General features: G+C 35.4%; 12 protein-coding genes and 1 pseudogene across 15 annotated transcripts in view; 9 read left to right on the plus strand and 4 right to left on the minus strand.

The window, feature by feature from the left end:
- Window positions 1-15,264, plus strand: part of LOC108994385 (polycomb group protein EMBRYONIC FLOWER 2-like) — a 24,273-nt gene extending 9,009 nt beyond the window's left edge. For both annotated transcript variants that reach the window (XM_018969568.2, XM_035694049.1), the window contains 11 exons: window positions 6,938-6,990; window positions 7,606-7,659; window positions 7,739-7,798; window positions 8,538-8,584; window positions 8,679-8,812; window positions 9,422-9,695; window positions 10,602-10,650; window positions 12,090-12,173; window positions 13,119-13,198; window positions 13,458-13,547; window positions 14,634-15,264. In XM_018969568.2, the coding sequence (XP_018825113.1) occupies window positions 6,938-6,990; window positions 7,606-7,659; window positions 7,739-7,798; window positions 8,538-8,584; window positions 8,679-8,812; window positions 9,422-9,695; window positions 10,602-10,650; window positions 12,090-12,173; window positions 13,119-13,198; window positions 13,458-13,547; window positions 14,634-14,757 (1,049 nt within the window). In that variant the 3' untranslated portion in view covers window positions 14,758-15,264. The remainder of the gene's footprint in view (window positions 1-6,937; window positions 6,991-7,605; window positions 7,660-7,738; window positions 7,799-8,537; window positions 8,585-8,678; window positions 8,813-9,421; window positions 9,696-10,601; window positions 10,651-12,089; window positions 12,174-13,118; window positions 13,199-13,457; window positions 13,548-14,633) is intronic.
- A 2,062-nt stretch (window positions 15,265-17,326) lies between these two features.
- LOC108994384 lies at window positions 17,327-20,450 on the plus strand. 3 transcript variants are annotated; one of them, XM_018969567.2, is made up of 6 exons: window positions 17,327-17,438; window positions 17,639-17,675; window positions 17,857-18,170; window positions 18,359-18,395; window positions 18,644-18,924; window positions 19,435-20,450. In XM_018969567.2, the coding sequence occupies exons 1-6, from the start codon at window positions 17,400-17,402 to the stop codon at window positions 20,125-20,127; spliced, it is 1,401 nt and encodes a 466-aa protein (XP_018825112.1). In that variant the 5' UTR covers window positions 17,327-17,399; the 3' UTR covers window positions 20,128-20,450. The 3 variants fall into 3 exon arrangements, with proteins under 3 accessions (XP_018825112.1, XP_018825109.1, XP_018825111.1); XM_018969564.2 differs by lacking the exon at window positions 17,327-17,438 and adding an exon at window positions 17,449-17,561; XM_018969566.2 differs by lacking the exon at window positions 17,327-17,438 and adding an exon at window positions 17,449-17,561 and having other exon boundaries at window positions 19,441-20,450.
- A 4,455-nt stretch (window positions 20,451-24,905) lies between these two features.
- LOC108994410 (probable enoyl-CoA hydratase 2, mitochondrial) lies at window positions 24,906-35,539 on the plus strand. Its single transcript, XM_018969616.2, has 8 exons — window positions 24,906-25,309; window positions 25,404-25,573; window positions 26,980-27,054; window positions 33,672-33,762; window positions 33,881-33,932; window positions 34,070-34,173; window positions 34,241-34,317; window positions 35,084-35,539. The coding sequence occupies exons 1-8, from the start codon at window positions 25,093-25,095 to the stop codon at window positions 35,258-35,260; spliced, it is 963 nt and encodes a 320-aa protein (XP_018825161.1). The 5' UTR covers window positions 24,906-25,092; the 3' UTR covers window positions 35,261-35,539.
- On the minus strand, window positions 33,103-33,502 carry LOC118349469 (annotated as a pseudogene).
- Window positions 35,540-36,057: 518 nt separating the features above from the next.
- LOC108994395 (ubiquitin carboxyl-terminal hydrolase 3-like) lies at window positions 36,058-46,700 on the plus strand. Its single transcript, XM_018969589.2, has 9 exons — window positions 36,058-36,223; window positions 37,257-37,388; window positions 37,497-37,535; window positions 38,221-38,326; window positions 44,266-44,324; window positions 44,433-44,507; window positions 45,665-45,713; window positions 45,934-46,010; window positions 46,328-46,700. The coding sequence occupies exons 1-9, from the start codon at window positions 36,149-36,151 to the stop codon at window positions 46,424-46,426; spliced, it is 711 nt and encodes a 236-aa protein (XP_018825134.1). The 5' UTR covers window positions 36,058-36,148; the 3' UTR covers window positions 46,427-46,700.
- A 1,828-nt stretch (window positions 46,701-48,528) lies between these two features.
- LOC108994394 (ethylene-responsive transcription factor 2-like) lies at window positions 48,529-49,881 on the minus strand. Its single transcript, XM_018969587.2, has one exon. The coding sequence runs from the start codon at window positions 49,651-49,653 to the stop codon at window positions 48,832-48,834; it is 822 nt and encodes a 273-aa protein (XP_018825132.1). The 5' UTR covers window positions 49,654-49,881; the 3' UTR covers window positions 48,529-48,831.
- A 12,332-nt stretch (window positions 49,882-62,213) lies between these two features.
- Window positions 62,214-63,692, plus strand: LOC108994292 (ethylene-responsive transcription factor 5-like). Its single transcript, XM_018969432.2, has one exon. The coding sequence runs from the start codon at window positions 62,515-62,517 to the stop codon at window positions 63,544-63,546; it is 1,032 nt and encodes a 343-aa protein (XP_018824977.1). The 5' UTR covers window positions 62,214-62,514; the 3' UTR covers window positions 63,547-63,692.
- A 14,904-nt stretch (window positions 63,693-78,596) lies between these two features.
- Window positions 78,597-82,827, plus strand: LOC108994416 (nudix hydrolase 8). The gene is made up of 9 exons (XM_018969624.2): window positions 78,597-79,460; window positions 79,661-79,944; window positions 80,349-80,414; window positions 80,915-81,052; window positions 81,332-81,409; window positions 81,528-81,578; window positions 81,704-81,738; window positions 81,886-81,994; window positions 82,368-82,827. The coding sequence occupies exons 1-9, from the start codon at window positions 79,322-79,324 to the stop codon at window positions 82,572-82,574; spliced, it is 1,107 nt and encodes a 368-aa protein (XP_018825169.1). The 5' UTR covers window positions 78,597-79,321; the 3' UTR covers window positions 82,575-82,827.
- A 1,228-nt stretch (window positions 82,828-84,055) lies between these two features.
- On the plus strand, window positions 84,056-87,877 carry LOC108994423 (deSI-like protein At4g17486). The gene is made up of 5 exons (XM_018969639.2): window positions 84,056-84,288; window positions 84,709-84,972; window positions 85,741-86,028; window positions 86,886-86,966; window positions 87,521-87,877. The coding sequence occupies exons 2-5, from the start codon at window positions 84,804-84,806 to the stop codon at window positions 87,664-87,666; spliced, it is 684 nt and encodes a 227-aa protein (XP_018825184.1). The 5' UTR covers window positions 84,056-84,288; window positions 84,709-84,803; the 3' UTR covers window positions 87,667-87,877.
- An 8,439-nt stretch (window positions 87,878-96,316) lies between these two features.
- On the plus strand, window positions 96,317-103,250 carry LOC108994352 (palmitoyl-protein thioesterase 1-like). Its single transcript, XM_018969508.2, has 12 exons — window positions 96,317-96,693; window positions 97,796-97,880; window positions 98,980-99,031; window positions 99,117-99,137; window positions 99,230-99,283; window positions 99,691-99,741; window positions 100,404-100,466; window positions 101,005-101,070; window positions 101,215-101,253; window positions 101,587-101,709; window positions 101,888-101,980; window positions 102,618-103,250. The coding sequence occupies exons 1-12, from the start codon at window positions 96,597-96,599 to the stop codon at window positions 102,933-102,935; spliced, it is 1,062 nt and encodes a 353-aa protein (XP_018825053.1). The 5' UTR covers window positions 96,317-96,596; the 3' UTR covers window positions 102,936-103,250.
- Window positions 103,251-104,100: 850 nt separating this feature from the next.
- Window positions 104,101-108,371, minus strand: LOC108994353 (phosphatidylglycerophosphate phosphatase PTPMT1-like). Its single transcript, XM_018969510.2, has 6 exons — window positions 107,605-108,371; window positions 106,691-106,813; window positions 105,595-105,688; window positions 105,322-105,404; window positions 105,149-105,238; window positions 104,101-104,789 (listed from the first exon to the last, which is right to left on the minus strand). The coding sequence occupies exons 1-6, from the start codon at window positions 107,824-107,826 to the stop codon at window positions 104,349-104,351; spliced, it is 1,053 nt and encodes a 350-aa protein (XP_018825055.1). The 5' UTR covers window positions 107,827-108,371; the 3' UTR covers window positions 104,101-104,348.
- A 4,368-nt stretch (window positions 108,372-112,739) lies between these two features.
- LOC108994424 lies at window positions 112,740-115,313 on the plus strand. The gene has a single exon (XM_035694146.1). The coding sequence runs from the start codon at window positions 113,164-113,166 to the stop codon at window positions 114,865-114,867; it is 1,704 nt and encodes a 567-aa protein (XP_035550039.1). The 5' UTR covers window positions 112,740-113,163; the 3' UTR covers window positions 114,868-115,313.
- A 2,415-nt stretch (window positions 115,314-117,728) lies between these two features.
- On the minus strand, window positions 117,729-119,840 carry LOC108994407 (homeobox-leucine zipper protein HAT4-like). The gene is made up of 4 exons (XM_018969613.2): window positions 119,451-119,840; window positions 118,775-119,091; window positions 118,506-118,585; window positions 117,729-118,382 (listed from the first exon to the last, which is right to left on the minus strand). The coding sequence occupies exons 1-4, from the start codon at window positions 119,617-119,619 to the stop codon at window positions 118,025-118,027; spliced, it is 924 nt and encodes a 307-aa protein (XP_018825158.1). The 5' UTR covers window positions 119,620-119,840; the 3' UTR covers window positions 117,729-118,024.
- Window positions 119,841-123,393: the final 3,553 nt, after the last annotated feature.

Raw genomic sequence — 123,393 nt, forward strand, 5'->3', positions numbered from 1 at the left:
AAACATGTTGATACCCTTGATTTTTTGTTGCCTTGTGTTTACATAGCTCTTTAGCTTTATTTGAGAAATTTAGGGAGCTTAGTTAGAATCAGGCTCATCCTAGTTAGTCATGCTACCTATTGATTGTGATTTATGTAATTACGACCTTTACTGTTTATGTTGTCAATAGTGGAGATATAGGACAGATATTGTCAACTGTCTTAGTTTGTTTATTTGGTGGACAGAAGTGAGGAGAAACCAATGATTTTAGTGTTTAAAAAGGTGGAAGAAAGGTAGGGTTTGTACATTGACTTTGGTTTCAAATGTCTAGATTTTGATGGCTGAAGAGTGCAGGATATTGAAAATTAAGAGGTTCCAGAAGTTGCTAGTTGAATCAATTTTGACTTTGTCGTTGATTGTTTTTTTTTTGATAAGTAATAAGTTATTTCATTAATAAAAGTAGGCATAGCCCAGGTATACTAGAAGTATACATGTGATTACACCTCTTTAAGCACTAGGAACAATTACAAGGAAATCATGGAAGCTGCGACCATTTCAATCAAGAGCAATGGCCCACAAAAACAAAGTCTTCCAGAAAAAACTCCTAAACTCTTCCAAGGAACATTCATGATCCTCAAAGAGTCTCTCGTTTCTTTCATTCCAAATACACCAGAAAATACATATAAGAACCATCTTCCACACGGCTGCAATCTGTGGTGTCCCTGTGATCCCTCTCCAAATTGCTAACAAATCAACCACCCTACCCGGAATCACCCATGCTATACCCATTCTACTGAGAAAATAAGTCCAAATATCTTGGGCAAACTCACAGTGTAAAAGTAAATGGTCCACCGTTTCACCACTATTTATGCACAAACAGCACCTGTCCATAATAATAAGGCCACGTCTTCGAAGATTCTCAATGGTCATGATCTTCCCTAGAGCTGCCGTCCAGACAAAAAATGCAGCCTTTGTAGGTGCTTTAGTCCTTCATATATTCTTCCAAGCGAAATTGTGCCTTTGATGCATAGTAATAGAGTCATAAAAAGAGCATACCGAGAATTTTCCTTTTCTAGAATGTCGCCATTCCATCATGTCTTCCGTTGTGACAGCAATAGAAATGTTGTACAGCATATTCAGAAATTCCACCAGCACCGTCACTTCCCAGTCATGTGCATCTCGAGTAAGGCTGATGTTCCACTCCTGTGAACCTTGATTAATAACCCGCAAATCAGCCACCATAGCTTCTTTTTCCCGTGCAATTCTAAAAATCATAGGATAAGCATCCTTCAAGGCCGTGTCTCTCAACCACACATCTTGCCAGAAATTAATCCTACTACCATCCCCCAAACGCAGCCGAGTATTACTAACAAAGGAGCACCAACCTTTTCGTATATACTTCCATAGCCCCACACCATACGTCCCCTCCCCTCTTTAGAGCACCAACCCCCCCTTTCACTACCATACTTCATGTCAACCACCCCTTTCCATAAAGTACCCCTCTCATGGTTGTAACGCCATAACCATTTACCTAATAGTGCCTTATTGAACGCCCTCACATTCCGAACCCCCAATCCACCGTCTCTCAAAGGAGAGCATACTTGATCCCACCCTACTAAGTGAAACTTAAACTCCTCTCCTAGTCCACTCCACAAAAAATCACGTTGGATCTTCTCTATTCTAGAAGCAATACTAGCGGGTAGGGGAAATAAAGATAAGTAATATGTGGGGAGATTGGATAAGGTACTCTTAATAAGTGTGATTTTCCCCCTTTTAGAAAGATACAACCTTTTTCACCCGACCAACCTACGCTTAAATTTTTCCAGCACCACCTCCCAAATACTTTTAGCTTTGAAAGAAGCCCCCAATGGGAGTCCAAGGTACTTCAATGGCAATAAGGAAACCCCACAACCCAAAATATTCGCCAACCCTCTAATATTGCTAACATTGCCAACGGCAACCATCTCCGTCTTGGCAAGATTAATCTTCAATCCAGATACCGCTTCAAAACAAAGTAGAATGGCCTTCAAAGATTTGATTTGTCCTGCATTTGCCTCACAAAATAACAAAGTGTCATCTGCAAACAAAAGGTGAGAAATAATGGTTGAGCCGTGAATATCTCCCACCGAGAACCCTGAAAAAAATCCTCATTCTATTGCCGCTGTCACCATACGACTTAGAGCCTCCATTACTAAGACAAATAAAAGGGGTGATAGTGGGTCACCTTGTCTTAGACCCTGCGAGCTATTAAAGAAGCCCACAGGATCGCCATTAACCAGAACTGAGAAACGAGCCGTTGACACACAATACTTCATCCACTTCCTCCATTTTTCCCCGAACCCGCATCTACTCAGCATATATATATCAGAAAATCCCAATTAACATGATCATAGGCCTTCTCCATATCAAGTTTGCATAAAATACCTGGAGCTCCCGACTTGATCCTACTATCCAAACATTCATTAGCTATAAGAACCGAGTCCAAAATTTGCCTCCCTCTCACAAATGCATTTTGGGACTTAGAGATAATCTTCTCCATGACCGTGCTCATCCTATTAGCCAGAACTTTGGCAAGTATCTTATACACACTGCCCACGAGACTAATCGGCCTGAAATCTTGTACCTCTCTTGCACCGGCCTTTTTAGGGACTAATGCAATGAATGTGGCATTTAAGCTTTTCTCAAATCTACTAAAAGTGAAGAATTCCTGAAAAACCAGCATTACTTCCTCACGCACCACCTCCCAATACTTCTGAAAAAAAGCCATAGTGAAACCATCCGGGACTGGAGCTTTATCTTTGTTCATTTTCTTAATTACTTGATGTACCTCTTCCTCTTCGAATGGTCTCTCCACCCAAGCCATACTATTTTGATCAATGACTTCAAAGGCTAGTCCATCTACAGAAGGCCTCCATGAATGAGGTTCTGACAACAAATGTTCAAAATGCCCAACCACATGCTCCTTTATCTCCACCTGATCTGAGGAAACATTTCCATCTATGTTCAAGGACTCAATGGAGTTAAACCTCCTATGAGCATTGGCAATACGATGAAAGAACTTTGTGCTTTTATCCCCCTCCCGAAGCCACAAAGCCCTTGACTTTTGTCTCCATGAAATCTCCTCCATTAGAGTCAGTCTTTCTAAATCAGCTACTACTTGAACTTTTCTGTTATTTTCATCCCCTACTTCTTCCAAGCCTTGTAACTCTTGGAACAAACTCTTCTTCTGCGAGATTACATTACCAACTACCTGTTCATTCCAAGTCTTCAAATCCTTCTTCAACGCTTTCAACTTTCCAGCCAATACGTAACTCGGATTGCCTTCGATAAGGTATGAATTCCACCATTGTTTGACCAAGTCCACAAAACCCTCCATCTTTAACCACATATTCTCAAACTTGAATAGCCTTCTACCCCCTTGAACACCACCGCAGTCTAACAATATAGGAAAATGATCAGAGCATAACCTTGGAAGCCTAGTTTGACTTACCTCTGGAAAATGTATCTCCCATGAAGGAGAAATGAGAAATCTGTCCAGTCTTGACTAGGTTTGATTATTAGACCAAGTGTAATCTCCTCCCATTAATGGTAAGTCCATCAGACCTACCTCAAAAATGAAATTCGAAAAATCCACCATAGCTTGATTTTGTCGTCCCTCCCCTGATCTTTCACTGAAAAATCTTGTGACTTTAAAATCTCCACCAATACACCATGGGACCTCCCACCAAGAGCATAGGCTAGCAAGTTCATCCCAAAGCAACCTCCTCTCACTGCCCAAGTTAGGACCATATACCCCAACAAATGCCCATAAAAAATCATCTTCAGAATTTTTAAAGTAACACCCCACCGAGTATTCTCCCACAAATTCATCAATATTCTCCACCACCCTCTTATCCCACATGATCAAAATACCCCCCGAGGCCCCTTCCGAGGGTAAATATAGTCAGCCTACATATTGACAACTCCATATGCTCCGAATAATTCTTCTAGTGATAAGCTTCGACTTTGTTTCCTGTAGGCAAATAATGTCCACTTTCCATTGCCTTAATAAAGCTTTTATTCGAAGACGTTTATTTATCTCGTTCAGCCCCCTAACATTCCAGCACAAAATTCTGGGCTTCATTTATCAACTGTTCCAGCCCTCCCCTTGTTTCTTCCACGACTTGCACTCCCCTCCTTCCCTTCATAATTAATGGACCACGTCAATCTCTTCAACTCCCCATCTCTCTTTAATCCTGCCCCATGTTGTCCTGCCTCAATGGCTATAATCAGTGCCTTAAACTGATCTTCATAGCCCTTACATGAAATTCCCATGCAACTTTGAAGTTCCTCTACCTTTTTCAATACCCAATCCTCTGAAACAGTAGGATGAATCATGCTTAATGGAGTAGGATCTCCTACAGATTCCACCCCCTCTGTTGAGCTTGGATCAAACGCCTTCAACAGGCCTTCCCCTTCTATCACTGATGTGTTCCCACACTCCACAGCCACGTTCGAATCTGATCTAGCTCCCTCAAAGGACATATCCACATTGACCTGACCCGAGAGTGACAAATTCAGAGGCATCCCATGACTCACCGTGCAATTATGTGGTAGCCCAGTTGAGGTCAGACAACTTTCCGTAAAAATACTCAGTTCCAGGCCTTCCCCTTCATCAATTTCTCCCATCTCCTTCACTGCCGAGCCTTCCTCAGAGTCCCCATAAGTCGTCGTCCTTCTCTGTGCCAAACACTGCCCAAAATCTGTACTTGGCATGAGGATTTTGGGTCCCTCCAGAAAACCCGATACAACGGGAACTGAGGGAATGTCCGAAACACTCGGAAGCTGCTGCGACGTCACTGCCGACGGCTTCTCAGAGTCGTCGTAGGCCGTCGCCCTTATCTGTGCCGGGTGCTACCCAAGATTCGGACTCGGCATGGAGATTTCGGGTCCCTCCAGAAAACCCGATACCACTGGAACTGAGGGCTGTGGCGTTACTTTCGATGGCGATGCTTCCGTCTCAGTCACCACAATCTTCGACGACCTCAATTGAGGTTTCGCCGGAGTTTGTGCCGCTGGCTCCCCCGCTGTGCTTGCGGGTTGCGGTTTCTTTCTCCAGAAAGAACCTGCCTGGAGAATGGGCTTGGGCCCTGGCCCAACGCCACTAACCTAAGCCTTCCCTTTGGGCCTGCCATCTTGACCCATTCCCTTTATTTTGTTATTCCCTGTCTCCAGCCCACACCCCAAGCCCAGCCCAGACTCTTCTTTACCCAAAACACACCGTATAAGTCCCTTCACTTTAGAACTCATCTCCTCCAACGAATCCTGCATATCCCGTAATTCCCTCAGAATAGTTACCTCTACTTGCCCAGACCACCTGCCACTTCCATCTTGTCTCTGATCTTCTCCCAAAACAGGAATATCGCCTACCCTTATTAGGCCTGCCATGTCTGACTTTCGCACTTCTCGAGTTGACTGCAAAGCCTCCCTATACGACCGAGACGACGTGAAGGCTACTACCGATGAAGACGGAAAGTCTCTCCCCTTCCCACCTCCACTTCCAACCTCCCTCAACGCCACCGCAAGATTTCTCCACCCCCTCCCATCTCTGTCTCCAGGTATGATGATGAAACTTCGACTTCCACCACCACTATAAACCACCAGAGACAAATAACTGTCGTGGGAGTTTGAACCTTGCTGCGCAACAAACGCTCTGCTTCCTTCTCTATGAGCAGAGTAATATCCCTTACCACTGTGCTTTTGACAATCCTCCAACGTTCTTGAAGCCCAATGTACTGTATCCACACCCAACCTCAAATTTTGCACTCCTTTCCATCCCTTCTCAGTGATGATCACTCCACTCCCATCTGCCCGAACCTCAAACACCTTAGACTCAATTACTAAACTTCTCACAGAAGTCATTTTCCTTCCAAGAGCACTCCAGAAAACCACCGTCAATCACCCTCCACCACCATCCTCAGCATAAGTTTGAAGAGAACAAATTTTTTGTACGGAGAGAAAATTTTTGTGTACGGATACTATGCTCCTAGGACTCCCTGTCGTTGATTGTTTATGGTAAAAAAGATTTCGGGTCATGGAAATTAAGGATTTTTTATAATGGCTGACGATTAAAACACGGCATTGTGAAGAACAATGGTAGAGAGAGCTAGTCATCCATGCCTTAATACACCAACACACTCAATTTTCCACGAATCAAAGTTGCCTAATTTGGAACTCCTAGAAAACTCATCCAAATTTTATTATTTTTTCTTCAATGGATGTAGCATGTGGGAGCAATAGAATAAAAGTTTGTGTAGTCAAACATCTTCAGTGAGGAGCTTGAGGCCAAAGATCTTAGTTCAAATGTGACATCTTGGTCGTAGAAAGGAATGCTCATTTCAAAAAGTAAATATTTCAGGTTTTTATTTCAAATAGTTTTGCTTGGATGAATACTCAGCGGCACTAAATGAAAATAATTGCTCTTTTTATGTATTTTATAAGTTTGGCTTTGGGTATTAAATTGAAGTTGCCTCCTTTAGTTTATCTTAGTACATCTGGATATTAAATGTGACGTCTTGGTCGTAGAAGGGAATGTTCATTTCAAAAGCAAATATTTCAGGTTTTTATTTCAAATGGTTTTGCTTGGATGAATACTCAGAGGCACTAAATGAAAATAGTTGCTCTTTTTATGTATTTTACAAGTTTGACCATGGGTATTGAATTGAAGTTGCCTCCTTTAGTTTATCTTAGTACATCTGGATACCTTACCATATTAAATGAAAATGATATTGAAGTGAGTGATAACTTTATTCTTTCTTAATTTATCGCTTGTTTATACATCATATTACATGGATTAATAAAATCTCTTCTTACTTATAATAATAATAATAAATAAATAAAATTTATTGATGTAGGATGTGTGCTAATTAACTTGATTCTGGTCAGATGCTAACTATTTTATGTTTCTTTCAACATGCAGTAACTGATGACTTCTGTTGTCCATTTTGCCTGATGCAATGTGCAAGCTTTAAGGTGGATTGCCATATTGGTTTTGTTCTATTTGTCATTTCATTCATTTTTTTTATAGGGCTATTTGTAATTCCATTCATGATTACATGTTTAACAGAAACTATTAAATTTTTTATTTTGCCCTAGGTTGAGGAAATAATTCCCCTAAATTTGAGTGCAGTGGATGGTTCAAGAGTAGAAACTTTCTTATATTTTTTATCGTTCACATAAAGCTGTGCAAATCTCGGAATTTTTCAAAAGATGGATTTCTATCTTAGGTTTTAAAATACTTCATGCTGTGAAATGTTGATATTGAAGCATTTATTTATGCCCATAAAAAATTTTATTTTCTCCCACGAGTTCCACTATTTTAAATTATCCTCTGTTGGGACTTATTTACTGTACTTGTAAAACTATAATTTAAAATTAGCATATGATTTGTGCTCACTTTTTTTCCGGAGTTAAGTGCCATTTATTTTTTCCATAACGAACTGTTAGGCTACCATTTCAATTGTGCCAATTGAATCATTTCATGAAATTTATTGCTTTGGTTTCTTAAAATAGCGATGGATTGTTTATATCTTAAACAAAGTAATTTTCTATGACCATTGAAAACAATGCCTCCATTTTTGTATGCAGGGTCTTCGGTATCATTTGTGTTCTTCACACGACCTATTCAACTTTGAGTTTTGGGTTTGTAATTTAAATATCGAGTCTCCTGCTGCATATTGAGCCATTCTGGAAAGACTGTCAAGAAACATATATTTTGTAGGTAACTGAAGAGTATCAGGCAGTGAATGTCTCTGTGAAGATTGATATATTAAGATCTGAGGTAATGACTCCATTTTCACCCTTAGACATATTCTAGACACTTTTCATCAAGGTTGAATTACTTGTTTGTTAACATGTTGGATAAGAGCAGTTCATGGGGAGCTAAGTAGTTGATCTGGTTTCTGACTTACAATCTGCACTGAAGGATTTCTCTTAGGGACTCATGAGAGAATGGTCATGATGTCTCATATATAGACAGGTAACTGTGGATCATGCAGGGGTGTAGCTTGGTGGAGGGGGTCAGGGGTCAGGAACTTCTAACCAAAAAAAAAAGAAAGAAAGAAAAAAACCAGGGGTAATCTGGGGTTTAGTCTTAATGGTGGTTCCCATCCAAGCCAGCCTAATGCATCCGACCTCCTCTCCCAGCCCTGCCCAACTTCAACCCTGGAAGCATGGGAGTTGCTATCTTCTCTAGGACACATTCCACCCATCATGTCACATGTGTTTTGGGCTTTTGGATAAGATCATATGTATATGGTGCCCCTCACGTTTTTATAGTTTTGTTTGAGAACTTGCATGAATACATGGTGCCTTAATGTGATGAAAATTATGCATTTTGCTGCACCATTACTAGCTGAAAACAATATTTTCTTCTCCAGTAATGAGAATCATGCTCACTTCACCTTTAAAAGAAACTATTTTCAACCAAAGAGCATATTTTCTTTTCCAACTATCATATCATGTCGAATTATTTTGGTATACAGGGATGACTTATAAAAAAAAATTATTTTTGTGTGCAGACCGTAGCTGCTTCAGTGGAGCCAAAACTGCAATCATTTTTGTTTTGGTCTGTTTTCATATGAAACAGCTTAAAACTTCATTTTGAAATTGTTTTTGTTTCTTACTGAGAATTGAAAATATTAATCGAATGGTATGCACAGCTCAAGGCCTCGAAAGCTTAGGCGAAAGGAACTTGATCAAAATGAAAAGCTTGTTAATGTACAGTTCCTGGAGTTGGACTCACCCAGACCAGTCGGGGAACATATGCATAATGGTTTTTTGGAGAAGGATGATGGTATAGTCATTTCTTTATTTGCAACCTTAGTTTTTAAGCAATTCTGCCATGGAAATAGAAGTCGTTCATGTCTCTAATCCTATTCATTTCTTTTTTCACTGGAAAGGTTCTAACTTTACTGGTGCTACCATTATTGGGATGTTTGTTTGCATATCTGGACGGTAAAGCACGGATTATGAGCAATCTCATTCGTTCTTGAGCTTGTTATGATGAGTTTAGAATGATTTTAGATCTGCACGAACACATGTACCAAAAGCTGATCAAACTGGCATACCAAAATAATTTGGTATTGTCTCCTGCTGCATGGTTAAACCAAGCATAAAGTTAATTGCAAAAACAATCCATGACAATTTAATTCGAATATGGAATTAGTTTGATCTAGGTAATTACTTATAAAAAAAAAAGTTTGATCTAGGTATTTCTAGATCCACGCTAGATTTAGCGTGCTGATTGCCTACATTGGGAGGTCAGATTATAGATCTCTTTTTTTAGTTTTCTTTGAACATGCGGATGGATGGCAAAGTTGCAATATATTTTTGGGAAAGGTTTCCATTTCGTTCCATCTTCTTTATTTAGTATGGAAGCCTGAAATTTAACTTCATGGATCAGATGTTCAATCATGTAAAGGCGAGATGGTTTCCAAGTCATTTCCTAGTGTAAAAGAAATGCATAATGGAAGGGTTGGAGGAAACTATGGTCCTGATTATCCTGGTGCTGCTGGGTGCATAGAGCGTGTTGCATCCAGTTCTAATGTTCCTGGCGTTTCAATTGCCATGGCTCAATCTTCTGTTGATCCTGAATGTGTTAAATCAGTATCTGGAAGTGATCCTGCAGTCCCTGCCAAAGCAAGGAAATCAAGCGCTGAGCGGTCAGACCCTAGAAAGTATGTTCACCAGGATTATGTTATGCCTCTTTTATTTCCACTTTTCAATAGCATTGCAAAGAACTCCTTTTATAAATTTATTCTATTTTTGTTCCGAAAAGCCTTTGTTTCACTTTACAATGAAAACTGCAATCATGTGCCTATTTGTTTTGGTATTCTGTGCATTAAAAGCAGATAGGTTTTATTAAGGGGCTGATGTTCCTCCCTTCCATTTAGGGTCAATTTCGCTTCTTTTTATGTCCGCCTTTGGTAACTCTGCTGCCAGCCTTTCAATTTATTGATCTTTTAAATAAGCAATTCACAATAACAGTAGTTTTTGTCTGCACTATACTACCAAATTGTAATTAGCTCAGCCTCAGTTATTTTTTTTTTTTCATTTTTCCTTTGTAAGATTTTTTTTTATTGGCACCGGGTATCCGGGAATAAAATCTTGACTAATCCCGGGCGTGGAAGGTCCTTGGTAAGGAGTTTCCCGCAAGTGCACCTAAGGTAAGTCGAGGAGAAATTCCCCAATCCTGATTCCTATTGCCCCAAGAGTGTGATAGCGGAGATTCAAGCCCTAGACATCCGGTTTATACAGCTCACCCCAGAACCACCACGCCACCCCTTGGGGTTTTGTAAGATTTGAATATAAAATCTACAGCAACCCTACCTGTTTACCATTTGAAAAAACATTGATAGTGTTGGAGTTTGAGATCATCATCATCATCGCATGTGTCCTATGGTCATTACTTGAATAGAATTTACTCTTATAATATTGTCATGCTGAACTCCTGAACTTCTGGACGTGCTTTTACAGTATGGAAAAAATTTTGGACGTGCTTCTTGAGATTTTTTCCCCTTTTAAGAAACATATTTTTTGGGCATACTGATTTATTTATGAACCTTCCACTTTTTTTTTTTCAGCCGTGTACTCCTGCAGAAGCGACAGTTCTTTCACTCTCACAGAGTTCAGGTAATCAGTGATTCTTAGACCTATTTTCAGAATTTTGTTTCTTCATCAATCATCTTTATATGCTTGAGTTCTAGGATGTTGGATGCATATCCCACTCATTTTAAACTTGATCGTAGCTTTATTATACTTAACATACAGTTTTGTCCACTTTAACATGCCCTGTACTTGTAAAAAAAATACAGTTTTTGTATTATTCCATCACTGTTGATGCTGCAATACAGTTTCTGGAGGACATCTTTTCAACAATTCGGGGGCTGTCTTTTCTCTGATAGGTTTGCTTGAATAAATTTTGTAATTTAGCCAGAGGGAGTGAGTCATTAGCATAAGCAAAATTGCTTTTGTATTTTTTATTTTTCATAAATTTACGTGTTATTAAAATCTTTTTTTGGGGTTTGCATAGGTTGTATTTGTTGTAGAAAATTTCATATAATGTAGGGCACTCTTCTATCTGTCACAGATGCTTTTCAACGCAGTTGCTTTCTAGAACTGGGCCCTTACAGACCTTGTGTGATTGAAAAATAAAAGTTGTTAAAATATTAATAGAAATTGCATTGTGTGTCCTTGATCATTTCCAACTCTTTCTTGGGGTTTATTAGAACATTTCTTTTAACTGATCTTTTGCAGGCTTTCTTTTTCTCTTTTGAACTTTTCAAATGGGCCACCACTTTGTATCATAGCTCCTCACACCATTGTCCTTCACTCATAACTGTTTTTAGCACCTGGCATTATATGCTGGTTTTGCTTGTATAATTCTCAGATCTTCTAATCTCAGCTTATGTGTATTTTACTTTGAACTCCTCTAAAGTAGCCACTTTGATGTATGCGTGCAAATGGGATGCACATTTACTTGTAATAACTTTCGTTCTTAATAACTTTGATATAATTATGTATATACAAACACACACAAAAAGATTGTGTCTGATAATTCTTGACCTCATTGTAAAATTGGCTTTCAGTCTAATATTTGGTACATAGCCTCTAAGTCTAAGCTACTGTAATGATGATGTTAAGAATTTCAGCAAGATTTAGCCAAGGATTCTTCTATTTGTTTCTGTCTTACTCGAGTCTTGTGCATATGAAGTGCTAGTTCTTACAAGACACTTCTGATTTCAAGTTTGCCGAATATCTTCCCTAAGAGGCATGATTCACCTTTTCTTAGTTTCTAGTGGCTAGTGGAAGCTTTCATTGATATTTTCGACTTCCTTATTTATATTTGGTGAAAGAATCTTTTACAAAGCTATTTGAAGAGAAAGGAGCACAAGGGCTTTCCAGGAAAATAGGGACACAACCTATTTATATCAGTAGTATAGTTACAATATTTTGTTTGGATTAGAGTTGAGTGTAAATACCCTACATGGTCTTTCACCATGTCAGGAAAATAGGTGGCTGCAAAGATGACTAGTTTAATTTCTAATTCTTTCTTATTTGTGCACTTGAAGACTATGGCATTAGATCAAGTACTTTCAGACCGGGATAGTGAAGATGAAGTTGATGATGACATTGCGGATCTTGAGGATCGAAGGGTATGCTTGATAATTATCTCTGATTTTTATTGCTTCTTTCTGTAGATTTTGGTTCTAATTGTTTCTGCATAAATTGGTGAATGCCAAAGGAATAAATGCACTGCTTCGAGAAGATTTTATCTAGTTGAACAGGACAGAAAGAGAAGACACAGAAAGTGAGAATAAAAAGAACAAAGAAGAGAACAAGGGCTGTCAAAAAGAGAACTCTTAGGGTTCTCACTCCACTTATGCATTATGTATGCTAGTATCGAGAAAAAAAAAAAACAGAAAAACACCCTCCAATTTAGTAACAAGCAAATAACACAGGCTCCTTTTTTATGTAAAAGGATTTCCGTTAAATGTTTTCACCATTTTGAGTGTCTGATTGTTTATGTGAATCATTCTCTTCGAAAGCATATGCTCTAATTGTTTGTGTGAATTAATACCTTCAAAGATATGCAAGCAGCATTATCAAGCTTAGCAAAGGAATTTAGAGCTAGAAAGTTTGGAAGTTAAAATTAAGTGTACTTTAGTTCATGTATGCCCATGGCTCAGACAAATGTTAATCCTAAAACATGAGATGTGCTTTATGCACTTTAAAGCATAAGCACGTATAACCCCAAGGGTTGGCGTAGGGATCCTAGGGTGAGTCATATAAACTGGATGTCCCGAGTTTTAACAGCGAGGAGTCATATAAACTCCTTGCTGAGGGCCTATGCACCCTTGGGAGATTAGTCATGAATTTGTTCTAGACACCTGGTGCCAATAATAATAATAATAATAATAAAAGTGTAAGTGTGAAAATTGAGTTTTGAGAGCATTTCTATTATTACTTCCCCCCAAACCTTGCTTCAAACAGAGTTTTGAGTAGGCTGCATGATTTTCAGAGACAAGCAAGCCAAGTTGATACCAAACTGTTAAACCCCTTTAGGACTCAGAAATTAATACCAAACTGTCATGTTGCAGATGCTTGATGACTTTGTGGATGTTACAAAAGATGAAAAGAAGCTTATGCATCTTTGGAACTCATTTGTGAGAAAGCAAAGGTAGTTATATTTCTTTACATGTAGCATTCTGATATTTCTCAATGTTTATGTTTTTATTTGATTTAATTTTTTTTTTTTCTGCTTTCTTCTGGCTATGAGAGAGGCACTTCTTCTCTGTCTTCATTTTTTTCCTTTAATGTACTGTGTCAAGGAAATTCATATAGCACCGAGGTGCACCAGTTATTTTTTTGAGTGAGGCACATTCTTTCTTGAGTGAAAACTTTAATAACAGAAGGAACGATTACTTTAATTGTGGCAGGGTGCTGGCAGATGGTCATGTTTCCTGGGCATGCGAAGCATTTTCGAAGCTTCATGGACAAGAACTCATCTCATCTCCAGCTCTCTTTTGGTATGTTTTTTTGTCCTAGTAATTTAAGAAGCTTAAATTTGCCCTGCTATAGAAGGATATAGACTAATCTTTTTTCCTCTTTTATTTTTTTTCTGGTTTTTGGTTTTTTTTTTTTTTTTTTTTGGGGGGGGGGGGGGGGGTTTGTGTGGCAACTTTTCAACTGATCTATCACCAATAATATTTTTATGGGTGATTTGAACAATCTACGCATGACAAGCATAAGAATTATAATCAGGTTGTGGAACACTGAGGTCAAATTAGAATCAAAATATATGTAACAAGCAGACATGAATATTTGTGCGTGCCTTTCTTGTACCATGCATATAATTGGCCTTTGCTATAGATTAATCCCTTTTTTTCTCAGTAGAAGTCTTTATCCCTTAAAAATAAAATAAAATGAAGTGCTTGAAATATATGGATTAACAATCCTGACTTGATTACATGGCAACTTCTTATACTTCTCATCTTTTACTAGTAAGTTAGCGATTCACCCAGTGAGTCTCAAAAGCAGTAATCTCACCCTCCGGCCATTCTTATGGGGGAGAAAGTGTCATTTGAATTAGAGTTCATGGACATTTACAGAATTGAAATCTTGTGCCCCTAGAGTCGATGTGAACTGCTTCACATAAGAGGACATATTTTTTTGACCTGAAGGGGATGGCATTTGTAATACACCCGAAGAACGGTGTTTGTATGGATGGAAAGTGTGGGAAAATTGGTCAAATTCAGGATGACCTTGCCTCCGAAGAAAAGAGAGGGAAACTAGAATTCCAAATTTCCCTCACTTTCCATCCATACAAACACGGTTCATCAGGTGTAGTACAGCATTCGAATGCTTTCTCTATTAAATGAGGTTTAATATTCAACTGGGATAAATATATTTTGATCATTAGCCTCCGCATTCTCTGGGAACAACATACTGCTTCATGACATCTTCAAGCTCGTTTATACCAAGTCACATTATGCCTTGTGGTCAAGCACTTGAAGAGCCTAACTATTTTCTTGAATTTAGTCATTTACATTTTATGCTAACTTATTTATTTATTTATAGCTGAAATTGTCATATAAATATGCTCGTGGGTTCAGGTGTTGGAGGTTATTCATGATCAAACTTTGGAATCATGGTCTTCTTGATGCCTGCACAATGGACAACTGCAGTTTAACTCTTGAAAAATTCAGAGATGAGGGATCAGATGCTATGAAAAGCTAACGAGGAGATTATTAGTTTCTTTAGTTCTAAAGCAAATGGATATGATATTTCTAGTTACATTTTTTCTTTCTCGCTCCCTCCGCCAAACAAGCAAAAAAAAGGTCTTGCTTATACGTCAATCATCGATTCAAAAGAAATGAGATTCATATTCTTTTCACGGCAGCGAAAGGAACCGGGGCTTCCATCTCAGTGATGTATCCATCCTCTTAATAAATGAGCCTCTGGTTGTTTTAAATTTGTCGAGGAAAGCGGTCTAGACTTGTGACAACGGCATTTCCAACCCATGGGATGTATAATCACACCCTAATCTTAGCATTTCTTTCATCTTATAGATTGGTTGTAAAGTATGAGTTATACCTCACACACACTTATTTGTTTCCTTTTATTTTGACATCTCCTTCTTTTAAGCTGCAATTGGATCAAACATTTGAATTATCATGATATTAGAGTGGCTCTGTATGGTTTCTACAGGCACATCATGTTGATGAGATCTTTCTTGAACCATTATGTTACTGTGCCTTTTTGTGTGTGTGAATTTGAAATAACACTACTACTACACTCCCACAAACTATCATTTCTATTGCGATATAACTGCCCCAACTTTCAGAATTTTCATCTAACCTCCAATTTAAAGCATGAGTAATAATTTGTCCTCTCGTTAATATCTAGTCCTTGAGATGGGCAAAAGATAATGATACTACGCACTGAAAATATTCATTACTTACGAAATTATAACAATATTTTATTTAACTTTCATCTAATATGTATAACTAAATGATGCATTTGGAGTAATATGTTTACAATTTTACTTAAGAGATTTGTTTTGTCATTTTTCATTTGAATTATTCAAAATTTGAATTTCAAATTTCATCATTTTCAACGTGTCAATAGTTGGTACATGGAGAAGTAAGTTTTCCTCAAATACATTTGTCAATTTTCATTCTATAATTTAAGAGAAAAGATATTTGCAACTGTAAATTGTGCAAATGCCACGTAATCGTTTTGAAAAAAGTGAATAAAATTTAGGATTCACATAAAAAAAATTAATTTTTTAATAGTGGGTTCCAATTTTTTTCAAAGAGATTACATGACGTTTACACATTTTACGATTGTATGTATAATTACTCATAATTTAAAGTGGGAGAAAAATAAAAACATTAACCGTATTTCCATATCATTTATTGAGCATTTAATGTTGTTAAAAACATTTACTCATACCATATGTTATACTTTATTTGTCTAAATTTCTCCAACCCTAAATAGGCTCCTCTAAGATATTGAAATCTATATAAATATAGAATGTGAGATCATGGGTTCAACGTATTCTAATGAGAGATGCTACTCATCATCTCACACTATATATTTTATATATTTTAATTTTTAATTTTAATTTATTCTTGTTAAATTAATTGAGTTGTTCTACTCATCATCCATACACCACATATTTATTATAGAAGAAAAGAAAACTAAAATAAAATAAGTATGGTGTGTGATGTGTGAGAATCGGAATGATGAATAGAATTTTTCTAAAAAAATAGAAAGAGAGATAATGTATGAAAAATGCTAAACGTGTTTAAGGAAAATTTATGAAAATTTTATTTTTCCAAATGTACGTTATTGATTTATTGAAAATCAAATTTAAAACTTAAAATTTAAATTAAAAAAATAAAATAAATCTTATAAATAAAATTATAAGTAAAAATCCTAGTACTCACAGCACTACTCATAACGTAATAGAGAGTATGGGTGAAAATCAACCACTTCAACGCGATTTTTTGAAAAAATAATATCGACCGATGCTTCATTTTTTGGAGAGAAAATTGGCCGAAATCGATTGATGGGGAGGAGATATACCTGTCGTCTTGACACTGGCAGTTCATAGTCGGTTCGTTGGCGAGCTTCGTCTAAAAGAGTAGAGAGAGTGTGTTGTAGAGAGAGAGAGAGGATGAAAAATGAGATCGAGAAAGAAAAAGTGAGGAAGAAGACAATCTAATTTCAAAACAACAACGTCGTTCTACTTAAATTTTTTAATACATTATGAATAAAATGATGTCGTTCCTCTTAAGTGAAACGATGTTGTTTTGAGTATAAAATATATAAAAAATATATATAATTTCTTTAATCAGCCGGTTTAGCAGTTTGAATTAAATCCAAATTGGTTGATATCAATTTTCTCTATTTTCTGCCGCACGCCAACCGATTCTCCACAGATTTTGGCTGGTTTTGAGCTATGACAGCTGATCTAAGGAGTGGTTTAAATTCAGAGATGAATTGATATGTGTTGAGATGGTTTGTGAATAGTAGAATAAATTTTAAATTATTTATTATATTTTATGTGAAAATTTGAAAAAATTATTTTAAAATTTGAAAAAATTAAATTATTTATTTTATTTTATGTGAGAATTTGATAAAATTATAATAATGAGATAAAATAAATTGAGGTGAATCATGAATACAAACGAGGCCTAAATCAATCTAGGTCGTTTTCACGGTTTCTTGTACAGAGGTCGTCCGAGTCTCCGAACGCGTCTTTAATTTGTCCATACTTTCAAAAAACAAAACATATTGCGCCAATTATAGCCCGCGAAATTTGAAAGCACAAAAGGCTACAAACTTTCGAAGAAACGAGAGAGAGAGATCTAATGGACAATTCAAGCCCAGAGCTAGCCTCTGATTCTCAGGTACCAAATTTTTAGTTTCCTTCGTGATTCTTCGATATGCTGCTGATTTTCCTTCAAATCTTTGGGTTTGTTCCTGATAAAGTACAGGCAAAGAAAATGGGATACTTTGGCGCCTTGTTTGAAGTAAGGGTTAGAGTGAGCCTACCGGGTTTTTCCTTCTTTTCCCAAGAAACTAAAATTTCTGACTTTTCTCTTTGTAGGTTCCGGGTTCTTCATGCTCACTTTCGCTTCCTTCTGGTTTGTGCTACTTCTCCTAGATTCTGCTAATATTAACGACTGTTTGGTTGATAAGAAAGTAAAGGGAAATAAATGAGAACTGGGCTATTTCATACTTCCTAGTTGCCCTTTTTTATACGCTGTGATCCCCCAGGTTCTGGTTTTTATTAATTTCTTTCTTTCTTCTTCTCGGTTCTGTCAGAGCCTCCTGATATTAGGATCTGGTTCTCAAGCTACAAGTATGAGTCTCCTGTTATGGACTCGAATGACAACTTCGGAGATTCACTTTCAAAAGAAAGTGAATTTGCAAAAGACGAATTGGTTGTGGAAGAGAGCAACGGAGATAAGGAAGAAAATCTCGGTAGATTTAGTTGTATTCGAAAAAGAAGTGAAGGACTCGTTTGTGAGAATCTTTGCTCCAGTGGGTACGTGAAATGTTGCTGCTCTTCTGGAAATGATAAGCACGAAACCCAGTCTTCAAATAGGATGTTCCTTGACATCCCTTCTGCCCCTTTGGTAATATTTTCTGTTAGTTGTTCTCTTAATAGTATTGGAAAATGTAGTTTATATGGTTTCTTATATGAATGATAGTTTGGGATCAGCAGCACAGTCGTTAATTCAGTATTTATTTGTCTCCGATCAAAGCAACTATGTTCCATTTTTTTTTTCCTTCTAACATCTTATGCATTTTTCATTTTTTGCAGCTTGCAGATTCATTGCACTCGCCTTCGCTCCTCTCTGGTATGTATCGCTTCTTCTATAAGTTTTAACTAGGAATATCTGGCCACTCGAGTCGGCGCAATCGCGCTTGGCAGCATTATCTTACAAAATGTTTAACTTTTGGGGAAGTGTCGAAGGAAAACAAATGAATCTTTGAAAATTACACATTCTTGCTCTTATGGTTCATAAGTAATTAAGTAGTTGTTGAAGAATCCACCTAAGAAATATGAGGTTGATTTTCTTTTTCTTTTTGTTTCTTGGTCTGTCAGAGCCTCCTGACATCAGAAACTGGTTTCCAAGCTACGTTTATGAGTCTCCTGTATTGGGTACAAGCGAAGATCTTGGAGATTTTATTTCTATAGAAAGCGGAAGTAAGAATGTTGGGTTTGTCATAGAAGAGAGCAACTCGGAAGAGAAGGAAATTTTGGGGGAATATAAAAATTGCAGAAATAGAGGTGATGCTACTGTGGGTGAAATGTTGCACTCGAATGGTGATGTAAAATCTCACTGGTCTGTAAATAATGAACACAAACCGAAGTCTTTGAAAGAGGTACTCTTAAAAATCTCCTATTTCGTTCTAGTTTCTCTTTTTCCTCCCCTTCTTTTCGATGAAATGATAGAAACCAATATCACCTTATATAATATGGCTCTATTAAGAATATAATACAAATAGTTAAAATTATCTATTTCCATCAATTTAAGATTTTGGAAAATGTAATTTTATATGGTATAAAAGCAGAGGTTCTGAATTTGAATGCTGACTCTACATTTTATCTTATTTAATTAAATATTTTACGTGTTGAACTTTCTTATCAAGGGAGAGTTTGGCACACATGAGAGGGAATATTAAGAATGTAATACAAATAATTAAATTTATCCCTTTCCATCACTTTAAATTTTTTAGACAATTAGAGATTTGATAGTGATTTAAAAAAATATATATATTTTTTCTGAAGTGTTGCTGGTGAAATAAAATAAGTGAAAAATGAATTTTAATTATTTTCTGGATATTTAAAGTTTTCATTCAATTTGTTAACTCATCCTAATGCATATTGTGAAGTTACAGGTCGACATTGGGGTTGGATGGAACAAAAATACATCTGCTCTAAACAATTCTTCTTTTGGAAGATCTTTGGGACAAAGCTTGAATGTTGAAATACTGCATAATCATCGATTTAGTCCAACCAAAGATGTATCAAGCTTGAATGGTGAGGGTTCTAAAAGTAAGCAAGAGCAGCCACAAAAAACCACTTCGATGCTATTGAACATCAGTAGAACTTCAGGAAGTGATGATAGAAAAACTCCAAACAAGTTAATTTCTACGAGGGATTTCACAAGGGAGAGCTCACAGGTGAAGGCAGAAATTGGCCACATGTCACCTGAAAGCAATTCCAAATTAAATCTACTCAATGGAATTGCAACGAAAAAATCAACTCAGGAAAGAAGCGGCAAAGAAAATGAAGAAAAAGATGTTTCAGAAATTGGTTTTGTTACAACAAGGAATATCAACTTTAAGAGGACAAACAATGAGGATTCTATGAGAAGGCCAGAAAGTATTAATAAAAGGGCAGATTCAACCTCTTGTGGAAAGAAAGGTCTCATAAAAACAAAGGTCTTAACAGAAACAACCAATTTTCAACACTCTGGTGCAATGGAGGTTACTGGGAAATGGCGGTGTCCTCAGAAGAGTAAGCCAGAGAAGGGACCTCCATTGAAGCAACTTCGACTAGAGCAATGGATTCGCAGGGCGTGAAAGCTTCAAGATTTGCTTCTGACTTCATATTTGTGAAGCTTGATATGTCTAGTGTTCCACCTCCAGCCAATTGGCTAAGTCAGTTGGATGTAAATGGGTTGGTAATGCAGCCAAATTTGTTGCACCCATCGCATTTTTGTTTTCCAGATTTGTTGATTTCTTAGCATTTCATGCATTTTTGTCTTTCCTTTTGGATGATGGAGTGGTGCTTTGTTTATACAAGTGTATATGGGTTGCATTCCCTTGGCATCTTAAATTTATACTATTCCTTACAGAAAGGAATGAACACTAACCACTTTCGATTATGCAAAAATGGCTGAGCATCTCTGAATTTCTTACACCTCAGTATGGCATCTCTCTGGCTTCTAGTCTATCTAAAGTTCTAAACCTTTTAGCTGAGATATACTAATTTTCCCTGGCACATGCTGAAGTTCATTGGACTGGTGGGATTGGGAACAATATACTTTCTTTTAAGGAATCAGTGTGTGAGAGTTGTATGGTTAATTGTATGTAGCTACTTTTTGCCCCCCACAACTTTCCGCCACACCACGTTCTTGTCTTGCGTAGATGAAGGTATTAAGGGCTCCACTCCAAAACTCGAGTTCAGTTCAATACATCATTCGTGAATATAAAATATAAAGTTCAAACCCATATGCTTTTAAATTTGAATAAATTTGTATTTATTATTATTATTATAGTTAGAATATAATTTTTTAATAAAATTTTATTTTAGAATTTAAAAAAGTTGAATTATTTTTTATATTTTATTTAGAAATTTAGAAAAATTCTAATGATTAGATAATGATTATGTGAGATGGTAAAATACACCAGACTCAAAATGGTTCTCAAGGCCCAGCTCATTAATGAGTCATCACTAGAAGACAATAAGAGAGAGGGAAATGGGACAAAGAAGGGACAAGGGGCGAGGGTGTTAGGAGGCAGGGAAGTGTCAGGAGAAAGTAGGAAATGAAGAGATGGTCAGACACGCAAATCAGACATTCCTCACCACTACCGAGGCGCACGCGTGAAGAGGGTTAGATAAAAGCAAACGACGATGACTCAGGGGGCTTCTTCAACCTCAGGATAGAGAGCTCCAAAAATAATATTTTCTCCAACAAATAGATCTCCAGCTCTCATTGTACAGTGAAAAATAAGAGGCAATGAGAGACTGCAGACAAGCATATTATAGTGGAATCTCCCCTCCCAAACCCCCATGGACGTAGGCTTAGTGTCGAACAACGTAAATTTGTGTATCCATCTCTCTTTATTTTCTTAGCATTTAAATAATGTTCACCACCATAGACGTACACACGGACACCGTATAGCCGCACTGGATCACTGTCGGGAGCTCCACACCTCATCGATGGAGGCCAAACCCACCTTAGCGCATCCGAGAATGGATCTTTCTCCCCTTCTGGGCTATGCCATTTTTGGGCGTTAACAGATTATATAACTCTCCCCCTCTCCTTATTGGTACTCAGGGACGGCTCAATACGAATTGATGCTTAAGATGAAATTTAAGTTAGTAATTTCGTAATTGTAATACAATAAAATATGAATTATTATATAGAATATTTTCAAAATTTTCAATAAAATGAGATTTTATTTAAAATATTTAAATAATTTTTTTTGAATTTATATTTAATACATCAACTTAAAATGAAGTCTCAACGTAAATTTTGTACTTCAATTTAACAAGATCTTAAAAAATTTATTTAAAAATATAAATAATTCATTGTATTATATATAAAATTTAGTATTACGGAGCCTTGCATATATTAGAAAATTTAAAATTATTTAAAATTTTATTTAATGAAATGATTTTTAAAAAAAAAAAAAAAACTTAAAAAAATACCTCATTTTTATTTTTGGGAGCCTTGCATAGAGTGGTGACCTTAGGCAAGGTCCTAAATGGCCTTACCCTGATGGCACTAAAGAGGGTGACAGTGAGGTGGACTTTTCATTTATCAAAATTAGTTTTAGGTTTAGTTTTTAATTTGTTAGTTTTTTTTTTTTTTGGTTAAAGGCAAGTTTATATAATGAAAACTTTAACTTACACAGTTCGTAACCTTAATACAAACAAACTCGGGGAATTAGAGGTGGATCTTTTCTGTGAAAGTCTAATAGACAAGGTGGAATAGAGATAAGAGGGATGCAACCATACAATTTGGTTGATGGTGCCTACTGCACAAATGAATGCGCACATTGATTATAGTCTCGATGTATTTTCCTTAGGCTCCAACTTTTGAAGGAATTAAAGAGAAACTTGGTGTCTCTTGCTATTGGTTGGATAGGCCAGTCCATAACTTTTTCATGATCCTCAACTGCATCTATAACAATTTGAGAATCACCAGCAATGACAATATTCTTGATAGACCTGGCAATTGCTTCTTTGATGCCTTCATATAGTGTTGTGGCCTCACCTTGGTTTGGATTAGTACTTTTGATAGAACCTGTGAGAACGAAAATTATGTCCCCTGTTGCTGAAGAGCAAACTGCTGTAGTAGTACTATAGTTGTTTCTGACGGCCACATCGAAGGTCATAACAGAGTGGCCCTTGGGAAACATCTTCCAATTCAAAGGTGTAATTAACTGTTTATAGCCCCATGCTTCCTTATGATCATTGAAGATTTTATTAACACTAGCAATAAACTCATCAACTTTCGGCACAATAGAATCATGCACAATTCTATTTCTTAAAAACCAAGTACAATCCATAGCAGTGGCCGCAAAAAGTTGAAAATTATGAGTTTCACATGGAGGAATACTAAGACTACTAGAGGGGGAGAGGACACATTCTATCTATTTAGCAATACTTTGATCCACAAATCTAGAAATATTTAAAGGTCAATGAGACTGTCTCCATAGGACCCTTGAGAATGAGCAGTTAAGAAAAAGATGGGCAAGGGTTTCCTCTTCAGTATTGCAAATTGGACAAGAGATTTGGCTAGAATTTAAGGCTAAGCAGTTTTTCAAAAGAGACCTGGTTGGGATGATATTGCTTAAAACTGGAAAGGTTTAATCTATCTTGAATTTTTAGCTTCCAGACTTTTTTCCAAATATCGGTGGATAGAGAAGAGTGATAGTTACCCGAGTTGGATATGATTTCAGCATAGGCTTCTTTGACAGAGAATTTCCCAGAAGTACTATTCTTCCATACTAACCTATCCTCTCTCAAATGGAAGTTCGTTTGGGCTAGAGAAATCTTTGGAATCTCATGAACAGTAATTTCATTGAAGAGAGTCTGGAGAAGGAGTAAGTTCTTCTAGTGTTAACCCAGAAACCTTAAGGCTCGGGTCTTTTGGGATGGAGTCAGATTGCTCAGTTGGAATGAAATTGGGTTGGTAGGGATCCAAGGATCAATCCAATCACGAGTTTTTGTGCCATTGTTGATCTGAAAGCAAGAGTTGTTTTTAACAATGTCCATTTGACTTAAAATCCCTTTCTAGATCCAAGAATCAAAGCTCTTGGGTTGACCTCCAGAAATGAAAATTTTTTCAAATATTTGGTAGACAAGATCGATCTCCAGATGGAGTTATTCCCATTCATCAGATGCCAACTTAATTTGCAAATAAGAGCTTTGTTAAAGTTGGAGGTCAACTTTAGACCTAGGCCTCCTACTGCTTTAGGCTGGCAAATAGATTTACAGGCTTTTGGAGTAAAGTTATGAGTTTTAGTGGGGTTGAAACCCCACCAAAATTTCATAGAAGATTGGTCAATACTTTTGGAGACTGATTTTGGAATCCAAAGGGTAGACATGATATAAGAGGGGATGACACTGATAACAGATCTGATAAGGGTAGTTCTTCCTGCTTGAGAAAGCAGTTTTGATTTCCAGGTTGAGAGTTTTTGTGAGATTTTTTCCTGGATTTCCTCAAAGAGGACCTTTTTTGAGTTGCTGAAAGTAAAAGGGAGACCAAGGTATTTTAGTCTGGAATTTAGCCATCTTGAAGTTAAGAATCTCTCTACTATTTCTTTTGGTCTGATTAGGGGTGTTATTGCTAAACTGAATAGATGACTTACCAACATGGACTTTTTGACCTGACCAAACAGAATATTTTTCAATACAAGAGAGAAAAGAGCGTGCATTCTGAGCATTGGCTGAACCAAAAAGAATTAGATCATCAACAAAAAGAAAATGAGTGATTTTGGGACCACCTCTGCTAATGCTAATACCTTTTAGGTTATCTCTATGTTTTTCTTTATTGATGAGTGTAGATAGAACTTCAGATTCTAGGATGAAAAGAAAGGGGGATAGGGAATCCCCTGTCTTAGTCCTCTTGAGGAATGCAAGAAACCTTTAGGGCACCCATTAACAATGATAGAAAAGGTAACAGTGGAGATACACTCTTTTATCCAACTTATCCAGATAGGTGAGAAGCCTAAGCAGTTGAGAGTGTTTAATTTGTTAGTTATACTTCTAAAAGGTTGTTGTCAATCCCCGATACATAAACTTAAAAAAAATAAATGATAATTTATAATTTTTTATAACTATTTTACAATTTTTTTTTTGGAACTATTTTACAATGTTACGTGAAAATGAAATTAATTTGAGTGATACTACACGCATACCCTTTTTTATAAAATTCTGTATATTATCATGTTTTAAAATAAAAATATCTATAAAAAATATTTGTTTATAATTATTTGATAAAAGTAAAATTTATTTAAAATATAATTGTATAAAAGATTACAAAAGAGTGTGTATCATTTTCTAATTAAATACAAAATATTCATTAGGAAAATATTTTCTACCAGCCATAACGCTGCTCAAGGCCGTTAGCTCTGAACACCTTGGCGTTGTAGGCATCCATGTTTAATGATAAATTAAAGGAGATAATATCGCCTAAAGCCACCATTTTGTGAACTTGCAATGATAAGTGTAAAGTGGGTTCGGTTAACGGTTAACGTCTATCCATCGGCTCACCTCCAGCAAAGTTCCCGTTAGACATTTTCAACCCAGAAATGGTTGCTTTCAGGATCTTCGCGATGGCAGTGAGCCACCAGTGCATGAAAAAATGGAAACCCCATAAAGTGAATCAACCGTCGGTAAGCTTGATTATCTCTCGGAGTTTCACATTCAGTTCCCGCACATGGCAATACCAGAGTGTCAGAACTCTGATTTTGGAGTCTGTCTCTTCTGAATCAGTCCGGCTGAACAGACTCTCCGGCTCCGATTCCGGTAACTTTCCCTTAAGTCTCAAAAACTCAGAAAGATCAAATCTTTTTTGGCTTTTGCTCTTTGTGGCTAGAAGGCCCTTCGATTTTTTGCACAGGAATTGTTGAGGTTAGGTTGGAGAGGCCAGGCGCTAAAAATGCGATTGGGAAAGACATGTTGAGAGGCTTACAGGAGACATTTGAAGCAATTGAAAGGGATGCCTCTGCTAATGTTGTGATGATTTACAGTTCAGTTCCAAGGGTGTTTTGTGCAGGGGCTGATCTGAAGGTAATAAAACTATCAACTTCGGAATGAGATTTACTCACAAAACGCCCATTATAATCTGCTTTGACTAATGTTATAGGAAAAAGTCTTTTTTCGTTTAGTGAGTGTTATGACTTCCGAGAAAGAATCCTAGTCCAAACAATATCTTCCTTCTAAATTTTGTCATCTCAGCATTGGTTTGCAATGTTTAAGTGGCTAGTGATTGATAAAAAAATAAATGATAAAGACACGGAACTCATATGCACAAATAGAGACATGAACGGGGGTCTGTATCTGTAGCAATATTCTGTATAAAACTACTTAGAATGTATAACATTAACAAGTGTGGCCGGACGATAATATTTAGAAAAAAAATTAATATTGCTTTAACAACAATATTAGAAAGAAGGATAAGTCTCCTTTGGTCTTAGCTTTATTGGGCTATGCTTACCATGACTAAAGTATGGCTTTCTGACAAATCCATGGTGGCCCTTCCAGTTGGTTTCCAACAGTCCTTTCATTTCTGTTGCTAAAACTTGTACAGTATCAAAGAGACTGGTTAGCAAACATTAATATGGCGGCCTTGACAGGCCATTTATACGCACTTTCCTCTTAAATTGTTGAATGGAGATTCTCCAAGTGCTAAAGCATGAACCCCCTTACTGGCGGACAAATATGTTTGGAAGCAGAGCTATTTTATTCCAGAGTTCCCTTTAAGAATCCGTATTGATTTGCTATATTTGAGCCCTTTCATTTACTAAATCCCGTTAAATGTGCTTAGTCTGCTGGCTGACATTTATAATACGAGGCGGTTCCAAGGTTATACTCTGATACTCAGCATGTAAATTGCTATACTTTATCTCCATGGTTTAATGACTGACATGATAATTCGTAGTATAAACACGACAAGAGCCATCGCTGGTATCTTTTCTTGTAACTAAACTCAACAAAATTTGTCATCTTAGTTTTTGACATAGTGGAAGTGATCGAAAATAGAAGAACATGTCTTGAACACCCTAAGGCAGAACAACAAAGAAGAAACTTTTCTTTTATAATAACACGATATGAAAAAAGATTTTCCATGATCAAATAAGCTTAACTACAAGTCTTTCTATTAGGCTACAAACCCCACTCCTATTGTAACTGGAAAATTATAAAAATTAAAGGAAAAAAAGTACCCAAAAGTATTGAAATCCTATTTTCACTAGGAAAACCCAATAGTCAGAATAAAAGAAAAGAAAATAATGCCACCACTATTTGACCTACTGTTCACCCAAAATTTCAATCTTTTTGGTTTTGTATCTTACCAAAAGGTGCTAATCTCATGCTTGTAGTTATGCTCTCGTTAATTTCTTTCATTTCATAGGACAATATTCATGAGGTGGCATCAAACAAATGCTTAAAGTTTCTGCTGTTAATTGAATTGGCAGGAGCGCAAGACAATGAATCCCTCTGAGGTTCATTCTTTTGTCAACTCACTTCGCTCTACGTTCTCAGCTTTAGAGGTTGGTACTCATCATTTATCTCTGTTTTTGTAGTAATTGTGTTTCCACAAATTAGCATTGTAACAAATGGCACATGAAACATATTTATTTACTGGACTTCAATCGTGCATAATTATCAGGGTTTACTTTAAGACTGGCCATTCTAAAGTTCTAACAACTGATCAGAGTTTCTTCATCTTGAACACTAACATAATTAGGGCTGCAACCCGACAAATCCGTCTCATAAATGGGCCGGCCCGACCCGACCCGCCTCAAGAACAAACGAAACCGATATGGGCCGACCCAACCCGAGATTGGAAGCCGGTAATGGGAACCCAAATCGTGTACAAACAGATCCAAAAAAACACCTTACAAATTCCACTATCCCTATACAATCCGATCAAAACCCAGCATCATACAGCATCATCCAATACAAACAGAGCTAATTTTCTCAAAAATCCATAGATAAATGCAAAATCAAAAACACCTTACAAATTCCACTATCCCTACACTAGACTACATGCTAATCACCACTGGACTACATGATAATCACCATAAGAAATTACCAACACAGCAGCAATGAAAGAGCTTATCTTAGTCATGAGAAGGATTGCTATTGAATCGAAGGTGTTTGAGATAAGGAGGGAGGGGAGTGATGTGCTAATCACGGAGAGGGGATGGAAAGGATCACAAACTTTGAAGTTGGGCTGGGATACAGCTTGCTGGGTTTTAAGGGCCTTGGAGGAATGTTCTCAGCATGGAAAGAAGGTGTTTTATTCTGCTTACAGAGATGGTAACAGGGGATACATCGCACAGAAGAGCTTCAATTCCCGTGGGTGTTTCTTGGCCTTAGTGGAATATAGTGGAGAGGGACGTCGGAGATTCATCTTTATCCCTGGAGAAAGGGAAGGAATGGGGTGGAGGAGGCTTGCAGCAGTTGTAAAGGAGGTGAGCAACGAAGGTGCTAAGGGGAGAGACCTTCCTTCTTCGACGTCTTCAGTAGCTCGGACTTACTTGGAGGCTCTACAGATGCCTCGAGTGGGGGGAAAATCTGCTTCGGAAAGCTTGAAAAGAGTAGAGGGGGTAGGTGCACAGAGACGGGAAGGTGATGGCAGAGGTGAGTATGGGCATAAGGATATTTTGAAGGATTTGCGGGATATGCATGTAGCGCTGGAAGAGATGGCTGCTAGAGTCAATGGGATGATACGGTGCGTTTTGGGTAAAGATGTTATGGGCTCGAATTTGGGCCTGGGCAGTGGACTGGAGTCTGAAGATGCAGACAAGGCTCAGCCCAAACCTTATTCCGGATCCATGGCCAATCAACCGAAAGCTCTGGTGTGGAGGAAGAAGCCGCTGCTCGAGGCGGACCCAGAGGTGGGTGGGTCAGGGCCTCTGACGTCGGCGAAGCCTCAGATGGTGTCGACGCAGGCTCTCGTAGCTTCGATGGAAGTTATACCGCCTGTAGCAGAAGCTGTTAAGCACGGAGGGGCAAAACTAGATAGTTCTGGCGTAAGAGCTGAATCAAATGTCTCGGATCCTACACAGACTCAGTCGAAGGTAATAGAGAAGGAGATCCCGAAGTCAAACGTGAGGAATAAAGTCGTTTCTCTCGGGAGCAAAGCCAAGACAGTCTCGGCTCAAGACCGAGACTTTGTTTCGGAGCCGATATCAGCTCAAACTCCCCCACTATTGGCACAGACTTGCCGATAGGCACATTGGAAATTTCGGAGGAGCTTCAGATGGTTTTGGAGGCAGGGGAAATTGTGGAGGATGGTGAGGGACAGTGCGAGGCTTCTGAGCGACAAAATGAGCTGGAAGGTCTGAAAGAGCTGAGGGGTAATTGTTCAGAAGAGCTGGAAGAGCAAGCTAGGATGGTTTTGGTGCCAGAACTCGAAGTAGCTGTTTATGAGGAAGAGATGGATAGTTCATCTCCATTACAAATGACTCCTCTTCAGATTGTGTCAGAGGAAACCTCAGATTGGGTCTTTAAACAAGTGGAGAAAATTCAAAGCTGTGTGGGTCTTTTTTATGAGGGGTATGAAGATCAACTGAGGGCACTTTTAGTTGCTATTGAAGCTGGTCGGTCCACGGCAGAGCAGTCTTCTATGAAAAAGAAGCGGGAGTTGAGAAGATTACATTGTTCCATTAATTACGACAATAAGGAGGGTACCTCAGGGAGGAATCGATTTAAGGGGAGGGATGCCATATCTGTTAATGAAGCCTAAAATTATGTCGTGGAATGTAAGGGGGCTCAATAACGTCAACAAACGCCTTCGCATCAGGTCTATTATTCATAGCTGGAAGATTGATGTTGTTTGTCTTCAAGAAACAAAATTAGTGACTGTGGACAGAAATGTTATTAGGAGCTTGTGGAGAGGTTCTTTTGTAGGCTGGTCTTATCTAGCCTCTTCAGGTGCTTCGGGTGGAGTCTTAGTCATGTGGGATAGTAGAGTTGTTAAGATGGTAGAAGAGTGTATTGGAAATTACTTGGTGGCATGTGTTTTAAGGAACGTGGAAGATGGGTGGTCGTGGGCATTAGCAAGTGTTTATGGTCCTATTAGGGATCGGGATAGGATCATGATGTGGGATGAAGTCTCAGGGTTATACTCTATGTGGGATCTTCCTTGGTGTATTTGTGGGGACTTCAACATTGTGCGTTTCCCAAGTGAAAGGGCGGGCCTTTCTTCAATAACTGCAGCAATGGAGGCTTTCTCTCAACTGATTTTCGACTTGGAATTGCTGGATTTGCCGTTGGTGGGGGGTGAACATACGTGGTCCAACTCTAGAGGCAGCTCAAGACTAGACAGATTTTTAGTTTCTTCATCGTGGGAAGCTCATTATCCGAAGTTGTGCCAAAAACGGTTCCCAAGGATAGGATCTGATCACTTCCCCATTATTCTTGAGTGTGGGGGTATTCATGAGGGCAAACGGCACTTTAAATTCGAGAATATGTGGCTAGAAGTGGAGGGCTTCGTCGATATGGTAAAAAATTGGTGGCTGTTGTATCAGTTTGTGGGGACTCCTAGCTTTGTTTTGGCTTGTAAACTTAAAGCTTTAAAAGCTGATTTGAAGACTTGGAACAAGGAGGTTTTTGGGAATGTTGAGCAGCAGAAAAAAACCCTTTGGGATGAGCTCCAATCCTTGGAAGCTGATGGGGATAGTGAGGAGAATTTGACTAGGTTGAATGAAGTAAAAATAGATCTTGAGAGGGTTCTTTTGAGGGAAGAAATATCATGGAGGCAAAAGTCGAGAATTCTTTGGCTCAAAGAGGGGGATAAGTGTACTAGTTTCTTCCACAAAATGGCTAATTCTCATAGACGTAACAACGCTATCGAGATGCTAAAAGCTGAAAATAATCTCCTTACATCACCGGCTGAGATCCAAGAGCATGCTGTGCAGTATTTTAGTTCCCTCCTTAGTGAGACGGAAGATTGGAGACCTAAGATAGATGGATTGAACTTTGCAGCGGTGGATGCTTCTTCAAAAAGCTGGCTGGAAAGGCCGTTCGAAGAGATTGAGGTGCATCGGGTGGTGTGTGGAATGCGGAGAGACAAAGCTCCCGGGCCGGATGGCTTTACTATGGCATTTTTTCAGGAATGTTGGGACTTTGTGCGGGAGGATGTGATGAAAGTTTTTCATGAATTCTATGAGTTTCAGAAGTTTGAGAAGAGTTTGAATGCCACTTTTATTGCATTAATTCCAAAAAAAGTGGGTGCTTCGGAGTTGAAGGAGTTTCGCCCGATTAGCTTGGTAAGTAGTGTCTATAAGATTATTTCAAAGGTGCTAGCAAATAGAATGAGCAAAGTGATGGGGAAGATCATTTCCAATTCTCAAAACGCTTTTGTTAAAGGACGACAAATTATAGATTCGGTGTTGATTGCAAATGAATGTGTAGATAGCCGCATACGGGAAGGAGTTCCGGGGGTCCTTTGTAAGTTGGACATGGAAAAAGCATATGATCATGTAAATTGGAATTTTCTTTTGTATATGCTTAGAAGATGCGGTTTTGGTGATAAGTGGTGTGGCTGGATAAGTCACTGTATTTCAACAGTTCGCTTTTCTATTCTTGTTAATGGACAGCCTTGTGGGTATTTTCCGAGTTCTAGAGGTTTGAGGCAAGGGGATCCCTTATCTCCCTTCTTGTTTGACATTGTTATGGAAGCTTTGAGTCGAATGGTGGAGGCAGTGGTAGGAGAAGGATTTATTTCGGGATTTTCAGTGGGAACCAATCCTAGTGGCCCCTCTACTATATCACACTTGCTCTTCGCTGATGATACTCTCATTTTTTGTGAGGCTGTTGGGGAACAAATTCAAATTTTGAGAGCTGTTCTGCTATGTTTTCAAGCCATCTCGGGATTAAAAGTGAACTTAAGTAAATCGGAATTGGTACCGGTGGGAGAGGTTCATAATATTCATCACTTGGCTGAATTTCTGGGGTGTAAAGTTACTTTGCTGCCCATAAAATACTTGGGATTACCGTTAGGGGCATCTTTTAAGGCCAAACATATTTGGGATGGTGTGATCGAGAAGATAGAGAGGAAGTTGGCAGCTTGGAAAAGGATATACTTATCTAAAGGGGGTAGGATTACTCTTATTAAGAGTACTCTCTCTAATATTCCAACTTACTTCCTTTCTCTTATTCCCTTTACCTGTTGGTGTGGCCAATCGTATTGAAAAATTATATAGAGATTTCCTTTGGGGAGGCTTGGGAGAGGAGATCAAAACTCCCTTAGTAAGCTGGAAAAAAATCTGCCGTCCGATTGCTGATGGAGGTCTGGGTATTCATAGTCTTTGTAGCTTCAATAAGGCGTTGTTGGGGAAGTGGCTATGGAGATATCATGGGGAAGAGGAAGCATTGTGGAGGGGGGTGATTGATCGCAAGTATGGTAGTGATTGGGGAGGATGGTGTACCATGGAGAGTAGGGATTCGTATGGAGTGAGTTTATGGAAGTTTATTAGGAAAGGTTGGGGTCGCTTCCTAAAACAAGTTAACTTCTCGGTTGGTGATGGCTCAAAAATCAGATTTTGGTCTGATGTTTGGTGTGGGGATATTGAATTATTTCGAGCATTTCCGGCTGTTTTCAGGTTGGCAACTAATAAGCAAGCTTCAGTTTCCGACATGATGGTATCTTCCAATGAAGTGGTGCTTTGGGATGTAGGCTTCTCAAGATCTGTCCAGGATTGGGAAGTAGAAGAGGTTACTGAATTTTTTAGACAGTTGTATTCAGTGGTGTTAAAAAGACAGAGCAGGGACCAACTTTGTTGGAATCAAACAGCCTCCAAGAAGTTTTCAGTTCGGTCTTATTATAAAGTGATACTTAATCAGCACCATATTGGCTTTCCTTGGAAGAGGATTTGGAAGGCTCATGTTCCGTCAAAGGTGGCTTTTTTTGTATGGACAGCAGCAATAGGGAATATTCAGACTATTGACAACCTGAGGAAGCGTGGAATGATTGTTGTGGATTGGTGCTTTATGTGCAAGAAAGAAGCGGAATCAGCAAACCACCTTCTACTTCATTGTGAAATGGCTAAAGTGCTATGGGATGGTGTGTTTGGAAAGGTTGGGCTGTGCTGGGTTATGCCAGAAGCAGTGGTGGATTTCCTAACATGCTGGACTAACTTTCAAATGCATACTTGTCCCCAAGTGGCAGCTGCCTGGAAAATGCTGCCTTTGTGTATTATGTGGTGTATTTGGTGGGAGAGAAATGAGCGGTGCTTTAATGATCGGGAACGCAATAGAGATGCATTTTGGAAGTTTTTTATAAGTACTCTAATTAGCTGGTTCTCTGCTATTGTACTGAAGGGAGGGGATGTAAACGCGTTCTTGTCTTCGTTTTTCTAAGTTCTAGAATGTATTAGGTGTTTCTTGTGTATACTCCCTGTGTACTCGGGCTATGCCTATTACATTGTTATTAATAAAGCTATTACTTATCAAAAAAAAAAAATGCAAAATCAGGCAAAAATTACAAATCCCACAATCTGTATACAATCCGATCAAAACCTTACTCCTATGATCTAGAACATAAAAATCATAATGTGAATTTAAAGGAAGAGTAGCAGTGAACCAGATCAATTGGTTTTGGGATCTGGCATGGGGAAGAGGCCAGAGCTGGCGCTGCGTGGTGGTGAAAACCCTAAGACCGAAGAAGACGAAGAGGACAAGGGCGACAACAACGCCGGACTTGAACTTGAAAAGGGAGAGGTCGCGGCTTGACTCCTTGAGACTCTCGGTTTTCATCGTCTCCAGCTTCTTGGCAACCTTGTCAATTGAGGACCTCGACTTGTAGGAGTTTATGCGATAGATGAGGGGCCAGGAGATAGCCTCGCATACTATGACAGTGCAGAACGAAATGGCCACAATGGTGAGGCTGTCGGAGTACTTGAAAGAAGAGAAGATCTGAGGTAAGGCCATGGGAATAGATAGTTGTTTGGCAGATAGGAAAGGGCGAGAAAATGTTTCTGGAGAGTTCTATGGGGTTCAAATGGTCAAATGACTCGAGTTTATTTTGAGATTTCTGATAATCTAAGTTTTAGCGGGTTCGACCCGCAACTTACTCCAACCCACTTTTTTGGTCGGGTCGGGTTTTAACGTTTTTTGCACAGCCCTAAACATAATTACTTGAATCCAATGTATGCAGGCACTTCATCTTCCTACTATTGCTGTTATTGAAGGAGCAGCATTGGGTGGAGGACTAGAAATGGCTCTGTCATGTGATCTTCGAATATGTGGTAGTTCTTAGATTTAATAAAATTCAAAATTAACACCAATTTATTAACTGGGATATCTCACGGCTTAAGTTGGGACATAATTGTTGGCATTTGCTCCTTTCCACATTGGATGGTTCAGGAGAAGAAGCAATATTGGGTTTGCCAGAAACGGGACTTGCAATAATCCCTGGGTATGTAGTCTGTTTAATTTATCTCACCTTCAGTATCTAATCAGCAGATAATATAATTTAGCTATTTGGGACATGCTTCTTGTTCATAGTTTTGTGTCTTGACATCACCTCCTTATAAGAATCCTTGCTTTACACAGGGCAGGTGGGACACAACGACTTCCTAGATTGGTTGGAAAAGCAGTAGCAAAGGAACTTATATTCACCGGCCGAAAGATTTGTGGCAGAGATGCAATGTCCATGGGTAAGAATCATCAGCTGCTGCTTTATTTTTGTCTGATACTTAGTCACAAAACGCTGCTATGCTGCAGGTCTTGTTAATTACTGCGTTCCTACTGGTGAAGCTCATCAAAAGGGACTCGAAATAGCTCAAGATATAAATCAGAAGGTAACAACTTTGTCTCTTTCAATCTGGTATGGAAAAAGACTCATCTTGTGTATGAAATCATTGCAGTTGTTCAATGCAGTTTTGTAAACTCTGTTTTGAGCAACCATATTATGAATTCACTGACAGGATTTCTTTGATGTGATGCAGTGATTTCACTGGAGAAATGATCCAGTGATATGAATCTCAAGATAATTAGTTTATAAAAGTTCCGCTTATTAAGAGCGTTAACTAAATTATTATTTTTTTCTTATGAATCGGCTGACAATCTATGGCTATTATCTTATTCATTGATTGGCACATATTACCATGAAATCATCCATTTCAATAAGAGAAATACTTTAGCCACAAATGGATTACACAAAAGTTAACCCACAAATTGATGTGGTTTGGTGCAATACGTCAAATTGTAAAGTTACTTTTATTGTAAAGTAAATCTAACGGATCACATGAAGTCACATCAATTTGTGGGTTTATATTTGTGTACTCTCTTTATGTATGTATCACTTCTCTTAGCTAATTTCAAATGTAAAGCGATAAATATGCTTTATGGCACTACATAAATGATCCTTTTTTCCCTTCATTCTATATTTATTTTACTTTTAATTTTAAGAAGCAAGAGCTCCTATATTGTATGCAATGGAGACCAACAATGTAGACTGTTGATATTAGTACTTGAACCCAAAAACTAACTGCAACTAATTTTATTTTCAATGACAGCATATATGATACTTACATACTCTTATGTCAAATTTTATGTTCTCGACAGGGTCCAATAGCAATAAGGATGGCAAAAAGAGCTATTAATGAGGGACTTGAGATAGACATGGCATCAGCTTTGGAATTGGAAGAAGATTGCTATGAACAGCTACTGAACACAAAAGATCGCTTAGAAGGCTTAGCAGCATTTGCCGAGAAGCGGAAGCCGAGGTATACCGGTGAGTAAAACAAAAAGAATTTTGTTAATACTCTACATCAGTACGAGTTGGTTTCTCAGGGCTCCGTGTTCTCATCAGTTAGTGCTGCGAGACACTTGTGTTAGACATACTTCGATTTCTGTAAAATAAAAGCCAATCTCAGGTTACTTGGTATACTTTGCGTCTCTGTTGCCAGAAATGGGATTTCCACAGAAACAGGTGTGGGTTATGGTTAAACTGGCCTTCTTTAGCCATCATGCTGGATTGTGTTTCCAGAATGCTAAAATTACTAAAATGGTCATGTCAAAGTGCAGTTTAAAAAAATGCTGTACTGTATGGAGAAATCTTATAGAGAATTTGGTATCCATTTGGAAAAAGAGAGAAAAGAAAAAAAGATCATTTTTCTCAAATGAAGGCTCTCAACGATAATACCACAACACTAACTGGGACTGCATAAAAGACTTACCTTTTATGTCTCAATTAAGGGACATGCGTTCAGATCAAAGTTTTCATTTTTCTTTTAAATTAGTGAAATGTTTGCTCCTTAAAATAGAAAGATAACTGCCTACCGTCGCAAATAGATTTTATAAAATTAAATTTATAAATAATTGATATAGTTTCATGTGATACGTTAGATTTATATTAAAATAAATTTAACATAATATATTAAATCATATTAACTTATAGATTTATTTTTATAAAATTTTTTGATAGCCGAAGCGGTCGAGATTTACGGGCCTTTCAAATTCAACTACATGCGTATCTGGAGGCCCATTAAGACCCAAAACCTATAATATATATATATATATATATATAAATAAAAACTGAAGAAGGGAGCCGTTTCTAAAAAATACGAAACTTTCTCTGAGAGCAGAGAGAATATTTTCTAGAAAGAAAAAAGCAAAGACACCAAAAAAATGGCTGCTTTAGACGATAGTCCTTCTGCTAAGAAGTGGCTTCCTCTTGAAGCTAACCCCGACGTTATGAACCAGGTATTTCTGTTACTATTGTAATCTTCCTTTCTGAGCTCTGTTCGGATGCAATGAAAAAAGTCGGGAGTTTATAAGACTAGCATATTGAACCAGATAAGTTCGTCCTCGTTTGGAGGAGGAGGGGAGGGAGGGAGGGAGGAGCGAAGAAGAAAGACATTTCTGCATTTGCAAGATAATGATTTGCTTTAATTTAATTCAGCTTTTATTTGGTTAATTTAAGAAATGAGTGACGTAATGAACTCATTGCAGGAGATTGAGTTTTTTTTTTCTTAGATGTTCCTGGATGCGAAAGGAACTCTTAGGTTTTTTCTGAAAATTTGGTGTGGAAAAGTGAATATTTCTTCTGGTTTATCGATTTAAGCTTAAGGGAAATTGTAAAGAAATTTGTTGAAATTTCTTGTGTGGGAAATTGAAGAGTTGGAAGAGATAATAATTAAGCTGAAACAGAGGGAAACTAAAAGAAAATAAGTAAAAATAAATAGCGAAAGAAGAAGTTCGGGTCAACTGATGCTGAGACAGTTACAAGATTGGAAGTTAGTTTTGCTATTTCTAATGGAAAATATAGATGCATAGACCATGCCTTTTTCCATTTTTCTTTCAATAAGCATATATTGGATTACAATTTGCAGAAAACTGGGGTTTGAGTTTGGTGCAGACTCTAAATTTTCATTCGTTTTTCCTCCTTCTCTGTAATCCTTGACCATTGAACTTTGGTTTATTTTAGAAAGGTGTTTAATAAAAAATTAATTAGCATTTGAGTTATAAAGAAAAAGAAATCCAACGTAAGACTTCTTTTCAGAATTAATGACAACATGATGCCTCTTCAATATAAATGCCCCCCATGTTTCCAATTGCTCCAACAATTGCCATTGCACAGATAGTTTTCTGATATCTGTAAAGGCGACGGGTCATATTTTGCCATTTTCCTTAGAATGTGTCCTCGTGCACTGCATTTTCTCAACCAACGAAAGTTTTATTTGACTGTATGTGAAAGGCTTGTTAGGTTATAATCTTTTGTTTTCTCATTTTGCAGTTCCTTTGGGGTCTTGGCCTTTTGGAGGATGAGGCAGAGTGCTTTGATGTTTATGGATTGGATCTAGAACTCTTGGAAATGGTTCCAAAACCTGTACTTGCTGTGCTGTTTCTTTATCCCTTAACATCAAAGGTACAATTTCTATATAATTTTTTTCTTTCTAGCTTTCCTAGATGGTAGCTCTTTAAACTTAATTTCCATGAGGCTGTAGCTTATTTGATGAGTTTCAATTCTCCTCAGAGTGAAGAAGAGAGACTTCTGCAGGCAAATGAAAATAAGGTGAGTGCAATGACTTTATGATTGTATGCTATATGTGAAATACTTTCATTGTTGAAAATGATTTTCAGCTCATAAAATTTCTTTCTTTGTTAGGTATAAGTTCCCCCAATTACAGTTGTGGCTTGTAAATAATTGGCATTTTAAGGCTCTTGTTTATTCTTTTATTTTTTATAGCAATAAGGGTAGGAGGGGGCAACCGAAGGTGACTACCCTACCTGTGACCATAGTAGCACCTTACCCGCTAGGAACTGGATAGGAGGGACCTAGACAGCGGGAAGCCGCAGGTGCTCCCTCAAGTCGGGTTTGAGCCATAGCTTAAACTCAACCCCACTAGGGGATTTAATGAATCTTAGGCGGCTAATACCGATAGTCTAAGGTTAATTCATATTTGCATTTGAACCCAGGAACTAGTATATGCCAAACCACTTGGGAGTAACCCAATGATCTTTGAGCCGCCACCCTTGGAAAATATTTATTACCGAACTGAAATCTGTACCTGATACCTTTGTTTTTAATGTACTGTAGAACAAACAGAAATGAATAAAGAGTGTCATTAATCATCTAATGGCATTAGCCATTCAGAAGATTGTATTGCTGTATTCATGCTTGTAATTATTGGCATACTATGCTTTTGTAATTTCATTTTCAGTTGTACCCTGAATTTGGACTCTGAATCTTGCTGCAGGAAACAAGCAGTAAAGTCTATTTTATGAAACAAACTGTGGGTAACGCTTGTGGAACAATTGGACTTCTTCATGCTGTTGGCAACATCACTTCAGAGATTAAGCTTCGTAAGTTTATCTCAGTTTATTTTCAAGTGTGGTGCTTGGTCTCTTGCCTATTCTTATGATCAATAAAATTTTATTTACTGATCAAAAAAATTTATTCAAGTGTGAATCTTGGTCATATATGTGCAGGGTATACGTATATACATATCCTTGTTTTTTAAACGTTTGTCTGAAATTATTCATCACACACATAAGAAAGGGCCATGAATTATGTAAAACGGTGCAAAAATTCAAGAAAAGACCATCGTTCCTTTCTTCCCTTTTCTTTGCTCTCTCTTTCCCAATCATTTTGTTCCCCTTCCTTGCTGCTACTTTTTCTTAGAAATAACTGTAAAGTATTTTGGGGAAAAAAGGTTTCTCCAGAGTGAAACCTAGGCATGTAATGTTATGGTCATACGGTTTGAGCAACTCCCTTGAAACAGTACAAGAGATGAAATAAACAGAGAAAACAAACCGCATCAGGAAAGAGCTAGCCACCTTCATATTATCCAAAATAATCGAAAAAAATTGAAAGAAGAATATGACAAAAAGTGGTGAGTGGATTTCGACTAGGTGACTTGCATTCTAGGCTTCAGAAAGGCTTAGGTCCGGTTTGGATGCCAAGATGAGATACAAATTATCTCATCTGAGTTGTACTGCTCATTTCGTCTGGGTATCTAAATGGCCATCTCAAGTTTGTATCTCATCTCAAAAGTTTTTCAACAATTGCAGTGAACAGTAAAAAACATTGCTAATCTGTACAGCTATACCCGGCAAAGCTAAGAAAGGAAACTAATCTGTACAGCTGATGTAAATAAGGTAAGAAAGATAATAAAGATATAGATAGAATCTTCCAATCATAAAATCTGCCGATCCTATTGACATCCCCCCTCAAATTGATGCTGGCTGATCAAGAAGCATCAATCTGCCAACTAGAAATTGATGTCGTGGTTAGGACAAAGCTTTGGTGAAACCATCAGCAGTCTAAAGAGCCGTAGATATATGAGGAAGAGTAAGTATTTTCTCGTCATATGCCTCACGAATGTAGTGACAATCGACCTCTATGTGCTTGGTGCGTTATGGAAGACCGGATTGGCAGCAATCTGAATAGCACTAGTGTTGTCGGCTTAAAGCGGAGTAGGCTCGTTGTGAGTGAAACCAAGCTCTCCCAACAACCCACGAAGTCAAACAATCTCAGAGCAAGCAAAAGACATGGCACGATACTTAGACTTGGTGGAGGACTCGGTGACCTGAGTATGTTTCTTACTTTTCCATGATATAAGTGCATTGCCAAGATACATGCACCAACCAGTGACTGAACGGCGATTATTCACACAATCCGTCCAATCAACATCACTATAAGCCACCAACTAAATTGGTGATGAAGTAGGAAAGTAAAGACCACGATTAGAAGTACCCCTTATGTACCAGACAATGCGACAAACGGCAACCAAGTGTGGAAGACGGGGAGTCTGCATAAACTCACTAACCTGCTGAACTGCAAAAGAAATGTCAGGCCTAGTGATGGTCAAATAGTTCAGGCTGCCGAACAATTGTCGATAGAGAGAAGGATTGAGTTAAAGCTCACCCTCATTCTTATGAAGCTTCACATTCCCCTCCATGGGAGTTTGCATAGAATTCCCTTCCTAAAGACCTGCCAATGTAATCAACTCCTGAGCATACTTGTGCTGATGTAAGAAAGTACCGGCAGGAGTAGATTTCACTTTCAAGACCTAAGAAATACTTCAAAGGGCCTAAATCCTTCATATGAAAAGAGGCTTTGAGATGTTGTTGAAGCTGTGGAATCAATACAAAATCAGTCCCTGTAATAACGATATCATCCACATAAACCAGAAGCAACACAATACCACTAGCCGTCTTGCGTAGAATCAAGGAAGAATCATACTGGTTCTGGACAAAGGAAAAATCAAGTAAAGTAGACCGGAACTTAACAAATCAAGCTCGAGGAATGTGTTTCAACCCATAGAGAGACCTTTTTAACTGGCACACATATGAAGGAGTAACAAACAAGCCCTGTGGTGGAGTCATATAGATTTCTTCCTTAAGATCACCATGCAAAAAAACGTTCTTGACATCCATCTGTAGCAGAGGCCAACTCTTTGAGGCACCTATGGCTAAGATGGTTCGTACGGTAGTCATTTTAGCCATAAGAGCAAATATCTCCTCATAATCCACCCCATACTCCTACCGGTTACCAAGCGCCACCAACCGTGCTTTATACCTGTCTAGAGAACCATGAGACTTTAGCTTGATGGTGTGTACCCATTTACACCCAATGGGCTTAACAGCAGATAGACAAGAAACAATATCTCAATTATGGTTCTCTTGCAAAGCTTGTAGATCTTCATTCATAACCTTTACCCAACAGGCTTGCGTAGCTGCCTGAGAGTAAGAATTGGGCACACTGATCTGAGCTAAAGTTGCATGAAGTGACGTGTGGGAAAAGCCATACCTTTCCGATGGGTGAGAAGGTCGGGAGGATCGCCGAGGAGCAGAAGCTTCAGGAACAGAGGCCAGATCAGTGTCGGGAAGGGGCGGTGATAGTGGAGGTTGTCATCTCTACTAAACTACACCTGGTTTAAAGCGCTCAACAGGCTGAGATACATCATCAAAGTTAGAAAGCATAGCCAGATCAGAACTAGAAACAACATGATTTTGAAAGAAATATTGATTCTCAAAGAAGATCACATTCCTAGAAATACGAATGCGATCAGCTGCAGCATCAAAGCACATTGAATAGATTGAGCAGCAAGTTTGTGACGTTCATGAGAAGGTAGATGAACAAAGCACACACATCCAAATGTATGCAAGGCTTGATAACTAGCATGTGAACCAAAAAGTCAATAATATGGTGACTCAAAGTCCAAAATATGAGATGGCAGCCGATTAATCAGATATAAAGCAATGGACAAAGCTTCCACCCAAAACTTGGGAGGAACAGAGGACTCTAAAAGCAAAGTCCGAACAACATCTAACAAATGGCGATTCGTGCGTTCAGCCATACCTTTCTGTTGAGGTGTATAAGGGCAAGAATGCTGAGAAATAATGCCTTTCTGCTGCAAAAATGCTTGGAAAGCATGAGACATACTCACCACCATTATCTGACCTCAAAACCTTAAGACATGCAGAAAACTGGTTCTCAAGGTAGGCAACAAAGGTCTGAAAAACCTGAAGCACCTCCCCTTTAGAACGGAGGAAATACACCCAAGTAAAACGGCTATAATCATAAATGAACGTCACAAAATATTTATAATGGGCATGCGAAACAATTGGTGTAATACCCCAAACATCACTATGGATAACATCGAAACATTCGGAAGCGCGACTACCGTGCATAGGGAAAGGAAGAATTTTACTTTTTCCAAGTTTGCTCAGACAAGCGATGAGTAGAAATCTGATTTTTATTGCTCAGAAAACCATGCTTAAACAAATGATGTAAAATCAGAGAATTGGGATGGCCTAATCGCTTGTGCCAAATGTCACTCTGATTGCTTACAGTACTACAAGCCAAAGATAAAGCGCTAGAAATAGAAAACTGCAGAGGAAACAATCACCCCACTTTAGGTCCCTTTGCGATCACCTTCCCCGACACCTGATCCTGCACAAGACAACCACCATGAGAAAAGAAAACTTTACAGTTATTATCCACTAGCTGTCCAACTGAAATCAAATTAGCAGATAACTCAAGAGACAAACACATTCTGGAAGGAAGGTCCAATATCACCAACTGCATTAATAGGTAGGTGACCCATTTTGCAATCTGGATGCATTGAGGACCATTATAACTCCGAACATTAAGCAATGATTCAGATTGACCAGTCATGTGATTAGAAGCTCCTGAATCAACAAACCAAGGAGATGAGACTGTCTAACCATTTCCTTGAAGTCCAAATGCAGAAAAGGCTGAGATGATCATCTGTTGAACCATCTCAGGAGTGAGGACAGCCTGAATAGTACTTGTTGCAGTGACTGTCGGAGCTACAATAGGTGAAGATTGGACAGCAGCTTGAAAGGCTTGTGCGTGCCGATTTTGAGGACGGATTGAACACTCTTTAATGATGTGCCCCGGTTTCTTGCAATAATTACAATATGGCTTTGTGCAGTTTGTAGCAATATGGCCAAATTCTTTGCAACTGTAGCACTGAATTTGACCTTTTCCTCTTCCTCTTCCCTGGGCTGCATAGTCGACATTCACCATCTCTGTATGCAGCTTCTCTTGTCCCATTCCTGCCTGAGTAGCCAATCTCTGTTCTTCCCGCAGCAACTCTCCAAGACAAACATCCAATGTAGGAACTGGATTTCGGTTTAATAACCCAGCCCGTGTAGCGTCATATTCTGGCCTCAATTTCATCAGAAATTGATCACGTCTACTCTCCTCATGAATTGTCTGAAGTGCAGACAGCGCCTCCTTGGGTACCTTAGCATGTATAACACTCGAATATTTGCTCCACAAGTTCAAGAAACCGGAATAATACTGCTCAATAGAAAGGTTACCTTGACTGAAATTTGCTATCTCCAATTCCAACTGAAAACGGCATGCATTGTTGTCTTGATTATATATCCGCCCTAGATACTCCCACATCTCTTTAGCTGTAGAAAAATACCTCAAGTTGTTCACCATATGTGGTTCAATGGAGCCCAGCAGCCAAGAGACAATGCGTGCATCCTTTGCCTCCCATGTGCCAAGTTCCTTGGGGTCTTTAGAAGCTGAAGACGTCCCATCAATATGTCCCCACAACTCTTTTCCTTTCACAAACATCTTAAACTGAAACTCCCAACTAAGATAGTTCTTGCCATTGAAACGAATAATAGAGTTTTCTCTAGACATTGTGAAGACAGAAATAGTCCAAAAAAAAAACACTGTAAGAGAGCTTAAAAGCTGATAACAAACCTCCAAATAGTCTTAAGAATATTGAGAATCAAAGATCTCCAAGAGCCCAACAGCGAAGAATCCCAAATAAAATTCCAAGATAGCACCACAGATGTGCTGCTGCAACCACCAGAAAAACAAGAACAGAAAACAAATCTGGGCTAGAGTCCAAGAGCCCCTAGGGCCAAATCTGAGAAACCAGAAAAAAAGGAGGAAGCGTGTATACTCTAGGTTCAGAACACAAAGATCTGATACCATATCAGATTGACCGAATGCCTCTCACCATTGTGAGAATTTCATTAAATAGAAAAGTCTGGTAGCTATACATGGAAACTCTATATATGGAAAACTAGCTATACATGGAAACTCTAGCTATACACAACTATCCAATTACAACTATACACGGCAAGGCTAAGAAAGGAAACTAATCTGTACAGCTATGTAAATAAGGTAAGAAAGATAATATAGATATAGATAAAATCTTCCAATCATAAAATCTGCCGATCCTATTGACATAGTGAACAGTAAAAAGTCCTCCTTTACTTTCCCATCCCATTTTGAATTTTTCGGCCAACAACAAAAATTGGTGGGACCCACTACAAATATATATTTTACAATATTTAAATATGTTTATTAATATTTTTAATTAATAATAAATATTACTTTTTTTTAATATATTCATATTAAATCATTTTCAATTATTGGTAGGGCCCACCCCTTTATCAAATCCCAAAAACTTAAAACTATCTCATCTCATCTCATTATTCAAACACGTACTTTTTTCAAACTATTTCATCTCATCTTAACTCAAATATCTCATTACTATTCAAAACATATCATCTCATCTGCATATCCAAATGGGACCTTAGACTCCTACTCTAGAGTTGTGAAACTTGGCAGTCCTGTGTCCTTATGCTCACTTCTTTCATGAATATATGTGCTCATGTAAAACAAAGAAATGCATTCTAAATGCATTTCTGTCATTTGATGCTTTCTTTTTATTTTTACTTTTAAAAGTTCTTATTATTTTCTCCATTTTTCCTGTTTGCTTCTTTTTTCTCTTTATTCTCAGTCGAGGGATCGTTCTTGGATAGGTTTTTTAAAACCACTGCAACGATGGACCCATTGGAGGTTTTATTTCGACTCTCTCCCTCACTCCTAATTGGATAATCCAATGAGAAATCTTACTGATTTCATTTTCACTTCTTATTTTCATATGTTTTCCACATACGTGTGTAGCGTGCATCCTTTCTTGAGAATGACAGAGAAATGGAAGTTGCACATTCAGTAGCTGCTACTGCTGGTGAAACAGAGGTAGGTTCAATTGTAATTCAAGTTAATCATAATGCTATATTCTAGATCTCTTAAGACACTACAATTGTGCTTATTTTTATTTTTAACTATAGATTTGGCCTATTCATGCCGTTTTGCCTTTATTGATTCCTAAGGACTGATCATAAGGGCTTCAAATATTTCACGTTAAGATATAAAGGAGTCGGGTGTCAAGATGATATTTTCATTCTTTAGAGAGCAAGGAATTCTAGCTTTTGGGTACTAGAGTAATAATGAGTTGAAATTGATCTGGAAAGGTCGTATTTATTTTGTATAAAATCAGGCTTCTCAAAAGATATTTGGTTCGTATAGAAATAAGTGTCATTGGACCTTGTTTTCACTTGGAGAATGGTATGGTTAACAAGCAAGGCTTGTAAGGTTACTTTGAGGTAGAAACCAATGACAAATCTTAGGCTAGTGCTTCTTATTTATGTAATTATGTACTCTATCTCTCTATGTATTTAAGTTAATGTCTGCAAGCTGCTGGAAGAGTTTGGTCTGACTGAAGGGGTGATTCACAGGCATAAGAAATGTTTATACAGTCTCTCTCTCATGCAGCATGGGGAGAGGTGGTCTTTTGAATTTGGGTTTTTTTTGCAACTATACTGTGGAGATAATATGATCGGGGCCCCATTGAACAGGTTAGGAAGAAATGGCCCAGAATCTTGGGTGCTCTGGGAGTTGAGAACTAGACCATGTCAGGGCTGGAATTGGAGTGTGTTTAGCACAACAACACAAGGAAAGCTCAAGCCACATCTAGCCCTATACTACTCCAAAAGGACTAGTCAATATTACAATTGGAGCCCCTTGGAATCAGTATAAAGGGCAAGAACTTCTCCCTCCCAAGCAATGTAGGGATCCCATTCACCAACTTCATATCTTCAATCCTGGGTGTTGCTTTTAGTTTCTCTATCTGCGTAAAGGACATTCCAGATAGGAGGAAACTGTTTAAATACTGATCAAAAGGCGGAAACTGGTTAAGTGAGGCTTCTGAAGTTCAAGCCTGAAGTCTAGGTAGACTCATTTAAGTTAGAAGATTGATAACAAAGAACTAACGCGATTTTCTTTTTCATTCACAATAAATGAATTTTTTGTTCAGATAGTTTGTACTACTCTCTCATACTAAACTTTCTTAACAGGCTTCAGATAATGTGGACACTCATTTCATCTGCTTTACATGTGTCAATGGTATTTTCATAGATCTCTCTCTCTCCCTCTCCCTCTTTGTTTTTCACAATCAAGTGAAACAGAGAAAAAATATATGCCTTCAATTGATTGGAGATGAACTATAGGAGATAAAAATATGCTTTCTACTTTTAGTTGATCAGAGATGCTTTTGAAATTCTGTGTTTTTTCTGTTTTTTTTTTTTTTTTCTTTTCTTTTATTTTATACAAATGAATGATGTAGGAGAACTTTATGAGCTTGATGGCAGAAAGTCCGGACCAATATCTCATGGCCCATCCTCACCAAGCACTTTATTGCAGGTAAATATTGCGGTTGTAAACCACTATTTATTTCTAAGTTTACCATAAAAAGTGAGATTCTGATGTGGAATAAGATACTAATCTAGTTATAATTGTTATTCTCTTGGGAGTGTTAATCAGTATGTTCTATAATTTGTTCATCCCAAATATTTATTGGAAATTCTACTTATATATTCTTCATAACTATATCCTATGGACATGCCAACATACTTATAAAATTAAAATTAAGAAACAAAAAAGAAGAAGAAAGGATATGCAATCACATTTACATTTTTAAAGTTGCGTTTTCTGAGAATATATGTTTGGATTCATTACAGGATGCAGCTAAAGTTATACAGGACATGATCCATAAGAATCCTGACTCGCTCAATTTCAATGTCATTGCCGTTTCAAAGAAAGCCGGAGGTGCATCTTAAGGTAAGGTTAGCTGTTTTAAACTCAATGAAGCCAATATTTCATTCTCATTACACAGCCAATAGGGCAGGCATCTTAAAACTCTCCCTGCGCTTTCCAGTTTGTGTGCATGTGAACGAGCATCTTATTAGCATAAAGCTCATGGTTCTGTTGCCATGGAGCCAATTAAATTGATCCTCTATTTTAGTTTCTTGTAGTAAAACTCTGCAACTACAAAGCATAAACAAACGCATGACAGCCAAAGCCTATCTGATTTATCATATTTTTCATCCTTTATTATTTATTGAATTATTTATTTGATTTTTTATCCTGTAGAAAATGCGACCGGAACCTAATAATATAATGAGTGATGCCCGAATGCTGCCCAACTTTGACCAGTGTGTCCACTAGTACAAATTTTATATTTTATTTTTTTGTTCTTTTCCTTTTCATATTTTTTAAACATCTTTAAATATTTTTAAAAAATATAAAAAATATACTAGTATATTAAAAGTCACTTCTTAATCATTAAGTAAAAAATAAAAATAAAAATTAAATACAGAAATGATCAAAATGAGATAAGGATAAAGTTAGGCCGCATATTAATATTTTCCTAATATATAATAAGTCCAGTTCTCGTAAAAATTGGAGCCGTTGTATGACTAGTATGAGGGCGTATGATGCAATCTTTATTTGAAATCTATTTTTTTTTTTTAAATGTATTTCTCGTTGATATCTGTCGAAAATGTCAAACTGAGCCTGGGATCAGTCGAGTCAAAATTTGAAAGTCAAAGGTATGGATAAGTTTGCTTTTTAGACCGTACAAGGGCATTGACTCCTCGGGTTTCCCACTTCCCACGTGCATTGTGGTCAATAGTATTACTATTCATAAGTTTTACACATCAAAACGTTATAATTTTTTTTATTTTTTTTAAATTTATTTTGGTTTTATTGTTTTTAAAATAATTTAATTCTTCTATTCATCATCTATATAACACATATTTGATAAGAGAAAAAAAAAAAAAAAAGATGGTATATGATGTCTGAGGTTTATAAATAAAAATTTTCTTGTATTCAAAGTTTGAACGCGACCCAGATGTTTTTATTCGAAGATGTTTTCACGACCAACAAGAAATGTATGTATTGAACTTTGTTGTTCACATGAAAGCAAGAAAGATTGATCCAAAAATGATTAGTTTATAAAAAGATTTTATAAAAATTAGTTTGCATGTGAATATGTTTAATATGATATATTAAATCTATTTTTATAATAAAAAATGTTTTATAATATGACCTTATACGGGAAAATTAGTTAGTTGTGATAGGCTGAAGTGTGTATCTAAATTTCAAAGGTGGCGGTTGATTTTAATGATTAAAACAATGTCTATTCCATTCTTTTGGATTCCTTCCTTCGCTTCTAATGATGGCCACAAATTCAATGTAGTAATCAATTATAAAAGCAGAAAGATTTCACCTACTCATCTTTTATTCATCAATTAAAAGTCATGTTCTCCTCTTATTTTGGCTTTACTTTTTGTCTCCTAGAATTAGGTTATTACAATAAAAACAGATTTCATTTATATCTTCCCTCGTTTTTGGATCTAAACCTCTTCCTATTATATAAATTTCATTCTATCTGTAAAAATCAGTTATATTATTATTTAGTCTAGATTTATCATCTTGGTTGACATTGATTATGTCACGCGTTTTAATTGAATTATTTTGCGAAGTGCTTAAATAATAAAATTATTTAAAATTTGTTAAATATGTTATGACACGTTGCATGAATGGTCTAAATCAACCTATGCCATACTAGATTTGAAATTAATGGGACTTGAATATTGGTGTGTGCATATGGATAAAAATCTCTTACACAAACTCTAAATTTATTTTGGGAGGGTGAGAGAGAGAGAGATCCATCCTACTTCATACCAAGAGAACTCTAGAAAAAAAAAAAAAAAAATTCCAATCTTGCATATTGGCAACATTCACAATCCCCAAATAATTAATTAAACAACTTTTCTCACTTATCAAACACTTTTTTCCTCTTCTTTCTGTCAAAATGCTAAAATGTGGTATGCAAAAGGTTAGCATTTTAGAGGAAGTGAAAGAACCAACACAAGCATTGCAAAGAAAAAACAAATCTTCCATTTCTTGGGAAAGTTCACCGAAAAGACAATCAATCCTGTATTTACAAAAAAAACCAAACAGCCCTTTTTTTTTACCATTTTCCTCTTGTACATTAGATTGTGTTTTTCTTTCCTCTTTTTTTCTTTTCCTTAGTTACAAAATTTTCTATTCCCCCCACCAAACAGATCCCAAGATTACGATTAGGCATCCTATTGAGATTATATGACATCACTCGCATATAATAATTACAAATATCCCTCAATAATTCACAAAGTGCTTCCTCCACTGTCTGTCAGCATTAACTGACCAGTATTTGATCGCCATGTGTACACGGCACCACTTGATGGCCACCCACTACGGACCTCTTCAATCCGGCTGTTTGTTGCTGTGTCGGAACTGCCGCCTTAGAGCCGTGGGCCTTCTTCCGACGCTTTGGCGACCCGCTCTCTACCGTAGACGACGACGAGGGGGAAGAGGGCTCCAGGGACGATCGCTTCGACGTCACTCTCACCGGGTCGGGTTCGCCTGAGTTCACTCTAAGCGGGAAGTTGAGCAAGGCTCTGGACCCTCGCATCCGGTACGCGGCCCGATCGTAAGCCAGCGCGGCGTCCTCCGCCGTCTCGAACGTCCCAAGCCATACCCTTGCGCCGTTCTTCGCAGGATCCCTAATCTCGGCCGCGAACTTCCCCCAAGGTCTTTGCCTTACACCCCTATAGTGCTTCCCCTTCGCCGGAACCACCGCAGGGGTAGGCACAGTAGCCACACATTCCGGTAATCTATTCACCACAGCGGGCAAACTCTCGGGCTCGGATTTAACTTGGACGGCAGCTGGAAAACCGAAATCGCTCGAATCCGTGGATCCGGGAGCGAGCACGGACTCGAGCGAAGGTACCCACCCGTCACTGACAGCATCATGGAGCAAGCAATAGAGCAGCATATCGTCGGAATCATTCTCCTTCAACGGCAAATCGCCCCAGGTATCGGTAAGGCAAGGATACAAGCAACCGAAACTGGAACTCCGACCGAACATGGGGGTAGCGGCAGATTCACCAAGCAAATGGCGGGTAATGGAGCCAAGAATGGCAAAATCGGAATCAACAGGTGTATTGTGTGCGTTCATATCGTGTGGAATTTTGAAACTGGATGTGGGTGTTTAAAAATCGATTGTTAAATCTCTGAGAAAGTATGGGGGGAGAGGGTATATGTAGGGAGAAGAGGTTCATGAACCTGCTGGATTTGGGACGTGTACACAATGTGCTGTTCGGAACTTCTAAGAAGGTTCAGAGTAAAGCAAGTGGGAATGGGAATGGGGATGGGACCGATGGGATGTGTTTAACACGTGATTTAATTTTTCTTCGTGGCGTTTTTCTCTTATTTTCTAGGAAACATGACGTTTATCTTATTTATTAAGGAGTCAAGGAATGAACTTTGAAAGTGACTCTGATTTTACTTTTGCAATTATTAAACAATGAAATTAAAAGGAAAAATATAAATTTGTCCTATAAACATACATTGGTTTTTTCATCTCATTGATTAAGATTCAAATGATATCCAGATTAAAATCATTCCAACAATTTTTTTTTTTTAATAATGCTTTTATGCCATCTAATGTGGTGTTCTTGACTTATTAAAAATATATATATTCAAAATAAAACAGTGTTCAAAAACATAAAAAGAAAAATACTAAAATCCTATATTCCTTCTACTTTTTTATATTTATATATATATATATATATTTTTTAATAAGCCATATAGCATTACATTGTGATGCAATTAAGATGTCATAATAGTATTACTCTTATAAATTATAGAGTATTGTTAGTTTGTTACATTAATAAATGAATTATATAAAAATAATTTTATAATCTATCGAATAACATCAAATTATATTAATTTATGATATTATTTTTATATTATTTTTTGTGATTAGGATATTTTCTTAAATTATATGAAGTGGCAATATTGAAAAAAAAAATGAAAAAAGAAAGGATAATGGTGGCGAGGAATTGGCAGCCGGCAGTCGAGGCCAGGAATGAAAGGGAAAGAACGTATATTTGCAGAACACGGATACATTGGCCCTGGCCACATAAATTGCAAATAATATATATATATATATATAAAATTATAATTAATATAATGTTAGTGTCTGAAAAAAACAAAAGTGAAGAGGGCAAATGAGAAACGTGGGGATGCTCTGGAAGAGGATGTGTCATGGCGATGGGCTCCACTTTGCGCACTCATACAGGAAGGATGAGTCAGGGCCATTTGTCATCTTTTGTATCGACATTGTTAGCCTGTCTTATCTCTTTATGTCATCAAATTCAACTCTGAGCTAATCTTATACATCATATATCATTGTATTAAGTTTTGCACATTTTTCTCAATTAAAAAAATAAAAAAAACGAGTCTTTTAAGGCCTATACTTAAGATATTTAGATCTTTATATATCATTATTCTGTTATGGCTGTGTCCTGTCTTTGTCCCTGCTTTGCTCATCTTCTTTGTTTGTTAACGTCCTTGTTTGCTCATTTAGGCTATAATATTTTTCATATTTAGTAATATATAAATGATAGTTACAATTATAAGTATATAAGTATCGTATAATTATTTTTAAAAAAATAAATAAATATAAAATTTACATGAAAAGAAAATTAATTTTTTAATAATAAATTTTATTTTATTTTTTTAAAACGACTATACGATGCTTGCATATTTTATAATTATATGTAATATTATTCTTAATAATACTATATAAAAATAATGTGAAGGGGATAAAAATAGTAGGTTTAAATATTTCAGGCCCAATCTATCAAATGGTTATCATCAGAATGCAAGTGGGAAAATGAAAGAATGGGACAAGACAAAAAGAAAAAGTAGATTGTCTAAAAGAAAAAAAGTTAGACATGTAAAAGATTTTCAAATATAATTTTTAATTATCATCCTTTTATTACTTCTTATATAATTAGATAAGTAATAATTTTTTAATTATCTTCCGATAATTAATACTACTATATAAAAAAAAAAAAAAAAAAAAAGATAATAATTTAATAGAAGATTTGGAACGTCACAAGACACTAATCATATCACTATGCATACAAATACAAAAAAGATGAAATCATTTAACGTTACATCGAGAAATAACAAATAAATGATAGTTGATAAGGCGATTAATAATCATATTATTCATTTATTTTATTCTCCGTTGTATACCAATGGGCCGGTTGAGTCTTTATCTCTTAATATTGTATTCATGATATATATATATATAAACTAAAATATAAATAAACACAAATGTCACAAACCTACTATAATTTAATGCAATTGTCACGTGTTCAATGAACCGGAAGAAATCCTTTCAGCCTGATAAGAACAGCAACTTTGGATAATTCCCATGACAACTGGTTCGCAGTGTTATTTTCTTTCACCGGCACCATCCGATGGTCCGATGACATGGCACATCAAATGAGTAACATTATGACACGTAAGTAAATCGGAAAACCTTTGAACTTGACCGACGACCATCTTTGGTCGTGTGTGTTCGCCTTTGACCGTGGACTATTCTCCTCCTTTGTGTATATTTCAAGGAAAAATGATATTGCTGCTACGTTAATACGTACGTGTGAGTCACCACCAGCACGTGCGCAAGCACCGCAATGTTTGAGTCAAGACTCAAGAGTCACTCCCTCCCTGTCGTCTTTACCAAGCGACAAAACAAATTAAAAAAAAAAACAGAAACCCATTTCCCACGTGTTGGGACCGACCCCCTTGCCTACTTTTTTTTGTCGTTTTCGTAATATATATATATATATATATATATATATATATATATGTAGACTATTTTATTGGATGTTTGGTGTTGAATGCAAATCAACCTTGCGGCTTCAAACATTTGGTTTCAAACTTGTTAATGATGACAACTGAAGTATATAATTATATATTATATAAAAAAAATGCTTTTTTAACTATGTTTGGTACCATTAAAAAAAAAATACTAATTGCATATACTGATCGAGAATATTATCATTATATATATATATATAAAATAAAAAATGAATTAATGTTGATGGAGAATTATCATCTGGAAATTGGGCCTGTGGTTGAGGTATGTTGGGCCCCAAAACCCGGCCCATTAATGGATGTTGGAGGAATGAATGAAGCAAAGAAAAAGACATGAAAAGCGCCTCCACCAGGTCATGTTTCTGGTGGGAAAAACCTCGTTGGCATAAAAAGTGGTTAATGTTGTACGTTGACGTTTCATCTCCAATAATCTATCATTTTTTTTTTTGAAAACAATACCTCTGTATTTCATTTATATCAGTCAAGTAATACAACTTTTGTAACTATCTAGACTTCTTACAGCAAAATCTGGTACTTCCTCTATCCAGATTGTTTTTTCTAACAAATCTATAACTGACTTTGCTAAGGTATGAGCCACTATGTTTCTTTTTCTATAAGCAAATTGAATTTTCCATTCTAATCTATTTTGAAATAAGAATTTAATATCATCGATTAAGGAACCAAAAACAGAATTTTCCTCCTCAACACTCTGTACTACCTCTATTATAGTTCTTGCATCTCCTTCAAAAACAGCCTTGTGTATATTAAGTTCACCGCATAGCTCTACAGCCATTCTCAAAGCAAAACACTCTGCTATCACTGGGCTGTCAACGTTGGTCTTCTGATCACACATAGCAACTAAAGCTTCTCCTTTATGATCTCTCACTATGATCCCAGCCCCCATTCTTCTCTCTTTCAATTTTAATGCTGCATCCCAGTTCACTTTCACCCATCCATTCTCTGGTCTCTCCCATCTCATAGCAATTCTTGCATTGTTGTTATTCCTTTTCACCCCTTGTTTTGTGAGACTCTGAGTTGCCTTGAACTCAAATAAGCTTTCTAAGCTACCTTTTACCAGATACTTAGGACAACTTAGCTTCTTCTCGAAAACAAACTCATTTCTGCGCAACCAAACCCTCCTGAATAGAACAGCCATCTCTTCTAACTTCTCCATGTTCAACCTTCCCATTAACTTCCCCCATAACAACAGAAAATCTTCTTCTGATCTTCTCCATTTTTGCACACAACCTCCAACCTCAGCCCATATGTCATTGGCTGCTGGACAATCCCACAAAGCATGCATAATAGTCTCTGTATCTGCATTACAGACTGGGCATCTTTTGTCTTCAACTACCTTTCTTTTAAACAAATTCTCTTTTGAAGGCAGTAAGTTATTTCCAGCTTTCCACAAAAATATCTTTGTTGTACTTGGAACTTCCAGGCTCCAAATGTTTCTCCACCTCTCATCCATAACAGCCCCTGCTGAGCAGTCTCCCTTTTCTTTCTTAAGCCTTTCTAGTTGCAAAAAATAGGCACTGCTAACCGAGAATGTTCCTTTCTTGGAAGGGCCCCATATTAATTTATCTTGGGCCTGGCCTCTACTCAAAGGTATACTTAAAATCAAATCCACCTCTTCTTCTGAAAAAATTTCTCGGATCCTTCCCTCATTCCACTCCCCCTTTTGTTTATCAATAAGTTGTTCCACTTTAGCATCTTCCTGCAATAAAGAAACAGGAGATTGTATAGAAAAAGAGATAGGGGTGGGTAGCCATTTTGAACCCCAGATACTTATCTTACTGCCATCTCCCACTCTCCATCTCATCCCATCAATAACTAGGTCCCTTGCTGAGCAAATGCTTCTCCACATAAGAGAGGGCAAAGAGCTAAGCTTTGCATCCAAGAAACTGGAGTACCTATAATACTTTTCTTTAAAGATCGTGGCAGACAAAGACTCAGGGCATTTGAGCAGTCTCCATCCTTGTTTAGCTAGAAGAGTCATGTTGAAACTCTCCAAATCCCTGAAGCCTAAGCCCCCCTTCCCTTTCTGCATACCCATATTCTCCCATTTCTTCCATACAATCCCCTTTCCTTCCTGCTGTTTCCCCCACCAGAACTTCGAGAACAGCACATTAATCTCTTGACACAGCCTCTTAGGAAGCTTAAAAACAGACATGGTGTAAGTGGGTATAGCTTGAAGCACTGCCTTGATCAAAATCTCTTTACCCGCTTGTGATAAGAAGGTGTTTTTCCAGCTTGTTATTTTCTGCCAAATTCTTTCCTTCAAGCTTCTAAAAGTATTGAACTTAGATCTTCCAACAAAAGCAGGAAGACCCAAGTACTTCTCATAGCTGCCACAGGCTATTGAATTGCTGGCTTCCAAAATCTTACTCTTGTCTTCTGTCCTTGTGTTATTGCTAAAGTAGATTGAGGTTTTATCCTTATTTAAAAACTGCCCTGATGCCTTCTCATAAATGTTCAACACCTCCTGAATCCTATTCCATTCTTCTATCTTAGCCCTACCAAACAGGATACAATCATCTGCAAAGAGCAAATGATTGATACTAGTTCCTCCCTTGGCCACTTGTACTCCTCTTGTAAGTTTCTGAAGTTCATAGAAGTTCAGCAAGGAGCTTAAACCTTCAGCACAAAGAATGAATAAGTAAGGAGACAAAGGGTCACCTTGTCTCAAACCCCTTTTAGGCCAGAATTTCTTTCCTGGGATCCCATTAACCAAAACTGAGTAAGAAACAGACTTAACACAGCTCATGATTAACTTAACCCATTTCTCATTGAAGCCCAACTTTTCCATCACCACTTCCAAAAAACTCCATTCTACACGATCATAGGCCTTAGACATGTCTAATTTAATGGCCATGCTTCCCACCCTTCCTTTTTTCCTAGTCTTCATGGAGTGAAGCAACTCAAAAGCCACCATGATGTTGTCATTAATCAACCTTCCAGGCAAGAAAGCACTTTGTGTTGGGGAAATGATGCTGGCCAGAATCTTCTTAAATCTATTAGAGATGGTTTTGGACACTATTTTGTACATAACGTTGCAAAGGCTAATAGGTCTATACTCAGTGACTTTTTTTGGTTCTTTACACTTGGGGATCAAGGCTAAGTAAGTATAATTCAATGAAGGTTCCAAAGGATTTCCATTTAAAACTGAAAGTGCAGCATTACAAACTTCATCTGCTACAATCTCCCAGTGATTCTGGAAAAAACATGGACCAAACCCATCTGGTCCTGGGGCTTTAAGAGGAGCCATTTGTTTCAAAGCCTCCTCCACCTCCACCCTTAAGAAATCTCTGCTCAAGACCTCATTCATCTCAGGAGAAACCTTTCTTTCCATGCCAACCAAACACTGCTAGAAATCCTCATTTGCAGGATTTGAAGATTGAAAAAGTTTCTCAAAGTAAGCTGTAAAAGTGTCTTCAACCTCCTTTTGTCCCTCAGCCCTTCTACCATTCTCATCAACCACTTCTCTAATAAAGTTCTTCCTTCTTCTTTGATTAGCACAAGCATGGAAATACTTTGAGTTTCTATCTCCATGCTTATACCAATTACACTTTGCTCTTTGTTTCCATTTAATATTTTCCATTTCTAGTAACAGGTTTAAATCTGCTTTTAAACTCTTAATTACCTCAATATTGCTGCTGCTCTCTTCTGCTTGTAGTCTTTGTAGTAGCTTGTACTTTTCTTCTATCTCTGTCACCCCCCCTTCTCTTCTTCTTGCTCCACCTTTGTAAAGCAGCCCCACTTTTCTGCAATAGCACAGAAATTTTACTGATCTGGTTTCCTTTCCAGGCCTCCTTTATGACCTTTTCACATTCCTTTTCTAAAACCCAGCTTGCCTCATATTTAAAGGCCCTCTGTCTATTCCAGTTTCTGCCCTTCTTCTTTAGAACATGCAATAGTAAAGGTTTATGGTCTGAAGTGCTTGTTACCATAACTTCCACCCACGTTTCTCTATATATATTCATCCACCCAGGGGTTGCCACAGCCCTATCTAATCTTTCCTTAGTGAAGGTGTCATCTCCGTGAGAATTACTCCATGTAAATTTATCACCTTTCCAACCAAGATCATAAAGATTGCCTTCATTCATAACCTCTCTGAATAATTTCATTTGGCCTTCTGGTCTTGCTCTTCCCCCCCATTTTTCATCATTAGTAAGGATTTCATTAAAATCTCCCACTATGCACCATCCAATATTAGCTGCAGGTTTAAGAGAATTCAACAAGGACCAAGATTCCTTTCTCTTATTGGTATCTGGTTGCCCATAGAAACAGGTAAGTAACCATTTTTTCTCCCCTTCCTCTTCGATCCAAACATTAATATGGCTTTGTGAGTAATTCACAATCTCTGCCCTCACATCTGAGTTCCATAACAAAACTAAACCACCCCCTTTTCCGACTGCTTCAACCACAAAACAGCCTTCACATTGAAGCCTTCTCCTCAAACTATCAAAACTTTTGTTTAAAGACTTAGTTTCCATCACAAAAACTAAGCTGGGTTTATTTTTCTCTACCATATTGTAGAGATCTTGAACTGTCCGAGGATTCCCCAACCCTCGGCAGTTCTAACTGAGGATTTTCATAATATTTGGCGGGGCTGAAGATCAGCCACCGCCACTAATTCAGAACAGAACCCCTCCAGATCCTCATTGCCCCCCTTTCATTTTTTCTTCAGATTACCTGTCTCATCTTCCTCATTTTCTGTATAGCCCCTTTTCCTTGTTTTTTTTTCACTGGAGTAATCTGAAACCACTTGCTTTCCTTTTGCTCTAGCTCTCCTCTTCCATTCTCCCTTCTTTTTTGGATGGTCCTCTACCCCAAACCCCCATTTTCCTTCTGGTGAAACCTCCACCATTTGTTCAAAAGTCTCTTCTAAAGCCTTGTCCACCGTGTTTTCAGACACCTCATCTATTGCCTGTTTATCCCTCATTTCTTCTCCCCTTCTCATCACCCCTTCATCTTCTCTACCCCCATTTTCTTCCTCCAAATCTTTTCCTCCCTCACTCTCTTCCCTTCCTTTTTCTTTCTTTCTAGTTTGTCCCTCATCTTCATCACTCCCCAAACCATTTTTTCCCTCTTTTGCTCCAGCCCTAGTCTCAAAATTTTCCTTTTTTTCACTCTCTCTTTTCCATTTACTACCATCCTCCTTCCACCAATTAGCACCATTAAAGCTTTTTGATCTAGGTATTTGCTTTGCCCTCAGCCAAGAGCCGTATTGCTCTTCCATTTCCTCATTGTTCCCTTGACCTCCACTGCATCCATTCACACCATGAACCATACATCCACATGAGAAGCAGATTTTTGGTAGCTTCTCATAACTGAATGGGGCCCATAATCTATTCCCTCTCACAGTTAAAGTTCTCCCCCTTGCTACGGGTTTTGTTAGGTCCAAGAGGACTTGAACCCTCAAGTAATTTCCCCATCCACTCCCATCTTCTTGAACATCCACCCTTTCTACCTTCCCTACCGTACTCCCGATTTGTTCACCCTTTACTTTTGTCATACAGGAAATAGGCAAGTTATGGATTCTAATCCAAAAGCATTCGGAATCGAAGGATACTCTATGTAACGGTTTGTACCCCTCAAACTCTTTCAGCACTAGGACCTGGTTATCAAACAACCAAGGCCTCCCTTCCCATACCCTCATTTTATTAGCAACATTTTCAAAGATAATAGCAAAGGTATTCGGGCTTACCTCTGTGAACTTCGCTGCTTTGCTAATCTTCCAGACTTTTGCCATTGTCGAGCCCAAAACTTCCTTACTGATTATTCTTGATGAACATATCTTCCCCAACACAGTTCTCTGTTCTTTGTAAATCAACTTAGTCGTGGTATCCTCATCGAGATCAATACTGGCATTCTCGTCTTCCAGAAGTCTCAGTCCCTTCCATTTCTCCTCCATAGAGTCCATGAACCACCCCACGCCGTCGTAGCCTTCTCAGGTTCTTTTCCACTCCGCTTTACGTTCCCCCACTGAAAATTTTCCCTTCGCCTTGGACCACCACCAGAAACTTTTACTGTTGTAACTAGTTGCTCGTTCCACTACCCCACTCACACTTCACCCCTTTTTCCTTGAGAGAAAAGGGAGAAGACTTTGGACCATTTGCCGACTCTCCAATAATCTATCATTTGGCCATTCACATTACTCATCATCTGTATTTATACGTACATGAAGAAATTATATAACAAGCTAGCTAGCCTTACAGATCAGTTCGTATATACGTACGTCCTACTATGCCAAAACTCTTCTAAAATCTATCTACGTGCTAATTTGCTTGCATGCATGCATGTAGCCTCCACCGACGTATACGTTAAAAAAAAAATAGTCAAAAGCCATGAGCTTTATGCCCTAGCTGCCTGCCACTTACCTGGTCATGAATACATCATGAACATCCAATTTCTAGCTAACATCTTAATTAACTTTAATGCATGGGTAAATAAAAATACAGCTAGAATTAAGTCATGCATGCATGTATGCACCTGATCATGATGTACTAAAGGTAAAAAAAAAATCGTCCCTTTTAAATTATATATATAATTATTTCCTCCGATAAGAAAAGTCTTGGATCTCTATCCTTTGAAAAATGGGAGTAAAAGACAAATATCTTACACCTGCTAATACCTCTTTTGCTTAATTTGTCAATCTTCAAACTTGGTCTAGTCCCAAACATACAGCACAATTAATGCCTATTGACCTGAAATCTCAACTACTGCTTTACCATGCCATCTCTATCTTGAATGCCGGCCATTGACGATTTCATGATGCGTGCATGCATTTATAATTAATCCCTTTCAATTTTTCCAATTCTCTCTGGCCTTACTAAAAATAGTAATTGCTATTTTTATATATAGTTTATCTTATCTTATTATTATAATTTTTTTTAATTTTTATATAAAATAAAATAAATAATTCAATTTTTTTAAATCTTAAAATAAAAATAATATTAATTAAAAAATATATTCTAACGATATTTTATTTAATTTTTTAATTTTAATTTCAACTTATCTCATCTTATCTATACAAATAAATAAAGTAAAAGTTCACCACCCCAGGAGGAGGAGTACTTTAGACATTCTTATCAATATTAATCCACAAATTCGATCGGCACATGATCACTGCGTTTGTACGTATTAATATATGATCAAATGATCAAGACCCATATATAATCCCAAAAAACTAGAACCAATAATTAAGCAGGAAGTAGTAGTACTACTGATCATTTCAATCATGCATGCATGGAGGTTATACAAATTTAAACCTGGCAGAAATTAAACCATTCTCTTGATCTGGAGTGATGATGATCAAGTACTGATAACGATACCAAGAATGTTTTTAATATTTTCAATTACTTGAGCAGATCATGTTTTAAGCCAAATATCACGGTTTAATTAGACTTGGTAAACTCTCGGACGTACATGATGACTTGATCCCGGCTGGAAGAATTTTTCAAAAAAAAAAAAAAAAATAGTATAAAAATAAATAAAGGACTCATCAGGATCAGATTGCAGAACTATTTTCTGGGAAATAAATAAATAAATAAATGAGGGCAGTTGAGACAGTGGAAGACCAAAAGACTCTTTAACAAATATATATTAACAACTGCAACGATTGACCACTTCCATCCTAATTTCTTCCTTTCTTAAATATTTATTTTTAGTTTTATCAAATTCAACCGATCGACTTTACCTCACAAATTCAGGCCGTGTGGGTTTGGTCAAATTAAATAGGGTTTAAAATATATATAATATTGCATGCCTTGTAGTATTACTTATTCTTATTGTCTTTGTCAAAGCTTCACTCTATCTATCCGGCAGTAACCAAACCTTACTAGTTCTTTTTCTATGGCGACGTTAAATATAATCTTCTTTTATCCTTTTTCTTTTGCACTGCATGTGATTTGTGTTCGTATCTTATTATATATATATACTCTCAAGACTATAATCGAGTCGAGTTAAGTCGAGCCCTGACGTATTAATTAAGTTTGACATATTCATTTTGAATTAAACACGAATTATCAAACTCAAAGTTTCGAGCAAAACTCATTCAAGTTTGATATTCACAATTAATATCCACAAAATGATATTATTTAACACGTGACATGATGATCAATAGCAAATTTTTTTATAAAATAGCAGCTACCAGATAAAACATAGTTTGCTGTTGACAATTTTAGCAATAGAAAATCATATTCTTTCGTGTACTCAAGCATATGGGGTCGTAGATTTTGATATTCTATCGCTGCATGTATATATATATATATATATATATGTATGTATATTCAAAGTATAGTTCAATTAAACTCGAGCTCGAACTTGGATCTATTCGCCAATAATATCTAGAAACAGTACCCCTAAAAATAGTATTAAAAATATATTAAATATTGTTACTACTTTTCTACGTATGTATACTGTTTTTTGTAGCTTGTCTTGAACGTCTTTAAATTAAATAGAAACAAAGAATACCTTAATAGTTTTCAAAAAATAGGGTTCGGATTGTACTGATAAATTGAAATAAATTGTCAAACTACGCGATGCATGCACACACGGGGCGAATGTTCTAAAAGAGGATAATTAATTAATTAGATGAAATCGAGAAGAAAAACTTGTTCACACTTAATTCATAAAATAAAAATAAAAATAAAATAGTAACAAAATGATAACTTGGTTTCCTACTAACCTTAGGAATTAAGAAAGCAAATAAACTTAGGCCTCGTTTGCGTTTATTTTCATCATAATTCATGATCTCAACTCAACTGATCATTTAATTATTATAATTTTTTTCAATTTCTATATAAAATAAATAATTCAAAATTTTCAACTATCAAAATAAAAAAAATATTTAAAAAAATATTTTATCAATTTTCTATTTAACTTTCAACTTTCATCTCAATTAATTTCTAAAAACAAAATAGGTCTTAGCCACGTTGAATCTATCGCTTGCTTGCACGTAATGGACCGGAAGTGGGAAATTATTATTATATATGGGTTTCTAGAATCTTTTTGACACTAGGAAAGGTTCCTTCCATTAATAACAAAATTAACGTGCATGACCAAATCTTGTATGCCCTTCTTTGCTTTTGTCCCAATATTGTCCTTGATTTTATCGATCTATACATATTATTATTATTATTATTATTCTTTTGGCATATTTTAGAACCAAATGATTAATCATGTTAAAAAAAGTTTGGATTTTCATATTTTGTCCCATAGTCCTTGGTTTTATCCCATCTCTACTTAATTTGAGTTTCTAATTTTCACTATTCATTATAATTAAAGTTTTACTAATCTTGTAATTAGATGCTTTCGTCAATCTTTATAAGTATTTACAAAGAAGATTACATGTGTGGAGCAATAAGAAATTGACATGTGTGTAACAAGTCTTATGTCAACCTTTTTCATCGATTTTGAGATTGATAAATTTTTAATATTTCAATCTTTTCGATCTTGTAATATTTGGCCAATATCATCAATTATTTAATTATCTGATTATTCTTGTTTTATTTAGAGTTTCTAGCTCCTTATTAATTATGTTGACATGGGAGGTATTTAATTGCAAAATTCGTGAAACAATAAACATTTGGGAAAGGGAGCGAATATCAAGTGAAAACAAGAGAAAAAGTAAAACCTAATCCTTATACAAAAGAAAACGTGTTAAAATCTCCAAATAAAAAACAACATAACAAAAATAAATAAAATAAATAAAAAACGGAATGGTAGTACCTGCATCAGGAGCCGTTGGTGAGAACACAACTGACTTTGAAGAAAAGCAAATCGACGGTGGAAAGAGTGTGTGGTGCACCTCAGAAGTCAGAACCCCCCAAAAAATAAAAAAAAAATGGCTCCTTTCTAGACGATGCTTCCTTCTTACAGCGGGGAAAGTTGAAACTGTATGTGAAACCAAGTCTTCTTTCTTCGTTTTGACCTTTCGGAATTCCTCTCCCTCTCTCTATATATACCCTTTCCAGTTGCCACTTCCTCCTCCACTCCAAACCTTCCTCAAAGTACAGAATTCAAACCCTTCTCTGATCTCGTTCTCTTTGTCTCTCTCCAAAAAACTCTTTCTTTATCTGTCTCAACACACATCTTCTTGTGATATATAGATATATATATATCGGATATAGCTTTATCCATGGCGAACTCATGCGAAGAAGTTTCTTCGGCCCTGAAACTCATCAAGCTTCACTTGCTTGGCGAGGTCTCTCCTGTTGGGACCTTGTCTAATAATTTTGAGATTGATGTCTTGGGTTCTGAATCTCGTTCTCAATCCGACTCTCTATGTTCCCAAGCTTCCAGTTCCGACTCTATCATGGAGTTTGCTAACTTTTTCAGCTCCAACGACCCCTTCGACTTTACGTTCCACCAGGGTCCAAGTGATTTCTTCGAATTCGAAGCGAAACCACACATTGTGGACCTCACGATGCCTAAATCCCACGATGCAACCTCACAATCCAGCAATGATTTCTTTCAATTGGAAGCCAAACCGCAAATCATTGAAGTCGCGGCCCCCAATACCCGAACTTCGACCTCATACTCCCAGTCGAATAGCAATTGTTTCGAAATCGAATCGAGACCGCAAATGAATCGTCCGAAACCCTCGCTGACGATCTCGCTCCCCAGCAAAGGAACGACCGAGTGGATCCAATTCGGACAACCTACTCGCCAATCGGATCGGTCGCTGGCCGTTCAGGAAAATGCGAGTTCGGAAGCGAGAAGGCACTACAGAGGCGTGCGACAGAGGCCGTGGGGAAAGTACGCCGCCGAAATCCGAGACCCTAACCGGCGCGGCTCGCGCGTGTGGCTGGGGACCTTCGACACGGCTATAGAAGCGGCCAAGGCGTACGACCGAGCCGCTTTCAAGCTCCGCGGCTCGAAAGCAATCCTCAACTTCCCACTGGAGGCGGGGAAATCCGAGACAGCCCCCGCTACCAGAGAGAGAAAACGACGTCATGAGGAGGAGAAGAAGGAGGTGGTGGTTGTGAAGAAGGAGAGGTGCACGGAGACATCGGACACGGGCACGAGTTATTTGGGGGAAATACCGTTGACGCCGTCAAGTTGGACGGCGGTATGGGACAGTGAACTTCAGGGTGCTTTTAACATTCCGCCACTATCACCGTTATCTCCACATCCACAGTTTGGATATCCACAGCTTATGGTCGCATGAGTCAGCATTTGAATCCTCCCCAATGGCAACTGCTGCCTCTTTCTCTTTGTGTGCGTTCGTTTTGTGAATGTATATTACGTAATTTTTCTTCTTTTTTTGGTTTGAAAATTTGAAGGTTTACTTGATAAATCATATTAAGCATGAAACCTCGCGCGTCACGAATAATCAAATATTGATTTATGTGTTGACATAAAACGAGAAAAAGCGACGGAGACTCGTTATCGAAATTTATAACATGCGTTTCAAATAGAGTATTGCTACATTTATAAAATCAAAATAATATCACAAAATAATATCACAAAATGATATAACTTTGTCTAATCTATTAGATATATTTTTTAATAAAATTAATTTTACAATCTGATGAACGACATCAAACCACATCAATTTATAAAATTACTTTTATGTAATTCATTTATAAGTAGAGTATTTTATTTTCCTTTCTATTATCTAGATTTGAAAAGAGATAAATATAATGTGTACGTAATTAATTAATATGATATTTACTAAATATTTAATCTTATTGTCGACAATAATTATAGAGAGAACTATAAATTTATAGCTCCCATGAATTTAGAGGGTCTCATATATAGCAATTAATTGGGGTTTTAATTTCATATATATATATATATATATATATACTACCAAGTCTACCATTTACTTGGCTTGGAGGAGATTTATAATGCACCAAAATTGTTCTCCCCCGACCTTTTCATTGTTAGCTGCTAACTGGTTGTCACGTCCATGCAGATCCATGCTGTATCACAATCATTCATCTTACTTATCGATAGAGAAAATGTCAATCTAAAAATCATTATTCAAAAACTAAAATATTGTGCGGTGAGGCCAATTCATATAGAGTAATGCTAGGCATGTGATCTTTGGAAATTTCCTAATTGGTACAACTTAGAAAACAAGAGATCAGAACCTAATTGGTACAACATTCTCAAATATTGAAAGTACAAACTTATTTGAAAATGTTATTTTTCATCTTAAATATTGTCAACTTTAATCACACGTGGTAGTCACCTATTGGTGAATGCAGTCATATTCTAAATTAATTTTTAGCTTAACCTAACTATGATCACTCGCAGTATTATCGTAGGTCTAAAGTTTCAACTTTCAACAACACGAAAGGCAACGTGAAACCACTTGTCCGGCATAACTGTCATGCAGCATGCATTAATGTCCATGCAATTAAAGGCAATGGGACAGGGCTGTTTGAATTTCCCTATCTCTTTTTTGTTTTGTTTTGTATGTTTTGATTTGGTCAACGTCTTAAGATAACTTGACGTGAGGTTAGAAAAAGGTTCACAAAAGAGCATGGAGAAGGCCGAAGTAATTAAAAGGTGATGTCCATTGTCCGGTCTCCGGTCCCTCATGATTTGGATATATATGGAAAATTTTCTGGTACTTTTGTCTTAAGAGAGAATATTTTAGATATATTTTTCAATTTTTATAAAAATGAAAAGATGCTTAGCCACGTAGGTAATGAGAATTTAAAAGCAAGTAATTTTTACAGTATAAATAATTTTACAATTTAATAGATCACTTTAATTCACGTCAGTTTATAAACTTATTTAATGAGATATCTCCCAGATAGAGGCACATTTGGATAATAAAAATATTTCATCCCATCTTATAATTATAACTTTTTAAATTCTAACATAAAATATAATAAATAATTCAATTTTTTTAAATCTTAAAATAATAATAATATTAAAAATAATATTTTATTTAACTTTTAATTTTTATCTAAAACTATCTCATTACATCCGACTATTCAAATCGTAACTAATTAAATCATTTAACTTTCAATAATGTAAGAATCAACAGCCTGCATAACGAAGGCTTTTACTCCGGTAGTACTTGTGTGCAAATCATCGATCAAATTAAGAGAGAGATGCATGCATGCATCGATCGCGTCTCCCAGCAGCTTGTTAACGAGAACACAAATAAAAAAGCATATATGCATGTGTGCAGCAGCACCCTAATTAATTAAACTTGCATGTTCGCAATCAACGATCCATATTCGTTGATGCCTGATGGTGGCAATTAGTATTAATTAAGATGTTGATCAACGATCCATATTCGTTGATGCCTGATGGTGGCAATTAGTATTAATTAAGATGTTGATCAACGATCCATATTCGTTGATGCCTGATGGTGGCAATTAGTATTAATTAAGATGTTGATCAAGAACGCTAATTGTGGCAGAGATGATGGAGGGTTTGGTGGTGATAATTATTAAGCACATCACAGGATTATTGGTTGTTTTCAACGATTCCGTTCTGGCCGGCTTTAAGATTCTTGATTTATATAATTATATAATTATATATATATATATATATATATATATATCCACAGCTTTATACAATAATATACGACGAATTCTGCTTAGAGTCACGGGATGATAATTGCGTAAGTCGCGTATATTATTATTTTATTTTTATTCCATTTTATAAAATATGATATATTTTTTATTATTAGATAATTTTTTATTATTTAATAGTGATTAAATATACCACATCCTTTATTTATTTTTTTTTAAAAAAGTGAAGAGAACTTACAAACTTTAAAACTGAACAACTTTTTTTATTTATTATTATTTCATAATAATTGAACTAAGATTGCGATCATGCAAATTAAATTGCAAATCGGACCCATATATAGTAAACAATTATGTAAAGTAATCGTATATATTAATGGAAAAGACCGGAGTTGCCACTTCATTACGACAAGCTAGGCACCAAAACTCCAATATTATATTATATTTATATATATATATATTAATATATATAGGCAATGACTTTTTAGACGTATAAACAAGTCCTCAAGCAAATCCGTTTGAATACCAAAGTCTCTTATTTTAATATTCCACACGATCAGATTAGATTTATAGCTATCCCTTGACATTAAAATAAATATGATCTACAGTGCCTAATTAATTCGGAGATCCTATATATTAATTAATTAAAAACTCCAGCTAACTCTCCTTTCAATTATAGAGTACAATAAATAAATAATATTTCTTATATTTTAGATAAAAGAATAATCAATTTAATATATATGGAGTATATTTCGAATGATTTAGATCGTCATATTGAAATGTGATCTCTTTAATTAAAATTTATCTAGAATTTTAGTAGATTTAATATTAATGATAGAAAAATCATAAGAGATATAGTTGTTGTTACAAGTGTCTTGTTTAGATAGTGAAAATGTTTCATCTCATCTCATCTCATCTCATTATTACTATTTTTTCAAATTCTCAAACAGAATATTATAAACAATTCAACTATTTTAAATTCTAAAATAATAATAATATTTTATTCAAATTTTATCTAAAACTATTTCATCTCATCTTATAATCTAAAAGGATCTTAATTATAACTAGTTATTTAATGATTATTTTTTATCAAAATGAATAAATTTTTATCAAAAATTATCAATCTTATATGAAACAACCCGTTACAAATATTCAATTTTGAATGAATGCATGGCGTAAAAATAATTCCTATACATTCTTCAAGTAACTAGAAGCTCTAAAATGGGCAAAGTCAAAGTCATGCTGTTGGGTTTACCTTTCCAGATATATATTTAATTTTTTAATAAAATGTTATTGTTTTGGTTGTTTTGTTTGACCTGAGCAAATAGTCATGAGTCATGACGGTTGAAGAAACATTAATGTTATGGCGTAAATGGGGTATAAAGAGTCTGCTCCAACGCGAATCTGGGTATTTTGTCATGACTTTCTATTTAATTAATATTAATATATCTCTTTATACTTAAAAGCGCATATCGCTCAATGAACAGTAACATCAATAATAATGAACAGTAATTATAAACAGTAATAACACGGCAAAATCACAAAACTGCGAATCGCATCCTCTAAAAAATATACCGAAGTAAATCGAAGTTGTAAAACCGCAAATCGCATCATCGAAGCAAAACCACAGATGCAAAACCGAAGTAAAATCACAGCAAAACCATCACAAAAATACACGATAAAACCACAAAATCATCATAAAATCTTCACCAAACAGTAATAACCCGGTAAAATCTTCAGCAAATCGCATCTCATCCCTCTTTGCATCCTCGAAGCAAAACCACATATGCAAAACCACAGCAAAACCATCACAAAAATACACGGTAAAACCATAAAATCATCATAAAATCTTCACAAAAATATCACAAATTAACAAAATCACCACAAAATCACAACAAAAATACCATAAAATAAAAAAAATCACCACAAATTACGGTGGAGGTGGCCGAAGGGGAAGTGCGCGTCCGTGAGGGAAGGTGAGCATCCATGGTGGCTTGGCTGGGCGTGAGGACGGCTACGAGAGATGGTCGGTGGCGAAAGGAGGTCCCGGTGGTGGTGCGGTGGCCAGAGGAGGTGGATCTCCGCCTTGAGTGTGGAGAATCCGTGCAAGATAGAGGTAGATTTCGTGGGAGCAAACGGCACGGAGATGGAGGCCGAGCTTGCTGGAGGGGGATGGCCGGTAGGAGAGGAGGCTACCGTGGAGGTGGTGGCGCCGGAGGATGGTGTACGGCGGCACAGCAACATCAAACCCATTCGGGCTGCGCACAACCGAGAGAGAGGAAGAGAGAGCGTGAGAGAGGGAGACCGGTGTGGGGGGACTCGCCGGAGTGAGGTGGTGCCGATGGAAGAGGCGGTGAGGCTCACCGACGCATGGCGGCGTCGGGCTGGGCAGAGGAAGATTCGGCTGGGAGTCACGCGTATGGGGGGAGAGAGAGAGGAGGGGGGGAAGTGAGGAAAGGGTGGAACAAAAAAAGAAAATTACAAAAGAATAGAAATTAAAACGTATTAATGGCCGGGAGTATTTCGTCCACAAAAAAAAAAAATATAGTGTGTGAAAATGATGAAGAGAACTGCTACATATATACACAAAAATAAATCTAAAAACGGATGTGCATGGTTTTATTGGATCTGTTATATTTACTTTATAATAAAAGTAATTTTACAATCTGACCTACCTAATTAAATCACATCAACTTGTGAGTTTACTTTTATCTAATTCATTTGTGTCTAATTAATTAAGTATTTCCCTATTATATTATATGCAAAAGTAACTTTTTAACCTACATACAGCGACACATTAATAACCATTAAAATCTTAGCTATTGTTTTGGAGTCTTCAAAATGATTTAACAATAAAAGATTAAAATACTGATTTATATATAAATAAATATTAATTTAATTAAAAATATTGAAATAAATTAAATAAATGATAAAATTTTATTAAATATTTTTAAAAAATTAATCTCAATCCTTCATTTTAAATTCTTAGATTTGATCTAATAATAGAAATTTAAACATTAATTTAAACTAATTTAAAATTTAAATAATTAATATATAAATATTAAATATTAATCTTCCATTATTAAATAAATGATAAAATTTTACTAAATATTTATAAGAAATTAAAATCATATAAATAATTAGAGTTTTAACATAATTTAAATATGATAATATTCTTAATTAATTAAATTAGGCAAACGTGCATGGGGAATGAGAGAGTGAGAAAAGAAAAGTGGAGAAAAATGTTAGTTTTTAGGTTTTAAATTTATCATATCATCTTTAATATTCAGATTTAATCTAACGATAGAAATTTAAATATTGATTTAAACTAATATAAAACAAATAATTAAAGTATAAATATTCTACCATAAACTTAAAATTAACTTTAATTGATAAAATATTAATTTTTTATTATTAAGTAAAAGATAAAGTTTTACTGAATATTTTTAAGAGAATAATATTATATCATACACTTAAAATCAACTTTAATTTATAAAATATTATTTTATCATCATTAAATAAATGATGAAGTTTTACTGAATATTTTTAATAGAAAAAAACTATCTAATTAATTTAAATTTTGAATATAATTTAAATTCTATAATAAATAATAAATATGAATAAATAATAATTTTAATTATTTTAATATTAGAAATTATTATTTATTTATTTTTTCAATTAAGCAGACATGGTCAATGTTTTTAATTTCGTACTGTACCGGCCGGTACGGTCGAAATTTTTCCTTTCGGCCATCCGGCCGGTACAGGTACTATATATGTTCCGTACCGGCCAAAATACCGGCCGTACCGGACTGTACCGGCAGTTTCGACCTAAATTTCGGTCTGTACCGGCCTATATTTCGGCCTGTATTTTTTTTTTTTTCGTTTTTTCAAACTACAAGTTTATTTTTTGACCCCCAATTTAGACTAGACTATTTATAATTTATATATATGTATGTATTTATATATAATTTATTCATATATAAACTATTATTTTAGAATATAATTGTCATATATATTTATATATATAATTTATTCATATATCGACTATTCCGAAACGGTACACGAAACGAGACTGATATCGAAATATTTCGTTCCAGTGTCTTGACCGGTACGCCATCCGATACGGTATTCAAAACATTAGACATGGCAAACGTGCTTTGCACGTTACTCACTGTTAGTATATATATATATATATATATATATATATATATATATATTTCAACGTTGATAATTTCAAAATTGTGAAGATTTCCTGCGGATGTTGGGGCTTTTGAGATTTGACCAAGCTGCTGGCTTTAGACATTTATTTGTAATTGCAAAGTAAAGATTACTCAATTATTGATGAGGAGGAGTATGTACACGTTGTCAAAATCAGCACGTGTATGAGACTCTGTCTTGTCTCTACAACTTGCAGCAAAACAATTTCAAAATTCCAAAAAGGTAATGGATAATCCAACAACTGCGGCCACTTTTTCAAATCAAAATAAACGCAAATGACCCTCTCGACGTGCTACTTGCACACTAGCAGTTGAATACATCTTTTTTCAAAGGTTTTGACGGACTCTCTATTAAAATTTTGAATACAGTATGGAATGTAGTATCGGTTAAAATATTAAAATAATATATTTTAATATCAATATTATTTTTAAATAATTAATATATAAATAAATTATATATAAATACATATATATAAATTATAAATATCTTAATCTGAATTAAAGGTCAAAAAATAAATTTATAATTTGAAAAAATGAAAAAAAAAATTAAAAGTCGAAATATCGACCGATACAGGTATCATATGTGTTTCGTACTGGAATCCATATGAAACAAATTAATTTTTTAATAATAGATTTTACTCTTTTTCAAAACGACTGCATCGCATTTGCACACTTCACAACTGCATGCAGCATTGCTCTAAATAATAAGGATGTTTTTTTCATGAGCCCTAAATTATAAGGACAGACTTGGAGAAGGCACTTTGCTATTAAGGCCTCATTGGGTTATGCAATTTAGATAAGAAATTTTGTTAAAAGTTGAATAAAATATTATTATAATATTATTTTTTACTATTATTTTGATTTTGAGATTTGAAAAAATTAAATTATTTATTATATTTTATGTAAAAATTTAAAAAAATTATAATGATTACATTAAATAAAATGTGATAGTTTGATTTTGTATAACCAAACTAGCTCTAAATAATTATGTCATGATTCATGAGGTTTCTCAAGTTTTTTTTACTAAAAAAGACACCCCTTTAATATGTTTTTTTTTCCTTCAAACCAAAAACTATACGTAATTAATTGACTACATTATCTTTTTCCTCTGTGCGAATAAGAATAGTGTCTATTTCACTTAAAAGTTATAAATCACATAAAAATTTCTTAATATCAAGATATAATATAAATATTAAAATCAATCATGTCTCATCGATTTATGTTTAATTTTAAAATAATATATGATATCAGAATAAATATTCTGAATTTGAATTTTAACTTTTTCTCTTCTCTCAAGCTTAGACTTTTAAAAGGTGATAGATTTTAATATTTATTTCATTTATATTTTTATCAGCTTATCCACAATATATATATATATAAATATATATCCAATTAATTGTACTAGTATTTGCAAGAGGGATCAGCGATTCAGCATGACGACCATGCAATAACTTGAAAAGTCATGAGCCAGAATAATTTTATTAATGATAATTTTATTAATGAAAAGTCAATGGTATTATCATGTGATCTTGATACCTCAATAACAACCACATGCATGGTATAAAATTTTGATTCTGACTTGTATTTTTTGAAAGTGTTAGAGAAATTTCAAATCTTCTGAGAAGTACGTACTACTTATTTTGACAAAGAAATTAGATCATCAAAATCATGTTGAGCCTGAATGCACGCTTGCTAGCTGTAGCCAGAAAAAGAGGCTACTAATCAAATAAATACTTAATTCAACCTGTCTTATTATTATTTATAAATTATTTTATTTCTATTTATAACGAAAGTATAAGACTGGATTATAGAGAAAAAAAAAAAAATTATGGCTTGACCTTTCCCATGACGCCCATCCATTTTTAGGTTGCGTTTGGATGTTGAAGTGAGTTGAATTGAGTTGAGTTGAGATAATAAAATATTGTTAGAATATTATTTATTATTATTATTATTATTTTGAGATTTGAAAAAGTTGAATTGTTTATTATATTTTATATTGGAATTTGAAAAAGTTGTAATGATGAGTTGAGATGAGTTGAGATGATTTTTGGTTCCAAACGAAACCTAATCTACCCGTGTTCAGCCACACTGGAAGCGTTTAGCCAGCACGAGCCCACTAACAATATGACTATGGGCCGCCTAATCCAAGCCCACGTTTCTCCTGGGCACGGTTTGGGATTAGCCGTTTGGTTGGCAAGAGCACAAAAAGTTGGACCTCCAAATATGCAACCACTAATTGGATATTGCCGGGGTTTGCATTGTGTAGTCTCAACTTATCACAACATGTAAGGGTGTAACAGGTCTAATTCGGTCTAATTTTGGATAAATTTTGAAATTGAATCGAGAAATATTGGTTTTGGAAATCTAAGAACCGATACAGATCAATTCATCACTAAAATTGGAACTATCAATTTTTCTGGATTCAGTCTAGTCCGATTTTTCTAGTTTCGGTACAATCCGATTAATATTAATGTTCATGTTTAAAATTAAAATTTCATGTTATATTAATTAGCATATAATATATATTATAATATACAAATTTATATAACAAATAATTTATATATAATATACAAAATAAAAAATATTTATTTTTCAATCCAGTTCGATTCAAACCGGTTTTTAAAATGTGAAAATAGGGACTAAACCGGTTTCGATTCTTAAGAAATAGAACAAGACCGAATTGGTTACGAACCAAATCGAACCCACTGCAACCGGTTTTTCAGTTTTATTTCAACCCTAACAGCATGTCATGACAATAAAATTAGTTGTGTAAGCATTAATTTTTAATGATATGGCATCTTATGATAGGTTGAGAGTACCACGTGTCCATACTCCTAGATCACTACCTAATAGTGCTATTCTTTATTATTGATTTAATCATTTTTTATCGCATTGAATGAGGTGACATATTTTTAAATAACTTTATAAGCCAATTAATTAAATAAAAAAATTACTTAAAATGTGCAATAAAAAAGATTGACAACAAAGTTAATCAAGGAGTACGACATTTCGCTTAGGCTTCTAACATGGAAGATTTTGCTATCCCAAAGCCCAAATATCACACATCTAATTAACAAATCTAGTTTACTTTTTAGGCTTCTTGTCGCAAAATGAAACATGTCATGGGCCAAGGCGATCTGTCACGGGCCCATGGCTTGAGTTTTATTCTAATGAGCTCATTTTGACTATATAAATGATTTAAAAAACAACATAAATAAATGGTACGTGAAACTTGCACACACTGTGACTATATAAATGATTTAAAAAACAACGTAAATAAATTGTGCGAGTAAGATCTTTTTTATTTAAGGAAACCGGTTGACCTCCAAACTTGACCCGAATTTTAAATGGATGGGATATGGGTCAAAAACCCGAAACACAAATTGAATCAATACTAGATAAATGCCTCGTTTTGTTATTGAGATAAGATGAAAAAGTTATGAATAGTAATAAAATAATTTAAGTTAAGATATTTTATGAAATTTTGAAAATGAGTGAGAAAAAGTTGAACAAAAAAAAAATCTAAAGTTCAAATATTGTTAGAATATAATTTTTTAATATAATTTTTATTTTGAGATTTGAAATAGTTAATTTTTTTTTAATATATTTTGTTTATAAATTTTGAAAAGTTATAATGATTAAGTCAAAATTAGAAGAAAAAATTAAAAATTAAAAATTGAAAAGTATTTTTATTTAAGAAGTGTTTAAATATTGATATGAGATCAAATGAGATGGGTTGAAAACATTTCAACATCCAAACGGAGGCTAAAGAGTTGCACACAATTCAAGCAATTCGTGTCAATAGTGCAAGCTTGCATTGGATTATTTCAAATATTCTCTCAAATTTGACTTTGACTTCTTTTGAAATTTTTCTCCAATGTGATTTTTTGTTAGTTCTAAGTTGAAAAGACAAGTAAATTTTTAATAGTTTATAAGTGAATGAGTTTTACAATACATAAATTAGAATATAAAAATAGACACACAATAGTAGTGTTGCCTAGTAAGAAGCACTAACCCTATGCATTTACGAGGCATTGATGCTTTAGTGGCACTTAGCACTTACGCATCGTAGCAGGTGACAGAATTATTTTAATTCAAATGAAATGACAAGTTTTTCCATTTTTTTTACAATTATTATTAACTATCAATGAAATTTATTTCACACATTTATGACAGAAATAGTTTTATTTAAATTCGAATGAAACAACACGACTGTTACTATTACATTTGTTCGCTCTAAGATTAGTATTCAGAATTTATAATCTGCACACTATATAAACAATGTTGTATCCTGAGAACAAACTTGCCAGATTCTCTTTTGTAGAACTCAATTTTATGAGTAAGAGACAATATTTATCTAAAAGACAAATTAATAATCGCCCCACTGTTTTGCCATTTTCAATCTCTTTTTGCTATTCGTTTTCCTACAGCTTGGAGGTAAATAATATACATTTTTTTTTGTTATTTATTGTATAATCAAGTCAAATACAAGGTTGATGATTTTTTTACTTTTCACGCAAACATAAACGAAATAATTAGCCTATCAAGTAACTTGATATTAAATATACCTTAATTTATACAGAAATGACTATACTTTCTATGGAACATAGTTTATGGAACATAGAAGACCAATCGTGATGTTTACCATATAAGAAGAAAGTAAAGAATGTTGTGCAAAACAGTTGATCTACAAGTTTATAAAAAATATCGCATCAGATAAAAGTGAAATAAATATGTAATACATATAAGCATAGTTCATAAATAAATATAGGGGTGTAACCGGTCCGGTTCGATCTGGTTTTGGACAAAATTTATGATTGAACCAGTATGTACCGGTTTTGTATTTTTCAAAACCGATTACGTACCGGTTACCCTCCTAAACCGGTACTTATAGTTTTATCGGTTTCCGGTCCGGTCTTGTCCGATTTTTCGATTTTTTAAAAATGAAATTTAGACAGTTTATCATTAAAAATCTGTTTATAAGGAAAAAAAAATAGTTTAATTATTGAGCCTTCACAATTTATTCAAATCCTCAACTCCAATTGATAAACATTAAACATGACATATGTTATTCAAGTAGAAAAATTACAAAACCCTATCACAAACCCAATCACAAAACACAATTTCACAAACTCAATCACAAAACCCAATCAAAGTAAATTTTGGATTCAAAAAATCCTAATATCACAAATATCGTCTATCATAATTTCAAAGTAATTTCACAATCACAATCACAAAACCTTAATATCACAAACAGAATAATAAACACAATAACAAAAAATCCTAAATTTCGGATTCAAAAATCCTAATATCACAAACTCAATCACAAAAATCCCAACATCACAAAACCCAATCACAAAATCCCTAATATCACAAAACTCAATCACAAAAAATCTAGTATGTAATTTAAAAATAAAAAATAAAATTACCTTTGAGGGGGCACTGGGCAGACTAGACAGAGAGACAAAGTGAGGCCGAGAGAGTTGAGACTTGAGAGAAGAGAGAGTTTAGAGACGAGAGATGAGAGAGTGAGAATGGGCGAGGCCGCGAGGCAGAGATGCAGACGAGAGAGTGAGCGGATGAGAGAGTGAGAGAGTTGAGAGAAGAGAAAGTGAGAGACGAGAGACGAGAGACTTGAGAGTGAGAAGAGGCGCGGCCTAGAGGCAGAGACGTAGATGGTGCTGTTTCCTATTAAGTTAATATTTTCAATGTGTTTTTTTTTTTTTAAATGGTAATTGAAACTTTTTTTGATGGTTTAGAATATTGATTTAATATACTATAGTCTAATATATTAGACTATATAATAGTATTAATATTAATATTAGACTATTAGTATAGTTATATATTAGTATTAGTTATAATGATTTAGTATAACTATATTAGTATAACTATAACTATAGTCTATAATAAACTATTAGTCTATTAGCATTAGTTAAATAGTTATAGACTTATATATTAGTATAGCTATATAATATATTAGACTATATAATAATATTAATATTAGACTATTAGTATAGTAACTATAGTTATTGTATTTGAAATATACATATAGTCTATATAATATATATATATATATATATTGAATCATTGATATATATATTTGTAATACATTTAGTATACTATACTAATATTAGACTGTTAGTATAGTTATATATTTGTATTAGTGATTGTGATTTAGTATAATTATAGTCTATATTAAACTATTAGTATTAGTTAAATAGTTGTAGACTTATATATTAGAATAACTATATAATATATTAGACTATTAATGTAATTATATATTAGTATTAGTTATAAACTAGATATTAGTATTAGTTATAAACTTTTAGTGATTTAGTATAACTATATTAATTATAAGTATAACTATAGTCTATATTAGACTGTTAGTATTAGTTATAAACTTATATATTAGTATAGATATATAAATTATTAGACTATATAATAAATAGTATTAATATTAGGCTATTATTATAGTTATATATTAGTATTAGTTATAAACTATATATTAGTATAGCTATATAATATATATGATCAATTAAATTTTCATTTTTTAAGATTAAATTTTTATTTTATAATAATATTATCTTATATATAATTATATTAATAGCATATGATCAAACAAATTACAAATGTTCACATTTAATATTAAAATTTTATGTTAAAATTTATAAATTATAATATGAAATTATTTCATATATGATATATAATTATATATATTATATATAAAAATTCCACATATAATTATACATTATATATAAAACTTATATATATAGATATTTTATGTAATATTAATTTTGTATAAAACTTATATATAAAATATTATTTTTTATCAACCGGTCCGGAAAATCGTAAAACCAGAACCGGACCGGTTTTGGCCGGTTTTTACATTATAAGAACCGGTCCTGGTCCAATCCGGACCCATTTTTCAATTTAAATTTATACCCTTAAATAAATATATAGACATTTTCATTTGAAATGCAAATAAATCAATTTTTAAATAATTTCAATGATATATTTACAATCATGTTACGATTCTTCTATAATTATATTTTAATGGAACGATAATTAAGAAAGATTTAAAATATAAAAAATTATTAATTATTATCCAACTAAGGTAGACAATACATAAAATATTTTATCCTAAATCATTATAAATGAAAGAAAAACGTTTCAATCATAATTTTTTTTTTTATAAAAATAAATTTACAGACTGAAATAATTTAATAAATTAAATTAAATTATAAAATTATTTTTATTATAAAATAAATTTAATATATTATATAAAATTATATCAACATCGCATGTGATATTAGGTGAAGTGATAAGCATTTCGTTCTTGTCTTGGCCAGACATTCGAAACTCACGTGTTAATAATGCTGTCCACGAAATTTCTGTTTTTCCTTAAAAAAAATTTAACTACTTTTTGAAATGGAAGAGCATTTTCCCTACGCGCGCTGAACAAAGCATGCCACAAACGCTCCAGCTTTAAAAAAAAAAAAAATATTAATATATAAATTATTCTATCCACTAACTTATATTAGTAAGAATAAATATAGGTTTAAATGTATTTTCTTACTTTACTTAAATCGTTATTAATAATATCAGAGTCAATTTCAACATAGAGTGTGTGAAATTCGAGTTGTGTCAACCATAATCTAATACCATCTTCTACTTAACTGTGGTTACCTTTTTCAATTATGTCAATGGGCGGCCGCGGATTAAAGAAGCAAATCGATTTGGGTTAATTTTCTAGGATAAACCTAATTTATTGTCCGGGATAGTGAGTTGAGATAAAAATTAAAAGTTAAATAAAATATTATTTTTTAATGTTATTATTATTTTGAGATTTTAAAAAAATTAAATTCTCTATTATATTTTGTGTAAAAATTTTAAATAAATTATAATAATGAGATTATATGAGATGAAATATTTATTATATTTAAACCGTGCCTAAATTTGATGGGGCCAATTTTAATTTTTAAACAAAAATATGTGTATTAAACAAAGAATATTAAAATATACATACTAAAAATGAAGCTTGATGTTAAAATATTTTGATATTTTATGTTATTTTCTCAATACATGCATTAATGTGAGAGAATAAGTACTATAAATAAGGGTTCGTTTGTTTTCAGAGATGAGATGAGATTAAAGTTAAAAAGTTGAATAAAGTATTGTTAAAATATATTTTTGAATATTATTTTTATTTTAGAATTTGAAAAAGTTGAATTATTTATTTTATTTTGTATTGAAAATTGATAAAGTTGTAATGATTAGATTAGATGAAATGAGATGAGATGTTTTCTGAAAACAAACAAGACCTAAAAGATTCTATAAAAATAAACTTTTAAATTGATGTGTGGCTTTATGTGATCTGTTAAATATATTTTATTAAAATTAACTTTTCAATCTAAGATAACACATCAAACTATATTAATTTAGAAATTTATAAAATCTTTGGAAGGGTAGATATATTTTTCCTAGAGAATATCATGACCAATTTTCTAGTTTCCGCATGAATATTCAAAGTTTGAGCAGCCTTTCCACAATGCTTGCTGACTAGCTAGACCTTGTTCTGGTTTTGGTCGGCATTGCAGAGGTATGCTCACACTGTTAAAGCGCGTGGGACTGAAACCTCATATCAAACACGCTCCCTTCCTCAGTTCCTCTGTTCACTTCCTCCGTCCCTTCCTCGCATTTCCATTTTGTTAACATGATTTTCTGTTCTTTATTTATTTTTTCCAGTTCATTCCCTCGTTTTCTTCATTTTAACTACGAGTGAAGTGGAAATAAATTTTCTGTATTTTGTTCCTTTGCTTGTTTGTCAGTACCAAACACCACCCATTTCACACCACGAATTAAGCTGCATCCCCACTACATTAATCTTAGATATTTGGATAAGATATGGGCGTAATAATGGCTTTGTTGATTTGTCTCTACGTGGGTTTGTGCTAAATTATATTAGTTCATCATTGTTTTCCCTTGTCCTCCCCCCATTGTATTTTCCAGTCTTTCACTTCATCATTCCTGCTTAGTTCCCTCCGAATGACGATGATTTCCATGTTCTTGTTTGTTCTTGAGTGCTACGTGTTGTGGGAGTCTTTATTTTATTAATTTTTTTTAACTTTGTATATTCTTGTTCTGCTGGTATATTAAGGCTTTGATTTCATTGGATTAGATAGGTGTGTCAGTTTGCTTTGAGGTTGTTGGGGGAGATACTGCCATCCATGGAGATGAAATTGTGTGAATCGAAATCTGTGTGTGTGTCTGAGATAGTCCATATAGGAAGAACATACTCCAGCCCCTTTTTGAATTTCAGACAAATACTTGGTGTTAAGTACAAGCCACGGTTCTGTGCTTGTAGAGGTAATTGTTACACTCCTACCAAGCAGAAGTATATGTTTTTTCCTTAATATATTTCCACTTCTTCTTTTCTTTTCATTCATTTTCATGGCAGTCAAACAGGATCCAAGCACAAATATTTTCTCCCAATGTATGAATTTTGGACCTCATGAATATGCGGATTTCTTATTTTCTTCTTCTTCTTTTTTCGATTTTGGATTCAGGAATATATTTCAAGGCTTCTTGTTCAAGTACTTCGCATAATACTTATCCGCAAAAAAAGGCTAGTGGTTCAGTTGGCCAAGAAAAACTTTCAACAGAACCATTTTCATATCAGATCAATGGAACAAGTGGGGCTAAGTCCATACTGTATTCTAGAGAAAAGAGATTACTTGATGCGTTTGATGATGAGTATGGGGGAGTAGTTGTTGATCCAGAAAGATTGCCAGCTAACCCAAATTCCTTTGCTTCTATCCTTCATGCCTCCCTTTCTCATTGGAAAAAGACGGTAACTTTCCTGCCTATCTGATAATGATCAGTCATTCACTTATAATTAGTGAAATTTTGCAATGGAACTGAGTGTTACAAGTCAATTGTCTCTAGAGCTTTTTAAAGAGATCCAATGCATATTTCTTTCTTTTATGTTAGGAAATCTTTATGTTTTCTTGGATCTTGCTGTGAATGGGTTATGAGCGCTTTCTTTCAGCATGATGGGTTTCTTAAGCTAGGCTTGGCCTAGGATTAAATTTTGCTCCCAAATAGACTTGGTAGAGCTTTCAAGTCAATGTTTTCCACTGAATTTTCCATTGTTTCAAGGAATTTACCAGCTTTCAAATCCTTATATGGGGAAGATGAAATCTTACTGCCTGCAAAATTATTGGAAATTCATAATCTGAGGTTATTTTGCTACAGGGAAAGAAGGGAATTTGGCTTAAGTTGCCAGTGGATCGCTCTGAGCTTGTTCCCTATGCAATAAAGGTGATTTCTGTACCTTAAATTTCCAGTATTCAGAGCATCATGTGTGAACAGACTCAGCTATCTAGACAGGACCTACATAACTAAGAAATGGCGACTCAAATTGGCTCCTTTTTTTTTTTTTGGTGGGGGGGGGGGGGGGGGGGGAGGTGAATTCATTAGGAAAGGTATTAAATCAACCAGATGAAGAGAGAAATTCAGAGACTTCACTGATCATTGAATATAAGCAGGAGGGTCAAGAAGCCTTCCTATCATTCTTATAATCATGGAGGCTGGCAAATCAAGGAGGCAACAACGAATCACTATCACCTTACACATACAGACTAAAATCAAGAAGAGGATAAATTAGATAATTGCCTTCTTGGTCTTTTCTGTCTATCAAGCTTTCCCAAGTAGTCCAGTGGCATCTCTGTCCTAAGCATCAGATTGTTTCCCTTCCATTTTTATACTTGATTTACTGGAAGAAATTTTACTAACCTCTGTTATATGCCTAATTGTTACAGGAAGGCTTCCAATACCATCATGCAGAGCGAGGATATGTGATGTTAACATACTGGATACCTGAAGGACCTTGCATGCTTCCTGCTAATGCCTCACATCAAGTAGGGGTTGGGGGATTCGTCATTAACGACAGAAATGAGGTAAATTTTCTTGTGTTCAGAAAATGAGTCTTTAAACTACCTGAGATGTACATGTAGTCTTCCACTTCGTGTGCATGCACTTCCACCTTACTCATCAAGGAGTTACTGTTGTTTTGTATCTCATAGAACAAAGGAATAGTTAATAAGAAAATTGATCAAATCCTAGTACTAATGAATATTATGAATGCTCCTGTTAATTTCCTATGATAAACTGGCACAAGTACCAGAAATCCCATCAGTTTAAAACTCAGATTAAAGGAATTTTATGACAATTTACAGGTTCTTGTAGTGCAAGAGAAGTACTGTTCTCCAGCCTGCGTTGGTCTCTGGAAAATACCCACTGGTTTTATCCTTGAGGTACTCTATTGGAGTTGTACCTTGACCACACCTTTTCCGTAGATGAAATTAATCATGCAAAAACCAATTTTTCAACTTGTTTTTTGAACTGTTTACAAATTGTTTTATTCTCTATCAGTCAGAGGAGATTTTTACAGGTGCTGTAAGAGAAGTCAAGGAGGAAACTGGGGTAAGAATTTTGACTCCTATATTTATCTAGATATCATTAACTTACTTTTGATATTGCATCAAATAGCAGAAACGTCCATTTGAATTCTCCAATTGACGTAAGTTGCATTCTTTCTTATATTGCAGATTGATACTGAATTTGTTGAAGTTATAGCATTCAGGTAATAACAACATGTTATTCGCATAGCCAAAGATATATGAATGTAGACTAACATCTACCAGTGAAATGGGGGCACTGATTTTACTTTCTTAAATGCTTTATCTCCCAAACCAAAGGCCTAATATTCTTCCTGGAACTGTGTATCCAGGCATGCACACAATGTGGCTTTTGAAAAGTCAGATTTGTTCTTCATCTGCATGCTAAGACCCCTCTCAACTCAAATCGTAATCGACGATCTTGAAATTCAAGCAGCTAAGGTAAATGTCTTCACTCACAGAACACTCAAGGTTTGCTTTTTAGCGGTTCATTATCTTTTCTCCCCTCATACATTACTTGCCTATCACCAACAGTTCCAAGACCTAGGCCTTCTACTTTGAATCTTGGAAAAAAAAATGCTTTGTTTGAATCTACTGAAAAATAGGAAAAGGAAACCAAACAAATTGGGTAGGTGGAATTGTTGTTGATACCCAAATCCCCAGCCCTCCTCCTCCTAGGTAACAGAAAGAAGAGTAAAAGAAAGGGCTAGAAGAGTAAATGAGCTACTAATTACTCCACAAATGCATTTCTTTAAATTCTATGGCATAACAACTTTCTAGATTCCAGAGTAATTCTTATGCCTCAACCATGCAGTGGCTGCCCCTAGTCGAGTTTGTGCAGCAACCACTCATACAAGAAGACCGCATGTTCAAGAAAGTTATCGACATTTGCATGGCCCGGCTAGGGAAGCATTATTGTGGCTTATCTGCTCATCAAGTGGTCTCCAAATTCGATGGCATGTCATCTTCCCTTTACTATAATGTTATCGAAAACGAAGATTTCAACTGTCGGAGCAGTTGATTGCAGCCATTCAAGTACTAATCTGCATCAGTCATCACCAGACATAATAATCCTCCCTGTTGTCTGGTGGAAATGCACTTCACTTCCTCTACTGAGTTCATCGGTTGAGAACTAGTTCAGCTACATCCTAAATGGTGATCAACTGAAAGATTAATACCATTTTTTATGGACATTACAGCTGATGTATGTGTATATATATATATATCATGTAAATACAACAAGGCTCCCTCTAACATACGCATATTCAAGCCAACGGTCTTGATGTTTTGATCAATTTTAACTATTTAAGTAATGCTTCAAGGTATAACGAATAATGGGTTTAAAGCTTGACAAGCATACATATGAGATCCCACACATATTCTTCCTATTGGACCGTAGCTCCAAACCAAACATCTTATCTGCTTCGATCTAGAAATTGACATGAACATCAAAAGTTGGAGAAGCCAATAACGATGGAAAAAGTAGTCAAAGGCAGACGCATCGTTACTTACATCCATAAAAGAATTCCTGTGTATAGAGCAAAAAAATCTTCAATTCTTGAAGAATGTTAGAAATTCAGATTAGCATTCAAATCAAATGTGGCCGGACAAATGAATCTCCGTTTCCCATTGCGGAGTCAAAGAAGGGACAAGAGTGCACAACACACGTCTTTAGGTAATTTTAGGCTATTGTTTATTTTAATTTGAGAAGTGCTGCAACAAAAGAGATTTAACAGGAAGAAACTTATAACTTGATGTGACATAATGTGATATATTATATTTATTTTATAATAAAAAATAATTTTATAATTTGACATACTATATCAAGATACATCAATTTGTAATTTTATTTATCTGAAATTCTTTTGTAGATAAACAATTTATCTTTTAGATTTTATTATTCATTGTTATATTTGTTGGCACAGACGTTTTAAGTAACCCTTCGTATCTGGCATATATACAAAATAATTTAAAATATGAGAAATAATTTATACAGTTTTAAGATGGACAAATCTTGCATACTTATTTTGAAAAAAAAAAGTATGTAAGTTTGAGGCTCATATAAAAAAGCTAATTCTTTTAATGATAAATTCTATTTTTATTTTTTTTCAAAATAATAAGTGAGAATTCATATTTTAGCATTTGTCTCAAAATATCACAAAAATAAAAATAGTATTATTAATAAATCACCTTATAAATTGATACATTAACTAAAATATCTATACACCATCAATTAAATTGATAAATTCTATGTATTTTACTACTATATTTATCAATTGTCTTCCTTTGTCGAAAATCAGATAGTTTTTTCGTTGAGATAGTGAGATGAAATGAAATAATTTTAGATAAATTGAATGAATTATTTATTATAATTTATGTAAAAATTTAAAAAAATTATAATAATAAGATGAGATAAGATGAAATATGTTTAATTAATATCTCACACATTCGCTCCCAAATTAAATCCCAAAATATGATTTGAAATTCAGAAGCATCTTTCTTAGTCCAGAAAGTATAAAATTTCCCAAAATTTTTCAAGATAATCCCAGACACAGACAGGGACAGACAAGCAGCCCCCAGCACTACGCGTAAAGAACTTCCCAATTGATATAGAAAAAGCAAAGCCTCCCATCTCGATCTACAGACGATCATTCTCATCAGATCGAAGATTCCCGCATTTTGCCTCCAAATTTAAGCATCCACTCTCCTCCAAATCTCCACTCTCAAGCCCTCTCGTAAGCGCTCTCTCTCTCTCTCTCTCTCTATATATATATACGTATATATATAAACACATAAACAATTAAACGTTTATAATTCTTTTCTATAGCTTCTTTACGCATTTTGATTTCCTGTGGTTGTTTTCACCGATCCGGCTTGGTTAAGTTGGATTCTCTTAAACCCTGTTTGTTTCCTGGGAGAACCGCGGGATAGAAAGTTTTTCAGGAACTATTATAGCTTATTCGTATAAAGCTGCAATACAATAACAAAATAACAGACTCTGCTCCTTCCAAGTCTCGAAATCTCTCTTTCTTTCCACTTTCTTGTTACTTTCTCAGCAACCAACAGATTGTTAGGGTTCTCTCCTCCCACTAATTTATTTGAATCAAGGTAAAGATTTTAATTTTCCTAACTTCCTCTTTCTTTGTATTTTTTAGTGTTTTCTTGGATTGGTATTGAAGATCATGAGCTTGTGAATCCTGGAATGTAAATATTCTTATCGGGGAGTTGAGGCGTTGGCAATTTAGTGGAAATGCGGTTATTTCCGTTGGGCGAGAGCTCGAGCTCAAGCATGGAAAACGAGCTGAGCGATAGAGTAAAGAAAAATCAGGCTTCGTTGTTTCTCAATGTCTACGACCTCACACCCGCAAATGATTACCTATACTGGTTCGGCGTCGGCATTTTCCATTCGGGTATTGAAGGTAGTTGAGTGGTACATTGCACTACTCTCGACTCTTCCATTTTTAAATTTGTAATCTTCAAGGGAAAAATTACTGCGCATTGAGTTTGTATCCTCAGATAATTATGAAATGTATGATTGAAGGGGAGAATCCCATCGCCATTATGTCTTTTGGCTTTTCTATCATAGTTATTGATTAGCTAAATGAAGCTTTACACTTCAAGGGAAGCAAAAGATAACATCAAATAGAGAAAACTGTGTTTAACGGTGTGAACAGAAGAGGTTGAACTTTCTTTTGCGTTAGTATTCTACAATTGCTCAACTTTGGGAATTTAAATTTCCTGTTTGCATTGCTATGCATAACTTTCTCTAGAGACTAATAAGAGCATGTGTGTTTTCATGAATATGTAGAATCTTTAGATTTTTTTTTTAAAAAAAAAAGTTAAACATAGATTGATGGAGCATTCCAGCACCAGATTTGAATAACTAAACTACTTAATGTCTTTGTTCCTGCAGGATTTTTCTCTGATTGTACTTGTTGCATGATGCTAGAGAATAATTCATGTATATAAAGATATGATTAGAAACTTTATGCGATAAAAATTTTATTGTCTAATTATATGATAATCAAAAATAGGGAGGACAAGCTGCCATATGTATGCCACACGGTGAGAAGGGAAGCCCTAGGATTTTATTTTTTGTTGCTGAAGAGTCCAGGCATTAAGCTTTTTGTATTTTCTATTCTATGGTGTGCCAACCATAAAAGTTGTACCTGAATTTTGATGGACAGTGCATGGTTTGGAGTATGGCTTTGGAGCACATGAGTACTCTTCCAGTGGGGTGTTTGAGGTGGAACCAAGAAGTTGCCCTGGCTTCATCTTCAGACGGTCAGTATTGTTAGGTAGCACTGATATGTCTCGTTCAGAATTTCGGTCCTTCATGGAGCAGCTTTCTGCAAAGTATAATGGGGACACCTACCATTTGATTGCCAAAAATTGCAACCACTTCACGGATGAAGTTTGTACCCGACTAACTGGAAAGCCCATACCAGGATGGGTAAACCGGCTTGCCCGACTAGGTAACTGGTCTCCCTGCTTGCTTGTTTCTGTAATTGAGAATCTACGTTGAAGCCAGGGCTGGCTCAATGGTAAGGCCATTGCCTAATGCCCCCCACCCTATGTAAGGCCCCCAAAAATAAAAACCATTTCATTAAATAAAAATTTAAATAATTTTTATAGTTTTCAATGTGTGCAAGGCCCCATAATACTAAATTTAATATTTAATACAATGAATTTTGTTTTTTGATCAGTAATACAATGAATTATTTATATTTTAAATAATTTTTTTAAGATCTTGTTAAAGTGAGGCACAAAATTGCATTGAGACCTCATTTTAGGTTGTTGTAAATATAAATTCACAAAAATTGTATTTAAAGATTTTAAATAAAATCTCATTTTATTGTAAAGTTTGAAAATATTCCATATAATAATTTATATTTTATTGTATTATAATTACGAATGACTCACTTAAATCTTGCCTTAGGCCTCAATTTGTATTGAGCCGCCCTTGGTTGAAGCTCAAAGGTAGCTTCTAGACCTGGTGAATTGCATATCCATGGTACCTGGTGTCTTAAGTTTGGATATACATAGGAACCTAGTTCCACATTGACCTTGGCCATATGAGTATACAGATTAATAAACATTATTTTACTATTTTGTTATATTTCATGATTACTGTATTATCAGGCTACTCGTCAAATCTACAGGGTATATTCTATATGGCACTTTCCTGTGGAAATTTGTTATATTGGGGTTTCAAAGGGTGTGAGCAACATAGCTGCTTACACCTCTTGCCTTTGCAAAGGGATCTTTTGGGCCTTTGGCCAATATATGCTTTTCGCTTCCTTCTTCTCATTATATATGGTTGAAGTTTCAGGTTCTTTCTGCAATTGTCTTCTGCCAGAAAACATTCAGGTTACAGCAGTGAGACATCTGCCTGATCATCCAACACATTCTGGTAAAAGTCTATTTGGACAACCATATTTGCAAGCTGATTGGTTTAGATTCTTGTATGGATTCTCTTCTTGAAATGCTTTTGTATATTTCTGCATGTTACGAGTTCCGTTGTCATAAACAATAAAAGGTAGACGTCCCTTTTTTTGTTCTCTTGTTTTTGGTTTTAAATGTTTGGTGGAAAGCTTGAGTTATCATTAAACAGTTCGATTATAGGATCAAACATACTGGCATAATTGTTGTTGGGTTAGGTTTATCTAGTCATGTAAGGTAAGGTTTTAAAGTGAGTTTTGTTTTAATAAACTACGTAGTTTTAAGGTCGTTTTGTGACAATGATGATCTGGACACTTAGAAACTGGAACCATCCACTACGTGCAGGCACATCTATCATTAGGTAACTAGGTCCATCCATCTTAAAAAGAACTGTCTTGACAGTGACTGCTTTATTCAGCAGAAAGGATTGAATTCCGAGATATAATTCTCCTGTTATGTGTGGTATTTATGTTTGGACTCTCTCTCTCTCTCTCTGCCATTAATCCACATAATGTGAAAATACAGATGAGGACGGGTCAGAATCTGCTGCATCATTTGCATCAGCAGAGAGTGAAGATGAGGAACCAAATCATCATCTACTGGCCACAACAAATGGTGATGTGGCTTTTCTAAAGGAAAAACCAGTGAGGTTAGCAAGGGAGCTCATGTGAAACTCTCCCTGTCTCGGGTCTCTCTGTTGTTTGTACTACTAATGTATGATGAGTTCAAGTGTATCAGTGGACATATATCCACAAAATTATTGGCATTTTCATTGTATGTATGCTGGTAAAATGATGATCCCAGGAATTGTATGTAGCCTATGTTATTTTGAAACGTATCTAATGCTTCATATTAGCAATTTTGCATGTTGCTGCATTATAATTCACATCTGCAAAACTTTTATATCTGCAAATTGTTGCAATTTTTTCAATGTACACAGTAAACTACCATAGATACACTGAACTGGAAGTTGTTAGCAAAATGTTGGTTCATCGGGTCAGAGGTAGTTCGAGGAAATAATTACGATATTTTTTACTATTTTAAGAGAAATTAAAGTTTGTTAAATAAATCAATACTCTAAAAAATATCACTTTTGTATGGGTAATCTTAGAACTTTCCCCTTCCCAAAAAATCTCGCACCCCTTCAATAATTGAGGAGAAAGAGATTATTAAATTTGGTACACTTCCTTCTACACAATGCTTGAGATAACGGCATAAATAATAATAATTATTATTTGAAACGACCATAAAAAAGAAAAAAAAAACAAATTATCAATATTATAGTAGCATTAAAGCCAACATATGGGTCTAATCCAATAAAAAAAAAATCAATGAAAATGACAAAACAAATTATGAAATATAGATTTGGTTTCCTTCAATTCTTTATTTGAATCATGATATGTGAATCCTTCACGTTTAATGTTGTGCTAGGATTTTGAATAATGTGAACTACATATGAACATTATGTATTTTCTTTGAATCCAATCATCATATTTTAAGAGAAAATATTGTTAAAAGCTCATGATCTATAGACTAATAGTCTAATACATACAATAAGGAGTTTCAAGATAATTTTTTTTTTTTGGACAAAAACAATTCCATGGGATTTATATAAGTAGAAAAGAATGTTGTGCAAAACTTTTGCTTTTGGTAAGCAAACAAATGCCAAAAGAGAAATAATCTTCGAAGCAGCCACTATTTGGCTGCATTCATTTCACACATGACGTGTAGACCAGGTTCACTAACACCACTAAACCGGTTTGCTTCGTTCCGTCTCTCAGCCCTCATTCCCCTCATCCAACCATTTCGGCCCCAAGAGCTCAAAGCCCCCCCGATCCCAAGCCCTCAAAGCCCTCCCCGAACCTCAGAGCCATCGAAGCCAAGCACAGTCACCGACCTCAGCCTTCCCCACCACAACCCAGCCCTACCAACCATGACCTTAGCTCTCCCGAGGAGATTAGTCCCTAAGCCCTCGGTCCCATCTCAGTCTACCAACGAGCCATCGGTCCCATCTCAGTCCACCAATGAAGCCCTTGGTCCCATCTCAGACCTCAGCCTTCCCCACCACGACCCAGCCCTACCCACCATGACACCCTCTCGAGGAGATTAGAGTCCCCAAGCCCTCGGTCCCATCTCAATCCACCAACAAAGCCCTTGGTCCCATCTCAGTTTACCAATGAAGCCCTTGATCCCATCTTAGTCCATCGACGCGAAACAGCCCTCAGTCCAACGACGCGAAGGTTTAACATACATTTTTTTTCTCCTATTTAATCCATCTCTGTATCATCACTTTGTAGATTTAGCATACAGTTTTTTTAAAAAAAATTATATATATATATATATATAAGTAAATAGAATAATGTCTTTATCATCACTTAGTAGATTTTCAAGTATAAATTTAATTTGCACTCAGAAATTGGTTAAATAATTAGCCTATATTTATTTTGGGACAGTTGCCTTTAGGATTTAAGATTTAACGATTTGGTAGAACCATTATTTATATGCATTTTGTGATGATGTGGAATCTCACCAAGGAGCAGGACCTTTAGAAGCATTATATAAGTGCATTGAAGGAAACTAGAAAAGAATTAGAAAAATCTATATATGAATTAGAAAAATCTAAAACATGTCCAAGAGTTAGAAAAATCACTACCCTCAAAATGAATAAACCTGATACATGTCCAAGAGTTAGAAAAATCTTATATGAATTACAGTGAAGTGAGGCTATCCCCAATATCAAAATATTAAATATTAGTTGTCCCTTTGTAAGGCATTGAAATAAATAATTATGAGAAAATATTTTTCTAAATTGAAGATCACATTGAGATACCCATCATAACACAATCATTTCTTTTTTCTTTGATAACCCATCATAACACAATGTGTGGATATGAACCAAGTGTTGCATTCCTAGACTAATACAACATGTGATCTATGTACAAGATCACATTGAGATACCCATCATAACCCTTTTTTTTTTTTATTATTATTTTTTTTATCGATAACCCATCATAACACAATCTGTTGATATGAACCAAGTGTTGCACTCCAACACTAATACAACATGTGATCTGTGTTGATTCACATACAAGTGCTGAATTACGCATCCCAATATGGACATTGGACACACAATGCTGGGAAAAATGATCCATTGAAATCTAGACACCAAAAGCATAATTACTTTAAGCACGTGATTGTATTAATTAAAAATGTGTTCCATTAAAAATTTGTCTTTGATTTTTCATAATCACGCATGACATCATCCCAATTATCATCTTTAGTTAATGATTTTGTGATGGAGTCACCAACTTGTTGGTGTGGTTTGAAAACACCACTAAAGACGTCTCATGCTAAGAAAAATCTTGATAGGAGGTTTTTTGCTTGCCCAAACTATAATATGGTAAAACAACTTTATATTTGTCATATTTGCATATCAATTTTTTGCTTGTGGAGTATATTTATCATGTTAATTGGGGGAGTGCGCACTGCGTGCAGAGAGATGCGAGGTGTGAATTCTTCTATGGGTGAATATACTTCATCTGCTATAGGAGAATTTTTGTGTCAGAGAGAATAAGGCTTCTAAGACGTGGGATTATGTACTATAGCACGAATATGACGTTCGGAAAAGGAGAGATAAACTAAGAGAGATAACGAAGAATCTGAAAAAGGAAAAACGAAAATTGTTATGTTTGTACTGGATTCTCACATTTGTAATAGTGTTTGCTTGGTTCGGATGAATTCCATGTAAAAAGCACGTTGTATGGATTAGATGGTTAGTTCATGAATGGAAACAGCTTGTTAACACCATGTTTTGATGAAAACCATGGAAAGACACAATTGCTAAATCAACCTTGTAAGGTCTCCTTGTAAAAATATGCACAAAGTAAAGTGTATGGATAGCTTTTGTGCAATTTCATTTTTTCCCCTGCTATCTTTTCGTTGTTGGAATATTGTCTCCTTGTAAAAATATGCATGAAGTAAAGTGGGTAGTCACTGAATATAAAATGAATGCTGAATTATTTTTTTAGAACATAATTGCCTTAGTAGCCACGTTTGCTAAATTATTTTTTTAGAACTGAATGCATTTCTTGAAGATGGTTGAGAACCACCTCCCAATGCAAGTAAATATGAAAAATTGATATTTTTAATTAAATCATGAGTCCTATTTAAAAGCACTGATCTAGGAAGAGTCGAATCTATGAACTTCTTACTGGTCATTCATCTCCAATAGAGTCTATGCAAATTCTTTTAACATATTGTAATGACCATAAAGTGAATGCTGATGGGGGTTGCCCTAGAGATAAAAAGAAAAGAAAAGGGATGTTATTCGAGACATATTTTGATGTATCTTGGTCACAACTTATCTGTTAAAGCTCTCTATGATAGAGTTTTTCACCATTGTTGTGCTTTTTGAAGCTTTTCTAATTTCACTGCAGACAGATATAGCTTCTGTCATTTCACAACCAATGGAATACATACAGTCCGAAATGAACCATTTTCACATTCATTTTTCATTCTTAATCTTACAACAAAGATACACCTCCACTTTCCATTACATTCATCAACGAATTCCTTCAATGTCGTACCAGAATGGAAATACCTGTAAAAAAAAGCATTCATGCTTTCCGACCTCTGTGTTATACTCATTCCAGCCCAAAATACACTTTTCAAATAAGCTGGAACCCAAAAAGACATTTCCTAGTATAAGGATTGAAGTCATTCATTGCTGACCAGATCATACTTCCCAGGTAGTTTACCCTAGCTTTCCTAAAATTCTATGGTGGTCTTTGAGTCATATAATGTAATCTGAATGTCAGTCTTCAACCCTGTATTGAATTTGGCGTGAGATCTTAATTTCTCTGGAAGTTTGCACATTATATGCCATAAACAATATTTATGAAGAGTTTCGGGGAATACAATGGCAATAATACTCTTCATTGCCCGATCTTGGTCGATTATCATGGCTTTGGACACCCGACCATTCATGCAGTCCAGCCACATTCGGAACAACCACACAAAAGTATGTGTGTCCTCGCTTGAAAGCAATCACGCTCCTGATAATATGGACTGACCATGATGGTTAATACCAATGAATGGAGCAAAAGGCATCCCGTACCTATTTGTTAGGTACGTTGTATCTAAGGTTACAACATCTCTGAAATACTCATAGGCCGCTCGACTCCGAGCATCAACCCAAAACACATTCTGTAACCTTCCCTCGTCATCCACGTCCATGTTAGAAAAAAACTCATCATTCTGATCTCTCATTCTTTGAAAATACTGATTAAGTGCTTCACCACCTTCTTTACCCAACCTTAAATGTCTAGTCTTGTTAGTGAAATTTCGACAATCTTTGTCTTGAAACTGAAGATTCTCAAAACCCCCCGCATCAACGACAAGAGAATAAAAATTCTTGTTCATTCATATATCGGCTCGATCATTCAGGTCGAGGATCCTTTGACTATATTCATCTAGACACTTGTGAAATCGCAAGAATCTTATCTTCTTGGGGCTCATAGTTATGTGGTTGTGCACATTTTCAACAGTGGTGAAAATCCACTTATCATTCTTGCTCAACGTCGCATTTACTCTCGCCTTACAATCCGTACTAGTTGTTGGCCGTGGCTTTGAGATATTATTGTTCTTAGGTTGGTAGCCGTGGCTTTGAGATATTATTGTTCTTAGGTTGGTACTTTCCGTCACGGGCACAACCAATGGTCACATACACAGGCCTCCCATCATCATCTCTTCTAGTCTTCTTTGTCCGTACACTAAAATCCTCTTGCTTGGGATATTGCTTATGGTAGGTTGTAAGCTCTTTCACACTGTCAAGTTCCATACCGGATCTTAGTGCTTCAACTTGTACCTTATCATCCTGGACAACAGTGGTATCCTCTAAATCTTCATTTATGTCGAAGACCATTTCTAAAAATGGAAACATATGGATGGATTAGCTTCAAAACAATATTACAATCATTATAATCAAGGCAAACAAAACGGTAATACAATCGACGTCATGAAAACTTTCATCAGTCATCCGTGATGTACTTCCAAGATTTTGTTCAAATTCTACAGCAGTTGACGCCAGGGGCGCTTCTTGCCTCAAGTCCTCCAAATTACTCAGCGAAGGGTAGGGCATATAAGGTGTCATTTGCTCAAACATGCATGTTGTTAGGCAAAATGGAATGACTCTAAACAAATTAACATGTTAATTTCTGGAATTTAAAAATTCAAATAAATATACCTCAAATGAATCATCGAATGGGCTAAAGTCTATTGGAGTACTCGGCGAACTGTAGGACATATTTACATCAAAAGGATGCTGCAATTATGCTTATATTTAGATTCATGAGCACTTCAAACAAACTTTATTAAAAAATAAAGGACATTAACTTGCCTACTCGCATGGTAGACGTTTGGATTTCCACCTCTATTTTGAGGCGTCATTAATGATTGCGAAGTCGACGTCAAAGGCCTATGTGGCATTCCATCTTCCTCTTCCCCCATCACACTAAAACTAAGAATGTCTTCTGAGACTTTATAGGCAAAGAACATGATGTCAAAAGAAGAAAAATGAAGATTAAACTCTCATATGTAATGCAGAATCTAAAAATATAAGCACTTCCTATAGAAATGAAATACAAACGTACAATGATTGTCTGAAACTGATTGGTACACAATATGCCAAATACAATAGGTAGCTCATGACAATCCCAGCCAGTTATAGGTTTCACTTTGGAGTCTTCAAAGAGCTGCTCAAAGATATATAATAAAATGATAAGAATGAACTTAAAGTTTATTTTTTAACATATATAATTTCGCAGATTCATAAAAAATAAACTAAATCCACAAGCTTATTGTCTCAAATAAAGGTAATTTTGTCATTATTAATTAGGAGCTTCAAATGCTGTGATACTGGTATGAACAGAAAAAATAAAAACAAATAATTCTCAGTGAGCAGAAACAGATATTTCCAAATCATGGAATCCATCGAATCATGTAGCAAGTATTTAGTCAGTCTATTTTCTCGATATCTTTTTACTTATCAAGAACAAAAAAAAAAAAAAAAAAAAAAAACTGAGTTAAGCTATATACTATGCTCACATTCTACTCTCATGGTGCTACCAACCCTTGGATCAGCTCTTGTTTAGAAAGATAATTGGTACCAACACAAATAAATCATTAAAAATGTAGTTCTTGCCATTCCTCCATATTCAAAACTAACAGAAGCCAAGTAATAGCTGAGATTTTTATGTCACAATCCACAAAAATGATATTCCCTCAAATAAAATGTGACATATATAATCGTTAACTACTAGCTAGCTCCCTTTAATTAGGTCATGGTTAAATATATATATTATATATATATGTGTGTATTTTTTTTTTTAACAAACAGGAATAATTAGGTGTAGAATAAATTAGAAGAGATAGCCTTACATGATCACTAGTAAACTGCTCTCTCAGATTCAATTGTGATGTCCATGCACTTCGAGCGACATTAATAATTACAAGTACCAAACCTAGTGTCAGTTAATTAGCCACTTCACTAACTAATTAATTAATCATGATGTTTGCAGCACTAGTATTTTGCGTTGGTGTATTCCCTCCATGATCAATGTATATCGGTTCTTTTATATATATATATATATATATATATATATATATATTCTACTCGTGTATATCTATAGACATGAATATTAGAGCTGCGGAGACGTTTGGATTCGAAGATGACTTGAGATGAGCTGAGATGAGTTGAGATGGATTATGAATAGTAATGAAATGAGTTGTAAATAGTAATGAGATTTGTGAGTTAAAGTTGTTGAATAGTAATGAATAGTAGTGAGATGAATTGAGATGGGTTGAGATGAGCTGAGATGACTTGCAAATCCAAACGTCTCATTGACAATTAATGTCCCACGTGTTTTACCAATGTAAGTGTGTGCATAAGAAAGTTATGTGAACCCCACTGCAATGACTTTCTTAATCTTCCCAAGGACCCAACCATGTCTTGTCCTCCAAGTTGAGAAGTACATCTTTCAACATACTCCCCCACCAAAAAGTACAAATAATCAGAGATGAGTTGAGATTAAAGTTAAAAAAATTGAATAAAAATTTGTTTAAATATATTTTTTAATATTATTTTTGTTTTGAGATTTGAAAAAATTGAATTATTTATTTTATTTTGTGTGAGAATTTAAAAAAGTTGTAATGATGAGATGAAAGGTTTTCAAAGTTTCCAAAATTTGTGATTTTAATCTTGAAAGCAAACCAGGCCTAATCATTCTAATCTCAATGCTCGGAATAGTTTGTGAGTTTTCCTGAAACTATTGCAACACACTGAATTTCTGATGGCAGAGACTGTTTGAGATAGTGAGGCACCAAAAAAGATGCTTTATTTTAACAAGATATTATGGATAATGGAATATGCTGAGGATAAAGAGATCGAGACGACATATATATGGAATATGCAGGTGTTTCTAAAAATTAAAAAAGAAAAAAAAATGATGTCCAACATCTTACCAGAAAATGTTCCTCAATAAAGGCAATGCGCACGCACAAGAGTAGAATGAGTAGGCTACTTAAACTAAACAACTTCAAAATAATTTAACCCACCGTGTCTTCAAACAAGTTCCAATCATGTCTTCAAAATCCAAGTTGTATTAACAAAAAATAATAGTTTATGGATCCTATTTTTCTAGAAATTGCTCCATGCCCTAAGCCACAATACCAATCTCAAAAAATAAAAAAATCACATCTTGATGTATACATGAAGAATATAATAGTATGGACGGAAAAATGGTACAATATTTACCTACGAAACTGAGCAAACCATTTGGCAAAACAAAGCTCTTGGGACTTGTCGCTAGTTTGGTCCATTCAATCAGCTAGCAGGGAGTGGCGGCACTAGACAGACGTAGGAGCGTCACAAGGTAGCACTTGGAAGAGGAAGCTGACGGATGCGGGTTCGTGGCGAGGAATGAGGGTGGGTTTCGCGGGATTCAAATCTAGTTTGCTCCGTTCAATAAACTCGCGGGGAGTGGAGGTATTGGGTAGACGGAAGAGCGCCTCTCGATGGCATTGATGTGAGAGATGGCATCGTCAGGAGGCATTGGGTTTAGGAAGCTGACAAGGATTGTAAGGGAGAATGGTGTTTTACAGTATCAATTCGAATGAGGATGACAATAGAAAACCGATTTTCAAATTGAATCAAAACGCATGGTTTGATTTAAAAATAAAAATAAAAATAAAAAATCAGAAGCAATCACATAGTGTGTGCAGTGTTACAATAGCAGCTGAGTAGCATACGCCTAAAGAAAGCAACGAGACGGAAAGTCACACAGTAACAAACAAGAACATTGCCGCAGAGAATCCAAAGTTCCTGACAAAGTGACACTCCAATCCGATCCAGAGACCAAAGCAATCACCGATTCGTGACTAGCACCGGTTTTAAATGTGAAGGATTCACCGTAACCAACCAACCAACTAATACAAGAACGGCAAAATCCTCCAGAAGTTACTGGAGTCGTTGTATTCATCCAAAGTCTTTTGTTCCCTTCGATCTTCTTATATTTTTCTTCTCCAAGTAAAACCCACAAAATTCATGGATCTTTCTTTACCAGTCATTGCCTCCAACTTTATCTTCTTCTTAACCATAACCATCGCGTTTTCACAGTCCGTACCCTTCATAGTACTCCATGGTAATTTTTTTCGCTTTCAAATCAGTTTCTATCGTAGTTTTTTTTTTTTTTGGTGGAATCTGTTTTAGGATTTGTGGTATTATTGCCTTTTCTTTCTCTCTTCTGGGTATTTGGATGATACGTTTAGTTTTTCTTGGATATTAATGCTTACTGTATATGTTTAATATGGATAATCGATGCCTTTGTTTGTTGCTATTAATGGAAGCTTATGGTAGATTATAAAGGAAGGTTCTATGCTATCTTGAAGATGTTTATATTGTGAGTGTTAACTGCTGATATCAAGAATATAAAAAAAAAAATCAAGAATATTTTTCACCAAATGCATTACTGTGGTAACTGAAAAACATCAAACACCAAACTGTATTTGAGTTAACACGGTCCTTTTAAGGGTTAGGAGGAAGACAATAGAGCATGGAGATGTTATACTGCTGCCCTTCGTGTATTTCCTCTGTTTCTTTTGGAATTAGTAAAGCGGGACAGACCATTGGGATATCTCACCAAAATCCTAATTTAGATATTATGCGAGTTGCTGATTGAAAAGAGAAGAAAATAGGATTCAAGAGAGGCTGCAATTCTCAGGAGTGATAAAATTTCATTACTTTCCTTGCACACATCATTCCCGACCCTATTAAATGGGTCCAGTTATGCTTAAAGCTTGTTTAAGGTAACACGATCTGAATTTCGGTAGCTCATATCTTTTTTACCTTACCATGGTTATTACTATGTCTTCCAATTACCTTGTTAAATTGTGCATTTAACTTACTACAAATTTAATGAACCTTTTGGCAATCAAAGCACTTGGTTATCCTATTTTCTGAGAAGTTTCAGCACAATATTTCATATACAAAATTTTCTGGGAATCCCATTCTATTTTGGTCCTGAATTTAGATATATATTGGATGTTTCAATCTCTTTCTTAAAGTTTATGAACCTAGTACATTTATGATTAATTCTTATTTATGTATGGACATTTTATTGTGTTTTGTATTCATTGTCCCTTGTTATTCTTTTATGAATTAACGGATCAGTGGGAATAAGTTTATGGGATTTTTTTTTTTTTTTTTGTTGATATATGTCATACTATTCCAATGCTTCATGGCAGGCATTGGAGATCGGTGCTCCAATCAAGGAGTTAAACAGTTCACTGAGCTACTGAGCAACTTTTCTGGCACTGAAGGATATTGCATGTATGCTTGCATTAACATCTCACAGCCCTATTCTTTAAAGAAACTTTGAATGTTATCCTCTTAAAGAACACTTGTTTTCTGATCATGGATCAAATTGTATCCACAAATGAAGTTTATTATATATGATCTTGATTGAATTATTGTGGAAACCTAAAACCATATAAATATTTCCGCTTAAAACTTTATAAAAGTTAGATCATGACTAGATGCTTTAAGTGCATTATTTTTTTAGTCAACCTTCAGATATGGTATTCGTATTGTCATCTAGTTGAAGGAGGTCAAAGGATACCGATAACTGATGTTTGTTCTTTTAAGTGACCGATGGGTGGATAAGCAACAATATAGACATTTGTGCTTTTCTCAACTGAACCCAGCACCAAATCACTTTCTTGTGAGCAAAAAATTTGTAAATTACTTCTATTTACCTCTGTCAGATTTTCTTTATTTTTCTTTTCTTTTTTTCCCCTTTTGCCATTGAGTTTGGATACTGCCTTACAGTGGTACATCCTTGAAATTGCACATAAAGAAAGTGCATTTTGCTACAAAGTGTCAAGTTGGCTAAGTTTTCTAAGTGCTTAAGATAATTCTTAGAATCCTTTAATTCATTGAGGTAAAAGGAGATTTGAATCTTAATTTTTTAAATCACTGTAAAGCATTTATATATCTTCCTTTGGGGTCTAGGAGTCCATGCATTCAAATTGGCCGGAACAAAAAATTTACAGGACATGGGGAGCAACATATGTAAAATGTCAGAGCGTATACCTATAAAAAAATGTCAGAGCATAACTAAATGAACTAGTTTTTGCTAAATAAAATTGTGTTATTCTTTTTTTTTAATATCAGTTATAATTTTGCATTGGGTGTAATTAATTTTGAAACTTCCTGGACAGATATGATATGTATATGTACAAGTGTACTTTTTTAGTTCCTTACATCATATACGTTTGACAGTTACTTATCAAAAGTTTCAAAATTTTCTTGAACGACCGGTAACTTGTCTTCATCTTCAAAGTATATTTAACCTCTGAACCGTCTCCTCCTGTCAACCTGCAAATGTTACTACGTTTTGCACAGATGTTCATATCTTTCCTCATTGCAGAGAAGTTGGAGATGGAACATGGGATTCTTGGTTTATGCCTCTTGATGAACAGGCAAGCACTTAATAAACTAGACCTGTCTTATTGGAAGTAAATTTACAGTGTCCCATGGTAATTAAATTAGTTTACATATTTGCAGGTGGAGGCTGTTTGTGACAAGGTGATATGGCTCTCTTGATTGCAGTTGCTATTTTGCTCCCTTGGATTTGGAAGTTTGTTTTTCCATTCATGTAATCCATTACCATACTACAGGTTAAGGAAATGAAAGAACTGGAAAAAGGTTACAACATAGTTGGTCTCTCCCAGGTGATTTATGAGTCAGATTTTTCCCGTTTCAAATGTCTATGTAATGTAACATGATCCACTGAAGGATTATTTTCCTACTGATTAACTTTTTCTTCATCGCTTCTTATGACTTATTGACAAACTCTTAAAATAACATCCAATTTACATGACACAATCAATTGGAGCAGGCACATGGCCAGTTGAACATTTATTTAGAACTCCTCTAGACTCCCCTTCCCAATAGAAGAGTCGTCACATCCCTTCAATGGCCAGTTGAACATACCATGCTCTGATCATATGTGCCAATCAATTTATCAATTGGACTAAAGTTTTTATTTCTTAGTGCCTATTATTAAATTAAATGCTTTATGATAGCTTTTGGTTCTTGGGCAGCTTCTGTATCTCATTCATAGTGTTTTTATTTACAGGGTAATTTAATAGGTCGAGGTGTTCTAGAGTTTTGCGATGGAGGACCTCCTGTAAGAACCAGTCTTGAATATAAACCTTGCTAGTTTAGTGTTTCCGAATTTTGTTTGACAAAATTGGAATGTTTTGACTATGCATGTTTACACCTAAATTGTGTGAAATATACTTAAAAGCCATATAAGATTTTGTTCATAGGTTCATCATTTGGCCCTTTTTTGACGAGATAAATGTACCATTCTTTCTACTTGTTTTGCTTCTTCTTTTTTTCTGTTGTTTTTCACTTTTTTCCTGTTTGGTGGTGGGGGATGGGAATAGGAGGTTATGGCACTTTTTTTTTTTAATAAGTAAAGAAATAGGAGGTTATGGCATTTATGAGTAGGCAATTGAGTATTGATGGATTTGCTCAAAATTCTCTCTCTCTGGATGGATGGATACTTTATTTTCTCCATTTTCTGCTTTAGAATCTGCAGCATTCTGTTTTCTCATTAAAGGAAATTAAAGTTCCTTTGCAAGAGTAAATAAGGGGTGTCTCATCTATGCTTGCTCTGGCTACATACTGCATGGGTTCATAAATCTATCTACAGCTAAATGCCTTTTTGAGTTTAGTGCATGGCTTCGGTATAATACTGTTCCTAGTCTTCTTTGAGCTTTTTTTTTTTTGTACTTGTTTGGATCTCAAGTAACGGAAAATTTTCTCTTTTAATTCTGGAAACAGGTTAAGAATTTTATCTCTTTAGGTGGACCTCATGCTGGTACTGCCTCTGTTCCTCTTTGTGGTGTAAGTGCCATGATGGCTTTCCATCATTACCACTTAATATACATTTTTTTAAGTCTCCTTGAGATTTTTAGTTGTTTTAGAGTTATAATAAAATCTAATGTGGGATAAAGCTATCTACAGATCATTGCTATTTCTCTCTTTATAAACTTGTTAGGAGTCCACCTGGATTAGCTCTTCCCCCTGTGCTTATTATGCATAACTAAGTCCTACTGGGTGTCCTATAACATCTCATTCAATCACAACCTTAATAATTTGAAAACATGCTCCAGATAAGAGTATCGCACCTTAAGCATAATGATGAATTGTGATGGTTTACAACCTGTGTGCACATTTTAGGTTAGTCAAGTTTGGAGTTCTTCTGAACTTTCACTTTCTGGGTAGTGGCTAGTCCCTGCATATTATGTATTCTGAATAATAATCACCTGGGAATAAGTGACTATCATGCCAATTGACATTGCAATGAGAAGTTGCAATCTTATTTAAATTTCCTTGAGTTTGAGTTCTGTCTAATATTCATATATGGTTTTGTCTTCTACAGTCTGGCGTTTTGTGCATTATTCTGGACAGACTGATGAAGTTAGAGATCTACAGCGAGTATATCCAAGTATAAATCTGACTATGAATTCGCTTCATAGCATTTTAACTCCTTGAAGTCGGCTCACTACATCGTATCACTATTTTTCTTTCAAAATCCATTCTCTTTAGGATTTCTCTTGCAATACATGATGCTTGATTTCTGGAATTGCAGGATCACTTGGCTCCCAGCGGCTATCTTAAATTACCAAATGTGAGTGCTATAACCTGATAGAGGATACTAGATGCTATGTTTAGGCTTTTCTACTGCATATCTCCTAGCTATACATTCTAAACCCTGTAATCGTGATATATTAGGAAAGTTCAAACGTCAGTTCTTTTCAACTTTTAGTGGCTCAATAATCTTTTTGATTGTTGTCTGTAGTTCGTCTTTTCCCCCTTTCCTTTTTAAAGGACAAAAGATTAAGGTGGCTTTTTCTTGCCACTTATCAAATATCATGTTTGCACTGATAATTATCCACTTCATTTTATCTCTCTTTTCTGTCTGAAAACCTAAACATCAGAATCAACTATTTTATATTTCCAGGCTATCCCCAACTATTTAGAGAAATGCAGATTTCTTCCAAAGCTTAACAATGAACTCCCTGGTGAGAAAAACTCCAGTTACAAGGAACGGTTCACTAGCTTACAGAACTTGGTACTTATCATGGTAAGCCTTTTTCTTTTTTTCTTTTCTTTTTTGTCCTTTGAAATGGGCTTATCATGGTAAATTGGAGGTTTCTTTCCATGTACTAACATTTCTTGGTCCTCTCAGACTTTTTCAGACAAATAACAATTAAGCTTATTAAGCTTTTCTTAACCTTTTTTTATATTTTTATGTTCAACAGTTTGAGCATGACACAGTTTTGATACCTAAGGAAACTGCTTGGTTCGGGTATTACCCAGATGGAGCCTTTAAGCCAGTTTTACCTCCACAGCAGGTAGTTTTTTAGATCAACCTGATCTTCTCTTGTTATCTGTGCTGCTCCTCCGTCCCTCCCTTCCCCCTCCTCTCTGATACGCAGAGCAGAAGGCACAGCTATCCTTTATCTGAAAATGTTAAAACACTTCCGAGTACCAATATACCCACGTTTGTTTGCAGTAGATGGTGGCTGTAACTTCTATTGACAAACGCATGATTACAAAGTGAAATGAGCTACTAGACAAACAATATAATGTTAATACAGAAATCTTTGGCACCAAAACTGATATTTTTTCTTTGCAATTTCTTGAGCGAGATTTAGAGCATGAAAGAAACCATCCGATTACCCTTAAGAATAATTGAATATCCGCTGCATGGTGTCTCAAGGTGCTCAATAAATTAATTAGCTTTTGAAGCAATTTGTAGCAGAAAATGCAAACCAAGTTGCTTTCAAAATTATATATATGTTTAAGGGGTAGCGCATTGTTCTGTGAAAATATGAGCTCTGCATGGTAAAAAAGCATCAGTTCATATTTTCTTGTAGCCTAAAGGGTTTTGTTCCACCCAAATTTGGCAATGTATCTTACAGCTTCTTGTGTATTAAAACATTTTCTTGTATATTTAGTTAACTGGTTTTGTCACTCAATTTTATGCAGACAGAGCTTTATGTTGAGGATTGGATTGGTTTGAAAACCCTAGATGAAGCTGGAAGGGTAAAGTACGTTAGTGTTCCCGGAAATCATCTTGGAATTTCTAAAAGCAATATTTTAAAGTATGTTGTGCCTTATTTGGAGGGCGAATCATCAAGAAAGAACAGTAATGAAAAGGATAGTGGCAATAGAGTGCAGGGAGTTCATGGTGGAGTTGTTCAAAGCAACAAGAGAGAGCAAATGGTGCCTCAATTTGAGGAGAAAGCACCAACTAAAGCAACAATTGAGGGGTCATCGCATTATTTCCGGCCGAGGATCAATTAAAACTTTCATTGACGAACTTCTCAGGCACATGCAGAAGTGGTTGCCTCATACATGATTGGAAATTACTTTGTGAATCGAATTACAAAGTCAGTTATGTGTGGTGAGGATCAAAAATTGGTTCAGTTTTCCTTTTTTTCATTCCTTATATGTATATTGGCCTCAATGTCTCTCGATGAAAGCTTATGAAAGCTCTTGGATTACAATCTGTACTGTATAATTGTGGAAACATCTGTTCAATATGCAAGGACAAGTCTGGTTATATACAGATGGAACATTGCATGATTATGTGCATTCATATAATTGAAGGATTCTACAGATCCGTGCCATTAAGGTTTTGAAATGCCAAAGATCGGATAATTTAGTAAATTTTATGCTCTGATCCGCAGGATTGAACTGATCTCCATCATCAAAGGAGCATTATTTACAAGCACATAAATGAATTCTGTTATAAAGTTCATGTTTAAACACATCAAGTACCGTAGAAACCATCATGGTAGCGATTATCAGCATATATTTCTGTTCCTTGAAAGAGAGAGACTTGTAGGGTTTATTTAAGTGATAAAAATTCCAACAGGCTCTGAAAAAAAACAACAAATTCTTCAAATATAAAGAAAACAGAGACGTGAACAGAGAAGCATTTGGATTGTTACAGCAAGTTTTGGTGTCTAACCATCTTCAAGGAACATAGGCCTGAGAGTAGGATACCCCATGAAGGAATCTTCGACAGAAAACTGAACCTAAAGCTTTAAGAAAGGGATAAGTGCTTTTCTTGTAACGTTCAAGAAGTGACTATATTGTTTTTCTTTTCATGATTTTTTCCAGATGCCTAGCCAGATTAAAGGGTTCAGGCTCCTACTTCTCTCGGGCTTCATCAACTTCTCACTTTTCATTGCGACACTGCCCCCCCACCCACGCAAGTAGGTCATCCCCATCAAAGGCAGTGGCCACCACCTCCCCACGCCAATTTTTTCCGCTCGTTATATGCGACCGGACAAGATGTTAGACCCTAATATCTGATTTCACAAATCAAAAATTAGGAACAGAAATGGTTTTTATTTTTGGGACACCTGAAACTGTTCTTGGTTTTATACCCAGCATTAGTGACAAACTTTCGGAGGGACTTTAATTTTAAGGGGCTAAATGCCGCTATCTGAAAAAATGGAGGTAAGACGTGTACGGAAATGCATGAAACATTCCCTTTGTTTAATCATACCGATGTAATCTACAAAGGTATTATCACTACTTCCTTCCTTGACCCATATTGCTCAAATTTCTTACATCTTGATTCAAGTGAAATTACAACTCAATTTACAGGGTGGGGAGAGGAGGAACCACAGTTTCATTTCTCCCTAATACGAACATTATTTGCCTTTCGCTGTACGCGCAAAGAAAGGTAAAAGGGCATAAAACTTATCAAGCATCTTCTATGCAATTTGGTTGGCTTTTCTGCAGTTTCTGTGGTTCTTCACAGTAGACGTGTATGTCAACACTAATTCCTCCCATATGATCAGTCTCGACTAAGCAGCTTCTCTTGCTGCCCAGTTTCTCCCCTGAGATTGTCTGGTGGGCACGGCATCGAAACCATAGGCATGAGACTCTTGCCAGAGCTGCCTGACCAGCTACACGGACCCGGTAGACTACACTTAAATCTGCCCATATCTGTCCAGTAGCACCTGGATCAAGACTTGAGTCATACCCTTCAAGATCTGATTCAGTCACGACAACTACAGCTCCATCGTCAAACGCAACAAGATCTTGTGAAGCCGTTGATACTGGGGCCTTCATGATGAAATCAGCCATGGGGGTGTAGACAATAGCTTTTTTCACCATAAGATGGTAGTATTCCTGGACAGCCTGTAATCATCAACCAAAAATAGTTTATATATACAAATATATATATATATATATATATATATATATAACATGGGACAACTGAGTGTCATTAGTTAATTGCCAAGAAAGACAGAATGCCACTAAAAAAATATTGACCATCAAAACCAATAGAATTTAAATGGAAAACTCTCAGATAACTCACCTACTCAAAGCCTAACGACAGCATGGTTAAGAAATCTTTTACAATGCATGATAAAACATGGTGAAGGAGTTGTCTACTAAAGACTTGATGAGAAAAAAGGAATTCCGGAATTTCCACTGCCAAATCATATTAAATGACGACATGATACTGGATGACAAACCAAAGTTTATAAGAATACCTGCCACTGGGAAGAGGCTAAAAGCACCCTTGGGCGGATTGATCTCACATAATCATATGCAGCATCAGGTGTCATCTGCTTGTGATGCACCTATTAAAGAAAATGGACTGTCAAGAAAGGTGGGAAATTTTCAACAAGATAGTTAAATATCTTTCCTCTGGGGTGGAACTGACCAGGTAACATATTACAACAGTTGTGCTGCGCCCCCGTCCAGCTTTGCAGTGAACATAGGTACATCTTCCGCAAGATGCATTTTCTTCATGAAAATGACATAAGAAAGATCAGGTAATCCTATGGAATACCCCTCCCAGAAGAAAAAATTAAATATTATGCATTAAAAAATTAAATAACCATGTGTCCCTGTAAATAGAATTCTGTTAGATGGCAAAACATCTGATGTTTTATATATTCCAAAGCAGGAAAAGCAAGCTGAAAAGAATGCTCACCATGTATGAACTCTACTGCATGGTGTATATCATTCAACGATGGAGCAAAGCAGTAGTCTCTGGTAGGTATCACCAGATGGTCAATGCCGTGATCCTACAAAGATTTCAATATATTAAATCGTAAACTGAAGTTAGGTCATAATCCTAGGATCTCCTTCTAAAGCTGCGCCCAGGAAAATATAATGACCATCAAACACGTGTATCACACACAAAGTGCCCGAAAAACTATGTTGAAGAGAGAGACAGAGATGTATGCTTCCATGTCATTCAAATCAACTAAATTGATCAAGCGATTTAGAGAAGTGTGGCATTCCATGTCAGTCAAATAATTTAGGATGTCCAAATGAGACCTTGGTAAAGGTCCCATCAAATTAGTTTGGACCTCATACATCTAGAGCTAATCGATTAAAATTTTTGGACTATGATTAAACCCCTAAAATAGTTATTTTAGAAGAGAATTATTTGACTGACATGTAGGACAGATATTTTTTTATTGTAGGCGCCTAGTGCTTTATGGAAGAAGAGAATTATTTCCCCCATAAATATTTATTATTTACCCATGTCTTTTTGTAAGTTCTAGAACCTGGACACCAGTGACCTCACCCACCAATCCGTGTTTATTGGAGGAAGAAGAGATACCATTAAATTAGAATATAAATTGCTCTTAGTTATTTACTAAGCAACCATCATACTACTGTATGTTTCTTCCAGAAGCAGCACAAACAGAAGAGATTACTGATTTCTTTCCGTACACATTTTTCGTTCACATTTAAACAAAACTTGTTTTGATACGTGAACGAAAAACCTGTGGATAGAACTGTGACAAGACTCCTCAGGTAAAAAGAATTGCGACACCATTCGAAAGAAGTTTTGTTCAAATGTGAACGAATAACACTTTATCAACTTCTCGAATTATACAGTTAATCTAGCATAGAAAACAACAAACACATAATGGTCACAGGAGCTAAAGGAGTTCCATATGAAAAGATTAAAAAAAAAAAAAAAAAGCGAGCCATAAAGACCACTAAGAAAAGGTAGAAACCTTCAAATTTGTGAAGAATGCCCATCTGCGAACAGATCAGGATAAAATACTCACATGATATAGAGATGTCGGTACCAAAGTCTCGTAGGGTTCATTTAGTGTGACTACCCCGCAGACACCAAGCTCCTTTAGACGGGGAACATCAACTGGAAATGGAACAGCACCTAACAGTATAAACTGAACATATGTATATTAGAATATAATTCCTACGCAATAAATACTATTCATAAAAAATTAAAAAGAACGAGCACCGAGGGCACCAAAAACTTAACTATCAAATGCTCGAGATACAATGTTACAGCCATCACCGAATTACATCAGAAAAAAAAGGCAGAGGAGGAGTGATGAATGACAAAAATACAGAACCGAACGCATATGAACTTTTGAGCCAAAAAAAAGTCCCCAAAGAGATAAGTAGTTAAGAGCGCCTAAAAGAACCTATAGAACCATATAACTTTTGTACAAGAAGGAAAATTTGGCAAACAAAAGCAATCAGCAGCGTACTATGAGAAAAGCCACCAAAAAAGAATATATACAACAGATAAATGTGAAAAAATTCAATAAAACCACTAAGCCCATCCAAGATCCCTGAACATGCATGCAATTCAAACAGCAATCAAGTAAGAAATAACAAAAATGATACAGTTTTAATAGACTGCAAATGAATTATAAAAACAGAAGTACTACCCGAAAACATATCTTAAAAACTAAAAATTAAAATAAAACTTGCAATATAAGCTAACGAAATTATGGCTTATAAACTATTTCATCATCCTCTATACGCTAGTATATATTCTTGAACCAAAGAAGACACACCCACGTAAAAAGAAGCGACATGCAAACTCATTCCAATGAAAAGCCGCAGAAAGTAACCAATATATCGCCCAAAATCAATCAACAAGCACAAATATGAGACAAACCATGTAGCAAAACGGCTAGAACCAATAACAAGCAAAACAAACTTATACCTCATCCACCTTATCCCACCACCTGAACTCTGCCTGAATCTTATTCCTAACAACATTGTAGAGGAGGGTAGGATAGAATAGCGCGCGAGCCCCAGCTCCGATCAGAACCCGCTTTGCATCCGAAACGACAATGCTTCGGCCGCTGAAATCGCAATCTCCATCACAAGAATTCCTTTCTTCACCGATTTCTACCTCCCCAACTTTCAATTCCTCAATATACATAGCCTCAATTCAAACCCAACTAACTCAATTAAGAACAGCAACGCGCAATTTCGAAACAAAACCTAAATTACCCAAAACAAATACACACACCACACAGAAACTTAACGTCACTTTAATTATACCCCATAATCCCCAAAAGAAAAAGTCGAATATTTTCTGTTAATTCCGTAACCGAATTACAGGAGTAATGGTGAAACCTATAAATTCTACAGAAAAATAGGAAAACGGGGGATTGGAAAAGATTTTGATGGTAAAATACGGAAATCGAAGTTTCTGAGAGAGATCATAACCATATTTAGCAAAAGAACAGTCGATCGGAAAAAAAGAAGGAGGCGGAGACGATGGAGGTGGTATAAGAGATGACAAAAGGTCGATGACGGATGAATTATTTTGGGAGAGAGAGGTTTTAGATCGAAGAAACCCTAACCTAACCCCAGGATTTTGCTTGGATGATAGAATGGCATGGGTTCTACTCCTCCACCTTTTGCTCAACAAACACTGAAACAGAGAGAAAAAGACTGGGAGAGAGAGATGGAGAGAACGACGTATGAGGAATTGGTAAGAATGGAGAGTTAAATTGACGAGACGGTGAGGAAGAAAAGCGTGAAAGTCAAAGGCACGCAGAGTAATCAGTAAATTGTAATGATAAGGATTACGGACAAATCATTGACCATGTCGGCTGAAAGACCAATCCCAACCGTTAAATCTAGAGGATCAATGGTTGAGATATATTCAAGAAAATTTATCAGTCAATTTTTTCAAAAGCAAAATTGATATTTAATTTTGTTATGAATATGAATTTATTAAGAAAAATGTTACTTTTTTCATTCAATTTTTCTTTATTTTAATATTTATATATTTTAATTTTTGTTTAATAATTAAAAAAATGATTATCAGTATATTTATATTTTTTTTAAATGTTTTAAAATAATAAAAAAAAATCAATTTAAACGAGCGGTGGATTCAGCCGACAGAATAGCACCGCGAAAGATTGAATGGGATTGATGGGTCATAAATTTATTTATTTATTTATTAATTGGCAATTCGTTCGGTTTTTTTAATGTTTCCACCACTGTTTGACTCGAAATATATTTTATTTTTATTTATTCGATAATGAATTTCTTTTTCCGACAAAACATTTATATCGTGATTGGTTGGTCGGCAGATAAGTTATCCCATTTATGCAGAATACAGAATTGATTCGTAACCGACACCAAATTCATGTCATTCGTTTGGGAATATCGATTGGCTTTTCAATTGTCTATCTGAATAGGCTACACAATTAATAATCTTTTTGAGCCTTTCGACACTATATTTTTTTAAAATTTTTAATATTTTTTTAAATTTATTTTTTTAAAATTAATTTAATTTTTCTATTCATTATTTATATATTAAATATTTGATAAAAAAAATAATAAAATTTTAAAAAAAATATGATGTATGAAAATTGTGTGAATAATAAGAAGTTGTATAGATTTTTTGATCTTTTTAAGACAAATGGTTTAGCCAATAAAGTAATTTATAAATTAGTGTGGTGATGTAATATGTTAAAATTATAAAATTATTTTTATTATAAAATAAATTTTTCTAATCAAATAAAATTATGTGAGTTTATTTTTTTAAAATCTTTTTATAAATATAATACTTCTTTATTTATTACTGTGATTGTGAAATTTTGTAATAGTTTAGATCTGTCAAACTATTCAAATAGCATTAATAAGATAATAATAAATAAAAAGATGATGAGTAACATTAATTCCAGATAAGTACGTAACAAAAGCTCAAGATATTTTTATTAAAAGCTCGAAAATTAAGTCGGTTCTATTTCAATCTCAAGCATATATGTTTGATTAGAATATAATATAAATAATTAAATCTGAAGTGTTTGTCTGTCTTTTTTATTTTTATTCTAGGAATGAAAAAGTCAAATCTCATGATTTAAGCATCATCAAGCAACATGCAGCCCTCGCCAAGTATCACCATTTATCTATGCATTTCTTCTCTATGCATTTCACTGTCATCTATATGAATGGTTTTGTTAGAGGAGCCCTTGCTTTTCTTTTCAAAAGCCAAAAAATGCCCAAGCACCTATTCAATGCTTTTATGGCCTAAACAACTTGTCACTTTTTCAGTTACTGTGAACTCATATCTCTCAAATCTTCTTAAACCCTCTTTTAAGAGTTTTCATTTCAAGCTCACCATCAAGCCGAGTCATCGACGGGGTATAAGTTTAAACCAGAAAACCGGTCCGAGATCGAGACCGGTTCTTAGAATGTAAAAACCAGTCGGTTCCAGTTTTAGGATTTTTTGGACCGGATCGGTTGATAAAAAATATATATAAAAAATAATATTTATATTATTGTATATATACATTTTATACAAAATATTATATATATATTAATATATATAAGTTTTATATATTATGTATAATTATAAAATTTTATGTGAAATTTTTATATATAATTGTATATATTCATATATGAAATAATTTATTATTATAATATATAAATTATTACATAAAATGTTAATACTAAATCACTAAAAGTTTATAACTAATACTAATATTAAATATATAGTTTATAACTAATACTAATATATAACTTATAATAAAAGTATAAAACAATATTTTTTAAATCAATTTTTTTTTTTTTAATAAGCAAACTTTTAATGACAAATTGTGAAACTTATATTTAAAAAAAACCGAAAAATCGGACCGGACCGAAAACCAGTAAAATCTAAAGTACCGGTTTAGGAGGATAACCGGTGCGTAATCAGTTTTGAAAAATACAAAACTGGTACATACCGGTTCGGTCCTAGATTTTGTCTAAAACCAAACCGGACCTGACCGGACCGGTTATACCCCTAGTCATCGTCAATTTGTTAGAAATCAACCAAGTCCTTGTTAATGTAATATGCACTTCATTTGTTTAACTTTTTAACTTTAATTTCAACTTATCTCATCTCATTTACGAAAATAAACGAAACCTAAATCTATACAAAGATCGAAAAAGATAAACTTTCTTTATTTTAAATTTTGTCATTCTTATTCACACTTGATAGGCCGTATATTTAAATGCCAACAACGATAGTTAGATGACTAGCACTATTAATTAGAAAATTTAAAACCGCCTCAGCAAATAGCACATAACTTAGTTATAATATTAAAAGATTAAAAATCAAAGCGTGGGAATCAGATCCATTTTTCCTAGTGTTTTCTAAGTACTTTTGGGCCACAGATGGTGAGAAAAGGAGGATGAATGCCTCATCAACCTACTCAATCTGACGAGGATTATCCTCTTAATTTGCCTTTCATTCTAATTCTCCACCTCAAGCAGCCTTTTACAGATTACACGTACGATCTTGAGACCCCAAACATGCATCTTTGGCGGCCGGGTTAAGATATGTTCAAATCCTAATAGATTAATGGACGTACGAGTCATGACTCAACAAAGGCACAGGATGGCATCGATGATTCTCTAGAATCCCTTTATCTTCTACACTAAGTTTGGTACTCCTCTACATAATCTTCATCTCTTTATGATAGCTGCTGGACCTTATCATTATCTTCCCAGGCCAGAAACACAATATCTAACCAGAGCTATGCCTACGCCAACTTTTACGTAGGATCGAAGTCAGTCTGCAACAGCGAGTATTGATAATTTAACATGATATGAGAGGAGAGATCTTTTTAAGTTTAAATCCTAACTTTACCTATCAAGTCATTTCAACCGACATGGTATCTGTTTTAGCATATGTTCGTCCCTGTAAAAGAGAGAGAATAAGAGTATCCAAGCTAAATTGAGTAGCATCTGTCAAGTGCAAAGGTATAGAATTTCTCAGAAAGCAAAATATATATACCTTGCCTCTGGTCGCAGACCATTGGCATAATCCCAAGTCTGCATGCATCCATTTTAACAAAGATTACAATAAGCAAAAATATATTCCTTTTTGTCAACATAGTTTTGGGTCAGTTTTTAATTTATTTTTATATTTTTTTGTGGTTTGCCAACAATGCTTGATGCAGAAATCACCAGAGAGATCAGAACCCTTCCCTGCTCTTTTCAAATGAAAATAAAGAAAGATGAACATAAATTAAGTACATCCATGTGATCTTCAGTGCTTGGCCTTTGAGAGAAGAATAGAGAGGTGACATAAGAAAGGCATTTTGGCATTCCCTCCTCCAAAGTTGCAAACAAGCATATATTTTTTTTTTAATTTTTTTGAGTTTTTATGACCTCCAGAATAAAAAAGCTAGCGTACGCAGTCCAAAAGAAGAATCCTGACCACATCCACGCAACCCAATTGCCCTTTACATTCACCCTACTCCCCAAGAGGTCCCAATTTTGATTCCCCAATATTTCCACTGCTACCTTTCAGCTTTGCATTTCCCTCACAAACAGGGTGAAAAATTCCATCTCTTACAAACAGCCAAACTCACTCACCACCACACTGCTGACCCTTTTTGTTTTGTTTTGTATAAGAGAAATGATATTTGCAATCGTGAAGTGCGTAAGTACTGTATAATTTTTTTAAAAAAAGTGAGTAAATACATGACCTACATGAAAAAAAAACTAATTTTTTAATAGTAGACCTCACTCTTTCTCAAAGCGATTGCACGACGCTTACGTACTCTATGACTATATGTAACATTACTCATATATATATATATATCATAACAAAACTTGCCACAAACCAAACAGGGAAGTAATGCACTACATATATGATGATGTCAAATCAATGCATCTCATCTGTTTGCCCTAAATGGCAGGACCATATGGATGGCAACAAATTACAAGCTTTTTCCAGCTCTTTTTTTTTTTTTTCCCTCTTTTCGTTTCTAATACCTTGTGCAGAAACGTGGCAAACTGGATATAATAAAAGTGTAAAATTATTCCAAGTCTGATCTCTCAACTGTGTATTGGAGAGAATTTATGTGTGAAGACTGGTCGGTCCTTCCAAATCAACCCTTTTAGGTTTCGTTATTTCTCTGTAAGCCTATCCTTTGTTACCATTTAAGCACAACCCTCTTCCCAAAGATACCTAATATAAACGAAAATGAGATGAAAGACAGCACCTTTGGGTTAATTTGAGTAAATTGAAAGGCCATAGATGTCAATTGAGCGGAACCCGCCAAAGCAACACAAAGCAAAGCTTGAAATATGCTCCATCTCCCTAGAACTTTGATCCCCAGTGCTTGCCTTCTCCTCTCTTTCTCTGCTTTTTCTTAACCCTTAAGTCTCCTCTTTTTTCTTCTTTTTCTTCTTTCCTCTTCTTTCCTCTTCTTCCCCTTCCTCTCCTGTTTCTGCAATACAAGCAGCATAAAAAACAAAAGCTTCCATGTGTTCTTCAATGGCAGATACATGTTCTGACAACATCAAACACCAAATGATACTTCCAGAGAAAACCCAACAAAACCCAAGTAAGTTTTACTCACATTTCTTATACAAAGCTCTTTTAGTTATAGTTTTCTTCGTTATTCTTCCGCTCTTTCCTTCACAAGCCCCTGAGTTCATCAACCAATCTGTACTCACTAGAAGCTGGGAGCTTCTACACCTCATTTTTGTCGGTATTGCCGTCTCTTACGGTCTATTTAGCCGGCGAAACGACGAAACAGAGAAAGAAAACAACAGCTCTAAATTCGATTATGCTTCGTATGTGTCCAGATTCCTCGAAGTATCACCGGGTTTTGATGATGAAGTCGAAAGCTCATCTGGGATTGATGAGAACAAGGTCCAAACATGGAGTAGTCAGTACCATAGGAATGAACCAGTGGTTATCATTGCCCAAGAACACTCTGTTCTCGATGAACAGAGAACTACAAGCGAAAAACCGCTGCTTTTGCCAGTTCGGAGCTTAAAATTGCGTACGCCTGACCCAGGTGTCGCCAAATCCGAATTTAGTGGCACCACTTCAGGTTCTATCAGTAGGTCTAATTCAAGACCGACCTCCAAAAGGTTTTCGGGAAATTCGAATAAATCTAGAAACGGGGAATTAGGAGGTTTGGATCATCTAAAATTGGAGGAGAAGTTGACGGACAATGTTGTGCTTTCTTCACCAGTTCCATGGCAATCGAGGTCTGGAAGAATGGAAATGAAAGAAGAAGTTGATAGTCCTACCCTGTTTAATCTGCCTCCTTCAATGGAGGAATCTGAATTTGATCGGTTCCAGTCTCGCACTACAAGCATTCAGATGACTGAACCATCCCGATCCAGTTCCAACACCTGTTCGCTAAAGCCGTCTCATTCACCCTCACTAACTTCGCCGAGGAAATTGTCTCCTTCCCCTTCGTTGTCTGCAGAATCACAAGCCAAAATTGCGGAGGATTTGGTGAGGAAGTGGGGCTTGTACAAATCTTCTCCCCCACCTGCACCTCCGCTGCCCCCGCCGCCGCTGCAGCCAGTAGTTTTTCAATCATTTTCCAAGAGGCCTAATCCTAGACCGGTGAGTGATGGGGTTTCGTTGGAGAAGGATTCGAGCAGAGTGAATTATGGGGTGGAAATGAAAGCTAGACGCCAGGCTGATGGTTTAGCAAATGGAAAATCAGTGAGAAAAATAAGAACAAGGGGAGCCGAAGATTTTGAAGAAGACGCCATGAATGGAGACTCGGAGAAAAGCCCAACGGTGGAGAAATCTGGAAGGAACATGAGGGGATCTAATCAAACATCATTCAGGACTGAGAAACTGAGGCATGAAAGCAACCCCCTAATGTCAAAGCAAGCTTTCATGGAATTCTCAGTGGAAGAGGAGCAAGCCTTTGGTGACACGGTGACTATGGTATCTGATGAAGACACAGAAAGTGAGGAAGATGATGACACTGGAGGAGGAAGTTTCATCCAAGGAGAAGGAATTCCAAGCAATGGTGGAGTGAGTTTAAACAATGTGGAAGCTGCTTCGAGCAGTGTCAGCGATGGAGGACGTGATGTGGATAGAAAGGCTGATGAGTTCATAGCCAAATTCAGAGAGCAAATTAGGCTCCAGAGAATTAATTCCCTCAAGAGATCAAGTGGGCAGATCAAGAGAAACTCTGCAAGAAAAGGTTGAAGTTCCTTCAGTCCAAAAGAGTTTAAACTGGATGGATCCAACACTGGTGTTTAATCTCTAGTTTTTCCTTGGTTCTATGTTTCTAATTTACTTAATGTTATAGTTAATTTCTCTTTGTTTTTTCCCAATATGGGCATGGACAGATCAAGATCAATCTAGAGTTCGTACTGAACTGAAAGGCAGGCCTCAAGTGAGAGAGATATAGACATATAAAGTGAGTCCTACAAGATCAATAAACGTTGTAGGACTCACTTTACATGTCTATCTTTCTCTCAACCGAGACTCTCAAATTCGGACAAGAACTTTAAAAGATCTTTTTCTGGCCTAGAGTGCATGGTGTACAGATATCTACACGGTTTATATTTTGTGTAACAGCAAAATTGCACCCCAACGAGTGTTGATGTTCTCCGAACTGTTGTAACTAAAAGGATGTTCTTCTAGCTAAATGACATGCCCTATTTTTTGGTCCATTTCTGCATCTAGTTCTGGATCTAGAAGAAGATGCTGACTCCCACTTAACTCTTTTCGTGTGTGGATTAATCACAGGCAAATTCTTACTAGTAAAATACAGCATGATAAATGCCATTTGCATACCTGATAATGGTGCTGAGCAAAGAAGATACTCATCTTCCTTATCGGTTAGAACTATGAAAAGTGGTCATTCTAAGTGGGTTATAAGACTGGTAAACATCCAGTTAAGTGCTTGTCTTCTGCAGGGAGATTTCAATTATGCAGACAGCAAAGGATGCAGATGGTTTGAAGATGAGATCTCCCAAAATGAGGTTCAACCTCAGTGATCTCAAACAGCTGTTGAAACTTGAAACCATCCGATTACTTCCCCACGTTCGGGTATTCGGATGCATTCAGGTGAACTGCTGGACCAACCACTGCAATCTTACCCTTCAATCTTTCTTCTTGTACCCCAGCTTGGAGATACTTGACAACAATAGAGTGGTGCTAAGTAAATGTCACAAAAATAACATTTTTTTCATAACGGAATCCAGTATTTTACAAAAGATCTGTGCAAGGCTTGCACACTTTGAATCAGTACAAATAGTTATTGTTTAAATAATTAAATTTATAGTGAACACGATTTGAAAATTATTAAAAGGAAAATGCTTGGGATCCCACTGGAGCTCCCGCTCCAATTTTATTTTATTTTTTAGTTTTTTTTTTCTTACTGATTAAGAAAGTATTGTTTAATAATATTGTGAATTTTCTTTTTTTTAAAAAAATATTTAAAAGTGTTAAAAAAATGATTTAAAAAAACACTTTTAAATATTTTTAAAAAAAGAAGAAAAACCACAATATTATTAAACAATATTTTCTTAATCATTAAGTAAAAAAAACAAATTGGAGCGGGAGCTCAAGCGAATCCCTAACATTGTCCTAATTAAAATGAGGTGAATTGTAAAATCAAAATCCTAGCTCTTATACTATGTAAGACTTTAAATTACTGCTTATCCCAAAAGTTTAAGCGGGTGGAAAAAGATAAATTTAATTATATTTAAATATAGACATCTTCTATAGTTTCATGTCCACCTTGCTCAACGCTCACTCCGGATAGATTATTGAGAGAGTTGCACCAGCTCATAAAGTTACATGTATCCACTTCCAAAATGAAGAACTTTGGATATCTTTTTAGAGTTATGCTACACATAAGCCTCACACTCTGTACACCACTTAAAAAATATGTGATTTTACTCTTTTATCCTCATGTTTCATATTTCATATTTCATGAAACATGAGGGTAAAAGAATAAATTCACATACTTTTAAGTGGTGTGCAGGAGTGTGAGGCTTATGTATATAATTTTTTATCTTTTTATTTTATTTTTTTTCTTAATCGACGTGTGGTGTGGTGTAAGGATAATGAGTATAATTTATTTTTAAATATAATTCATTTTATATGTCTATCTCTTGCCAACTCACCTCCGACCTTAAATTCAAGCGTCTACATCTTCCTTTGAATAATCAATCATTCCTGCAAGAATATCAGTCAATACACATTGCAACTTTGTTTAGAGCATTCGACAATTCCAAAAGTTATGAAGTGATTGAACAAGTAGCTACAAACTAGTTCTTCAGCCCAAAGTCTGTAGCCAGTAACTGGATTTTGGGCTGACAAATCCAAAATCCAGCCCAAGGTTTTAAGTTTTGAAAGGTCATTTTATTTTTAAATATAAAACAAACTTTTAATTTCAATTTTTTTTATCTAATTATTATTCAAACACAAAAATCAATATAATTTTTATAAACTTCAAAATAAATACAAAAATTGATACAACTTTTAAAAATTTTAAAATAAAAAATAATATTCAAACAATATTTTAATTTTATTTTATCAAGTTTTTTCTCTCCCATTTCACAAAACACAATAAAATATCTTCACTCAAATTATTTTAATACTGTTCACAAAATTCTAAAGTACTCCAGTCTTCAATTGTCCAAACATGCCTAGGACAATGCTAAAGAGATCGAGAATGGTGCCATGGTGCCCTTGCATTGTTGTACCGACAAGTGCAAATGCATCTTTTTTTAACCATTTTTAAACATTTAAAAAAATCAATTTACTAATAATCATTTTCTTAACAATTAAATTAAAAAAATCAGTTAGGTTTCTCGGTCTAAATAGCATTTTACTTAATGTTATGTCTATCTTTATGTTTTCAAGCATCTAACTCGACCAAAAAATCAAATTGTTTGACATGGGCATTTAATTTTATGGGTTATTCTACTCATTTATTCTTTACTTTGTTAGCATTTTGTATTTATATATTTGGGAAATCCCCTAGAATCAGACATTGTTGAAAAATCTTTTCTTCTATGAATATGAATCCAACACCAAAACAAAAGAAAATCATAAGTAACATTCCTCCACTATCATATTATAAGTAATCAGATCTAATTAATTAATAGAGGTTAGAACACAACACTTCATTTCATTCCCTTTAATTAAATGAGTGCTAAAAATCTAGACTAACATGGTGGGTCCAATAATACAAAACATGAAGACCCACACAATCAAACTCTACCAACCATATCTTAAGACTTTTAGACCCATACACTTTGAACATGTAGAGAAATAAATGTCACAGCGACGAATGATCGGAAGTTGGAATGATTAATGCCGCAGTTGTATTATTGGGAGGCTGTAATCACGATCTTGGTTGGAGTACTGCATCGAACGTCCGGTGTGCGACGCCGGGACCACGTGTTGTCTGGGTGGCCCACGGGTTGATGGGGACTCGACGACCTTCACGGCCCATCTGTTGGGGCCGGGCGTGGGTACTGTCGCCGGCGGATGACGAGGAGGAAACCGGGACGGCGACACGCTCACATGAGGGGCACATGGTTAGGGTTGTGGGTGGGGTCATTTGCATGTAGAACTGTGGCGAGAGTTTTAGAGCTCTCAGCTCCTGCACTTCCTTCTGCAGACGTCTGTTTTCTTCCGTCAGAGTCTCGCAGCACCTCTTCAGGAACTCGCAGTCCACCTCCGTTTGCTTCAACTTTGTCCTGGGATTTCATTTTTCACACCACTCGTTAATAAAAATAGCTACCTCCGAAATGGGTTTTCACAGAACGTACCAAAAATACCAAACAGGATGGCGGATTTAATTAAGGAAATTAAATTCTCACCTGGCCCTTCTGTTCTGAAACCAAACTTCCACTTGTCTAGGTCGGAGGCCCAGCTGCTTGGCCAAAGCTTGTTTTTGCTTCTGCAACCATCAAACCATCCATATGTCAGTGAAAGAGTTGTGTTTGTTTGCCGAGAAACTTACACGTACGGGAAAGTATTAAATCCATAGGACCGGACCCAAGATTTTCTTTTTTCCTTTTGGTTGCATAACATTTATGTCACAGCAAGTTCGGCCCTATTAAACTGTGCTTCACTGCATACTACTTACTGGGTTGAGAGTGTTGTGCTCCTTGAAGCTCTCTTCAAGAATATTGGACTGGTCCTTGGAGAGCCTGAGCTTCTTTCTCGAGGTTTCACCGTCTTCTTCATCACTGATACCTCGAGAGCAATCCCTCTCCAGATCATGCTCTTCTCCGTTAGCTTCTCTCTCGCTAGCGCTTCGCTTTCCGCTCAAGCTAGATATCGTGCTATTAGGGGATGATACGCCTGCTTCTTCTTCGCAATCGCCAGTGGAAGGCAGCCGGTTCACGTCGATCCCCCGTAGGAAAGATCGAGTCTCTGCACGGAAAGTTTCGGAGTTTCTATCTGCAAATGGGATAGAAAGTGAGAACTAGTGAAAAAGATTGAATTTTGAGGAGCAGATCTGAAGAATCAGATCCATGGTTTACGAAAAAGTGAGAAGCTTTGGGTGTGAATAAGAGAAAAGTTCAAATAAAATAAATGATAAAAGGGTTAGTTCTTAAACCACTCAAACATGGAAAAGCAAGAAATGTATCATTGTTTTCGACCAAGGTCATTGAAAAGGAGGGGGGGTGGGGGGGGGGGAAGGGCTTTTTTGGAACTCGCTTGTTTCTGGGGAAAAAAAGGAGGAAAAAGAGAACATATTGGAAGTAGCGTGCGTGAAGCCAGATCTGAGAATAGAAAACATGCAGATTAAGACGCACCTGATGAAGAGAAGGCCTCGTTCCAAGAGGGCTTGGAATGATTGAACCCGGAAGGAGAAGCAGCAGCTGAAGATGGGGCTAAAGAAGGCCTGAGATTGAGCGGTAGAGAATGGTGGTTCTGGGGGAAGCTCAAGCTCAGACTCAAACCCAGATCTTCCTTCTCAACCATCGTGCTAGCTTAGCTGTTTGCAATAAAACCCAAAGCAAAGATGCTTTCGTTGAAGAACTTCGATCTGCACGGACTCAAGAGTGAAGGCTCTCGCTCTGTTGACGCTACAGAGAGAGAGAGAGAGAGTGAGAGAGAGAGAGGGGTTTGGTTTAAAGCAGGGGATGGAAGTGGTGGGGAGGAGGGCGTTATATAGAAAGAAGAGAGATGGGCATGTAACTTCAATCATGACTTCGGTGTCAGGACACCCCAATTATCTCAATCATCGCTTCTGCCCCCCAAATAATACCTAACTCTGCTTCCGTTGTCCCTTTTTTTTTTCATTTCTTTTACTTTTTTCATTTCTTTTACTAGATAACATGAGATGACAAAATGAATTTATAAATTTTTAAAATATAATTTTTATTTTAAAATTTAAAAAAGTTAAATTATTTTTATGTTTTGGTTGGATTTAAAAATATTATAATTATTAGATAAAAATATTAAAAATTAAAAAACATTTATTTTTAATTAATATTTAAAAATTAAGATAAGAATGGCTTCGTTTGGATGATAAACATCTCTCAACTCATCTCAACTCATCTCAATTCATCATTATAATTTTTTCAAATTTCAATATAAAATATAATAAATAATTCAACTTTTTCAAATTCTAAAATAATAATAATATTAAAAAATAATATTCTAATAATATTTTATCATCTCAACTCAACTCAACTCAACTCACTTCAACATCCAAACGCAACCTAAATGAAATATATAAGAACATCTCAGCATCGAGAACTAGAGCTTAATTTCATACACTATCACATTTATTGAGGCTCAACACCTCATCAGCTGCAGACTATACATCGAAACAAAATAAAATAGAGTTAATTTTTTGACAAACAAAACAGAGTTAATTTGAACGTGGGTATTTGCTTCTTTTACTTTTTATATTTTAGTTTTTTAATTTTATCTATTTATTTTCATAAACTTTAATATAATACTTATTTTATTTTGTTTTCATCGATTTCCAAAACTCAATAAAGTATTTTTATTCAAATTATTTCGTTATTATTTTTATTCAAATTATTTTAAAATACTTTAATCACCTAAACATGTCCTAAATTATTTCTCTTTTATTTGACTTTATATCATTTTTTCCCTCAAAATGTTGGTGTGTTTCTTAGATGTGGCGAATGACATGATAAATTCTAATCAATGCATGGCTCATAGGATATCATGAGCAATAGAATTTGAAAATAAAAATAAAAAATTGAATAAAAATATTATAAAATTAAAAATTATTTAAATATAATTTTTATTTTTAAATTTGAAAAAATTATATTATTTTTTATATTTTATTTAAAGTTTTGGAAAAAATTTAATAATTAGATTAAAAATTTAAAATTTAAAAAATAATTGTGATATTTAAAAAGAAAATTAAGAGAAATTTTGATAATAGATAATTCCAAAGCCAAAAAGGCCGAGTAAACTCAATCGACTGAACATGTTAGCCGGGTCAACTGAGCCAAGCCAATCATTTAGCACGAGAGAGAGAGAGAGAGAGAGAGAGAGGAGTTCACGTGGGTAGAGGCGGGCAGAAATGAGGGAAGGCTGGGAAGCGTGCGGAAGAAAAAATAAATAATTTTAAAAAAACATGTCCCCCCACAACTCACGTGGATCAACATGTTTTCCTGAGAGACACGTGGTCTCACACGACTTTAGAACCCCGACTGTTACATATGGGCCCCCACGCCCCTCAATCGAGCGTGTCGTCTTGTCCCTCCACTCCCCGACAACCCTTCTCATCTCAATCATTTGAACTCCCTCCCTTCCTCAATTTATCAAAACGCTCCCTCCATCTTACTGCCCACACTTCCTCACAGCGCGTGTAATTCAAATCCCCAGTCCCACTTGTTAGAAAACGATGCCGTGGCGCAGGAGCTCGAGGGATGGGTCTCGATTCTCGAATGTTTTATTTGTAACCGTTCATCTCAATCTTTAACTTCACTTCGCCGAATCTCTATCACCGGATTCACGTGCAAGGATAATTATTATCTGATCATAGAAATAATTTAAATAATTATTAATCTTTTAACAATATCTTAAAATTAAAAAAGAAATGATAGATTTTGAATATATCTAATATTTACTCCTACAAAAATATGGTCCAAATTCTATATCCCAATCATAGTTTATTTTAGTAGTTTTTCCTTCATGCAAAATTTTCTAATTAATTTATAAAAGTATTTAAAATATGCTACATTAATTGAAACAAAATAAACAAACTATAATATGTACGAAAAAATTTATTTATAAGTAGGTGTAGATAGGAGTGTAAAACAGTCGGTCCGGTCTGGCGATGGATCGAATATTTTCGGTCCATCATTTTTTTGGACCGAACAATCCTATAGGGACCGGACCTGTAGTTATCGGTTCGGCCTAATTTTTTTTTAATCAATTAGTAAAAAAATTTATTTAAAATATAAAATTAAATTAAGTAACTTATTAATGTAGATTATATAACAAACTCAATAAAAAAATATTTTATATGGTCAATGATAATAAATTAGATAAAAATCACATTATTAATTTATATAATTACTATATAATTAACTAATTGATATTATATATTAGTTAATTCATAGAATATTAACAAGTGTTAATAGCATATTTAAAATTTTATATTGTTAATAGTTATGGTTAGATGAAGATATATATAAAATATTATTAATTTATAGAATATTAACAAGTATTAATAACATATTTAAAATTTTATATTGTTAATTATATAATTATTATATAAATAATAATTTTTTTTTATTCGGTCGGTCCGAGAAATCTTCACCCCGAGACCAAAGCGAAGATCGAAATTTTCCTACTTATTGGATTGAAACCGACTATGCATTTTTTCGATCCGGACCAACCGTTTTACACTCCTCGGTGTAGATAATATGACTAATAAAAATCAAATTTTATAATTATTTTTTTATTTAGTGGGGGAAAAGGATTTCAAACTCTAGACTTACTTTTCGAAAGTTGAGAGTTCTATTAATCAGGTCATAGGCTTCAGATAAATTTTATCATTTAACTAATGTATATAATATGTTATACACACTACTTTAATAATAGAATGACTACAATATCTACACATTTATTTTCTCATAAAAATAAGAAAAAAAAACTGTTAGAATTTGTATTATTTTTCTTTGATTCTTCGCATTGAATAGACATTTTTCTTTCTACAGATAAAAATGGGATATTAATTAGTTGCATAGTCCCGAAAGATGTTAACTTTCTGTCAATTTATTAGGTGGAAAATCTGTCATTTCCTGTCTCCCTCCAAATAATAAATATAAAGGCTCGATCGAAGATCTTCTCAAAAGGCTACAGTTTTTGTAGTGGATAAGGATGAGACCATAAGAGTAGTGCTTATGTATACATCTAAATGCTGGCAAATCTTCTCTCTTTTTCTTTTGAGATCAATTAATTAATGCGTTTAACATTAGGAATCCATAAAGTTTAATGTCAAGCTGAACTATTACATGATGTAGATGCCTAAAATTACATGCATCCAAATGCCACAAGAATGATCGTTTAGATTATCTGATAGTGAGGATACACCGTACACTTGTTGGAGTGTATGACGAAACCGAGTAGACATTAGAACCACTAAAAACCTTAGGTGCCTCCTTTCCTTCTGTCTTTCTCGTAAAAAATAAGGATTTTATATTTTATTAGAGCATTACTATTCATAAGTTTTACACATCATATATTATAATTTTTTTAAAA

This window comes from Juglans regia, chromosome 9 (assembly GCF_001411555.2).
Source record: "Juglans regia cultivar Chandler chromosome 9, Walnut 2.0, whole genome shotgun sequence".
Taxonomy (NCBI): Eukaryota; Viridiplantae; Streptophyta; class Magnoliopsida; order Fagales; family Juglandaceae; genus Juglans; species Juglans regia.

What these genes read in the sequence shown, in the direction of transcription:
- LOC108994384 (XM_018969564.2), top strand. Translation starts at nt 17,475, where the DNA reads ATGCTGCTGATTTTCCTTCAAATCTTTGGGTTTGTTCCTGATAAAGTA. An exon ending in ACTTTGGCGCCTTGTTTGAA is followed by an intron (nt 17,562 to 17,638) that starts GTAAGGGTTAGA and finishes TTCTCTTTGTAG; the next exon opens with GTTCCGGGTTCTTCATGCTC. An exon ending in ACATCCCTTCTGCCCCTTTG is followed by an intron (nt 18,171 to 18,358) that starts GTAATATTTTCT and finishes CATTTTTTGCAG; the next exon opens with CTTGCAGATTCATTGCACTC.
- LOC108994410 (XM_018969616.2), top strand. Translation starts at nt 25,093, where the DNA reads ATGGTTGCTTTCAGGATCTTCGCGATGGCAGTGAGCCACCAGTGCATG. An exon ending in GTGCAGGGGCTGATCTGAAG is followed by an intron (nt 25,574 to 26,979) that starts GTAATAAAACTA and finishes TTGAATTGGCAG; the next exon opens with GAGCGCAAGACAATGAATCC. An exon ending in ATGTGATCTTCGAATATGTG is followed by an intron (nt 33,763 to 33,880) that starts GTAGTTCTTAGA and finishes TGGATGGTTCAG; the next exon opens with GAGAAGAAGCAATATTGGGT.
- LOC108994395 (XM_018969589.2), top strand. Translation starts at nt 36,149, where the DNA reads ATGGCTGCTTTAGACGATAGTCCTTCTGCTAAGAAGTGGCTTCCTCTT. An exon ending in ACCCCGACGTTATGAACCAG is followed by an intron (nt 36,224 to 37,256) that starts GTATTTCTGTTA and finishes CTCATTTTGCAG; the next exon opens with TTCCTTTGGGGTCTTGGCCT. An exon ending in CTGCTTTACATGTGTCAATG is followed by an intron (nt 45,714 to 45,933) that starts GTATTTTCATAG and finishes TGAATGATGTAG; the next exon opens with GAGAACTTTATGAGCTTGAT.
- LOC108994394 (XM_018969587.2), bottom strand. Translation starts at nt 49,653, where the DNA reads ATGAACGCACACAATACACCTGTTGATTCCGATTTTGCCATTCTTGGC.
- LOC108994292 (XM_018969432.2), top strand. Translation starts at nt 62,515, where the DNA reads ATGGCGAACTCATGCGAAGAAGTTTCTTCGGCCCTGAAACTCATCAAG.
- LOC108994416 (XM_018969624.2), top strand. Translation starts at nt 79,322, where the DNA reads ATGGAGATGAAATTGTGTGAATCGAAATCTGTGTGTGTGTCTGAGATA. An exon ending in TTGTTCCCTATGCAATAAAG is followed by an intron (nt 80,415 to 80,914) that starts GTGATTTCTGTA and finishes TAATTGTTACAG; the next exon opens with GAAGGCTTCCAATACCATCA. An exon ending in AAGTCAAGGAGGAAACTGGG is followed by an intron (nt 81,579 to 81,703) that starts GTAAGAATTTTG and finishes CTTATATTGCAG; the next exon opens with ATTGATACTGAATTTGTTGA.
- LOC108994423 (XM_018969639.2), top strand. Translation starts at nt 84,804, where the DNA reads ATGCGGTTATTTCCGTTGGGCGAGAGCTCGAGCTCAAGCATGGAAAAC. An exon ending in TTTCCATTCGGGTATTGAAG is followed by an intron (nt 84,973 to 85,740) that starts GTAGTTGAGTGG and finishes TTTGATGGACAG; the next exon opens with TGCATGGTTTGGAGTATGGC. An exon ending in AAACCGGCTTGCCCGACTAG is followed by an intron (nt 86,029 to 86,885) that starts GTAACTGGTCTC and finishes TTGAAGTTTCAG; the next exon opens with GTTCTTTCTGCAATTGTCTT.
- LOC108994352 (XM_018969508.2), top strand. Translation starts at nt 96,597, where the DNA reads ATGGATCTTTCTTTACCAGTCATTGCCTCCAACTTTATCTTCTTCTTA. An exon ending in GGCACTGAAGGATATTGCAT is followed by an intron (nt 97,881 to 98,979) that starts GTATGCTTGCAT and finishes TCCTCATTGCAG; the next exon opens with AGAAGTTGGAGATGGAACAT. An exon ending in TCTACAGCGAGTATATCCAA is followed by an intron (nt 101,071 to 101,214) that starts GTATAAATCTGA and finishes CTGGAATTGCAG; the next exon opens with GATCACTTGGCTCCCAGCGG.
- LOC108994353 (XM_018969510.2), bottom strand. Translation starts at nt 107,826, where the DNA reads ATGTATATTGAGGAATTGAAAGTTGGGGAGGTAGAAATCGGTGAAGAA. An exon ending in TACCGACATCTCTATATCAT is followed by an intron (nt 105,689 to 106,690) that starts GTGAGTATTTTA and finishes AAATCTTTGTAG; the next exon opens with GATCACGGCATTGACCATCT. An exon ending in TGCAGTAGAGTTCATACATG is followed by an intron (nt 105,405 to 105,594) that starts GTGAGCATTCTT and finishes ATTTTCATGAAG; the next exon opens with AAAATGCATCTTGCGGAAGA.
- LOC108994424 (XM_035694146.1), top strand. Translation starts at nt 113,164, where the DNA reads ATGTGTTCTTCAATGGCAGATACATGTTCTGACAACATCAAACACCAA.
- LOC108994407 (XM_018969613.2), bottom strand. Translation starts at nt 119,619, where the DNA reads ATGGTTGAGAAGGAAGATCTGGGTTTGAGTCTGAGCTTGAGCTTCCCC. An exon ending in AGCACAACACTCTCAACCCA is followed by an intron (nt 118,586 to 118,774) that starts GTAAGTAGTATG and finishes TGATGGTTGCAG; the next exon opens with AAGCAAAAACAAGCTTTGGC. An exon ending in TTTCAGAACAGAAGGGCCAG is followed by an intron (nt 118,383 to 118,505) that starts GTGAGAATTTAA and finishes ATGAAATCCCAG; the next exon opens with GACAAAGTTGAAGCAAACGG.